General features: G+C 29.3%; 14 protein-coding genes, 2 long non-coding RNA genes and 2 pseudogenes across 23 annotated transcripts in view; 8 read left to right on the top strand and 10 right to left on the bottom strand.

Annotated features, from left to right (window-relative positions):
- The window catches only part of LOC145193651 (4-hydroxyphenylpyruvate dioxygenase-like), a 15,200-nt gene extending 3,865 nt beyond the window's left edge, over positions 1-11,335 (top strand). Inside the window, exons 6-12 of the mRNA XM_090068449.1 lie at positions 1,187-1,269; positions 1,407-1,496; positions 1,633-1,736; positions 1,845-2,085; positions 6,410-6,481; positions 10,018-10,257; positions 11,084-11,335. Of these exons, the coding sequence (XP_089924575.1) occupies positions 1,187-1,269; positions 1,407-1,496; positions 1,633-1,736; positions 1,845-2,085; positions 6,410-6,481; positions 10,018-10,257; positions 11,084-11,164 (911 nt within the window). The 3' untranslated portion in view covers positions 11,165-11,335. The remainder of the gene's footprint in view (positions 1-1,186; positions 1,270-1,406; positions 1,497-1,632; positions 1,737-1,844; positions 2,086-6,409; positions 6,482-10,017; positions 10,258-11,083) is intronic.
- A 9,950-nt stretch (positions 11,336-21,285) lies between these two features.
- LOC145193647 (mediator of RNA polymerase II transcription subunit 25-like) lies at positions 21,286-30,259 on the bottom strand. Its single transcript, XM_090068957.1, has 19 exons — positions 30,081-30,259; positions 29,235-29,286; positions 28,975-29,096; positions 28,594-28,657; positions 28,440-28,471; positions 28,238-28,358; positions 28,097-28,162; positions 27,228-27,321; positions 26,973-27,035; positions 26,620-26,780; positions 26,282-26,347; positions 26,125-26,198; positions 25,942-25,999; positions 25,079-25,222; positions 24,764-24,874; positions 23,263-23,286; positions 22,973-23,023; positions 21,977-22,069; positions 21,286-21,837 (listed from the first exon to the last, which is right to left on the bottom strand). Exons 1-19 carry the CDS (start codon positions 30,179-30,181, stop codon positions 21,415-21,417), a joined length of 1,920 nt encoding a protein of 639 aa, XP_089925083.1. The 5' UTR covers positions 30,182-30,259; the 3' UTR covers positions 21,286-21,414.
- Positions 30,260-30,447: 188 nt separating this feature from the next.
- LOC145194003 (uncharacterized) lies at positions 30,448-32,248 on the bottom strand. 2 transcript variants are annotated; one of them, XM_090068991.1, is made up of 2 exons: positions 32,077-32,224; positions 30,448-31,292 (listed from the first exon to the last, which is right to left on the bottom strand). In XM_090068991.1, the coding sequence occupies exon 2, from the start codon at positions 31,131-31,133 to the stop codon at positions 30,603-30,605; it is 531 nt and encodes a 176-aa protein (XP_089925117.1). In that variant the 5' UTR covers positions 31,134-31,292; positions 32,077-32,224; the 3' UTR covers positions 30,448-30,602. The 2 variants fall into 2 exon arrangements, with proteins under 2 accessions (XP_089925117.1, XP_079927702.2); XM_080071576.2 differs by having other exon boundaries at positions 30,466-31,292; positions 32,110-32,248.
- A 1,869-nt stretch (positions 32,249-34,117) lies between these two features.
- Positions 34,118-51,534, bottom strand: LOC145193759 (DNA replication licensing factor mcm7-B-like). Of its 3 annotated transcripts, none has more exons than XR_016445398.1 (18): positions 51,265-51,534; positions 50,758-50,834; positions 50,507-50,566; positions 48,353-48,457; positions 44,644-44,777; positions 42,740-42,982; positions 42,357-42,615; positions 42,081-42,162; positions 40,427-40,558; positions 40,006-40,089; positions 39,799-39,885; positions 36,850-39,274; positions 36,549-36,730; positions 35,344-35,427; positions 35,075-35,243; positions 34,900-35,006; positions 34,599-34,667; positions 34,118-34,478 (listed from the first exon to the last, which is right to left on the bottom strand). XR_016445398.1 is itself a non-coding variant. In XM_090068058.1 (18 exons), the coding sequence occupies exons 1-18, from the start codon at positions 51,290-51,292 to the stop codon at positions 34,346-34,348; spliced, it is 2,160 nt and encodes a 719-aa protein (XP_089924184.1). In that variant the 5' UTR covers positions 51,293-51,534; the 3' UTR covers positions 34,118-34,345. The 3 variants fall into 3 exon arrangements, 1 of the variants encoding a protein (XP_089924184.1); XM_090068058.1 differs by having other exon boundaries at positions 36,850-36,974; XR_016445399.1 differs by lacking the exons at positions 34,118-34,478; positions 34,599-34,667; positions 34,900-35,006; ... (1 more) ...; positions 35,344-35,427; positions 36,549-36,730 and having other exon boundaries at positions 37,212-37,338; positions 39,109-39,274.
- LOC149881225 (uncharacterized) lies at positions 49,032-50,020 on the top strand (annotated as a pseudogene).
- Positions 51,535-53,166: 1,632 nt separating the features above from the next.
- Positions 53,167-54,183, bottom strand: LOC149881224 (uncharacterized). Its single transcript, XM_090067953.1, has 2 exons — positions 53,915-54,183; positions 53,167-53,842 (listed from the first exon to the last, which is right to left on the bottom strand). Exons 1-2 carry the CDS (start codon positions 54,181-54,183, stop codon positions 53,167-53,169), a joined length of 945 nt encoding a protein of 314 aa, XP_089924079.1.
- Positions 54,184-62,455: 8,272 nt separating this feature from the next.
- On the bottom strand, positions 62,456-64,544 carry LOC149881223 (uncharacterized). Of its 2 annotated transcripts, XR_016445769.1 has the most exons (3): positions 63,753-64,544; positions 63,599-63,656; positions 62,627-63,280 (listed from the first exon to the last, which is right to left on the bottom strand). It is a non-coding gene; the product is annotated as an uncharacterized LOC149881223 (long non-coding RNA). The 2 variants fall into 2 exon arrangements; XR_016445768.1 differs by having other exon boundaries at positions 62,456-63,280; positions 63,599-64,544.
- A 1,903-nt stretch (positions 64,545-66,447) lies between these two features.
- LOC145194088 (uncharacterized) lies at positions 66,448-67,581 on the top strand. Its single transcript, XM_080071680.2, has one exon. The coding sequence runs from the start codon at positions 66,722-66,724 to the stop codon at positions 67,478-67,480; it is 759 nt and encodes a 252-aa protein (XP_079927806.2). The 5' UTR covers positions 66,448-66,721; the 3' UTR covers positions 67,481-67,581.
- Positions 67,582-68,032: 451 nt separating this feature from the next.
- LOC145193801 (putative ATP-dependent RNA helicase DHX37) lies at positions 68,033-83,496 on the top strand. Of its 2 annotated transcripts, none has more exons than XM_090068024.1 (31): positions 68,033-68,390; positions 71,424-71,527; positions 71,629-72,056; positions 72,245-72,315; positions 72,539-72,693; positions 72,780-72,875; positions 73,318-73,358; positions 73,502-73,557; positions 73,685-73,798; positions 73,931-74,113; positions 74,268-74,464; positions 74,790-74,892; positions 75,356-75,442; positions 75,553-75,660; positions 75,733-75,779; positions 75,875-75,952; positions 76,333-76,429; positions 76,579-76,644; positions 77,276-77,333; positions 78,154-78,302; positions 78,737-78,784; positions 78,954-79,016; positions 79,206-79,362; positions 79,519-79,586; positions 79,849-79,901; positions 79,981-80,032; positions 81,369-81,483; positions 81,964-82,101; positions 82,916-83,084; positions 83,161-83,258; positions 83,331-83,496. In XM_090068024.1, exons 1-31 carry the CDS (start codon positions 68,106-68,108, stop codon positions 83,408-83,410), a joined length of 3,564 nt encoding a protein of 1,187 aa, XP_089924150.1. In that variant the 5' UTR covers positions 68,033-68,105; the 3' UTR covers positions 83,411-83,496. The 2 variants fall into 2 exon arrangements, with proteins under 2 accessions (XP_089924150.1, XP_089924149.1); XM_090068023.1 differs by having other exon boundaries at positions 71,629-72,119.
- Positions 83,497-83,870: 374 nt separating this feature from the next.
- Positions 83,871-94,054, top strand: LOC145193649 (potassium voltage-gated channel subfamily A member 10-like). Of its 3 annotated transcripts, XM_090068026.1 has the most exons (5): positions 83,871-84,056; positions 87,248-87,362; positions 91,570-92,824; positions 92,953-93,124; positions 93,906-94,054. In XM_090068026.1, exons 1-5 carry the CDS (start codon positions 84,005-84,007, stop codon positions 93,959-93,961), a joined length of 1,650 nt encoding a protein of 549 aa, XP_089924152.1. In that variant the 5' UTR covers positions 83,871-84,004; the 3' UTR covers positions 93,962-94,054. The 3 variants fall into 3 exon arrangements, with proteins under 3 accessions (XP_089924152.1, XP_089924153.1, XP_089924154.1); XM_090068027.1 differs by lacking the exon at positions 87,248-87,362 and having other exon boundaries at positions 83,900-84,056; XM_090068028.1 differs by lacking the exons at positions 83,871-84,056; positions 87,248-87,362 and adding an exon at positions 86,073-86,185.
- A 2,762-nt stretch (positions 94,055-96,816) lies between these two features.
- On the bottom strand, positions 96,817-98,784 carry LOC145193993 (neutrophil collagenase-like). The gene is made up of 6 exons (XM_090069146.1): positions 98,603-98,784; positions 98,018-98,255; positions 97,826-97,943; positions 97,479-97,609; positions 97,134-97,352; positions 96,817-96,954 (listed from the first exon to the last, which is right to left on the bottom strand). Exons 1-6 carry the CDS (start codon positions 98,669-98,671, stop codon positions 96,842-96,844), a joined length of 888 nt encoding a protein of 295 aa, XP_089925272.1. The 5' UTR covers positions 98,672-98,784; the 3' UTR covers positions 96,817-96,841.
- Positions 98,785-100,046: 1,262 nt separating this feature from the next.
- On the bottom strand, positions 100,047-102,000 carry LOC145182687 (uncharacterized; annotated as a pseudogene).
- A 2,417-nt stretch (positions 102,001-104,417) lies between these two features.
- Positions 104,418-115,197, top strand: LOC145193648 (replication protein A 70 kDa DNA-binding subunit-like). The gene is made up of 23 exons (XM_090068025.1): positions 104,418-104,579; positions 104,824-104,883; positions 105,324-105,370; positions 105,526-105,560; positions 106,259-106,367; positions 107,900-108,033; positions 108,494-108,574; positions 108,689-108,752; positions 109,359-109,424; positions 109,591-109,693; positions 109,773-109,841; positions 109,991-110,095; positions 110,194-110,281; positions 110,486-110,553; positions 111,270-111,341; positions 111,416-111,570; positions 112,930-112,988; positions 113,082-113,149; positions 113,281-113,343; positions 113,576-113,686; positions 114,233-114,340; positions 114,440-114,526; positions 114,614-115,197. Exons 1-23 carry the CDS (start codon positions 104,553-104,555, stop codon positions 114,716-114,718), a joined length of 1,884 nt encoding a protein of 627 aa, XP_089924151.1. The 5' UTR covers positions 104,418-104,552; the 3' UTR covers positions 114,719-115,197.
- Positions 115,198-116,865: 1,668 nt separating this feature from the next.
- On the top strand, positions 116,866-126,069 carry LOC149881222 (uncharacterized). Its single transcript, XM_090067780.1, has 27 exons — positions 116,866-117,025; positions 118,795-118,844; positions 119,816-119,920; positions 120,129-120,237; positions 120,355-120,428; positions 120,577-120,681; positions 120,890-120,998; positions 121,116-121,189; positions 121,338-121,442; positions 121,651-121,759; positions 121,877-121,950; positions 122,099-122,203; positions 122,412-122,520; positions 122,638-122,711; positions 122,860-122,964; positions 123,173-123,281; positions 123,399-123,472; positions 123,621-123,725; positions 123,934-124,042; positions 124,160-124,233; positions 124,382-124,486; positions 124,695-124,803; positions 124,921-124,994; positions 125,143-125,247; positions 125,456-125,564; positions 125,682-125,790; positions 125,945-126,069. Exons 1-26 carry the CDS (start codon positions 116,968-116,970, stop codon positions 125,747-125,749), a joined length of 2,406 nt encoding a protein of 801 aa, XP_089923906.1. The 5' UTR covers positions 116,866-116,967; the 3' UTR covers positions 125,750-125,790; positions 125,945-126,069.
- Positions 126,070-127,793: 1,724 nt separating this feature from the next.
- LOC145194410 (protein NipSnap homolog 1-like) lies at positions 127,794-134,071 on the bottom strand. Its single transcript, XM_090068634.1, has 9 exons — positions 133,761-134,071; positions 130,992-131,037; positions 130,230-130,324; positions 130,027-130,097; positions 129,689-129,829; positions 129,517-129,548; positions 129,294-129,382; positions 129,113-129,196; positions 127,794-129,034 (listed from the first exon to the last, which is right to left on the bottom strand). The coding sequence occupies exons 1-9, from the start codon at positions 133,975-133,977 to the stop codon at positions 128,970-128,972; spliced, it is 840 nt and encodes a 279-aa protein (XP_089924760.1). The 5' UTR covers positions 133,978-134,071; the 3' UTR covers positions 127,794-128,969.
- Positions 134,072-135,059: 988 nt separating this feature from the next.
- On the bottom strand, positions 135,060-136,624 carry LOC149881221 (uncharacterized). The gene has a single exon (XM_090069543.1). The coding sequence runs from the start codon at positions 136,622-136,624 to the stop codon at positions 135,818-135,820; it is 807 nt and encodes a 268-aa protein (XP_089925669.1). The 3' UTR covers positions 135,060-135,817.
- Positions 136,504-137,936, bottom strand: LOC149881220 (uncharacterized). Its single transcript, XM_090069542.1, has one exon. It carries the CDS (start codon positions 137,447-137,449, stop codon positions 136,634-136,636), a length of 816 nt encoding a protein of 271 aa, XP_089925668.1. The 5' UTR covers positions 137,450-137,936; the 3' UTR covers positions 136,504-136,633.
- Positions 137,937-138,368: 432 nt separating this feature from the next.
- On the top strand, positions 138,369-140,371 carry LOC149881219 (uncharacterized). Its single transcript, XR_016445859.1, has 5 exons — positions 138,369-138,550; positions 138,740-138,791; positions 139,349-139,510; positions 139,763-139,901; positions 140,233-140,371. It is a non-coding gene; the product is annotated as an uncharacterized LOC149881219 (long non-coding RNA).
- The last annotated feature ends 2,086 nt before the right edge of the window (positions 140,372-142,457 follow it).

Raw genomic sequence — 142,457 nt, 5'->3', positions numbered from 1 at the left:
ATACATTGGTGCATAAAACTTATAAATACTGTATTTGTTTGCATTATTTGATTACAGGTTTTTTCATGTTACATGTTCTCATCTCTATACCATTCTGGAAATTTTCATAGTCTGTTGAGTACCTAATGATAACCTGCAGCTCTTTAAGGACTTGTTGTAAAATAACATTTACTTTACAGATCACGGAGCAGTCTTGTTATCTGGGATACCAACTTTGACTATATTAAGTGTCGCTGTTGTTGATTTTTTTATTAATTTTAAAATTTTTTTTTTGTATTTTTTAATTTTTTACATTACACACTTTTAGAGTGTTGAGAAGATATTTTTATTTCAAGTTTGAAAAGGTTTCTGGTCTTTTATTTGATGAAAAAGAATGTTTATTTAAAAGCCTGTAAAATACTTTCTATTTAAAGTTAAAATTTTTTTTTCATTGCAAGCTATCACTTGGTCCCAAAAATTCTTCATCTTTGAATACAATCTTAAACCATTTACCAATATCCTTACTTTTAAAGTTGTTGAATTGAAATTGATTGAAATTATTTCTTAGAAATGTCTTTTTTAATTGAGCAAAATAACTGATAAGAAGGACTAATATTTTTGATTACACTTAACAGAATGTCTGGTGTACAGAGCAATTAAGATATCCCATCAAAGTGCTTCTAATATTTCCCTCACCATTTTTACAATATATACCCAAGCATTGCTTTATGGAAAGTTTCCTTGTTTTTTACTGTATTCTGTTCATTTTTTACTGTATTCTGTTTATTGTTTACTGCATTCTGTTCATTTTTGAAGGCACAGTTATCAGGTTTTAGAATAGAAGTTAGATTGGTTCCCTTGTTTTGCATAGATTTTTTGCACTAAGGGTTATAATATTGCATCCATTCTTTATCACTAGTCACAATTTGATGCAAAAACTCCCTCCTTTGCAGCTCTATGGTGTCACTGATTGTTTCTCAAGACTCTGGATTATGAAAGCAATCCTTGTTCAATGGGCATTTTCTACTTTAAAATGATCAAACGTATTAATAGACAATAAAATTTCTAAATAAAATTCATAAATGCTCTTTTTTCATGCCTCATGTTTTAAGGCCATTTTCAAATTAGGAAAATGCCCTTAAAACATGAAAATTTTTTGTTTTAAAGACACAAAACTTTAATGATCATGTTTAATTTTCCAACTAAGAATATGGTAATCATCAAACAAAACATGGAGATGGTGTCAAAGACATTGCCTTTGAAGTAGAGGATTGTGTAAAACTCTACCATGTGAGTTATTCAACACATAAAGTTTTGTTCAAAAAGTTTTTTATCATTTTACTTTTGTTTAATAAAATATTTTGTTTTCACTTTTTCGAAAGTGATTTTATGGATGTTTTTTTTAAATTATTGATGTTTCTTTTTAGAAAACTATTGAAAAAGGTGGAACATCAATCAAAGAACCTTGGGAGGAAAGTGATGAGAATGGCACTGTAGTTTTTGCTTGCATAAAAACGGTGATAATTAAATTCCTTTAAAAAAGAGTTACCTTAGTTACTGCCCTTAAATTTTAACATTGTTTTTAAAATATTTTTTGTTTCACGTTTTTGCATGGATTTTTAATTATTGATTGTTAGATGTTTCAAATTTTAGTATGGGGACACAGTTCATACCTTTATCGAAAGAAAAAACTACAAAGGGCCATTTCTACCAGGATACAAACTGTTGGATACAAAAGATGCTTTGCTTGAAAAATTGTGAGCCATATTGAGTTTCTCTATTATTATTGATTGAGAGCAGTTTGATTATCTGTAAAGTGAAAGCCATTAAACTGTTAAAACTATTTAATAGATTCCTTGTTGTAGACCTAATGTTGGACTCAATTTTATTGATCATGTTGTTGGCAATCAACCTGATTTGGAAATGACACCTGTGGTAGAAAACTATGAGAAAAACTTGTCATTTCATCGATTTTGGTCTGTGGATGATGAAGCTATTCATACTGAATACAGTTCTCTGCGCTCTATTGTTGTAACAAATTATGAGGAGACCATTAAGATGCCCATTAATGAACCTGCAAAAGGAAAGAGAAAGAGTCAAATCCAAGTATTACAATCTTCAAATTTTTTTATAAAAATATTTTTGCTAAGGAAAAACAGTTTTGTAAAAAAAATTATATAAGTTTAATTTAGAATGATATTAATTCTCAGAAAGATCAATAAAAATGTTTCACTTTCTTAACCTATATAGAATTGAAGACCTTGGAATGAAAACCTTAAATGTCACAAACGATCTTTTTTTCAGGAGAGCATTTAAACTGAATTTCATGGTTCCACTAATATATATGACTATCTTTTAAATGTCAAATCATAGAACCACATTTTGCGCACTGAATAAGTATAACTAATATTTTTATTTAAGTATGCATAATTAAATATTGATTAAAAAGTTAATGTGACATTTGAGGTTTTTCCAAAAGATTTGGACTTTTGCTGTTTTTGGTTCAAAATACGAAGAAATTTCACTATAAAAGGAGAAATAAAAACAACAAAGTTGATCTTTTTTTTTTTCTTTTAGTTTATAAAGTGGAAGAAAAAGATCTTATGAATATTTTTTACTTTTTTAAGTAACATAAAAAAATAAAAATAAAAATAACAAAAAGATAAAAGCATGAAATACAAAACATTATAACTAAACTGAAATATTACATCAAAAATACTGTCTCATTTAAATATGAATTTTAATCTATATCAGTTAATCCCTCGCTATCTTCCTCATCAGCATCTACCATATCGTTGTCACAAGGCAAATTATCATAAAAGTTGGCATTTTGAGGATTTTGTAAATATTTACATAGTTTTATAACATCCTTTTTTTGGCTCCCTTTAATGGAATCAAACCATTATAGGATAGTTTGTAGGAAATTGTTGTAGGTATACTGTTTTTTTTTAGTATTTTAAATCTTTCCCAAGATCCAAAGAAACTATTTTGTTTAGCTATAACTTCGCCAACTTTATCTCTGTCTATTTTATACATTCTGACTTGTCTTAGTTTGAAGTTTTTTCCATAATTTGCTCTAAAGTAAGACTTAATCATGTCTTTTATATTAAAAAAGTCTTCCTGTTTTGGTTTTTCAAGAATGAAAGGTTTTGGTGTTTTCCTTACTTCAAGAACAACCTTATCCCAATCCTCAGGGATATCTGCTAAGATTGTTTTTCTAGTATTGCTAAACAGATGGAAATCTGCATCATTTGGCAAAAAGGAGTGACCTCTTATAGGAAAAGTATGAATTACACAATCAGTTTTTTTAAGTACATGTACTACCATATACCAAAACCAAATCATGAGAAAATTTTTACTTTGTCCAGAACCTCATCACTCAAAATATATAAGGTTTTTGTACCCTCTGGTAAATGTTTATTTAACCAGTGGAGCAACATTGATGTTACATCATTTTGCCCACGTTTTGCCACTCCTTCATAATAAGAATACATGAATACATCATTTCGAGCTAAATCATGTATCCCAAATGCATAATACCATAACTGCCTAGAATAGAATACAGCATTTGTAACCATATTTGGCAAAGGCGAATTTTGCATGAAGTCAATTGATATGATAGTAATATCAGTAAAAGAGCTCGCTAGTAGTTTTAAACATTGCTTTTTATACTCTTTCCAAATGAAGCTTGTGTTCTATCTCCAGTTTCTGTTTGTCTTCTTCAGGACAATCAAAAACTTGAAGTTTTGTTTTAACTGAATCACAGTATGAACATGTATTGCTGCGAGGAGATCCAAAGGATAGATTGTATTTGGTTGTAAAAATTCTGTAGTATGTATCATATTTTAGTTGGATTTTGTAAAATTGTAAGAAGAGTTTGTGCATTTTTTTACTGCTTAATGTCTCTGGAAGGTATCTTACATTTTTATTTTTGGTAAAAGAATAATGGCTTTGACGGCCTTTGAAGGATTGAATATGAGAATAAATGAGTTGTATTATTTGATCAGGTACAGCATGTGGGCGATTTTTATGTTTTCCTCTTTTATCTTTCGGGGCTAATCCTGTACTTGTGATATGATTTTGAATACGTCTCAGTCAAGGATGAGAAATACCATGAATTGATAAAAATGCTTTCATACAAATCTCATAGCTAAGACCATCATCAGAAGATTTTATCTGAAACAAATAAGACTAATTTTTATTAAGAATGATGAGGATTTGTTTGAATTTTATAAGACGCATTAGGAATAATAATACTGAGCTTATACTTGTAAGATGCTGAATGCATGTAAATATCATTGTTAATAGGAATTACATCTTTCAAGTTCCTTTTTATCCTTGAACGTCTTCTTTTTATATTTATCACTTCAATACAACCAGATAAATAAACATCTTGTATACACAATTAAAAAGAAGTTTAGTTTTTTATTTTGAATAAATTTGTTCAACAAAAGTTATTAATCAACAAACTAACGGATGAAAAACATGGGATGCTTATAAATAATTGTTGATGGTGGTGGTGGTGGTGGTGGTGGTGGTGGTGGTGGTGGTGGTGATGATGATGATGATGATGATGGTGGTGGTGGTGGTGGTGGTGGTGGTGGTGGTGGTGGTGGTGGTGGTGGTGGTGGTGGTGGTGGTGGTGGTGGTGGTGGTGGTGATGATGATGATGATGATGATGATGATGATGATGATGATGATGATGATGATGATGATGATGATGATGATGATGATGATGATGATGATGATGAAATACCATATATATATATATATATATATATATATATATATATATATATATATATATATATATATATATATATATATATATATATAGTATATATATAGTATATTAGTTAATAATATTATAATTCAATACTTTGTTTTATTTCTCCAATCTTTGCCAACAGTTTTAGCAGGAAGATACTTTCCTACATGATTAACATGACGAGCTTCCTTTACTTTTGCAATTTTAATTAAGTTCTGCTTGCTGTGTTTAATTTTCCTTTTCCTGGGTTTTTCAGACAATTTTATATTCGAACTTTCCATTATAAACCTTGCAAAAACTTATAAATAAACAGAAAACGATACAAGAAGCACTATTCATTAATGTCAAAATACAAGTGATTTACACTGCAATACATTGGTAAAAAATGCGGACATTTGCTGTTTTTAAACAAACCAGTTGTGACTATTGATGTTTTTAAAAAAATAGCTTTTTTTTTGACAGTCAATTTGAAGGACATATAATTTTAAAATAAATATTTAACAAGAGTCATTACATGGACTCATATATAGGCAACCTAAAAATAACATAAACCCAATTTGCATAAAAGTGGACATTTGAGGTTTTCATTCCAAGGTCTTCAATTTAAAAGAATAGCTTTTTATTCAATGCATTTTTTTTTTTTTTTTTTTTTTTTTTTAGGGGGGGGGGTATTTTTAATGATTACTTTTATATCTTTTTAAATATGAAAACATCTTCAAATTTAAAGAAAATTGTATAAATACAAAAAGTGTTAAAAAGATACAAAAAGGTTATGATAATAATTCTATAGAGTTTATAATAATAAATTCATCACTGAAAAACAAAATTTGCAATTTCCTCAAATAAGGAAAAATGTTTTGGTCCAAAATTTCTGGTCAAATAAAAAAATGTGGTGGTTTCTAAAATAACCTGAACCATCCTTTTAAATCTTGTGACTCTAAATTTTAGGATTTTAAAAGGAAAACGTTTTAAATAAATAAAATAGTTAATGAGAAAGCTACTGATTACTTTTTATGAACAGAATCTTCCTTTGCCGCACCATATATTACCACAAAGACAAGGACAACAGAAAAATGGTTTCCTTAAAATTTCCTGACAAATATGATTTTAATGTTTATTTCTTTCGTTAACTTTGTTGAGAGTTATTTTAATAGTTAATTAAATTACAATTTTAGTTCCTTTTTCAATATTGAAAATTTTTTCTGTTTAAATTTTAAACTTGTTAAATTTTAATTTTGTTAATTACTTCCACCAAAACTGAAAGTATTCTCTTTGTTTTCTCATTGTCTTATTGTACCAATTTTTTTTTTTTTTTTTTTTTTCTAAAATATTTTAAAGTTTTAAGGATTTCATTTGTGGTAGTAGCAAATAAAAGCAAATAAAAGCTGAACTTTCACATTTTAACTTTGATTGTTTGCTAAAACATTAAAAACATTTTTAGACTTACAGGGATAAAGTAGGATTTTATTGATAAAACTTTAACTTTCAAGGTTACAATAAACTTCATTAAAATAGTCTCCCTTTTAAAGTTTTTTAAGTTAAAAAACTCAACCAACTAAGATTACAAGAAGTGAGTTCAAAGTATTTTTTTTATTCTTGTGTAGTTTATTTAATCACTATAAGATTTTTTTTCTTCAATAATTTTTTTTCTCAATTTTTTAGGAGTATGTGGACTATTATGGTAGTGGAGGAGTCCAGCATATTGCCCTAAACACTGACAATATTATTGAAGCGGTATGTTCTCTTTTTTTTATGCTTTGGTTATTTTATTACTCGTTGTTATTTGTTGAAGAAGACAAAGAAATAAAAAATGGTTTCAAAAAAATTTTTGCCATGTTGTTTACTACTTACACCATAAGTTGTATAGTTTGGTCTGCACAAGTTGCATAGTTTGGTCTGTGCAAATCTTACAAAGACAACCGATTTTGCATTTTGCTACTATATGCAACACATAATTAACTCCACAAATGATATAGAAGTTCATAACAAAGGAAGCTGTCAGAATGATTTGTATATAAAGAGTTGTTGCAAATAGCTCCATTTTCAAAGTCATTCTGATCTTGTTGACCATCAGTATGAATGCCAAAAAAATCAGACACAAAATCAGTTATGATAATACATGCTATTTTCATTTATAATTCTGATTTTTTGGCTTATTCATAATTCTGATAAAATTATTTGCAGTTCAGTCAAAAAGTACCAATTTGGAATTTTGCAATACTACATTAAGGTTTCAACATTTGAAGACCACAAGGGAAAAATGGCAGTCACATTTTTATGGTTTTGAAATAAAAAAAAATTTAAAGTTGTGTGAAATTCTTTTTTGATTGTTTATGGTTTTTTTCTTTCAGAATTTTCTTTACTGTGAGGGAAATTTAAATTGTTATTTTCTTTTTCTTAGTGATATTAAGCTGATGTCTTTTGTGTTTGTAAAGCTCCATTTACATTAAAATTTATTTGGTAGCTAGGGAAAAAGATTTTTTTGCAGTAATGCGTTTTTTGTGGTAATGTGTTTTTTGTGGTAATGTGTTTTTTGCACTATTCTCTTTTTTATGAAAAAAAATGCTTTAGAGTACTTTACATGTTCAGACTTGCTTACAAAATGTGCAAAAATGTGCATAAAACCATTCAGAACAAAAGTGAATATTTTTCATCAAATTAGAATTAAATTTTATTGATTGAAGTTTTTCTCCAATAAAACAAAGCTTACAATGATTCCAGGTTATAATTTTTTTTACACTTTGTTACCATTTTTTCTAAAATGAGGATTAACATTTGAGAATACAAAAGTTTAATATTTTTAATTCTTCAATGAGAATTTGTTAGTTTAATTAATAAATATCTTTAATTCTAAACAATGAATCTGTTTTTTTAAGTAAAAAGATTTGTTTTTTGCATTTTAACAGAAAAGTTTAAATTTTGTATAATATGTTTTTTGAAGATCTTTTTTGATTTATCAAAAATAATTTAAGTGATTTATAATCATGGAAAATCAAGACAGTTTTGAAGAAGATGAAACTATAATTGCCCCTGAATCTTAAAAGTATAAGAAATATGAAGCTCTTTCTCTAAAGATAGCATTTTAAAAAATTTTCTGAAAGAACCTAATCAGATATCATATATGATATGCTGTCTTCATAAATTATAACATACCTGAGTGAAAGATTAGTTAGCATTTAAAGAAGCATCAAAATATAGGTCTGAAGAAAACTGGTCCTGAAAAGGTGTTAACTGAATTTGAAGAAGAACGTTTGGTTGAAAGGCTTAGTGTGTCACCTGATTTGAGCGATTCTATGATGAAGAATGATTTGCTGCTTCAGAAGTAAAAAAATGTTGTAAATTTTCAGATACTCCACAGTTTAAAAATGGACTTCCAACTGAAATATTGGGTAAAATTATTCCTTAAAACAAATTCTAGAATATTATCTTTGTACCCCCTGACTCTATTAGCAGAGCAGCAGAATTAAGAGATTTTTTTGACAATTTTCACAATTTTTTAGAAATGTTCTTTGAAATAACTTTGTTAAAAACCGAGGTAGAAATGTTCTTTGAAATAACTTTGTTAAAAACCGAGGTTGTTTTGAATGAAAAGTTAACTTAGATGGAAGATTTTGATTATGCTTCTGGAACTGTTAATGGTGATTTTCTATTCACTCAAACTGAATCGAAATGGATTGCAAAACCACTTTTGCAAAACCACTTTTGCAAAAACACTTTTTCAAAGATTGTATTCAGAGAATTGATGAACAATTGAAAGATGTTGCATGTTGTTTTTCATATTCTTAGATAATCATCCAAGTCACATTAATTTATTTAAATGGTGCAAGGATTGGGGAATTCTCATGATTTCTTTTCTTCCTAATTGCACACACATTCTGCCAATGTGCAATGCATCAATCTATTGGACCAACCGAAATAGGATGGAAGAAGGAAGTTGAAAATTGGAACAGTAAAAATGGTTGCAAAGAGGTTGATGAGATTGATTTGACTAATGAATGATAGAATTATTACAAGAGGTTGATGAGATTGATTTGACTAATGAATGATAGAATTATTACAGAGTCAAGAATAATTAATGTTTTCCATGATACAGGCATTTTTCCATTGTTTTTTTCATTTCAATTTTCCATTGAAATGTTGAAAATGTTCATCTTAAGTGGTGTATGAGCGCAGATGATGATGATTGATGATTAGATGATGATTCTGAATCTGATTCTAATTAGGCTGCACAAGTCACTTCTGAAAGCTCTGTAAGCTCTAAAAGCTGCTACTTTTTCCAACAACAACAACAACAACAACATTCTTCGTTTTGTTTTTAATTTACAGGAATTTATAGAGCCTTTCCACAATCTTTTGTGCTCCGCTCCTGATGGATTTGTGATCTGTATACTTTAGTTATGAAACAGCAGTTCAATATACTTTCATCAGTACTTTAATTTGAACAGGAAATTCCATTTTCTTCAAGTTTTATACCATCAATTGAAATCCACCATGTGTTCAAACTTCTAGAACCAATTTAAGTGCAATTCAAAAAGGCAATACAAAAAATTAATGATGGAATAATAAACGTTATGAAATTTTCAAAATGCATAAAAAAGAGGACGAAGAAAAGAAAAAGATTTGTGAAGAACAAAAAATAAAGAGTAGATCGAATTAGTAAAGATGGAAATAGCGAAAGCAAAATCAAAGTCATCTAAACCTATTGCTAAAAAGAAGCGTGGAAAACCTAAAAGTAATATTATGTATTTTATGTTTTTAATGAAATATTAAATATTTTGAGAAACTAAATTAGATTTTCTTTCATTCTTAGAAGCAAAAAAAATGCAATGAAATACATTTAATCTTGATTTTCTTAACTTTATTTTTTCTCATAGGAAATTTATTGCATTTTTTCTCATAGGAAATTTATTGCATTTTTTCTCACAAGAAATTTATTGCATTTTTTCTCAAAAGAAATTTATAATGGCAAAAAAAATAGATGAGTTAACTTCGTTTTTTAGAAAGTGCAATTAAAATGGGATGGTAGTTTCTAAAAAAAAAATGTTTTCTTTAGTGCACATTTAAGAGCGTGTTCCATTTGAAAAAAGCAAATAGCTCAAAAGTTATAAGTGCTCAATGTTTCGAAGATCGGAAACACCGCAAAAAACAAATCTATTTATGTACCTATTTAAGTAATAAAAACTTGAATTTAACTTTAGCAATAACTATTTAAATTCAATTATTTTTCCTTATATATTTATTTTATGAAGTTCTTATGAATATCATCGTAGATAACTGCAATGAAGGAGCGTGGTTTACAATTTCTCTCGATACCAGACACATATTACGATGCTCTACGTGAACGCCTTAAGCATTCCAAAGTAAAAGTGAATGAGTCGATTGATAAACTGCAAGAGTTAAAAATCTTAGTGGATTATGATGACGAAGGGTATCTTTTGCAAATTTTCAGCAAACCTTGTCAAGATCGTCCAACACTATTTTTGGAAACCATTCAACGCCACAATCACGCGGTAATTTATTTTTCTAACAAGTGATGTAACGATTTTATTTTCTTAACAAATCTTTCTTTCCCTGTAAAATGATTTTAAAAATAACAGTTCAACGTCGCCGTAACGTCAATAACAGTTAATCATGTTAAATTAAAAATAAAAACAAAATCAAACTTTATTTTATTAGTTGTTTATTTTATTAGTTGTTTATTTTATTAGTTGTTTTTTAGCAACTTTTTTTGCGGCGGTTAAGAATAATGAACTTTGTAAATATTTTTTAAAAGAAAATAAATTTATAAAATTTAAAGTACATGCCAAAGGAAAAAGTTCAATAGAAAAAATTTTTTAGAATGGGTTTCATTTTCGAAAGTTTGCGTTAAAACTTAAGTCTAAGATACTAAGTCGTACTAAGTTATACTAAGTTATACTAACATACTAACATACTAAGTCGTGTATTTTACCGAAATATTGAGAAATTTTCTTGGGAAAGCAAAAAAGTCTAATTAAAAGACTAGACTTGATCCGTTTTTTGTTTAGTGACATAAGAATAGGAGTGCATTAAGTTTCTGCAAGTGATTAAAAGTTAACAAATGATTAAAAAGACTTTCCAAAAAATATGCTAAGAGCAAAAAAAAACTTCTAAGAGCAAAAAAATGACCTTGAAGCCGTTCTTCGACAAAACAAAAATTTCTTTATGTATATTTTTTTATAAAAAATGAGCTGAATTCTTTCAAATGGGGGTGTGAAATAGATGACGACGATATTTAGACTAATGAAAATTCTAAGTTATATAGACTTAAAAATAAAAAACCTATCCCAACATTTTATATTTCTTCGTTTTTCTTAGGGATTCGGCGTTGGCAACTTTAAAGCTTTATTTGAATCTATCGAACTCGACCAATCAGATAGAGGAAACCTTACTAATTAAAGCTCACTTTTTTTTTTTGTCATAATTTTCTGCTTTAACTTTTCGCTGGTAAAACTTTTTTTATTCTGTTTTTTACTTTTATTTTTTTACTTTAATTTGCTGAGAACTTTTTATTGAATATTTTGATTGTATTTTTTACGATTTTTAGCAGAACTTTTTTTCTTGGTTAAAGATGTTTGTTTTTCTTAAGATATTAAAGAAGTTTGCGTCGAGAACCCAACTATGGGAAAGGTGGCGTTTCAGTTATTAATATGATTATTGTTATTAAAAAATATACAGATAGTTTCTTTAGGTAATTTCTCTTTAAATACTTTCTTTGCAATTCGATATTTGGCTAAAAAAGACTTTTTCCAAAAACCACAAGTTTATTATCATCAAGTCATCCTGGAGAAACTGTAGTAGTAGTGGTGGTGGTAGTGGTAGTAGTAGTAGTGGTAGTAGTGTTGTCTTATCGCATCAAGATTTACTAACAGTTAGACCTCTAATACTTCTAGGTAAGAATGGATTATTTTGACGTTTGTTTAAAGACTTGTTTCATGAATATTGCTTAATGTTCATTTTATATGTAGAGAAAAATTATAAAGTTGACATAAAATGAAAATAAAAGTTGGTGAAATTATATTAGTTAACAAACTTCTATTTAATATTAATCTTATAAAAGCCGCTAAAGATCTAAAAAAAAAAAAAAAAAAAAACTTTAGAGATGTATATCTATGATATCACCTAAAAATCTTAGAAAAGTGTTTTATTTTTAACTTAGACTCTAGTGAAAATAGTGGATCACATAGGGTAGTTTGGTACAAAAGCTATGGTTTACCACCTCCTAAGGAGCTAAAAAATACTTAAACTATACAATATACTACAACACAATCAAATTCAACGTAGCAATCAAGTCTTTTTTTGTGGACACTAACGTTTACATATTTTAAAGAAAGATGGGTGAAGGAATGGGTATATTAGATATAATTGGCAGAATGATTTAGTGCTATAAAAAATTTCTCGCCAAAAAAACGACGTATAGTGACTCAAAACAACAAAAAAATGATAATAAACCCCTCACAACTTTTCTATAAATTAAGTGCCCTTTTTTAAATAATATTAAATTGCAATAAATTTTAATTTCAAAAGTATAAATAATTGTTTCATAAAACTTTTATTTTGTATTTTATAGTTAAAAGAAGTAAAAAAATTTGATATTATTTTCAAAGAAATCTGAAAAATGTGAGATTTTTATTTAACTAAAAAAGAGTATTTTTAGTTTAAATAAAAATGTATATTTATTTTGAAAATAATCTTTTGGCTCTATTTCATGTTTACTAAAAAGAAAAAAAAAAGTCTGATTTTTTTGTTTAAATTTAAAAACTTTTCTAAAAAAAAAGGTAGCAATCAAGGCCGGATTAAGGGTCTTGGGGGCCGGGAGCTGAAAAATATTTGGGGCCCCATTCCTAAAAAAGTGTATTTTAAAATGAATGCAAAAAACATAAGATTACTTTTTTATTTAAATAGAAACTTTTCTTGCTTTTACATTTGCAAAATCAATTACAACATCTTGAAAATTTATATTTTTTAATAATTTTTGGGGGCCGGGCGCCTAGGCTCCCAGGAACCCGGGTTAATCCGGCATTGGTAGCAATCAATTGTATTTTTTGGTTTATATATTAGCTAAAAAAATGTTCCACCGAGTTCCAAAAATATATACATTTTTTCTAGTTAAATAACATTTCTTCTTTTAAATTATGAAGGTTTTACTGCGGTCTCCTGCAGTATTGGAAGTTATTAAAGAAATAACAGTTAAAAACCTTGTTTTCCGCCATTTTTGAAAGGATTTATTATTTGATAAGTACAACATATTTGAAAAACCTTAACTGAACAACTTTAGCATTTCCTGTAATATAAAGTTAACTTAACAATATAGTGTTATTACAGGATGCAACAATGTGACAATTGTTAAAACCATTACAAAATAAAATTTTAAACAGTGTAAAGTAAAAAAATATATAATGTTTTAAAAATAAAAAAATTTAAAATGTTTCTGATATATTAGTTTTTTTATATTGATGGTTCTTAAAAACAATAACAATGAAAAGATTAAATCTTATCTCAAATATACGTGAATTAGGAGTGGATAAATTAAGATTATGGAAGGATTTACTTAATGAAATAAAAAATACTGAAGAAATTCGCAAAGAAAACTTAAAGTAAAGATTACTTTAGTTATATTTATTTCAAAGATGAAGAAAAAACTAAAACAATGTGGACGAAATTATGATACATCTATACAAAAAGAAAATCGTTGGCTTCAAAGAAATTTTATGAGCAAAAAAATTAGTCATTTTGGTTCTGGAAAGCCCCATAAGCAATCGAGTGTTGTTGGAGAGCAAAGCAAAAGAAAAAAAAAGATAAAAGAACTCGCCACTGAACATCACAAAGCTCTATTTTTAGCTTCTGCAAAAAGTGCAAATACTGCTGGAGAAAAAAAAATGCTTCTATTTTAAAAAACATGTCTAATCTTTTAGAGATAAAAAAAGTTGATAAAACTTTGGATAAAACCTTTCCCATTAATATGAGTGTAGAGGAAGCTCTTGCATTAAAAATGAACACTGATCTTAGCGATAAACAGTATCAAATGATCAGAAACTCAGCTCTTGTACACAATGTACATATTTATCCTATCTTGCACGATATTTTCGTGAAAATACATTTTTCTGAAATTTCTGCAAAGTGTACTCTTCAAAGCATGTTAGATCACACTGTGAGTAGAATAACTGAAATGATTTATGTGCCTAATTGTGGTCAAGGTAACAAAATATTAGGAGTTTTGTATGGAAAGATTGGTTTTGATGAAGCATCAAACCAAAGTATTTATAAACAAAAATACGAGACAAGCAGCACAAGTATAGAACTTAAGAGTAAAGAAAATCTTTTCAGTACAGCTTTTGTGCCTTTATTGCTCAAAGTAGAAGATGGCGAAATTTGGAAATATTGAAATCCTTCCAGTTGTCACTTTAGTAGACCTCTTCATCTACAATATAAAAAAGAGAGTCCAATTTTATCCAGAGAAGAAGAATCAGATCTAAAAAATCAAATAAATACCTTAAAGAAGTTTTAGATATTTTAGGAAGAAAAGTTACCTTTAATATCAGCTATAGAGTTGATCTTACAATGTTTGATATTAAAGTAGTTAACGCACATACAGAGACAAAATCCATTCAATCCTGCAATGTTTGCAGGATTGAATGGATTTTGTCTCTGTAAGTGCGTTAACCCAGTGAAATGGACAATATTGATTTACTAAAAGCAAAAACTGAGAGTGAGTCAGCCTTGGGGCTCGGAATTTCAGCTTTGCATTTCTGGATAAAATGCTTGGAACTTATTCTTCATTTGAGTTATAAAATTGAAATTAAAAAGTATAAGCCAAAAACAATTGAGGGAAAATTATCTGTAGACTTAAAAAAAAAGAGATTCAGGTACTCTTCAGAGAACGATTAAGCTTATATGTTGACTTGCCTAAAACTGGGTCTGGAAATACAAATGACGGCAATACTGCCAGAAGAGCATTTAAAAATAATAAAGTTTTTTCTTAAATTACTAAAGTTGATTGTGATATAATTGAAAGATTGCATAATATTCTCATAACCATATCTTGTGGATATCCTATTAATATCAATGAATTAGATTTATACTGCACTGAAACAGCTAAACGTTTAGTGAATTTTTACGACTGGTATGTTATGCCTCCTACTGTATATAAACTGCTGTTGCATAGTTCTTCTATATCATATAAATTACCTCTGCCAATCGGGGTATATTCGGAATAGATAAGAAATTCTAGACTTAAGTACACAGCAAAAATATCAAGGTTAAATACCATGATGAATCAGATCCAAAAGTATCAAGCATATCTTTTAGAAAACATAAGAGCTATCGAGGAAAATCGTTACCAGACGAAGTTATTAAGTTAATTGTAATGTAAATAATAAAAAAATGTAATAAAATACAGTTTTTTTTCTCTATGTATCAACATCCTTTAAAAACCATTTTTATAAAAATGTTAAGTAGAGTAATATATCAAGATAATGTGTTTGTCTTGAAGATTTTAAAACTTAAAAAAAAAAATTTTTGTACGGTTATAGTCACCTTAAACGCCCGTATACGCGCGTAAGCGCGCATTATACGCGTCGTAGCTGCATGTAAAAAAAAAAATTTATTAACAAATTTGAAATCTTTGACCCAAAAACTATTATTTTGATATATAACATTATTTAATTACGATTTATGTCAAATTTTATTTAATTTTTTACCGTTTTTTGATCGTCCTGAGTCACTGTGCATCGGTTGAGTCGAGTGCTTTGATTATTTCACTTAAAAGGTGTGCTGAATTAAAAATAAAATAGTCATCGTTAGCGCACCAGAAAGTTTAGCTAATAAAACAAAAATCATAAAAAATACACAAAATATATGTTAGTATTGTTGATGAATTAGAATTTTTAGAATTTTAAATGAATGTAGAAGAATTTAAATGAATGTAGAAGAATTTATTGAGAAATCACATGAGTTAAGGGTTTTTATGTTGAGTTTATTAGATTTTCACATAACTTTGATTATTTACCTTGCTCAATATGATTTCCAAGAAATGGTTGTTGAATAGTTGAATATATTCGTTGAAATGTAACTGAAAGTATTTGATTTATGTTAAGCAATATATTTTTAAAGTATTAGACGATAATTATAGAAAAGCTGTCTGGAAGATTATTCGCCAGTAATTGAATTTATAGAATGAAAGTTGCGTAGAAAAGAATAAGCTGAATAAATTGAATGAAGATAAGTATGCTGAAACTACTGTAAAAGTAAAAGGTCTTGACAAAGGTGGAGTTGTATCTACTAAAATTGATAGCCACAGTATTTTTATTATTAAAATCGCAAAAGGAAAGTACTTTACCATATAAACGGTGAAAAAGAAAAAAATTCTCTGTATTGGTTATTTACATTACAGAGAATAGGAAACAATCACATTACAGAGAATATGAAAAATCACATTACAGAGAATATGAAACAATCACATTACAGAGAATATGAAACAACTGATGCTATGATAGAAGGAAAAAAATTGTTTAATGGAGATTATAAAAGAATTAAAAACATCATATAACATTATGCTATTTAAAAATGGTATCGAAATATTGTGATAGATCAAAAAACTAAATTTGTATAAAGACTTAGTTGAAATGGAAACAGTTTTTATTTGCAGAGCGTCAATGGCGTGATATTGTAATCGCACAAAGTTAATGTTGAAACGTTTACTTTATTGATGAATGATACTGATGAATGGATTACAGATGAGCAATGAGCAGAATTTGAAGAGCTAGAAAAAGGATGTGATGGAAGTAGAAAATGTGGAAGCATGACTTATATTATGTTGCAATTGTAACATAATACAGGGTGAGGCAAAAACATAATACAGGGTGAGGCAAAATTAACTCCCCTGTTTGAAAGAGCTGTTATTTATTATTTTGATATTAACTGTCATTATTTTTTTTTACAGTTGTAAAAGAGAATAGCACAAAATTAATTATGAATCGATTCAATTCACAACAACGTACAGAAATCGTGACTATTTTTATTTAAAAAGATAAGTCAGTTGTGTTAACTCAACGAGAATATCGAAAAAGACATCGAAATCAATCAGCACCTGATAAGAAAAATATTTATGCTTTATCAAATCGATTTGAACAGTATGGAACAACTTTACACTCTCACCATTCGGGAAGACCACATTTTCATCTCAGTTGTTTTTTTGAAGATGAAAAAGGACAAACAACAGCTGTTACTGGTGATAATTATTGACAAATGATCCGAGACTTTTTAATGCCACAAATGGAAGAACAAAATCTGGACAATATGTGGTTTCAACAGGACGGTGCCACACCACATACAGCCAAAGAAACAACACGGATTTTGAAAGATCTTTTTCCAGGTCGATAATTTTTCGTTTTGGTGATTTGCATTGGCCTGGAAAAACACCTGATTTAACAGCTCCAGAAAAAAAAGGTGTACGTGAATAAACCACAAACTCTTAATCAACTGAAAAATAATATTCGACAAGAAATAGAAAATATACCGGTTGAAATACTCAAAAAAGTAATGAAAAATTCAATAAAAAGAGCTGATTTGTGTAGAACCGCTAAAGACGGACATTTAGTTGATATCATTTTTGAAAATTGGCAAACAAAAAAATTTAAATGGTAAATAAACATATTATTTGAAAAAAAAAAAAATCTTTCATTTATTTCAATATTGTAAGCAAACCAAATAAGGGAGTTAATTTTGCCTCGCCCTGTATAAGCTAAGAAGATTTTTTAGCAAAATTTTGCATGATTAAATATTTTATATATTTTTATATATAAAGTTTTTTGCGCCGGAAATCGATTTAAAGATTTAAATTTATATAGAAAAGAGTAAGAAATCGAATTTGTTATAAATTTATTTGAAGTATATATTTCTTAATTGAAAAAGAAAGAGATATATTCGTTGATAAAACTAGACTTTAGTGACCCATATGTTGATGATGATGATTTAAATGACATTTCGCGAGGTTAGAATTATTTTGTTCTATCTCCAATTTTAAAAGTTGGGAGAAAATAAGTTATTAATTTTAGTTAGTAATTATAACTTTTAAAATACGGATTTATATATATATATTTTTCTAAATAATTTGCTTAAACATAAATTATTTTAAGCATAAGTTATTATTTCTTTAAAAATTAAAGCTAAAACTTTAAACAATTTTTACTTTTAGAAAAAATCAAAAACTTTCTCCCAACATTTAAACTTGGAGATAGAACAAAATAATTCTAACCTCGCGATTTATCTTTGAAATGATTTTTGTGCTGCTATAGATGATATTTGAAAAATATATTAAAACATCACTTACTCATTTGAATAATTCTTTTTCATGTCTAAAAAAAAAGTCAGCTATAGCTTCTGATAATGCAAATCTCGTAACCGTGCAATTATCAAAAGAAAGAAACTAAAATCGTTAAACATTTTGTTGAAAAGATCCGCATCTCATTGTTTAAAGACCTGCATCTCTTTGTGGACACAATTCACGAACTACATAATAAATATAATAAAGATTAACATGATTCTAATCTTGATCTTTATCATGATTTTCCAAAAATCATCCACTGCAAGATTGTAATATTGAAATATTAATGGATAATTATACATAAGACATGTACCAGAAAAAATCTGCGCGGACATTATAAGGGATATTTATCTAACTATTGTATTTCGATATTGAATGTTATGCATATTTTGAAAGTACATATATTAATATTTTTAAATTTCACTTCAGAAAGTTTGTGAAGTTTTGTACGTGAGAACGCACGCACTTTGCGTTTTACATTAGACACCAGCTTTTGCACAGTCTTCGGCTGGACTTTCTTGGTAGCTCTCATCCATTTATTTTTGAAGTCTTTAATGTTTTTAGCTTCTTTTACATTGAACCTTAGTTTTCTTTTGACAAGAGCCCAATATCTTTCGATAGGAGGTAGTTCGGGACAATTTGGTGGATTGCAGTGTTTTTCAACGAAATCTAGTTTATGTTCTTGAAGCCAGTTTAAAGTTGTCCCAGAGTAGTGACATGATGCTAAATTGGGCCAAAATAACGGGTTACCCGTGTGTGTTCTTAAAAACGGCAAAAGACGTTTCTTGAGGCATTCTTTTATGTATATTTTGGTGTTAATTGTCTCGTAGTCACAAAACAAGAGCTTCTTTCACCACATTCACAAATTGCTTGCCAAACTAAGAATTTTTTAGCGAATTTTTGCATTCCAATGCATTTATATTTGGAATTCAGTTTCTTGCGATTAATTGCTGAATAACATTGGTGTCCTGGAAGAGATCGGAAATATGCAGCGCAATAAGTTTCATCGTCAATAATCAAACCGGATTTTTTAGCACATAATTTTTTATAGAGCAGCTTTGAACATCGAATTGCGACATTTTCTTGCTTTTCTTCACGACGAGGAACTTTTTTCTTTTTATAAGATTTATAACCACAATTTCTCTTTACTCTTTGTATAGTGGAAGCACTTGTCTTAAATTTATTCGCTAATGTTTGAACAGAAATCTCCGGTTTTCTGTCTAAGGCATCTTTTACCTTTTTACCAAGATCTCGTCTAACAAAACATTTTTTTCTTCCACTTCCTGATTTTCTTTTGATTGTACCAGTGTCCTTAAATCGTTTCACAACGGTCTGCACTGTTCTCACAGCAATCTCCAGCTCTTTAGAAAATGTTTCGTTTGATACACCAGGATTTTCAACGAGAAAATGCAAAATTTTTTCTCGCTTCTTATCTTGATTTGATGACATTTCAATTAAAGCTAATTGTTTTAATAACAGAGTTGTTTAAATTTTGAACAACATTAATACAATCACATTTTAAAACGATTAGCTATTTTAAATGATGTACGGTTTCCGTAAACACCACATCAGAACACGCGCAGATTTTTTCTGGTACATGTCTTAGTAGTGAAAATCATATAGAATTTTTAGAAAGTCGAGATCTAGATTTTTTATATTCAACTTTAAAATACTTTGATTAGTTTATGAAAGATAACTTTAAAATACTTGGATTAGTTGTGAAAGATAAGAAAAAATCTCACGATCTAAACGAGAATCTAACGTCTAAATAAAGATTTGGAGCTATAAATATTTTACATATTTTTACTTATAAAATATGTTTGCGCCAGAAATTTGAATTCTGTAATAATGAAATATGAAAAATAATAGGAAATAAATTAATGTGGAGGTTAAAGAGTTTTAATAAGATAAGAGAGATATCTCGTAATATAAATCCTTGTTTATAATTCTGACATGAAAAAGAAATTCGACAAGCAAGCAAAGATTTTTGCCAGTTTAAACACTGAAAAAGAAAAAAATTGCCTGTTTAAATGAGTTAATTACTTTTGCAGATTGTTCGAGAAAGCTCAATGAAAATATAAGAATAAGGGCCTGTTTATATGGAAAGCGGGCTGACTTCGAGATCTCGGCAAACGGGGTGGCTCGTTTGCCGAGCCAGCCCGCTTTCCATATAAACAGGCTCTAAAGATTACAATGTTGAAGAGATAATAACGAAGGAATACAAAAGACAAAACAGGATATTTTTAGAATTGAAAAAATCTTGAGGGAAACAAAAAACAAAGAATCTAGTAAAATGGCTTAGCTATCCAACTTTCATTCGACTCATGAACAACAAAGATTTGTTTGGCATTCTACGCTTAAAATCAGTGAAATGCTGTTGAGTAAAAAACAATATCAGAAATATATTTTGTTAATATTTCATACACCACTTACATTTATTCTTCTCCGTATTTTCCATTTAAATTTTACTTTAAGTAATACATGTCTTCAACTCATTTACATTTACATACATTGATTACATTGACTACATTTAATAAATTGATTCATTTCTTTATTCTTCATACATCTTGCACAATTTTTTTTTGCCATTTATACAACTGAAACTTTTTTAAATAAACTTTTTTCAATTCCACAATGATTAATGGTTACTTAATGGTTGTGATAAAAATAGTGTTTATAAGTTATGACACAATAGCTAAAAATAGTTGAAATTTCCCCATGTGTTGAAGGTTGAGTATATGTTGAAAATGGCTGCTGCATATTGAGACTTTTTCAGGTAATTTTAAACACAGTTTAATGGTTAACTATATGGTCAAAATGGGCTGAAACATGCAAAGACTATTCAAAAATTTTAACCACTAACTTGATTATGTGTTAATGGTTAAAGACATGGTTAAAATGAACTGAGTCAGCTCCCGCATTTTACAACAACTAAACTGCACAAACTTTCACTATTATCACTGTTTAATGCTAACTTTTCACTATTATTATCACCATTCAATGCTAAACGTACCAACTAAAAAACAATTGTTCCAATGACGTTGTAATAAACTTTTATAAAACTATTGAGTTTATTTTAAAAAAAGCAAAAAAACATTTGACACTATTTAAATACTGAACGGCAAATTACGTGAGACAGTAAGAAAAATTTATCTAAGAGAGAAATTGGATATTATCAGATAAAATTGCGAACAAGTAAGCGAGGTAGTATTAATTTAAACAACAATAACAAATAAAATTATTATCATTTACATAATTACAAAAAGTAACATATCAATTCATATTTAAAAAAGAAAACTGTTTTGCCAGCATAACAATAATTTGATTAACAACCGTTTCCTAAAAACTCGTTATATATTTGTACGTCTGGTATAAGACCAGTTTGTTGCTGTTCCTGTTGTTGGGCCAAAGCGATCGCAGCGACAATTTGTTGTTGCTGTTGCTGTTGTTGTTGTTGTGTCTGTTGCTGCTGTTGAAGTAAAATTTGCTGCTGCAATTGCTGATTTGGCCATTTTTGATTTATTCGTGAGTTCTGAGCTTGCAGCTGCATTTGTTGAGATTGCTGCAAGTGTTGGTTCATTTGAGTCATCTGTGGCTGAGCCAATTGCGTTTGCTGTTGAATCTGTTGGGTCAACTGTGTCTGTTGTTGTAACTGAGCTTGTTGCTGCAACTGTTGGTTTGGTTGTTGTAATTGTATCTGCTGCTGATGTTGTTGCAAAAGATACTTCAGTTGAGAATTTTGCTGATACTTAAAAGAAATATTTATCAGTATTACATATTTAATATTACACGTATATAAAGAGTAAAATATGTAAATAATCTAAAATGTTACACATATTTTTAAAAAAGAAACGTGGACAGAACATTATAACCAAATATTGACTCACTTGTTGAATTATATGAGAATATTGTTGCTGGGCAAACTGATTGCTTGAAGACACAGGTAAATTTCTTAGAGCTAGGGATTGGGCAAGAGCGTTCTAAAAAAGTTGAATAAAAGTCATTTAAAAAGCATTTAAAAGCATTACAGTGTTCTTACAGTGATACTGCAGGGGGAGTAGATTTTTTTTGTTGATAATTTAACTTTTTAGGTACATAATTCATTCAACGGTTTAGAGACAACGGAACAGTTCATGATCATCGACGTACTGGACACCTGAGACAATTAAATGACCGACTAATAATTTCAAAACGATAAATTTATGAGCTAGTCTAACAAAAGTCCTGACACTTCATCGAGAACATTTTTTATGGTTAGACAAACAATAAAAAACGCCCCATTAAATTAGGAAGAGCAACAAATGTTCTCTACCAAATATTTAAAATAGGCTCATGAAGTTGAACAAAAGCGATTAAAAAACAAAGATGACATTACAAAAAATTGTTTGACGAGCTTTTTGTTTGCATTCTTTTTGTTTTTTTTTCGTTGTTTTATTTTTTGTTTTTAACATGGTTGCAATTTTATTTCGCTTTATGTTTTCGCTTTCGCTAAAATAGTCAACAAATTTTTAAAATGCACTTTTTTATTTTACGTTTATGAGTTATTTTTTACTACCCCTTGATTTTTTGAAAATACAACAAATTATATATCTAATTATTACGTATTTAAAAAATCCTTTTTTTTACACGCGTTCCTATTGGTAATGTCATTAGTGAGTATAAGGTTCCCCGCTTTCTATGAGCCATTTGAACTTCTTTAAAAATATCACAACTTTTCTGAATCACATTTCGCATGATCGGAGAAAAATACATATAAATACAGAAATATATAAACCATAACGAAAAACGGAATTTTTATAATAATTATATAAATGTAAATTATATAAAAATAGGTAATAAAAATTTTATGCTCATGAATAGCAATTTTAAAAAAAAGAACTTACAGGGAAAATCTGCTGTTTTACAGTTCGACTTTTATCTTCAGATATAATGGCCTAAAAAAAATGTAATTATTCAGTGAAATATTATTTTTCAGCTTTTTGAACTAAAAGTTTAAAGAGTTGTTGTTTGCTCTGGAATTTTAGTTCAGTATCTAAAAGGAGCAGAATCAAAGAAGAAACAAAAGAAAAGCAGAATCAAAGTAGATCGCCTGACCCTCAAAGTAGATCGCCTTGCTCTCAAAAGCACTGCAGTGTAATTTATTTCTATTAAAGATAAAAAAAATCTAACATACCCTTAACTCTCCAACAAACTGTTGCTAAAATGAAAAAATGTTGAATAAAGAAAAATTTCTTAAAGAATGCATTAAAAATGTTCATAATTTGTATGATTATAATTCAAAATTCAAATTGTAAAATTATCATAATCAATACACAGGAACTACATACATGGCAAAAGACAGAAGGAGGAAATGCCTCCACTTCTCCTCCTCCCCTTTTCCCTAAGGAGTTTTAACAACTTTAAAATTGAGTTTAGACAACGCTTTTTAGCATTCAATTTGCAGATCCTTGATTGAACTTTTATTTTAAGAGCAAATGTAACTTTTGATTGAATAATTTATAAATTAGGAACTCTTTTTTGGTGTTCCTCCAAACAATAGTATTGATTTTTACTAACTATAAAAATTAGAATATAAAGTTATAAGGATAATACAGGTCAACATTACAATTATAATACAGGTCAACTTTTTTCTGCTTTTTTATGTTTGAGGAATGATTTAAGGTAATTTGGGGTCACATCAGTTTTTACCTACTAAGTATTATTCTAAAAATAAGTCCACTCTCATTTGAATTTTATAATTTCAGAATAAACTAATATATGGAAATATATGCAAATATATAACCTAATATATGCAAATGGGATGATCTTGTTTCACTAATAGACTAATGACATTTTTTAGATGAAATATTTCCTTCATTAAGAAGAGGAAATTACAAAAAAACAATTTGAGGACAGTCCTGAAAAAAGTGCATTGACAACAACAACTAAAAGCCTTGATCATACAGAATTCAGTGTTTTAAGCTTATTCATAAAATATTTAATAATCCAGACTTAGTAGTTTGTGTATTGAACTGTTATTTACACCTAAACTTTAAACACTGTCATGACTTCATGAAATCCATTAAATGAAACAATAACTGAGTTTAAAGGTGGTTCTAAAGACTTTTTACCCACATATACATCCTTAGGACTTGTTTTCCAAATAACACCATTCAAGCATTCATCACTGTTTTGTGTTTCACTGAAAAGGCAAATTTTTAGTAAATCTTTATAAGATAGATCTCAGAATACTGCTATAAGAATTTTGTGAATGGCTAATAGTAGGCTATTAACACTTTCCTTTTTTTCTCTATAATGAATTAATATACATTGACTCTATAAGTGCCAATTTTTGAAATATTCTTAAATAAATGGTTGGTATGGGCATAGCTAGATAAACAAACTCAGCCTTTATTATTTATAAGCTTAACTTGATCATTTTATACCCAAAATTTGAACAATAAAAACTATTCCCATCATATTCTAAAATGTTTAAAAGAAATTAACTTTTTTTTTATCAAAAAAAAAAAAAAAAAAAAAAAAAAAGTTCATTTTGAATTGGATTTGACCACCTTGAGATAATCATGTTATTAGTTGTGTCATCAAATGTATCATAATTAGTCACAGCATATATAGTACAAGATTTTTTTCTAGTCAGGGATGATTAGAAAAAAAAAACAAAATTAAACTAGTACCTGCTCTTCTGGGATGACTCCAATGAAAGCTTTTTTCTTGGGACTGAATATTAGTAACAAAACTTTGACATGAGTCTGATCAGATGGATTATTCAAAAAAACACAACCAGCCTATTTGGATTTTTATTTGGATTTAAAATAAATTTGAAGTTAAAAAAAAATTCAATGTGCTAAAAAATAATTAAAGCTTGGTTTAATAAATTAGGATTAATTAAAAAATTATTGAAATTTTTGTTGTTTTAATAGAAAAGGAAAAATTAATCATTAAAGCAATTAAAGACACATTATTTACAAATAATTCATTAAAAAACTTACAAACTTCTGGCCAGTGGTTCCTGGAATTCCTGATGCTGGACTTCCATTCATGATCCTGTACATAGATTGCAAAATTTCATTGTCACTTGTCGAAAAAGTAAACATTACTTGTTTAGCTTGCTTTACAAAACGAGCAAGAGATTGCTGAAAGAAAACAATTAAGTTTTCGTAAAACTTTAGAATGATAACCAATTTACATCCAGCACAAAATCAACGACACCTTTAACAAAAATAAATAAAGAAAGAAAAAAGACTGATTTTGACAGATTTTAGGGCAATTAAAACAAAAAAAAACATAAAAAGCATTTAAATTTTTTACTAAAGTCAGGCTATACAATAACACTTATTATTGCAAAACAATAATTATTATTGCGTAAACTGATCAATTCAAAAACAGAAATATACTGGTTTCTAACCAACAAGTCACTGAAGCAAAAATATACACCTTTTCTATGAGATCTTACTGTCTGAGCTTTGTGGAACAAAAAATGAGATACTATAAAAGTTTTTGATCATTGGTATTTATTGATTTACATTATTTAAGCAAATTTTTACATTTTTAATGTTTTTAGTTAAGTACATTTTTGTATTTAATACAAATTTTTTTCTAAGAAAAGGGGGCTTTTTTTGTGATTTCCCTAATAGGATCTTTTCCAAAAAAACTGAGGGTGTTAGCAAAAAGCTAAAAACACCTATGTGATCAGCACATTAAAATACACTAAGATCAGTCATCGAATCCAAAAGAGGAAAACATGACTTTTAATTTGCAGGTCTATGTACTTATTTTAAATATTTCCTAATTCAGAGGAATTTTATTTTGAAATAGAAACTAATACAAAAAACTCCAACAACAAAAATGCTACCAGATACTGCTGTGGTATGAGTTGCATATGTAAATCAGTAGGCCAATCATTTGCTTGTCTAAAATTTAAAAAATTTTTAAAAGCGCTAAGAATAAAAAAAAATTACAAGGTTAGAAATTTAAAAATTTTTAAATGTTACAGTTTAAAGATTTAGAAACTTTGAAAAATTGGAAAAATTCTTACAAAGTATCATCAAAATGAACAGTTGCTTTGCATGGTAATATGCGTGATATCTTCCCACCATCTCCATTTAAATTCTAAAAATTTCAATTAAAAACTTATTTAATGATAGTGCTTTTAGAGATTTCCAAGATTTTATCAACTTCTCATAATATCTTACTGTTTCATTCCACTGCAACTGACCACTCCAAACAACTTTTCTTGGAAACACTTGAATCTGTTGTGTCTGAATGGTAACAACATTTGGTGCACAATAGAACAATTATTTTAAATAATCAAGGAAATAGATATCTTAAATCATATAAACCTTTAAACATCTGAAACATTGAAGTGACTTTATTCAAATAACAAAATTAATTCCGATTTTGAAATTGTACTTTGGAGACACCATTCAATAGTTATCTAATTACCATTCTATAATTTTATGAATGTTTAATGAAAAAACTTTTCCTAACATCAATAATGGGCGTTAAACCATGTATAGAAAATGAACTTTACCCCAGAATTTACCACAGAATTCTGATTATTTGATTGGTTATGTTGAGATGAAACTTGTGGATGAGAAATTAATCGTGCTGGTATTGGCTGTGAATAAGCTTGTGTAACATTAATTGTCGAGGAATCCTCTATCTTTATTTTCTTGTTTGGAATGTTGATACCTTTAATAAATTTATTTCTAGTTATCTTCTTTGCTGTCAAACATCAATACTAAAAACTAAATTCAAATGAAAATTGAACTCAATCTTTGGTATTACTATAGAGATTAGTTGTTACTATAGAGATTAGGCTAAATACCATATTTATAGAAAGTTAGGTTTTTGGTATTAATAATTGTCCCGTTGAAAAAATACCTGCATCCAGTTTACTTTCATTTTTATTCAAAGAAAACACATCAACATCAACCACATCTTGAACTGAAAAAAAAAAGTACAACCTGTCTATATGTCAAAAGTGGTTGTAGACTGTGTACCTACAGCCTACAACCTTGACAAATAACTTATGACAAATAAAAATGCAATCAGTTAAAGTTACATTTAAAAATAATTTTAAAATTTAAAATTTCTTCGAAATAGGAATATAAAATATAAAAAGTTAAAAATTTAAACCTGGCAGCTGAATTCCTTTAACAAGTATCATATGATTTGCATGACTAGCATATTGAACAGATTTTGAAAAAATGTTTGCAAAATCAGAGTACAACTAAAAGAACAGAACATACATCCACCATTTTTTATTTAAACTTTTCCCTAATTTATCTTTATTTAAATTTATGTTTTTAGGATATAGAGTAAACAATTCTTCTTTTTAATGTGTCAAGTAACCATGTGCAATATGTCAAAAAAACGTCCACAAATAACCAAAAATGACCTCAAGCTCTTTGAAAACAAAGTTTATATGTATTTCAACTTTAAAAATTCATTCTGAAACTAAAGCAAAACTAAAAAAAGATGGAGCAAAACTAAAAAGTTGGAGCAAAATTTTCTAACTTATTATTGGTTGTATTCAAAACTCTAACAAAAAAAATAATACCAATAGTAAAAATAATAATAATAATAATAATAATAATAATAATAATAATAATAATAATAATAATAATAATAATAATAATAATAATAATAATAATAATAATAATAATAATAATAATAATAATAATAATAATAATAATAATAATAATAATAATAGTAATAATAATAATAACAATAATAATAATAATAATAATAATAATAATAATAATAATAATAATAATAATAATAATAATAATAACAACAATAATAATAATAATAATAATAACAACAACAACAACAATAATAATAATAATAATAATAATAATAATAATAATAATAATAATAATAATAATAATAATAATAATAATAATAATAATAATAATAATAATAATAACCATGACAACTTTAGTAATAGTAGCAAAAAATTTTCAAAAGAGTAACGACAACAATAATTCTATATACATATTCACCTTTCTGAAAATTTCTTTGTATGCAAGAATATGTCTTCCACAAAGCACAGATATGCAAATTGATTCCTATATGAAGAAACTGTATTAAAACAGACATTCACAGAGAATATAACTAGTTGCAATCAATAGATTATTACTTACTTTGTTAAAAACATCAAGCAACTTATCAAAAGAAAGTCCATTTTGAGGACAATTTCTTATCACAGGGGTCATGAAAGGAGCAGTGTTAGTAATTATCACGACATGCTTTACAGCTTGTATACTAAAAAAGCAAATAGATATCCACATTGCAACAGTTGCATTTATAAATTATTTAGTAGAATAAAGTTAATATAAAAAATACCTTTTTCTTAATTCTGACATGCTTTTAAATACCTAAGATGTTGAAAATTAGAACATAATACTTTTAATCAAAACATGATAATTAAGACAAGAAATTTTCTGATTGCAGTTGGCACACAAGCTTTTGCGAAAAAAAAAAAAAAAAAAAAACTAACCTGTAAAGCTGTTGCCAAAGCCTCACTTAAAAAACAACCACTAGCAATTCCACCATTAGCAAATCTTAACAAATAAAAAAGGAACTGAAACTTTCTTACAGAATTTTTTTGTTTCAAATTTATTTTGTTTGGTAAAAGTTTATTCACAATTTAGAATATTTTAAAATGACTCAACATCAAAAGTCAAAAGAGTATGCACTTAGTATATATGTGTATACACACACACACACACACACACACACACACACACACACACACACACACACACACACACACACACACACACACAAATACAAATCTAATAATTATCCCCCCTCCCCCTATTTATATATATATAAACAAAAGCTTTTTCTTTAATAATTTAAAAGCTTCAAGTAAAACCTTAAATTTTTTATTTTCATCAGGAAATCTGATGCATTTTGAGTAATCTTTCCAGGATTCATTCCGACATCCTGTCTGAACTGATTTTGCAATGTAAGCAAGCTATATTGTGATGGTTGTCTCTAAAGTTAAAAGATGCTAAAAAATACTTAAACAAGCAATTCCATAATTTTTTTTGTGACTTTGATAATGAACCATATTTACACTTAATTCTAGAAAAATAGAACTTAATCTTAAAAAGTATATGAAACAAAAAATACCTGAGAACCAAAAATAGCAATATCTGCAGGGTTAATACCATTGTTGAAAAACCTAAAAGAAAGTCACAGATGACTTAATATTACAAAATATAATTTAATGATTTTGAGTGACATTTATTACACATAAAATATAGAGATTTCTATAGGTTATATATCTAGAATTGAAAAATAAGAAGCGTTAAAATTTTGAAATTACAAGCACACAAACAGATTAACTCAAAAGACCATTAATATACTCATAATCATCCCGTACTTTTCAACTCTCTTTTTAACAAGGTCGACCCTAAGGATTTTTTTTTCCTTTAGGTACACAGATTAAGGATGGGCACATAAAAATTTATCAAAATAAAAATAACATTTGCAAAATTGGACCTCATATTGTGCAAATATTTTGAAATGAGGAGGAAGTACCAAAATTTTATATGTGTAAGAGTATCCCATGTAGATAGTATAAAAAAAGACTTCATAATATCAGCTTTTTTTTTTAAACAGATTCAACATTTATAAACCTTCAAGCAAAAAAATACTTGGGGCCAAATGTTTATGGTAAAAAATAATGATTTTTAAAAAGCATGGGATGCCCTAATGGTAAAGCTTCATTCTTTGTTTTAGGAATCAATAAAATTAGCATGGGAAGATTAAAAAAAAAAAACTGTTAGAAAGAAAACTACATTAAACTCTTTGATGAGTTTAAAGGACATATTTGCAAATAACATATGGAATTACTTTTTTATGTCATACTCTGATGAGACTCTTTTAGTGGAAAATTTGATGAATAGGGAAACTCTTAAGATATGACCAGGCAGCTTATACAGTATCACGTATAAACACAGACAAAAAAATTACCTTACAGATGGTAGAATATATGAGTTATAGAGAGTACTAAAATCTTCTTTGCAAGATACAGTATCTTCAATTATAAAAACAACATCATATTGCTCCATCATATGATCAACATTGCTTTGGATTAATTATAATCTAAAACTACTACGTAAGGAAAAAAACTAAGTAATGAAAACTAATGAAAAATAATGAAAACTATAAAATAAACAAGAAAAACTTCTACTTGATTAATGAACTTTTGAGTTTTTTTAAGTTTTATGAAGATTTTTATTTAAATAAAAAAAATTCAAAAAAGTTTTACAAAGCTCAAGCTTTGTTAGATTTCTAGCAAGTATGTTCAAAAACACAAGGTAAAAAAAAAAAAAAAAAAATCAAGTATAAAATTTAAATTTAAAGATTAAAATGAACTCATAGCAAAGTGAACACAAAACAAAAAACTACCTAATGTAAAATAATTTAAAAAAATTATTATTACATTTTAATTACTTTAAAAATAACTTCTCTCAGATAACAATTTTAAAAAATTCATAAACTTTCTTTAACACCATATAGACTTTTTTTCCTGCGCAGAAACTCATCAATTGCTGCAATGCATAATTCCCATTCTGTTTCTCCAATTGGTGAATCCATAATATCAGGATAAAATCTCCACACTAATGATTTAATAATTTCAACAATATCTTTGGGCAATGGAGCTTTACCACGCTTCCCGCGAGTATTTTTACCTACTAACTCCTGTTTTCGATCTTTATAAATTTCCTGAAGTAAGTTCTTTGCAAAGTTCTTATGAGAAACACTGCGGCTACGGACTGATTCTGCAAGTTCTAAATACTCATCACTCACCTGGACTTCATGGGAGTAATCATATTTGCACAATGGCAATTTTTTTTGTCTTATCAACATGCTCATTGTAGGTTTGGAATCATCATCACTACTAATTTCAGCACAATCAGTATGAGAACAAAAACTCTGATCAGCTGTAGATAAGTCAATAAATCTTTTGACATGCTTGTTAAGATTGGTCAAACGCTTCTTATGCTCCTTCTCCACTTCCATAGTTGCAATTCTTTTTTTAAGTTGAGCATTCTCATTGGATAGCTCTTTAACAGCTTGATGTAAATGTTTTACAAGCTGAATGACATCTTGTTCATACAACTCTCCGCTATTTTCATTACTGCTATTGGTGTGTTGGTCCTCATCCTTTACTTCTGATTCCTGTAAACAATCATGATATGGATTGATACACAAGATTTCAATATGCTTAAATGCAAATTTTAATTTTATACAAATATAAATATTTATCTACTAAACTATATATCTCATCTGAACTATTTGAGTTTTGTTATTTTATTAAAATTGCAAACTTTTTGTTCATTAAATTAAACTTTCTTTTTTATATCTAAACACTGAGGTTTGAGAAAATTTTCATTTACACAAAAATTTTGCTTTATAACAAAGCATTGGAATATTAAATTTATAATACAAAAAACAACAAAAACAGAATAACTGAAATTACAACTTAAAAAATTTTTGGATTTATGGCTATTTATTTGTTTCTCCCTAGAATTGTTAACTTATTGCTAACTTATTAAACAAAAACAGAGCTAATGAAGTAGATGAAGGCAATTTTTTTGAAATACACAATAGAAACAGAGATCACAACAATTTACCTAATTAGCTTTTTCCTGATAAAAGTTTTATAAATTTAAAGGTGGTATTTTAATGGTAACAAACTGAGTTTAAATACTGTACTATGGAACTTGTTTTTTTTGTTATAGTAGTGAATATAAATAAAAACTTTTTAGTTTTTATTTGGTTTTAAAAGTCAGTAATATATAGTATTAACTCTAATACATTAAAAGTGCTAACACAAAAATCATGACAACACAAAAAATACCAATTAAACTAATTTACCTAAAAAATATGCAGGATTTTTGTTGCAGAACTAAATACATGTCACATTTGAATAAATCTTACAATAATTTATAGGATTGCTTACAGATATGTATTTTTAGAATAACAAAAAACCCACTGCTCTTGTAAGAAGATCTAGACTTCCATTATGCCCATTAATGCTGCTTTCATCTGTTTCATTCATTCTAGCTCGCTTTGAAGATTTTATATCTATTTTTTCCATTATATCAGCTAGAAAATAAAAGCAGCAGAAGAGCTATAAAAATGATTAGACTAATTCTATCTTTTAATTATCAAGAGTAGGAGACTTTTAACAGAATGAAAAAATGGATTGACATTAGATTCCAGATAACTAATTTATTATTGATAGATGCAAAGAAAAGAAAGAAGTGGTTTTTAAATCTCTTAACAACTAAAATTCATTTAAGTTAAAGAACAATTTGACTTCTAGTATTTTCTAATAAAATTTATTTAAAAATGCTTAAACAACTATTTTTAAAGTATAAAAACAAGAGGTTACGGTTTGCAACAAAGCAACTAATAAAAACCAATTATTACAGCGCTTAAAACAGTTAATATATACTTGTGTTTAAGATAATTAGTTAATGCTTTAGATATTCACAGGTCTTTTATATATACCCATTTTTCCTTAAAAACATTATTTTCTTTAAAACTCTTGCTTTTGTTTGGCTACTATGTAAGCATGTCAAAAGATATATTCTATATATAAAACAATAACAAGTTTGGAAGATGCATATTTTAGGCCTTCTGTCAGACAAACGAACAAAAATACAGAACAGATTTTTCATCAAATTTATACAAATGAATGATACAAAACATTTTCCGGAAAATAGATTAAACATAAACAGAACAACAAATCGATGCGGTCGCTTAGACTAGATCTAGTCCATTTTTGTCTGTAAACGGTAAATCTTTGATAAAGGTCGCTATGCTAACTTAAACTAGGTATACTTTGTATTGCTATATTAAGTTAGAAGATTTAAATCATATAAAAATAACTAAACCAGAGGCACAACTTAACCTAAAGTGCAATAAGTCAGTGTTTAATAGAAAAATTGTTACCGACGTTGTACAAATAGATCGAACAGTTAGAGATTTTGTGTGCTGGAACAACTTAGATACTTTAAAAAAGTAAAAAACAAAGTTCTTTTCAAGTTCAAAAACGTGCCTAAAAAAAGAGACAAATCAAACAAGAGATGAAACTCTTCTGCAAATCGATTCAAGTTTGGTTTTTCCATTCTGGTGCTCTGGAAGCAACAGTAGGTTATGTTCTGATTATGTTTAACGAAAGGGTTGAAAAGAGAGAAGAACAGATACAGTATTATAATAAATTTCTATCCAGGTTGAGTGTACAAGTGCCACAAACTATCAATTTTAAGTTAAACAGCGTCGACACTTTTATTTGATTACAAAATTAGAACTATCAGTTCAGTAAAAGTCTTTGTTAAAGAATTTCTTCATTAAACGAAAGTAATGCAAGGCAGCTTATTTTTTTTCTATAAATAAAAATAATCGCGGTTAGCCGAAGATTACAAGCATTTCAAACGCTGTGTAAAAATTGGTTGATTTTTTATGTATGAAGATCAAGTATATCTTGTGGGCTTCAAATTCTATTAATTCATAAAAAGTTGAACAGTTTTGTCGGAATTAAAGGGAGCTTCTATTAAAGAAATGTTTCACCTAATTCAAAATTTGAGTTCCAGACCTTTACATCTAGTTTAAACTGAAGGTGTGTAAGTGGAAGGAAGTTGTAATGATTCATTTTCACTGTTAAGTGTCGAAATTAAAAACAAGAACCATATACTAGTTTTGAACGTAAAAATTGAACCTTTACATTTAATGATAGCATTTTAATCTGTAAAGGTTTTAACCTCATTTCATCTACTGTTCTAGGCAATCAATAAATTGCTGTCCAATATTCACACAATTCTGTATAAATCTTACTAGTGGATGTTTAAAGATATGGGTCCAGATTCGACACCTAATTTCCGTCCTAATTTGCTAGAATTCTTTCAATAAATCGAAAAACCCAACAAATTAATCCCGCCCCAGTGCCGGGATTTTTCCATCATAAAATCAGGCCATAGTAATTAAAGGTAACTTAATTTGAGATTTGCTTAAACTTAGTTGTCATATATGATACAAATACTATAGTATATACATTCATAAATTAAAATTACATAGCATTAATATAATCGTAAACTGATAGATCGTTTGGAAGAAAGACAAGTTTTAAAGCCGATATAGATGTTCTTGCTTCGCTAAAATTTACTCCCCTTCTTCAAGCATAAAGTAGTCGGTCTCTATTTCTAGCTAAGACGTCACCAGAGAGTTTAGACAAAAGTAATACGAGTTCTGGCTTTGTTGAGTAACCAAATATTTAAGTTTTCGTAGTCTTGGAGACAAGCATCAAATTGGTCAGGAGTAAAGCCTTTTGTTAAACACCGTTGTCTTGCATGGTCAACTCTTCAAATAAAAAATGATAAGTTTGAAAAACTTTTAACTAAAAAGCTCAAAACAAAAAAAAAAGAGAAAAAAAAAAAAAAAAAAAAAAAAAACGCAAAATATTTTAAATGAAAGTCTTACTTTACAAAGTTTTCAGATCCGGCAATCTCTCGAATAAGTCCATAAATAGCATCAACAGCACGTGGTTTCCTAAAAATTAATTTAAAAATAATGACGCTTTTATTTACCTGAATGTTTTAAAGCTTTTTAAACTTGATGCCTATTTTTTAAAGATTCAGTGATTAAAATTTCAAAACGTATCTTTTAAATGGATGTTAATACCAACTACAAAAAAGGTTTTAAGTAAACAGCGAAGGTCTACTTTGTTACAACAAGAAAACTAAATATTAAAAAAGAAAAGAAATAAAAAAAGAGAAATTACCTTTGAGGTGCGTCATCATCAGATAGAGAAGCTTTAGACATTTCCATAAGCCGCATAGCTTCATCTATATCTTCTTTTTCAACTGTATCAGCTAGACGAAGGCGTGCCTGAAAATTATCAATTGCTTAACATCTTAACTATGAACAATAATTACATTCTAAATTACTAAACTTACCAATGCTGTTCCAATGCGAAGAACCGCAAGCAATGTCCTAGCCGATGTGAAAGTCATGTCTCTATTGTGTCTTGCTTCTTTCCGCATTTCAACATAAGCACTCACAATGTAATCCGTGAGTTCTTGCGGAATCGAAGGTTGCTTCTCTTTACATAGGGCTATGTAGCGCCTGTAAAACAAGTACAATTTTTATAGAAAGCATTTAAACAATTTTAATGCATAAAACTAACTTCTTGTTACATTTTATAGGAAAGAAAGATTTCAAGTACCTCATTAAATTCATATCCAAAGGGGTATACTGAGCTGGAGGATGGACAGAATTTTGATGGACGTAAGTTACATGTTGGGCCAACCTGTTCAAAATAACATATAATGCACATTTAAATAACAAATGCACATTATTAAAGTTTTTATTAAGACTTTTGCACATTAATCAAAGTTTTTAACAAGACTATTACAAATTAGTCAAGACTTTTATCAAGACTGCTGCACAAACAATCAAAATTTTTAACAAGGCTAAATCAAATTAAGATTTTTTATGGGTAATTCTCCATATATTGCCAATCCTCTGCGCAGGTCATTTTACTTCATACCAACGTTAAGAATTGTTTATAACTGTTCAAAATTTATTTACAAGAATAGCATGAAAAGAATACTTCCTTGTTTGCTTTCTGAATATATTTTGCTCGTGTTTTTATATTCTCTATCACTTTTCTTATTTCCTTTGATATTTAAATCTCTTTTAAGATATTTAAAAGTATAAGCCTCATGAGTTCCCTTCAAAACACTATTATAGAACAACCATAACCTTATTCACTATACTAGCAATTGGAGCAACGCACCAATGTTTTTCTTTCTCTTTCGTTTATTTTCCTAGATTAGCATACATACATACATACATACATACATACATACATACATACATACATACATACATACATACATACATGCACACATACATACATGCACACATACATACATGCACAGTCCAACTTTTTAGGAATATTATTTGGTCAAAAGCGTATTTTGAAATTTACAAGTTCTAAAAAAATATTTAAATTACAAAACATTACTAGCATTGCTCAGCATAGAAGAAGCTGTTAAATAAACTTTAGAAGTGCAATAGCAACAACATCTTTTTCATCTATGTAGGTTTGCTTTTTCTAATTACATTTTTTTTGTATATTCCTAATCTTAAAGCATCTTCTACTACTTACCTAAGGACATTCACCCCAATCTTGATCAAGTAAATAAAAAATGCATTTGAAAATAAAAAATCAGTTTAAAGCTATGCAATGTGGAGATGTTTTTTTTTTCTTTTATAACCTAACCTTCCTTGTTAAGAATTTGCATCATCATATACCAATGCAAAGAAAAGTTAAAATATACTTTCTGCAAAACCAATCAAATAATAAAGATTTATTCAAGATTAAATTTAACAAGAAATAAAATATTCTGCCAACTATTGACTCACAACAAATCATTTGTTCTATTTGGTTTGTCTTGAATCAGCCACAACAAATCAAAGCGAGACAATAAAGCTGCAGGCAATTGGATATTTTGCTCTGCAGATTTCTTTGGGTTATATCGACCATATGCTGGGTTTGCAGCAGCCAGAATAGATACACGTGCATTTAGTGTAGTAATAATACCAGCCTATAAAAATAATTTATATAATAAATCATAGTAATATTTTATAATTCATATGGTAATAAAAGAATAGTAAAGAAAATAAAATGTTAATTTACAATTTGTACTAAAAATATTTAACAAACTTTTGCAATGGATACAGTCTGCTGCTCCATTACTTCATGAATGGCAGATCGATCACCATCTTCCATTTTATCAAACTCATCAATGCAGCAAACACCTTGATCTGCCAACACTAAAGCTCCACCCTCTTAAAAAAATGCTTAACTTTTGTTTTATAAGGTTGAATTTGTAAGATACAGAACTAAAATTACTTAAAGATATTATTACTAAGTATTGATAAATCATACAGGATGTGACTGTAAAATCTGCACCAACACCAGTGTTAAGAGAAAAGTGAAAGTTCAAAATCATATACTTTAAAAATAAATTTTTTATTCTCACATAAATTACTCAATAACACTATTAATCAAAGCTTTTGTCCTACTGTTAAACCTGTCGCAGGTCTTCTTGACATAACTGTTGGGATTGGTGTTCAACGTTTTGATGATGAAGATCATCAGGGAAATGCTGTAGTTATGAGAAGATGCTCAAGGTCTTGTCCTAACATATGCCTAGATTATATAATTGAGCAAACTTAATTCTACTGAACTAGGAAGCCAAAGAATTTATTCTTCAAAATCTGATAGATTTTCCTTAAGTAACACCTGTCTCTTAGGCTATTTGAGGAGCTCAATCCTGTTAGAACATAATACTGGCATCATCTGGCCTGAAATGCTTTTCCAAGATATTTATTTATCCATTTTTTAGCAGCATGAATCCAACTCAAAGCATTAACAAAGAGGCTTGATGCTTTGTTCTGAACTTGAACCTGATATAGTGATCGGTCCAACTGTTAGACACAAAATCCAAAGTAAAAAGCTTATCTATGAACTAAATAATTGGCAGGCTTTTCTTCATTACCCCTTAATATTCTCTTATCATTTCTTTTATTACCCCTTAATATTCTCTTTATTATAATAAGACATGTACCAGAAAAAATCTGCGCGTGTTCTGATGTGGTGTTTACGGAAACCGTACATCATTTAAAATAGCTAATCGTTTTAAAATGTGATTGTATTAATGTTGTTCAAAATTTAAACAACTCTGTTATTAAAACAATTAGCTTTAATTGAAATGTCATCAAATCAAGATAAGAAGCGAGAAAAAATTTTGCATTTTCTCGTTGAAAATCCTGGTGTATCAAACGAAACATTTTCTAAAGAGCTGGAGATTGCTGTGAGAACAGTGCAGACCGTTGTGAAACGATTTAAGGACACTGGTACAATCAAAAGAAAATCAGGAAGTGGAAGAAAAAAATGTTTTGTTAGACGAGATCTTGGTAAAAAGGTAAAAGATGCCTTAGACAGAAAACCGGAGATTTCTGTTCAAACATTAGCGAATAAATTTAAGACAAGTGCTTCCACTATACAAAGAGTAAAGAGAAATTGTGGTTATAAATCTTATAAAAAGAAAAAAGTTCCTCGTCGTGAAGAAAAGCAAGAAAATGTCGCAATTCGATGTTCAAAGCTGCTCTATAAAAAATTATGTGCTAAAAAATCCGGTTTGATTATTGACGATGAAACTTATTGCGCTGCATATTTCCGATCTCTTCCAGGACACCAATGTTATTCAGCAATTAATCGCAAGAAACTGAATTCCAAATATAAATGCATTGGAATGCAAAAATTCGCTAAAAAATTCTTAGTTTGGCAAGCAATTTGTGAATGTGGTGAAAGAAGCTCTTGTTTTGTGACTACGAGACAATTAACACCAAAATATACATAAAAGAATGCCTCAAGAAACGTCTTTTGCCGTTTTTAAGAACACACACGGGTAACCCGTTATTTTGGCCCAATTTAGCATCATGTCACTACTCTGGGACAACTTTAAACTGGCTTCAAGAACATAAACTAGATTTCGTTGAAAAACACTGCAATCCACCAAATTGTCCCGAACTACCTCCTATCGAAAGATATTGGGCTCTTGTCAAAAGAAAACTAAGGTTCAATGTAAAAGAAGCTAAAAACATTAAAGACTTCAAAAATAAATGGATGAGAGCTACCAAGAAAGTCCAGCCGAAGACTGTGCAAAAGCTGGTGTCTAATGTAAAACGCAAAGTGCGTGCGTTCTCACGTACAAAACTTCACAAACTTTCTGAAGTGAAATTTAAAAATATTAATATATGTACTTTCAAAATATGCATAACATTCAATATCGAAATACAATAGTTAGATAAATATCCCTTATAATGTCCGCGCAGATTTTTTCTGGTACATTTCTTAGTGTTAGTGATGATATGTCTTAGATTTTACCACATTAAAAATAGTATAGTCACAATTTACAGACAAAACTTTAGCCAACTCCCTCACAGAACAGACTGGATTGCACTGGATTTTGCTGACAGTTTTAAAAACCTAGGCATCCTCATGTTATTTCACTCCCTGACTTTCTTTCAACAAAACCAATTGATTTATAGTGTTGTCAACAGCTCTTTAACCCATCTTTATTCTGAATCAGAAATAATGCCTTAAAAGTAAAGGTCAATTACAACCTTTTTGAGAATTTCAAAAAAGAAAACATCAATTTTATAGATCTATTTAATGAAAATTTAGATAAAAAAAAAAAAGAAGAGAGAATTTAGGGGGAAAAAAAATCAAGTTTAAAGAGCTATTTAAAATAATGAAAATTATAGTCCCAAAGTTAGTGCTGATTTTACAGTTGCATGCTGTACATAAACATTTTTTTGGGCTAAAAGTCTTTAATGCAGGTGTCAATTAATTTAAATGATTCTTAATATATCCAGAAAAATGATAAGAAAATTTGAAAGTAATAGAGACTTATGGACATTTAAGGTTTATTAGAAAAATATAAAACAATAATAAATTAATGACGACTTTTAAAATAACTGTAACAAACAACTGGAAAATTCCTACTTTTTGAGAACTTTCAGGATATTTTTACAGTTTCATGAAAGATTTTAATTATTTCTAAACAAAAAAAAAAAACAAAAAAAAAAGCACCCTAAAAATTACCCAATGTCATTTCTCCAGTCAAAGAATCTTTTGTAACTGCAGCAGTGAGTCCAACACCTGAAGAACCTCGCCCAGTTGTATACTGACCTAAAAAAAGATACTGACTATTGGAATGATTAAAGCTACATAATGAGTACAAAACTCAAAGGTGATTAAAACATTAAATATTAATTAGATTATTTTTTCTTTTAACAAACTAATACTTACTTCTTGGTGCAAGCCTATCAATATATCCAAGAAGTTGTGATTTTGCAACACCTGGGTCTCCCATAAGAAGCATGTTGATACTGCCTTTAAAATAATTTGAGTAACAAAACTTTATGTAATTTCAGCTGGAAATTAAGTAATATTTCTCAAAATTTGTAAGAACTTCTTATAAGATCTTGTTTTTCTAACAGATTTTTTAATGTTCTGATTACTTTTGCACTAACTTTGAAAATATATTAGTATTTCATATAAATCCTGAGATGCCAGTCAGGTTGAAAACTTCAGGATCATTAGCCTTTATAACATTATGTTAACGGCTTCTAAAATTTTAAGTTCATCATTGGCATATTTAAAGTAATTGGATATAAGAATTAAAAAAACAAATAAAATTATATTATTACAAACCTATATCTATATATACCTCTTATTTTCATTCCATTTGGATTTTTGTCAACTCCTCCTACAAGTAAAAGCAACAATGCTTTTTTGATATCATCATGCCCATAGATCTCTGGAGCAATAGAAGATGCAAGCTTTTCATAAAAGTCAGCCTCTAATTAGCAAGAAAAACAAGTAATCAAAAAACAATAAGTCATTCTATAACAAAATCTCAATATACAATTTTAATACTGGAAACTAAAGTCTAGTTATTACAGGCTGATTGATAAATTTTAATAAATAGATAAAATACTTTAAAGCAAATTGTAAACTAGAGTTTGAACATAAATAAAAATTAATCTACTGTTAATAACTTAACAACTAGTTATTAATTAGAGTGTGTGTGTCACACACACACACACACACACACACACACACACACACACACACACACACACACACACACACACACACACACACACACACACACACACACACACACACACACACACACACACACACACACACACACACACACACACACACACACACACACACACACACACACACACACACACACACACACACACACACACACACACACACACACACACACACACACACACACACACACACACACACACACACACACACACACACACACACACACACACACACACACACACACACACACACACACACACACACACACACACACACACACACACACACACACACACACACACACACACACACACACACACACACACACACACACACACACACACACACACACACACACACACACACACACACACACACACACACACACACACACACACACACACACACACACACACACACACACACACACACACACACACACACACACACACACACACACACACACACACACACACACACACACACACACACACACACACACACACACACACACACACACACACACACACACACACACACACACACACACACACACACACACACACACACACACACACACACACACACACACACACACACACACACACACACACACACACACACACACACACACACACACACACACACACACACACACACACACACACACACACACACACACACACACACACACACACACACACACACACACACACACACACACACACACACACACACACACACACACACACACACACACACACACACACACACACACACACACACACACACACACACACACACACACACACACACACATCCAACTTTTCCATTAACAGAAGTTTCAAATAAAACTTTTAAGTTTTGTAGGGGAGGGTAAAGAGAACTATCATACTCCATGTACTTAATTAACTAATTTTTCAGCAAATCAGAAATTGTAGAACATTTTCTGCAGCCATTGAGTTTTATTTCAATGTGTATTTGGTTGGTACCAATTTGGAATGGCAGAAAAAATCAGTAGTTCATAAAGTGCCTCAGTACTTCCTTCCCTCCCCAATCATTCTTTGGAAACAACAGATTTTGATATTTCCAAAATTGATAAAATATTGTTTATGCTATATTTTTTCTAAAAAACTTGTTATTTTGTTTTATTATCTTAATCACTTGATAACCATAACAATAAAGATTAATTAGATGTCAATAAAGGAAACATCTACATCAAATTGGTCAAGTGATAACAAAAAATTTTTAACCTTCTGAAAGAGATAAAACTTCTTCTTCTGAGAGTTCTTGTTCATTCATTTCTTCCTCAGATTTATTCATCTTAACAATTTTCTATAATCAAATTTTTATAAAGAGAAGCATGTAAAAAATCCTGCTATAAGGAACTCATATTTAGTGCAAACATTGTTATCAATAGAAATGATTTGTAATATAAAATATTATTTATATTAAAAAACTTTAAAAAACAAGATTGTCAGAGAATAAAGGTTTTCAAATAATAATTGCCCTATTAAAAATCAACTAACATGAGCCTCGAATATAGTTTCTGTGTTTAATCCATGTATGGCTGCTGCAAAACCTTGTTTAATCATAGGTAGCAACACACCAGTAACTTGCACATGATCACCAGGCACAACCAATCGAGTGTTGACACCATGTGCAACAACAGTCATTGTTCTTGGTATATTACCTACAGGAACCTGGTCACTATGTTCTTGAATCTTTAACTCTTGATACTTAATAAATTTTGATCCACGTGTTTGTAGGTAGAGTTGACCACCTGACCTAATATTATTAAATGAAAAATCTCATTAAAAAAAATATCAGATACTCAAATCATACAGAAAAATATTCAGAAATATAATACTCTTTAGAAAAATATTAGTTGAACTTTTTGAAATGTTTGTACCTGTTTGTCTTGCAAGCTTGACTTTCGCAATTAATTAATGGCATGAATGTAGGGGAATTGATACACTGGTATGCCTCAGCCCCACAACGATCACATGTGTATGTAGCTACTGACATCACAGGTTTTACTTCAGTGCACCTTGTTACAATCCCACGCACCACAGACAATTTTCCAATCCGCTCAGCTTTAATATTCCTTACTGATTCCGGTTTTTGTTGACTGCTGTGCTTAAACTGAATTTCACTAAAGAGAAATTTAGAGTTATTACTACTCTTTTACAATAATTTTAAAGTGCCATAAATTATTTTTTTAAAATAAAACAGCATATCATATTGATGATTACTGATTAAGTAACAGTTTTTATTCACAAGACTCACTCCAAAAAAAATAATTACATTTGAAAATATAAGAAAAACATTAAAATTACTTCAAGTAACATACACAGGCGACTCTTATTGACACGAAATTTGGTGCAAAAAATTGATTCATAGGTTACTAGTATTGCAAAAGTAACTGGTGTCTTTAAAAAATATCTTTTCATCAAGATAATTTTTTCCTTTTGGCTTAGAATTGAAAAAGTAATCACTATCTTCATTTTTTAGCCACTGACACAAATAAAGCTCTTAAAACTCAGAAAATAAAATTTTAAGAGGAAAGTGTTGTTTTGTAAAAAAGTGCATTTCATAATTACTCCATAATAAAATTTCACTTTTGGCGTAATTAGTAACAATATTTCTTATCAAGTTCTAATAATAGCAGGATTTTTTAAGATGCTAGCTTTACTATTGATACTTTAGAGACTATTTAACTAGGATACTAAAATAGGATAGATTAGAAAAGTGTTTTCTCTTCAAGATACAATGACATTATGACAATCGCTAAAGAAACACAGTACACTAAGGTTGGCATAGATAGAGACCTAGTAAAGAGAAAATTTTGCAGAAACCTTGCAGAAATATTGTAAAAATGCCATTATTATGAAATCTATGATTGTTGCTGGTAAAATACTACAAAAATCTTTCACAAACAGCATGATCAAATAGCTTAAAACCACATTTTTATAAAAACAGTAATCTATGAATCAATTACTTCTCAAACCCAAAAGTGAATTCTATTGAAGTTGTTAAAATTGATAAGCCATTTGAAACTGTCTTGGAGGAAGGAAAGAAAAAGGAAAATAAAGAACCGGGTAGAAAAAAATTAAAATGTGCTTAAATACATCATCAACTTAATGTTGGCTTTCTATAACTTAGTCAAACAAAGTAATACAAACCCAGCATTAAGTAAAGTGGTAAGCATTTTTAAAAGAGTGTGCTGAACTTGGGCTAGCTTTTATTTAGACTGCCATTATGACATTCTTTATGGAATTTGCATGATATCCCCTGTTTTTATCTATCCTATTTTAATCCTGAGGGTGCCTCATGCTTACTCCTAACTCAGGAAAAAATATGGGCAATCTTTTTGACTAATTTATGAAACTATTAGCAGTAAACTAAAATCAATTTAGAAATTTTTAAGCTCTAAGTTGCAGAAGAAATATAATTTGAAGAGCTAGCACTTAAGTGTGAAAAAATAATTGCAGGATTTTATGTTTTAATAGCCTTGTTTGAGAATTCTTTATACTTTAAGAAAAAGAAATGTTGCAATCATAAAGTCTGTTAAAGATTTGTTTGTTATTTTTATATTTCTTTCTGAATATATTCATAAAAATAAAGTAATTAGGTTTTTAGGTTATTTAAAAAATACTTCAATGAAATTCAACTTAAAGCAATAATTAGAATTAAATTCATTGGACAATATTTTTTTACTAGATTCTTTTATATTGTAATTATATTAACATAATATCAGATGTTTTTTTGCTCAAAATATAAGGCTTTTAAATAGCAAATGATTTAGCTACTCACTATCTCCTTAAAAGTTCAGGAGGATACATTTTCCTAGCATCTGCCTGTGATTCACCAGGTTGAGGTGGATGAAGCTGTCGCTCCATCATTAGCCTATGCTCAATAAAAACATCAAGGACATCTTTATGCTCAACCTAGGAAGATTAGATTTAACTATATACTTTGGATGATAAAACATAACTATATACTTTAATAATGCTGTTTTTTTTTTTTTTTCATAAAAAAAAAAAAAAAAAATTAATCAAAACAATTGATGCCAAATATGTATTAATGCACTGAATTTAACCCCCTGTAAAGGTATAAAAACAAAGTTTATTTTTCATTTAATTTTTGCAGAAATAACATGCTTTTTAATACTGTTTTTTGACTAAATAAAAATTAATCTCACTATTAAAAAAGTGCTATATTTTTTCTAAAAAATTTCTTGTTATTTTGTCTTATTACCTTAATCACTTGATAACCATAACAATAAAGATTAATTAGATGGCAATAAAGGAAACATCTACATCAAATTAGTCAAATGATAACAAAGAAATTTTAACCTTCTGAAAGATTTAACTCAAAAATTTGAAATTGTTTCACATACTAGAATTGTTTTTTTAGTATTGCTAATGTTTTTTATTTTCACAAAAGGAGATGAAAATTCAGAGATGCTAATTCAAGTGCACATAAAAAACAACATACAAAATAAGAGATAAATATGACTTTCATGAGCCAAAAACTAAAATTATTTTTGGCTCTAAAATATATCCAACTATGAGAGGAAAAAAAAAACAAAAAACAAACAAAAAAAAATACAAATTGAATGCTTCAGACCAAGAAAATATTACAGCTGCTAGCAGCTTAATAAGCCAACTAGAGTTCATATTCGCCTTTTGATCATCATGAGCAATTATGGGATCAGATAAAAACCTAGTTAAACAACAGCCTTTATAACAGGTTACTTGTTAACAGCTTTTTAATAATTGTTTTCATGTCATCATATCCCTAATTTAAAAAACAAATCCAGGTAAATTTTGTCAATTTAAAATGTATTTCTAGTTTAATGTAGGCTTACTATTATGTCAACAAAACTTTTTTAAAGTGCACAAACTTTTTGTTAACTATAAAACCACTTTTTAATTTATAGTAAATAAAACTTGTTTGTAGCATTTAAATCATAGGGTACATAATTTACATTTTCACAATAATAAATTTCTTTAAAAACAGACAATAGTTTGGTACCATAGAAAGCATTTTCTCCATCCATAAATAAAAAATATAGGGCTTCTTTTATCCTTTTTTTTTTTTTTTTCAGCTTTTTTTCAGACTTTGCTGAAACCATGTTTATTTATTTATCATTATTAGAACCTATATATAAAATCTAAGATAACGTCTGAAAAGGTATGTTTGTCATATTTATTTTAGAAGTTTAAAAAAAGAACATAAGATGTTAACTATAATAGTTGAGATATATAATGTTGATTTTAATATCTAAAAAAAAAAAAAAAAACTTTTTTTCTTAACCAATTAGCTTGAAATATTAAACTTCACTAAACTATAAACATCCAACTGTAATGATCAATATGAAATGATCAATATGACATGCATAACAAATTAAATGTTCAAATAAATGCAAAGACTATATGTTGTTTGGTTTGAGATAATGTATATTAGGGCATTTTCTTTTTAGAAAAACCTTAATTTTCAAATTATAGTTTCTTAAAATAACTATTTCAAAAATTCAATTATGATTTGATTAGATGATTCTATATAATATATTTTTATAAGGTGCATCAACTACCAGTGAAAATTTATTGTTACAGTGTAAACTTTGGTATAATTATCTTCCTATATTCTATAAAATAACATGGGTAATAAGAATTTTGATTAAGTATTTCTGAAATAGCTAACAATTGATAACTTACCTTTACTTAAATTTATCATAAAAACATTTTGAATGCATATATATCAACAACTATAATAAAACAGAATTTAATCAACAATTAAATCTCTTCCACCCCCCCCATGCTTTCTAATGGATAGGGAATAAAAGGGAAATCAAAACAAACAAAAAATTTCTTCATTCTAGTTAGACTTTTGCTTTCAGATTTGTTTAACATGATTTTTTTAAATGATGTAACGGTGCAAATATGTAAACTGAGAATTATCTTTCATATTTTAAGATTTAAAGATAAACTGACTTAACTCTTTTTGGGGTCAATGTATATACTAAAGACAATGCTCTAAATCAGTGTTTTAGATCTAATTCTTTGGCCAGCAGGACAAATATTAGGTATATTTTACATACATTCCATAATTAATAAAAAATTAGTTAAACCTAAACTTGTTTCTGTTAAACATATTTTCAAGTAGCGCATTTTTAAAAGACAGAAAGGAATAATTAACTGTGGCCATCTCAAAGCTGATTGTTTTAGAAAAAGTAGCAGTAGAAATTAAATTAATTTTAATAAGAGTTAATATATATTAGCTACTATATAAAAGTTGATATAAAAGTAACAAGTACATATAACATGATAAGACAAATGAATGATTTAATACATGTAACATAATTATTTGTATAAGAGCTAAGAAACACAAAAGAGAATAGCTTGCTGAAGTAATCAAAATTAATTTAGAAGAAGTCCAACCTATTAATGTTACTAGGAATCTACATAGATAATACAGCAAATATGAAAAATACTTAGACTAGATCTATTGCTACCTAGCTCAAACCTGGTATTCACAAACATCACTAAATTTACATCCTTTCTCAACGTAAAACAAGTTAATAGCTGGTAAGAATTAAGTATCAACAAAATCACTTCATAAAATTACAAAAGAAGGATCAAAATAAAAAACTAAAGTTTACTTGATAACTCAATATCATCATATTCTATTAAATTTAATTTATAGATGAAGCTCAATCACTCACTCTATACTATCCCTTAAAGGCAAAAACTTGCATTTAGCCAAGAAAGGTGGTTTAGACCCAAAATGTAAAAATTTTTTAGAACAAAGTAAAAAGCTACCTCAAACTTCTTAAACTAGTGGCCAGATATTACATTAGTTGAAGGATATGTAAAATATCCATGTGTCATTACGAAAGTAATTCATCATTTACTAAAACCATTTGAAGAGCAGTTTTTATACTCACCAGCCCTGAAAACTAAAAAACTTGCTTTGGGATTTTAGACTCATCACCAAGAGCCTCAATTGAGAAATCTTTTAGATGCTATCCTTAAATATACTTAGCTGAATATAACAGAGTGACAAGAGAAAGAGCTGCAAAAACAAGTAATTATAGCCCTTAAAAGCTGGAAATATGCCAACTAATCAATGAGCATCTCTAGAGAAATCTGCTGCACCAATCCTGTTATAACTATCACAAGACGCTTGTTCTTAGTTTGATACATCACATTTAGATCTGGCTGATAAGCACAGTAATAATTGCATCATATAGAACTTATATTTTGAAAATACATTTAATGTAAAAAAAAACATACGATAAGAAAAGTGTTACATGGTAGCAATTTAAGAATTAAAGGGTTTTTATTTGATCAATTTAGAATCAGTAAACTTTTCCTTAAAGTAACTGATAGCAACATATACAATAACAAATACAATGTAATATGTAAATTAGTCCATTAAGATAAAAAATTAAAAATTTAATTAAAAATTAATCTATTTAATTAATAATTGAAAAATCAAAACATATAAAAAAGCTAACTTCTCTTTCTTTATAATCAGGAAGCATTTCAAACACAACATCTGAAAACAGTTGTGTGTAGCGCCGAGTATTGCTGACTATATTCTCTGCCAACTCAGGGTTTGCCTAAAAAAAGTCATTAAATTAGGTGTCCAATGCCAGAACCAAATTTGTGAAAATGTCCTAGAACTGAATTGTGTAAAAACTGCTTAGAATCGAAAAAGATTTAACTAATTTCTAGAATCAAATTTATTGAACATAGAATGAGATGATCGAATATCATTAAAAGTTTAATCAAACTAAAAAAACTTTAAAAAAATCCAATTACTTTTCACAACCAAATAATCTAGCATCGATTTTTTTACAGTCGAATTTGTACAATCAATTTTTTAACAATCAAATTTGTAATTTTAAAACTTAATTACTTTTCACAGCCGATTAATTTAGCATCGAGTTTTTTTACAGTCAAATTTTTTACAACTGTAATTTTAATGCATTTGTGATGCAATTCAAAGACAGCATAACTTTTTCAAACTGGTTTTAATGTTAAAGGTTAAAGTGTACATGATCCTTCAAAAAAAGGTTTTTATTATTTTCCCAAATAATATATATTTTTTGTTGTAAAATTTTATGCAAACATCGTAAGATCCCACGAATGCATGTGAAAATATATCAAGCTTTGTTTAAATTTAATAGCAAAATGGAATACAGAAAAATTGAAGGTGACAAACGGAAAACATTTGTGTATGTTGCAGGGGACATTGGGTACAAAAAAAATAAGGAAAACAATCGTTTTGTGTATCTCAAGTGTAAGCACCATCATCTTTGTGACAGAAGTGCAAAAATAGTTTTGTTAACTAATTTACTTGAGACAATACATGGTCACACTTGTGAAACTAGGCCCAAAATTTTGATCATCTTCCAGCTCTTCAGAAATTACATGGCTTCAACTACACAGCTACTTTTACGTAAAATCTACAACAAGGTCATCCAGTCCTCAAATGAAGGTGTTAAGTCTGCACTTACTTTCAGAAAGTGTGAACAAATTTTACAGAGTGCATGAAGAAGTCGCTACAACACAAACCCTAAATCTCCAAATGAAGCAGTTCTAAACATGTTGCAGCCCAATCCATTTTCTATCATCTACAAAGGCCTTGTAGAGTTTGAGGATCAAATAGCTTTGTTCTTTTGTTCTTCAACACTGCTGACATATTTGTCAGGTAAATCATTTTTAAACTATAATTCATTTCAATATCAAAATGGGGGAACCTAACCTTAAGTAATTTAAATGTTAATAATTTCTCTTTTTCAGAAACCACTATCCTGTTTGTTGATGCTACATTTCGTGTGGTTCCTACCATCTTTCATGGTGGTCAGCTGTTCAATATTTCACTGGAGTTAGGAACAATGATCGTGCCTGTTCTGCATGTCTTAATGACTGGATGAAAAGAAGGTCTCTACCTATGTGTTTTTAAAAAGCTTCACAAACTTTCTCCAACTTTAGTGCCACAGACTGTGATGGCTGACTATGAAACTGCCATTGGAAACTCTGCCAAAGCTATTTTTCCAAACATAAGAGTAACCGGTTGCAGATTTCATTATGCCTATGCCAGCAATGTGCTGAAGCTATTCAAAGTAGTTCTATTAATCACTGTCCATTATGCAGAGGACCAACAGCAGATTTTATAAATGTGTTTATTTAATATACTATTTAATATACCATTGCATACATTAAATTTTTTATTTGTTTAACTGATTCGATTCTAGAAGATTTGGTTCTAGATGGTAGTTCTATATTATTTGACTGAAACAAGTTTTAATAACTTAATTAAAAAAATTCGATCCTAAAAAATTCGACTGTAAATGATTCGATCCTAACAAAGAAAGTTCAAATTCGATTCTAAATAGCTTTGATCAATAAAGAATTTGATCGTCTCATTCTATTCTATTTAAATTCGGTTCTGACATTGGACATGTTAAAATACGTATGGTCCTAAACATAAACTAGTACAATAATGATTGGTTAAATCAAAATTGTGCAACCGTAAGTAAGTTACTTTCCATCCTCTCAAAACAATATCTCTTTAAAAATTATAACAGAACTCTTAGTTTTTCTTAAGTTTTAGTTCTAAGTGCTCACTAAATAATGATTGAATAGAAATATAAAAGGTTTACATCTTGAACATCATCTAGTTCAATGCAAAGACTAGTCTCTTCTCTATGAGCAATTTTTACCTGAAAAGATTAAAACAGTAATAAAAAAGACTAACTAATAATAAATACACACATATAGTAATAAACCATTAATAGATTCTGCTTTTTTTAAGCTAGCAACCCAATATCTTATAGCAGTAACAAAACTGCTTCAGTATTTATTTACTATGAAGTCCTTAAACTTGATAGTAATTAAAAAACTGTAAGCATACCAAAGCATTTCCATATTTGAAATCTTTACCATTCACACCATCAACATAGTATTCAGATAGAAACCTTCGCACATGATCTAAGAAAAATAAATTATTTACAAGAAAGCAGCTCACAATATTTCTGCATTTGAGAATTTTAAAAATGCTTAAATGAAAGTGATGTATTTTTTTCCTCAAGATTTATTAACTGCTTTTTTTTTTTTTTTTAGTTTTTTTTTTTTTTTAATTTTTAAGATGTTAATATTTAATGGTCAAACATTTAGCCTATGAAAAATTATTATCCCTTTTTCTGATCATTAAATTGAAAAATAAACTTTCCAACCATGAGTTGTTAGATTTCTTGTTGTAATTTAAATTCACAATGAAGAGAGATTCTGCTTTACTAAGTTTGTATTATAATATATATTTTTTATATTTGCTTTATATATATATATATATATATATATATATATATATATATATATATATATATATATATATAATAAAAATCTGATCTTTAAATCATACCTTTTTCTTCACTGTAATCTTTAGGCATTTTATTAGTTAGCTGACTTATACAAATCAAAAATAAAATCTACCTTAATTTTGAAATTAAATTGACACAAAATAAAATAATAGAATATGATAATCGTAGAGCTTAATTCAGTTACTTATGTATTGTATTTATTTAAAGCTAGATATCTATCTAATCAAAATGATAACAATAACAAAAAAAAATCTTCGTAGTTTATTGACCAGCAGAAGTCATCTACAGCCATAGAATCGCAGTTTCAATATGATTGTTGTAAATTGGCGGGAAACTTTAGCCGGCGCTTGGGCTCTAGATTGTCTCAGAAAAGAAACCTCCATTAATATTTACTAGGGATGGCTGGTTACTAGGGTACAGTGAGATTTATATGTTTTAGAAAAAAATAAAATTCAAGCTTAAAAAAAGGTGTACTCCTATGTAAAATTAAACTTCAAGGTAGGTTTGTTATGGACCACTTTTTGATCAGAAAACGTCTTGATACCCAAATTTTCATATTTACATATTATTAAAATGAAAAAAACAAATTGTTATAAAGTAAACAAAAATATTTTTTTTGTAATAAACTCTCCTAATAAGCGCAGCGCCGAATTAATTTTAAAAGATATCTTCACTTGGCTCTCCGCTGTATAAAAGCTTTATACAAGATCGAAGTCTGTTACTATTTTATTCGTTATTAGTTATTTAATCGAGATATTTATAAATGTCGAAAGTTAAGACTAGATCATCCACCAGTGCAATTTCAGATTTTATTGGACCTGGAAAAGATTTTATTCCTAGTGAGCTGCCTACAAACAGAGCAGTTATTCAAAAAGGGATTTTACTAAAAGAACTGTAATATCAAGACAACTAAATTCTATGTTTGCTGTATATTTTCTCATAATGTTCATACGCTTGTACAATTTAAATATCATTTCTAAATTCATTGTGCACAATGAATTATGCACAACGAGCCATATATAGTCATTGAACTACATATTCATTGTGCACAATGAATTACACAATGACGCAACTACAACACCCCTTGATCTCTAGATCACAAAGTCTGCATATCTATTCGGGAACTTCCGCATTCACATCGATTTTCGGTGATTCAGGTTGTCCGCAATGGGTTCTTCCGATCCTCTAGTAGGCAAATCGGCTGCGATGGGAACAGGACGGACGTCCGATATGTGTCTCGGCAATCCATTGATCTCTACCGAAACTCCTCGTCCTTCATTTGTAACTTTTCCTCTGTTCCATTCGTTCGTACATTTCGAGTCAGGTGGTTTTACAAATACTTCTTGTCCTTGAAAATAATTGTGGAGAACTTCTTCGTTGGTTTTCGCAGAAATTGTGTGTGGTTTCAACTCATAAGAAAATATAGCTTTGTAGGGGAGCGATGTTTCCTCGCCATTTTTCCTGGGAGCCCGGTTATACCAATATACCATTTTTAGCGGATCTTTGCCACTTCTGGCTGCCATTCGCTTGATAGTGCGGTGATGACGTTCAACAATTCCGTTCCCTGATGGCCTGTAAGCGCAACGAAACAGGATGGACACTCCCCATTCTGCGCATAATTCACTAACGAGTTTGAGCGAAAGGTCTTGCTGTTGTCAAATAGAACTTGCCATGGTGGTCCTCTTTCTCGAAATATTTCTTCCAAATGGAAACACACTGTTGTTTCTTTCTCGTTCTGTAGCTTTCTCCAAATTGCAAACTTGCTTCTTTTTCCACAGTCAATAATAGACAAATAATTCTCTGATTTATAGTGGGTTACATCGATAGCTAAACGGTGCCAACTCTTTCCAACTTCAAGATTTCCTTCTTCCCACTTTATTGGCGCAGGATCCACCGATAAACATCTTTCGCAACTTTTCACGACTGATTCAACGTCTTTTCTACTAACCTTCTCCTTCGGATGTCTGTTTCATCAGATAAAGGGTTCGATTGACTCCAAAGTGATGAAGATTATGAAATGACTTCACATCAGGCGGTACAACATTTGCTGTCATTGCAGAATGGTTTAAATGCAGCCAGTTCTGCGGTACTCTCGTAAGAGCATCGGCTTTATTTTCTGCCGACTTTACCAGAAAAAGTTTTAATTTTATACCGCACTCCTTCACAAGGTCTTCAATTAACGACAACCGGCGACGGACAAGTGGTTCTCCAAGACCGTGTACTCGAACGGGTTTGTCACCGATAATTAAGGAGTTCAACCAGCCGGCAACAGTAACCGAATCACACTTTATGGTAATACATTCGAATCCCCATTTTGTTGCTAGATTTATTCCTTTTATCACGGCTTCTAACTCTGCGAGGTTAATGTGAGCCGTATCATCTTGTTTCCTCAACCACGAACAGTCTTCTACTATTTCCCCAGCCACTTCCAACACTATGCCAACGGCTAAGCTGCTTGCATCACACCACACTGTTGCTTCGGAAGTGTTTTTGACGTTCCATGACCCATGAACGGGATCTTCTTTTGTAAGTCTTTCATTTAAACTGTTTACTAATTTGACAATACGTTCGTCCACAAAAGAGTCCCATCCACAACTACTCGAAACCCTTTTTAGATAGCTGCACGAAGGGCGCAACCAATTTGCTATTGGAAAATGTCCGGTCAGCTGTCCGCATCAAGAAAAGATTTGCCGACGTGTCATTTTTCCTTCAGGAACTTTAGGTATGTTGTCACGTTTCCAACGGACTTGGTTGCATTGTTTGTACACTCGCAATCCAAGCACACGACCGCCGACAAGTTTTTCTGGCAACTTAGAATCCAAGCCATATTTTTCCAAGAGTTCTCGAACTCTGCAACTTGACACTATGTTATTATTGACAATGATATCATCAATAAATGAGTCCGTCCCAGCCTCGACAACTTTGTCTACGGATAATACCTTTTTTAAAATTTTAGTCATTATTCTGGGCTACACATTCAAACCAAAACCCAATCTTGTTAGACAGTAACGCTGCCCTTCATATTCCACGACTTGATATTTCCACAGTGCTTCGTCGACACGAATCTGTAGATACGCTTTCTTTAAATCGATTATTTCAAGATTTTCTCCCAACTTTCTCCAGTTGCGAAGTTTGGTACTGCAAACGTCGCCATCTGCAGTATGACTGGACACAAATTGATTCAGCTCCCGGTAGTCCATCACCGGACGTACTTTTAATTTGTTTCGTTGAATTACTGCCATCAACGGAATGATGCCATTACATCTTCCTTCAAATGGTTTCAGCCATCCCTGTGCTATCCATTCACTTATTTCCTTTGCATAATCACTTTTAACGTCATCAGAGATATGATAGTTTGGAATTTTGTTTGTCAAAGTTGGTGGTTCTATCAGCCACTTCCAAGACACGCTCCAGCTACCATTTTTGAATTCTGCTACGAAGTCTTTATCAATCAGCTTTTGAATAGTAGGCGAGGATACTTCATTCGTTTTTTCTTGAGAGACTGCAGTAGCACTGATAGATAGTTTTTCCACATTGAAGTTTATGGTTTCGCCGTCTCTCCCAACTTGGACACCTCCAAGCCGTCGTATTGCGTCCATACCAAGTAGCATTTGATATTCGGGGACAATGTTGGCAACCAGGCATTCCAAATCGATGGTAGTGTTATTTATAGAAAGATTAACAACAATCTGGTGTTTTACTTCAATTGACTTTCCATTCATCATCACGACCTTTTGTCTTGCGTGTTTGACATTTTTTGCGTTTACGATATCCTGACTTAAAATTGATTTCGAGCATCCAGTATCCAACAATGCTTTTATTTTTCTTCCATTGACATAAACACAGAGAGTTGGTGGTTTTATATTTCGTGGGAAGCCGCTCGCGCATAGACGGGTGGCTTCCCTTCCATGTTTTTTGAGTTCGTACACTTTTTGTAACAGTTCAGGGCCAGGTGGTTGTCCATTCCACACACAAAACACTTCTTCTTCTCAATTCCTTCGCTGCAATTTCGACTGATATGTCCCTCCTCACCGCATCGGTAGCAAGTCATGGTCTTTTTTCCGTTTCCTTGAGGAACCTTTCTTAAACCAATAGCACCAAGATTCACGCGACTAACAAAACACGATTCTTTACAACGCAAGATTACCAAACTTCTTGCTTTTTCAGCGATCTGGTGCAGCGACATTGTTGATATCGAGAGTGCTGTTTGGAGTTGTTTTCTTGCTTCGTCAAGTAATCCGAGAATAAATGCGCACCTTATCCACTCTTCGCTTACGTGAGACGATATTAGCTTGCTCAGCCTTGTTAATTCTGCGAGATATACGTCAACGGACTCGTTTTCCTTAAGACGACGATTCACGAACTCTTCGTATGCTGTTAGCGGAGAAGCAGAGAAGGCAGTAGTCAGTGAATTTTTCACTTCATTGTAGTCTTCTTTTATCTCATCACTGAGTCCTTGATAAACGGCAAACGCTCCGCCAGAAAGAAATAAGGGGAGCACCACATTCAGCTCGTCAACTTTTTGAAGTTTTGCTACCAGTTCCAACTTCTGTATCCATTCTGAAAATTCACCCGAACCATCGTACTGCGACACCAAATCCGCGAACTTTATAACAATACTCATTGCCGAAATAGCTTGTAATATCAAGACAACTAGATTCTATGTTTGCTGTATATTTTCTCATAATGTTCATCCGCTTGTACAATTTAAATATCATTTCTAAATTCATTGTGCACAATGAATTATGCACAACGAGCCATATATAGTCATTGAACTACATATTCATTGTGCACAATGAATTACACAATGACGCAACTACAAGAACAAAAAAGCATAACATGCAATCTACACCATAATAAATATTCTAACAAAGATCTTGCTAGCGATCTGATTCCATTTGTTCTTGCTCAATGGAGAAAAACAAATGTTAAGTTTCAACAGCCAGTTATTATTGGTGAGAAATCGTTTTATTATAGAATTAAAACCCTTTGGGAGAAAGTAGAAAACGTTGCATGGGGAAGAACTAAGGCAAAAGTAAAAGAAGAACTTATATTGAAGTTAGAAAGCTAATGGACCTCATAACATGTCCTCATAAGATACTTCTGTGTGAACATGATCTGTCTGGGTGTTCTTTCCCCCAAAATTGTAAAAGTAAAGTACATATAAATTGCACCTGTATTTTTTCTAAAAAAATTTCAACTATGGAGCTTAGGTGGTTATACAGTCAAAGAAAAAAGGCAGTTGAAAAGTCTGATATGCAATTGGGACATGCTGATAAGATTGAGACAACGAAACTTAGAAAAAACTATAAGAGAAAAATCAGTGATGAAAAAACTTATGAGAAAAGAATGAAAAAACTACAAGATGATCAAGCATCCTTTTAGGTAAATATAATTTCATATTTACCTAAAAGGATGCTTATATATATATATATATATATATATATATATATATATATATATATATATATATATATATATATATATATATATATATAAATGACGACATCTTGTATGAGAGTTGAATAAATTTAATATATGAACATCAATAAATACGAATTCTCTCAATACTAATTTTTTATTTTATCTCAGAAATTTTCGCTAGATTATTGATACTAGCATCTTCAGCTTTAATTACAATACATTAATTAAACTAAATTATAAACAAACAGTAACGTCACTTTTTAATGGCTTCTTTAAAGTTCGCTTTAATTGGGCTTCTTTAATATTACATTGGTATAAAAAATATGGCGTCCAGAATTGCGTTTTTACATATTGACGTCATCTAAATTCATACCTCCATTTTTAGGTCCGCATTTATTGAACTGAATTTCGATTGCCTCTCGAACTTTTCTTTCAAATTTTTTGGGTTCTACTTTTAACGTCTTTACTTGATCCCATTTTATATTACATGAACATTTAATTTTTTGATGCCCAATTGCAGATTGTTCTAATTTTTCTTCAAAAACATTTTTTTGGTGTTGTTTTGTTCTTGTTGCTATTTTCATTTCTGTTTCGCCGATGTATTTTTGTTTACACTCGCATTCTATTAGGTATACTCCGGGATGGCAATTTGGTGGTAGTTTTTTTTTGTTGCGTGAAGTTAGCAAAGATTTAAGATTTGCACTAGATTTAAAGACTGCCCTGTAACCTGCTTTCCTAAAGATTTTTCGAAGTTTTGGTGATAATATTGGGATCCACGGTAGTGATATAAGCTATTTCATTATTTGAGTGTCGTTTTTTTATAACAATATTTGCAAGGTCTTGTAATTTCTTCTTTTCGTATCCATTTTCAGCAAACACATTTATTAGGAAATCGATTTCTTTATTTAAAAACTTTTAGTTTAAACATTAGTTGGGTGCCTTTATAAAGATGCATTAAATGATGAAAAATGTAGAATAAAACAATATGTTGGTTGTTCTGAATATGTAAGTGTAGTGATTGTTTGATTTTCAAACATTAATCCAAATCATCTCATTGATTTTTCAATTCATGTTGAAAATAGGACCATGAACCAATTGCTTACAAAATTGAGCCTACTGGTCAAGAGCAACAAACTTGTATTAATATTGCAAAAAGCATAGAAAATGTAATTCTTGAGGTTGGCGTTAACTAAGTTACAAGCATTGTAACTGATAATGCATCAACCATGAGAGCTGCATGGGATATTGTAGAAAGAAAATATCCAAAAAAATTTTGTAATAGTTGTGCTCCCATACAATTAATCTTTTAGTAAAAGATATTTGTCTTCTTCCTGAATTTGTGGATATTTTAGAAAAGTTTGAAAAACTGACATCATTTGATAAACAAAGAACATCTTTTATTGATCAATTTTGGATAATTCAAAATTGTGTTAAACAAGAAAATAATTTGAAGGAAATTCAAGCATTATCACATGCAGTTTTAACATGGTGGTATAGCTATCATACATCAGTTGTCCATACTCTTGAAAACAAATTAGTTCATTTGAATTTAATCAACTCTCCATTCACAAAAAAATCAGAACACATAAAACACTGTACAAGATGAATTTTTTTGGGAAGACAGTCAACGTTTTGCAAAAAATATGCAAATCCCATAGATTGCATATTTTCTTGATCCACAAAAGCATGGTGGTAGAAATATGTATAATGAGCCTCCTCCATCTAGTAAAAGTAATCTTACTATGGTCCTTGAGTTACTTCCAAAGTTCATAGTTGAAACAAGAGGACTTTGCAATTATCAAACTTCAAAAAAAGAAATAAAATCTTTTCAGAGACTTTGTGCAAATCCGACATCAGACTTTTTAGCTCAAATTGAATTAATGGGCCCTAATATCTGGTGAGGAGTTGAGGGTGCAAAATAGTCTTTGCTATTCCAATTTCTCAAGCTGCAAGTGAACAAATATGGAGTTTGTACGATTTTATAGATTCAAAGTGTAGAAACCACTTACAAAAGAAAAAGCAAATGGCTTTGTTCTCATGTATGCAAATGCCACACTCCATGAAAAAGAAGCAAATATTTTTTATATAATGCTTGGTACTAGTAATCATGATAATGATGAAGACGATGTTACTGTTGATTTCACTCTAGAGACTTGAGTTATCTAGCCTATCAAAAATTAAAGCAAATTTTTGGGGTAGTAGAACAGTCTTGACCAGAGTATTGATATTATATATATTAATTTTTAGTATTGCTTATTCCTTATATTAGTAAACACAAAAAGTTTGTCAAAAATTTTCTCAATTATTTTTTAATTTGTTTTTACTTTTAAAGTAGTTAAATGTGAAATGAAACAACAACAAAAAAACATTTTAACCCTGCGCTAATTTGACTATTTTAGCTGGGCGCTGGGTTCGGAAATAAAGCAAATTTTGTCTGGTTCCATCGTCGGCTACTATAATCCAAAGATAAAAGTCTTTTATGAATTTAGAGTGATGTGGACATCTCTTATCTTGCAATATTTTTTTTGTAAAAAGTGTTGGTTTACACAGTGATTTGGTCCAAATTTAAACATTGAACAGGTTTCTGAAACCGCTGTTAAGTTGATTTTGGACTAAAAAAAACTTTTAAAGAAATTGTGAGAAGATGGACTTAAAGGAGACACACATTACCCTCGGAATATTAATCCAAATTATCAAAAATGTATTAAACTTTCAGAAACTATGAATAAATAAAATTACTTTAAACAAATTGTAATGTCTTTATGAAAATACTATTTAAAGTTGTGCAATAACAGTTAAAAATTATCCTTGCGTAGCTATGCAGAGGTTTGTAATATTGTCCGTTTTTGCCAATTTTCCCTGCCAAAAAATGATTTTAAATTTATGTTAAAAGCAAAAAAAATCAATACCACATGGGAGAAATGAATCAGGGTCACCGGCCAATCGATGCTTATGATTTCTCGATCAACATAACTGCACCAATGGATTATAAAAAAACATTTGTTAAATAATATAACAATAAAAAACAAAAACAAAAACATTGAATAAAAAAACAAACAAATATGTTTTAAACGTTGTAACAATTCAAATTCTTAAAACCTCTTTACAAATTTGTATTACGGTTTCGCCAAAAAATCAATTAAAATGAAAATCCAAAAGAGAATGCCATGATTGTGTGAGGCATTTTTTAAAAAGAAATGAAGTTTCTTTTTAAAAGTTGCCTCACACAATCACGGCATTCTTAATACAAATTTTCCCAGTTTTTATCAGATTCTTCGAGGTTTCTTGTAGAAGATCTCGAGGTTTATTTTCGGATGTTAGACAACGACTACCAATATTACTGTCCAAGTCTCACCATAGCAATTTAATAGGGTTCAAATCCTATTAAGTTTAGGGGGCTTTATCATAACTTAAAACAAGCCCTTGCGTTCTTTCTTTTCTATATATTCTCAACATATTTTGTATATGTTTTGACTCATTATCTTGTCATAGAACAAAGCTTTTTCCAATTAAATGTAGCCCTGATGGATTTGCATTATTCTTCAGAATATCTCCATCACCCTTTTTTTTATCAATATGCCGCAGATCCTTGTAAGGTCACCTGTCCTTATGAGAAACATCCCCAGACCATAACTGGCACACAACCGTGTTTTATTGTTATAGCAATGCAGGTTGTCATCATCTTAATTTTTGATTATCTTATTTCTCTTCGAAATACGTTTTATGATTTGAATGATAATGAAGGCCTTCCTGATGTAGGTAGATCACTTAAAGTACCATGAATTGATCAGAATGCTGTCAAATTGTTTCTTGTACGCTAAAAAAAATATCTGTTGTTGGTGATTGTAAAAAAATAAAACTTGCATCAGGAGGAAAAGCTCTTCCTGTTAAAGTATACAGAGACCAATCACCTATAAGGCGTGATATAGATCACCTATAAGGCGTGATATAGATCACCTATAAGGCGTGATATAGATCACCTATAAGGCGTGATATAGATCACCTATAAAGCGCGATATAGATCACCTATAAGGCGAACATAAGAAACAATCATGAACTTGAAGATAAATCATGACCTTCCAAATAATGCAGTGTTAGGAATAATGAAGGAGATAAAAAAAGGTGTTGAACGATCTGGAATACAGGAAAACACCTGCTGCTGAAGTTACGAACAGGTCACGCTACTTGAATATGCTGGAGTTACGAACAGGTCACGCTACTTGAATATGCTGGAGTTACGAACAGGTCACGCTACTTGAATATGCTGGAGTTACGAACAGGTCACGCTACTTGAATATGCTGGAGTTACGAACAGGTCACGCTACTTGAATATGCTGGAGTTACGAACAGGTCACGCTACTTGAATAGGTTTTACGATGTGATTAAATGTCAGCTCAAGATCGGTAAAAACTTTTTTGAAAAAGATATTGTTTATTGTACTGACCTATCTATGCTCGTAACTGAAGTTTGTTCCTTTAGAAAAATGGATATTTTTAATTCTGTTGTACGCGTTGGTATTGATGGAGGGCAGGGATCTCTAAAGATTGTCATGAACGTGTTTGACCCATCAGAATTAGATTTTCAACCAAGAAACCAGAAGTACATCGGGGTCAATAAAGTGATTATCTTAGGCATACTTCGAAACATAAAAGAGAACCATCAAAATCTGAAAATACTATTCAAATTCCTTCAATTCAATCAACTGAAGTTTACCTTGGCTTCTGACCTCAAATTGATCAACATCATCATTGGATTATCAGTAAGTATCTTATTACATTTATATTTTATATTTTAAGTAAGCAATACCTATAAGTTATGTTCTATAATCAAGGGTCACGGTGGAGAATACTCGTTTGCTATTGTGATGGGTCGATGGATGAAAAAGGAGTTCAAAGGACTTTCGGATCACTAGCAGATGAATTTAAAAAATACCAACTTGATAACAAACCTCGTATACAGATGCAATATTATAAAAATGTTACTTATCCATGTCTGTTGGATGAGAAATAGACTGAAGAAATTATCAACATATTTCCACCATCTGAATATCATATTTATGAACACCATATTAGTAAAATTATTGATTTAATAGCTGAATGCTGTTTTGGAATGAAACTCGATATTTCTTACAAAGAAATAGACAAGTTTGTGGAGTCCATGCTTTACTTAAAAGTATATGTCCATGATGTATTCGCAATGAAGATTTCACTTGGATGGAAATTTCACATAAGCAGGTTCCATCTCAAGGAGTATCTCGATAGGCAGAAAATCCCGCTCGGTATTACATCAGAACAAACATCTGAAGTAGCGCATAAAAACTTAAACAAGACGCTGAAAAGGTTCGTTGTGTCTGAGAAAAACGTCCATCACGGTAAAAAGCTAAGAGCTATGGTTGTTGAATGTAACATATTATAATTTTTAAAATACTGTTTGTGGAATTTCATTTGTCTGATTTTGTTATCAGAGATTTATTCATGCTTTGTGTGTGTCAGTAGAGATGGAAAATTCGCATTCCTAATAAACTTTTGACAAAAAGATAATTGCAACTATTATTTTGCTTATTTTCATTAAAATGATAAATTTTTTGCTAAAAATCACGGCAGTCGGATCACAGGATTGAGAGAAATTATTTTTTGAAAAAAAAAATTATTTATCTTGAATTCAAACATAAATTGTAATTAGGTTTCAAATTTTATCAAAACATATTTTGAGGCTCAAAAGATACAGCCACATAAAGTTTAGGACCCCCTCGTTTTTTAAAGGTTTTAAATATTTTGAAAAGTGGTCAAAAAAAGAAAAAAGATGCGGTTTTTAGTTCGTTTTCAACGGTTTCTATTTCATGTCAACCTGCTCGAAAGAGTGGTTAAAAAAAATCTGAAGTAAAAATAACTTCAACTTAAAATCTCTAAAAATGAGCATTGTACGCAAAAAAGTTTTCTGCAAACTTTTGCAAAGAACAAAATAAATCACTGCAAGCTGTTGTTATGCGAATAAAAATTGTTTTAAATCCGCCAAAAATATTTTACGTTAAATAAAGTAATAAAAAAAAGTTTTTTTCTATTGTTAAATAGGGAGTGGGCTAATCTCGAGCTTCTTCAAGTCGCTTTAAAAGTTTGCAATGTATGGTTTGTATCAAAAAGTTCAACAGTGTCTTGTGTAATAGTTGTTACTAGAATTTTCTCTCTTTTATTATTTAATCACCAGGCCATTTTTGGGGACCTGTAGATATTCTCAATAATCTTTGTTGTTACCTAATTTTTTTTTCTGTGAGTTATTTAATTGTCTTTGTGAAGTGTTTGTTTGTTACGACTTGATGAACTTATGAGAATAACAGAAGAATCTGCATTTTGCAGCGTGCATTTTCTTTGAACTTTTTATTCCTAGCAAGTGCTTTTAGTATTGAAAACAATTTCAGGTGGCAAATGCTACAAAAGATGTAAGTAAAGTGATTTGTTGGAGCAGATGATTCACCTTAATCGAGAATAGTTGATTCCGAGGCTGTGCCAAAAGTAGATGACTTTTTTGCCAAGCCGGGAGTAAATTGTTCTGTTTCCGTACTTGAACCCGATGGTTCCATTATTGCTTCCAGAGAAATAATAGTTAGTTTAATGATAGCGAGTATTGATTGTGGGGCTGAAATGAAAATGTTGTATTAAAATACAATTGTACTTCCATGATAATAATAATGCATGCAGAATTTATACAGAATTAATTGATGGAAATTTATTAAAAACACTTTAGTTTTTAATAAATTATCTTTAATTAGTTCTGTCTTCACAACTTACGGTAGATTCGCTTAAAATGAAAGTAGTAGATTCCCTTGAAATAGGTAGATAAAGAAATTAAGCTCGTGTTGGTTAAAGTATTGCCAAAAAACCTATATACTATTAGTTGTAAAAGTTTTATGAAAATATTAAAAATATGAATATACAATAAAAAGATTAATCTTACCACTTGTATCAAGTGATACTTGTATCAAATAAAAGTTAAAGAGTCTTCAGTGCAGATGCTGACGTCATTACAAATAAAAGAACAAAAAGTCCTCTTAATGCCAGTCAATAGGAAGAGAACTTCAACAAAAAAAAAATTCAAAGATCATACTTACATTTTCTGTCACAGTCTTAAGAGACTTGCATGATACAAATACCTTTACTTAAGCAATTGATGTTGCATGATACAACACTCAGGCAGTTTATGCTGCCAAATACACACGTCTATATTCAAGCAATTGATGTTGATTAAATTTACAAAAGCATACTTTTTTATTTAGTTTTTACAAAATTTCAACTACAACCACAATGTTTTGTCCACAGTTTTTTTGATTTGGACTTTTAAATCTTCATTCAATACCTAACTTTTTTTGTCACCAGACTTGCTTTAGTTCAACGTCCAAAACCGATGATGCCTTGAAGTAACTTGGAGTGACTTCATCTTAGCTTTAAGATAAAAGACCTGTAAAAGTATTCGCCCCTGTGTATTACTACAACAAGTTACTTGTTCAGCAATCATACTATGATAATAATCTTAGTAAATACTCGCAACAGAACACCACGGAGGCAGCTAAAAACCCTCCAGAAATGAGAATTGAAAGGAGGTCACCTTGTTTTTCAAGTATAATACTGAAAAAGCATTTACGGTTGTGTGAAGTCATGAAAATTATCAAATTATTATTGAATCATTTTTTATAATTAAAGTTTTTTTTTAATTCTTTTTTTCCATTTGAAATTAATAGATTTAAATCTCATTTAAAGTGCACACAACTCCATTTACGTCTGCCTTTCAATAGAAAACAATGTTATTAAGAGGAATCCAGCATTAGTCAAAAAACCATTCTAATCCAGTAAAACAAACCTTTTTTTTGATACTTTTAAATGTGATTCATCGTGATATACTTGAACTCTCTCTTGTTCGCTTAAAGCTGATTCATTAGATGTTAAAGCTGATTCATTAGATGTTAAAGCTGATTCATTAGATGTTAAAGCTGATTCATTAGATGTTAAAGCTGATTCATTAGATGTTAAAGCTGATAGTATCATAAGATGTTAGGCCAAACTGATGAAAACTTTACGTATCTTGGATTGTCTTACTTTTAAGAAAGCAAACCTTAAGAAATTCACGAACGTTACTCAACTTTACTTTTTCAATCTTGTTAAAGATAATTCCATTAATATTACTAATACAAAAGTCAAAGATTGTGATTTAATTTTACAAACTTTGTTGCTTATCTTTTCACAACCCTTCCTATTCCGTAGCATACTGACTTCCATGATTTGTCGCAAAAAATGTCCACTCTACATCAATATTGAAATCAATTTTATAATAACAAAGATAAACTTTTTGTAACTTTTACTAGTTACAATAAGATGATAGTCTTTTAGGTAATTATCAATCTAAATTTGAACTTCACACGAAAAAAAAGTGTCATGGTTGTTCTCTAAAAAAAACAGAAAGATTTTGTTACAGTTGACACATTTTAAACAATAAAAAGCTACTGGATGCAAGATGAGTCGCGTTTATCCAAATGGTAACTTTGCATTTCATCTTGAACAACCATCACATAGTTTTCTGCTAAACCAAGTAAAGCAAGATTATACAAGATTCTTTTTTTCTTTTTCTTTTTTTTTTTTTTTTCTTCTAAATATTTTGTTTAAGACTTGGTTATGTATGAGTGTGACGTAAGCTTGACAATAGCTTTGCGGTTTGCCTTGTAAACTCATCATCGTGATAAAAATCGACTACTTTTTGAACATTATTTTAGATAACGTTTTTCGTTTTTGGTGATAAAATGCCCTTCTTTATTTTCAAGTCTCGAGCAATACGAACCTTTTATTTCGTTAAGTAATATACAATTTAATATCTTAGTTTTTTCAAAGAATTTTTGTCTGCTTATCAAGTCAACATTTGACTTTTGCAGCATCAACGAAGCGCTGGGTAAAATTTAACTTTAAATATTTAAAACTAAATGTTATGTTTTTCATTTTTCCCTTACAACATTGCTCTCATCTCTTGTGCTTTTATATTCTTTAGAATCATTGAATTCTACTATTTTAGCAAGCTCAGATGAACTTCTTTGCAAATCTTCAATGGATTGTGAAGATTTGAATTTTGGTAAGACTCCTCTACCTCAATTCACTTAAAAAAACTAGCTTTCAACTAATCAGAGAAATTATTTGCGAAGTTATTGATGAAAGTACAAAATTATTTTTAAAGGCAGGAGAGGGTCATGACCGCAATGTGATAAAATTTGATAAACAATATCTTTATTTTCTTGTAACAAGTTCTTGGCGGCATTTTATATCTTTTTTTTTGGCTGAGTTTTGTTTTTTTCTTATACAGATACCGTGGTGTAAATAAAAACATTTAGAGAAAAAAGTATAGTTATTTTATCTAACTAGATATCTAGTTAAAACAGCAAAGTTATTTTCCGCAAATTTTTCTTTTATATATATGAAATTTGCCATTTCTTAAATTAGGGCTTTCTTAAAGCATAGGACTTTGTTAGGTCACACCACGGTACTCGGGTTTGTTTTAAAACATTTTTTCAATGAAACTAAAAAAATCCTCTTTGTTTTTTTTGTTCCCTGATTACACGATATACATAAACAAACGTGCAGCAATTTAAAACGCGTGAGTGCAGTAATTTATAACGGGTGAACCATGTGCTTAAGTCTTATTAACTAAAGTTTTTTAGAATTTGTTTTCAATAAGTATCATAAAAGTGAATTTATGCACTATTTTGAAACTTTAGGCGTATGCTGTTAGATAACTGCTTTATACTCAATATGTTTTTAACTTAGTAATCTTAAAAAAAAATACATTTTAAAATTGTATATAATTTAGCCATATAAATTATATACAATTTTATTGCCACACGAACCTAAAGATTATACAGTGTTTGATAAAATGATTGTTACCTGAAAGTTTAAAGATATAAACTTTTTGAAAAAAACAAATAATGATAACACTCCACATTGATGAACATAAAGAATGGAATGTTAACAACCACAAAAGAATTGTCATTAAAAATAAAATTTTAATTTGTTGAAATTAAATTTTTAGGCTAGTTGTGCTGTTATGGTTTGTACAGAAGTTATGAATATAATCAGATCTTGTAAAGAAGAAGGTGGATCAATTTTGAACCTAAGCTACAGAAGTTTAGTAATATTACCACCAGAGGTTGGTGATTTAGGAAACTTAAAAGTGTTGCTATTAAATAACACATCTCTCATCATGCCACCACAGGAAATTGAAAAACTTATTAATCTGGAAGAATTGCATTTAGAGAATAATGAACTTTCTATGCTTCCTACTGGTTTCAAAAATTTGACTAAGCTTAAATGTTTGTGTTTATCATACAATCCTATTTCTTTTATTGTGAATGATCCTTCTGCCAATTTTCAGTTCTTAAAATATCTATTTATTGACAATACAGACATATCTGTTTTACCCTCCAACATATGTTTCTTCAAAAATTTAGAGTATTTAAGTGCAAGAAGTAACAATTTAAAAAACCTGCCTGAAGAATTTGGCTATTTGACAACTCTGAAATGGCTTAGATTATCAGAGAATCACTTAGAAAATCTCCCAAATTCATTTGATAAACTTCAAAAGCTGAGTTATATAGATTTGAGTTCAAACATGATATCCTGTTTTCCACTCATTCTTTCAAAGCTAAAAAAACTTTCTACTTTAGTTTTAAAAAATAATAAATTGACACACTTGAATGACTTATTGTCTGGTTTCCTTTGTGGATTGGTTAAACTTGACTTACGTTTTAACATGATAATTGACCTACCTATTGAAGTTATGTCTGCCAGTTGTTTATTATTGTAATTTTACACAGATGTATATTTATGTCAATGGAAATAAAGTTTAGATTTTTCAAAATTGTCAAAACAAATATTAAATATTTAAATTAGGGTGATTTTCATATACAGAAATGTTTAAAAACTTGAAAATTTGTATTATATATATATATATATATATATATATATATATATATATATATATATATATATATATATATATATATATATATATATATATATATATATATATATATATATACACCTTTGTGTTAGTAACATCCTTTACAACTCAAAAAATTTGATTTTTTTTTTGTTACTTTATATATTATATGCATTTATAAATGTTAAAAGTAAAAAAAGTGTTGTTAATTGCGGTTTATTGCACATTTAACATTATTATTTTGACTACATCTTTGTTACTGTTAGCAAATACTATTAATGTTCTTGGATGTTCTAAAAAATGTAAAAGTTGAAATATATTATTTAATTATATAAAAAAAAATTGTTTTTTTTCTTAAACTTTGAAGTTACTTTTTCCTCTTTCCTTTCTTTGCTCTCAAATCTTATTTTAAAATTTTGTACTTAGTTTCAAGACTTTTTATTAGAGAAAATAATTCTTAAGAAAATTATCCTTACTAAAAACAAAAAAGATGGGGAAACTTAGCAAGAGTTTTAATAAAAAAGCTCGTCAGAAGTCAACACAATCCATTGAAGATTTGCAAAGAAGTTCATCTGAACTTGCTAAAATAGTAGAATTCAATGATTCTAAAGAATATAAAAGCACAAGAGATGAGAGTAATGTGTTGATTTTGAGTTCAAAAAGATTACCTGCCATAAAAGTTGTTTCTTTAAAAGAAAAGAAGACAAAAAAACTAACAAAAAAGCAAAAGAAAAAATTGTTGCAAATTGTTGATCAAAAGAAAAAGAAAGAGCAGGTAACAGCTTTTGAGTTTCTTTTTTTTCTCCTTATTAAACTCTATTCTTTCAACAACATTTAAACATCTAAAGAGCAATCTTTGATTTCTATAAAAGAAATACATTTTTAAAAATGCATGCTTTACTTACATTTATTTGTGTGAAGACTCGAAACTAGTGTTGTTATGACTTTCTAATTATTAGACTGTTGACTGATTCAATGTATTTTTCAAAGTCGACCAAAGTTGACTAATACATTTTTAAAATCCACTAAATCAACTAAAAGTCAATTTAGTCGATATATTTGAATAAAAATTTTATTATAACCAAATTTTTTAATGTTGCTTGATAATTTATTTTTTAGATGCTATGAAACAAATAGAACTTTAAGAGAGTAAACAAAAAAACTAGGTGGTATGTAATACTGTTATAATGACACATGCTGTTGTTATATCAAGAGCATTTTCTTTGTTCAGTTTTAGTTTATCTAATCAATTAGATGAATTAAAATCAAATAAAGAAACAAAATAAAACGGAAATTACAATCACAAAGTAAAGAAAAAAAACATAAATGGGCATTTTATATCATTTTTCATAACAATTAAAGCAAAAAATAACAAAAAATTTAATTGATAAAAAACAGTGGCATAGATAATTGGAAGCGGATGGGGTGGCTAAATTTTTTTGGGGTGGCAGATATACAAAACTCTCTCGCCTCCTTAACTGAGTACCATATCACTTTACTTATCATTTTGTTTTAAAAAGCATCAACTGGTCACTATAATGAGAAAAAGGCTTGTTAATGAGAAATATTAATGAAGTGGTGCTACATACAGAAGCTAAGAGTTAAGTTTATGTAATACAGCAAATTAGGTTCAACGTTCAGATATTTTGGTTGAATTAAAAAAACTACTATGAATGATATTCTTATGCATGGCTCAATCTTTATAAATAATTTATCTTTACAAGATAAACTACTTATAAAGTTATCTCTTTACTAATTGGTCAGCATCAAACAATATTAAAGGTTGAAAAGATTAAATCAAGTGAAAAAGTAAAAATAAGGATGTCAGGATGATTACCCAACTAAATCAACTTTTAGTTGATTAGTAAGAAACCCATAGTCGATTAAATCGACTATTTGATTTTTCAAAGTCAACTTATTTAAAACTTTTGACTAGTCGACTATTAGTCAATTTAGTTGAAGTCGATAACAACACTACTCCAAATGGCTCATACAATCTGTAAAATAATTAGCTATTTCATAACAGGTAAATAAATCAAAAAAGTTCAAAGTCAACTTTTAAGTATCTGGTTTTGAGTGCTGGTTTTCGCTGTTTAATTCTTGACTACAAATGTCAAATATCTGACACTAGTATTTTACTTGTAATTTAAGTGTTTTGCTTGTAGTTCCAAATTTTTAAATTATGATTATGTTAGCATAGAATTTCTGTATGATTGCTACAGTCAATTAAAATCCAAATATTACTTATAGGTTTTGAAAATAATATCTTTTCTAATTTGAATATTTCAGTTACAAACAAAACTGGAAACATAATTTCAGCAACTTTTTTTAAAGTTTTTTTTTTTTTTAAAATAAAACTAAGTTGAATTAAAACATTCTGGGGCGTTTCTCTGGTGTTTTTGTATTTTTCAAATTTATTTTGTTTTTATTACGTTTAAACTAGATATCAATTGTAATATTCACATTGATCAGTTGTATGGCAGTTACATGACAAGTTATATGATATTTATATCATCTGGTAATATAAATATAGTATAGCACACTTTAAAAATGTGATAATCACATGTGGAGGTTAAAATTTTATTACTATCCTATTATTATGAATTGTTAACTTTAAATTTCAACCAACCGAAAAATCAACAAAAAGATGTTTATGACTGTACAGTTTGAAGGGCGTAAATGAAGATAAGCTTTAATACCTAAAAAAACAACTTTCATCAAAAAAAAAAAAAAAAATCAAGCATAATAATTACTGGTAGACTATCTTTTACAATAAACAAGTAGAGCTGATTTTGCATTGAAAGATGGAAATAAAAACCTTTATAATGTTAAGTGATAAAATTAGTGATAAAATTAGATTTTTTTAAGTGAAATTAATTAGTGACATTGATAAGTGATAAAATTAGTATTAGATCTTATGCAAAGACTTTAAAGATACCTAAGTACTAAAATATGATCCTTTTTTTCAATGTAAATAATTGTTTGCTACTTTTTAGCTTTAATTCTATTTAAGTGAAAAGTTGTAATATATTCAAAGTTTTTTGTTTTTAGAAGAATTTGCAGATATCTAATTATTCTATTATTGTACAAATTCTTACCACTGATGATATTTCCTTCTGACATAAATCAACAATTAAAAAGGTTGCTGATTTGTCATATGTATTGTTTTTTTATGTCTGAAAATGTTTGGAATGTTCCTTTTGTAAAAGACATGTAGGAATAAAGTGTATGTAAGAACATCGGTTAAATGTACATCGGTTTCATAAAATATTTCAGCTCGATTAAAATATCAGTTTTTAAAAGATGTCATTCTGGCATTGAGTGTGATTGTAACACAGTAATTGTTAAAAAAAAAGAAGCTGACTATTAAAGTCCTAGTGCTGATAGGAAGTTTTAAAAGACCATAGTAAAAAGCTATGGGCTAAGTTTGAATTTACTAAAATAGTTCTTCAAGCAACAATTGCAATAGAATCTTGAGGCGACTGCTGCTACAAAAAATTTTCTTAATAAGTAAATTTCTACTCCAAATACTTTATATAATCTATAATGCAGGAGATTTGCCAATAAACATTGCAAATAATGGTTTACATATCCTAATGTGGTTTTCAAAATCAGAAAATTGCAGCTTTTATGATATTTGTTACTTGCAAATTCTTAATATGTTCTGTAATCAATAATTATCATTTTTTGTTTTTGTTTTGTTGATTTAAAATTAATGTTTACAGAACATATCAAAGCAATCTTTGTAGATTATTTGTGTTTTATTATTTATAAGTTTACATATTAATTATATATTACTTGTATTTAGCGTGCAGATGTTTTGGCATCATTAGCTAATGTGCAAGTATCCAAAGAAGAGCTCTCTCTTTATAAATCAACTTCTAAAATAGGCCAATCAGAGTCATTAAAAAGGTTTGTTACTTGCAGTGTTTTAACTGAAATTATAAGATAAAGCTTTTTGAAATTATATTATTTTCTAAAGAAATTCATAATATTCTTATAATTATAATTAGAAAAGTTACTGTTGAAGCTAATTCTACTGCTGAAATCAATGCTACATCCAAAAGGCGACGAAACAGGAAGCAAAAATCAAACAAACAATCTTCCAGTGCACTAATAATTTACAGTAATGCAAAAGAAAATGAGGAATCAAGTTGTGATGAAGAAGAGTTAAAAAAAGAAGACAAGGAGTCAAGTTGTGATGAAGAATATTTAAAAAAAGAAAATGAGGAGTCAAATTATGATGAAGAACAGTTAAAAAAAGAAAACTGCAAATCAAAATGTGATGAAGAACACTTAGAAAAAGAAATTACTGAAAAAGTTGAAGATGCAAGTATTAGCAAACAGATCTTATGCAAAGACTTTAAAGATACCTTAGAAAACCAATGTAACTGTTTGGATTCAACAAAATCAAAAAACTTTGAGCAGAAAATTGAAACTGGTAAAGAAATAAGCAAAATAAATTTTATCAGTACTACAAAAAGCAATTCAGTTGATACAGCAGGTTGTAGTGTGCACATAATTATATTTATGAGTCATCTATTGCAATGTTTGTATAGAATGAAAATAATCAAAGTCATAAAGATTAAAAAATATCAGACTTTAATGATTCTCTAAACATTTGTTTAGTTAAGGATAACACTATTGCAACTGTTGATAAACCAATTTTTGTTGAAGTAAACAGAAGTACCGATATTCAAGTAAGTCAAAGTAATATTTTCAATTTATTTTGCACTAAAAATATCCCAACTAAATTCCTTTTCTCCTTAAATGCAATGAAGTGCTTTAAATAAAACATGCAGTTTTATTTGTTTTGTTTTGTTTTATGATTGCACATTGTATAAGATAACATTAATCTTCTCTTTTCATCAAGTTGTGAAGATGAAGAATGATCGAAGTTGAGATTCTTTTTTTTTTTAATAGGCTGCTCGCCTTTTACTTCCTATTTTGGCTGAAGAACAAGTTGTAATGGAAACAATTAAAGAAAATGATGTTGTTATAATCTGTGGGTCAACTGGGAGTGGGAAAACTACTCAAGTACCTCAATTCCTTTATGAAGCTGGCTATGGAACTCATAGGTTTGTTTTCTTTGTATATATCAGAATTTAAAGCATTTATTTTGAAAAATTTTTTAAATTAAAGATTTTTATAACTAATTTTTTAGCCCTCATTCCGGTCTGATAGGTGTTACTGAACCTCGTAGAGTTGCAGCAGTCTCTATGTCAAAACGCATTGCTCAGGAAATGAGTCTACCAGAAAGGCATGTTATTTGTTTGATTGGAACTTATTATTGTTAAATGAAAAAATTTTAAAAATTTAATTTTTATTGCTCTATAAGTAAAATTTTTCTTATAAGCTGAGGCAGCCTAATAATGTTAGAGTAGTCTTATAACTTTTTAGTAATAAAGTTAAAAAGGTTGATTCAAACTCTGCATATGAAACCTGTCACAAAAAATCTTCCTAAAGTATTTATATTTATTTAAAGTATTTATAAATATAAATAGTTTAGGAAGATTTTTTGTGACAAGTTTTATATGCAGAGTTTATCATAAATATTTACTCTATGATTAAATTTTTTTTGCATACAATAAGAATTAACTTATATTAATGATCTATTAACTTATAGAAATTAATGTTTTTTTGTCCTAATACTACTTAAATACAATACTTTTTCTTATATTTTATGTATTTTTTCTTTGTAGTAAAGTTTCATATCAGATTCGATATGAAGGCAACACAACAGGTTTTTGCATTCATTTATAGTTTGTTTTTTATGTATTTATGCTTTCCTAGGTCGTAACTTTTAATGTCTGTTAAATATATAATAATTCAATGTTAACCATAAGTTTAGTAAACATAAAAGATTTTTGAAAAATTTTTTGTTAGATGAGACTGTAATCAAGTTTATGACAGATGGTGTTCTTCTCAAAGAAATGGAGACTGTATAAAGTTTTATTCCTGTATTTTCTGTTGTTTTTTTTCTTTCTAATTATTATGGGGATCACTTTTGCACTTTTAAATGTTGCTTGTTTAATCTTGTCAACTAAGTAAAAATATTGATTAATTTAGGACTTTTTGTTAAATAAATACTCTGCATTAATTATTGATGAAGCTCATGAGCGAAGTGTCTACACTGATATTTTGATTGGGTTGTTGTCTCGAATTGTCCCCATGAGAAATAAGGTACTATGTAAATAATAGGATGAAAATTTAAGCTTAGTAATATTTTAACAAGATAATATTGTTTATGTATTTGCATATGTATATACATACTTGATATGCTGCTAACTTTGCATGTTTTATTTTTATTTTTAGCAAGGAAAACTACTTAAACTAATTATCATGTCAGCAACTCTCCGTATTGAAGATTTTACTGATAACAAACGCTTATTTTTGATTCCTCCTCCTACACTAAAAATAGATTCTCGCCAATACCCTGTGACTATACATTTTAACAAAAGAACAGTAGAAGATTATGTATCAGAAGCTTACAAAAAAGTAATTTTTTATAATTTGAAATTTATAGTTTTACAATTAAAAAAATTACTTTTTAAAATTTGAAGTTTACAACAATTTTGTTCAAAATATAATTTTTTAAAACTGTCTATGAAAAGTGTTAAATTACTAAAATTTAAAGTTTGTGTTTATTTAGGTATGCAAAATTCATCGCACATTAAAAATTGATGGTGGTATACTTGTTTTTTTAACTGGTCAAGGTGAAGTACAAAGTTTGTGTCGAAAATTGAGGAATTCTTTTTCATCAAAAGCTGTTAAAACTGTCACTTTGCTAAATACAATAATGGAAAAAAACAAGAAAAAGCAGAGTCTTCCAGAAATAGATTTGGACAGGTTTATAATTTTGATTAAAGTTTTCAAAATCGTTTTTATTAAAAAAGTTTGCAAAAGATTACTTTACATTTCCTCTTTCTCGCTTTCATTTTCTTCTAGAAATACAACTTTTTTCTACACATAGAAAATTATTAACTTAAAATATCTTTTTAAAGGAAATCGTTTTAAATACTTTCAAAGTTTACAAAAAATAAATGTAAAAGAGCTATTCTTCTTACAAGTTTTTAGAAAAAAAAAAAAAAATTGTGTTAGTGAGTAGTTTCTAGCAAGTTTCTTCTAAAATTAAATGATCTTAAATTATTGGTTCAACTGCTGTTTTTTTTAGGTATGATTCAAAGCCAAAATTGCATCCAGATGAGTATTTAGAGATGGAGACAGATGATGAAGATCTCTTTGATGAAGATATGGAGTTTTTGGATAATAATAATGTAATTTAATTGTTTAAATAATTTTTGGATAATAATAATGTAATTTAATTGTTTAAATAATTTTTGGATAATAATAATGTAATTTAATTGTTTAAATAATTTTTAGAATTTTTCAGAAAACCTTAAACAGAGTTCACATGAGAGTTTTTGCAACAAAAAAAAAACAACTGAAAAAAAATTAAAATGGAGTGTATAGAAATGGTTAAAGTTTAAAAAAAGAACAAAAAACATTCTGGTTGGTTGATTGGTTGCTAATCTTCTGACAGTTTTTAATTTCATTTCATTATTTTATTCACAAAGTTACATAAAAATTGAAAAAAATTTTAAAAAAGTTATATAAAGTTATATAAAGCCTAAATATTATATATATATTAAGTTGTAACTATCCAAATATGTCTGATTTTTTACTTGATAATCAATTAATCAGATTAATAAGAATTGTGTATACTTTTTCCACTTATAGGAGGAGTTTGTTTCTCCTGCTGATTGTTCATCTCCACTTTATGTTCTACCATTATACTCTATGTTGCCTAGCGATAAACAAGCTCAGGTTTGTATTTCTTTTTCTTTTTTTTTTTTTTTTTTTTTTTTTTAGTTTACTTACACATGTCAATGCTTTTTTTTTACTTCTTTTTAATAAAAAGAATAAGTTTTTTACAGGTATTTTCATCAACACCACCTGGTTGTCGTTTATGTGTTGTAGCAACAAATGTTGCAGAGACTTCATTAACAATACCTGGAATTAAATATATTGTTGATTGTGGCAAGGTACAGTTTTTTCATTTAACACTTCAACCTTATTGGGTTTATAGAAACCTTGACCTTTCCTCTCTTCTCTAGGTAAAGAAAAGGTTTTATGATAAAATAACTGGGATGTCTACTTTTAGGTAGTACTATTTTTCTATGAGTTCAAGTAGTTTTAATAATATTGAAATTTTATTTGATCCAAGAATTAAAAAGCTTTTATTATTTTTTTATAAAGGATTACTTGGACTTCAAAGGCATCAGCTGACCAAAGAACAGGTAGAGCTGGTCGTGTTGGTCCTGGTCACTGTTACAGGTTGTTTTTTTATTATTGCTATTATTTATTGAATGTAAAACCACATAAAATTGAGATATGTCCCCCTAATAATAAAAAGTTCTCAATAAAATTGAGAAATTTATATCTTAGTTTGGGTAAAAGAGTAAAATAAATAAATTAAAAAGTCAAAGTTTAGTTTAAGGTGTAAACATATTTAAAATTTAGGAAAAAAAAAAAAAAATTCTTAAGTAAGAAATGGAATCCAATTAAAAAAGTTTTAAAACTGAAGCTTTAATATGATTGTCAAGTCAAAAGTTTGTCAAGTCAAGTTTGCTATAAAAAATGTAGAAACTCCTGCTTTTTTATTCTATACCTAATATTGCATAACATAAGAAAACAGTTGTTGAGTTTTTTTCTAGACTTTTTTCTTCAGCAGTGTTTCAAAATGAATTTGACAAGTTTTCTGAAGCAGAGATACATCGTAGGCCAGTTGATGATCTTCTTCTACAAATGAAGGTTGTAAAATTATTTTTAGCTAATGCATTACCATTTTTACTGTTTTTATTAAAGTTAAAGTTATTTTTATTAAGTTAATTTAGTTTCATAAGAAAACTTATGTTTAGTTATTTCCTTAATTATTTATTACTTTTATTCATTACTTTTAGGCCATGTGTATAGACAAAGTTGTGAATTTTCCATTTCCTTCACCACCTGATATTAAAGCTCTACAAGTATTTTTTTAATCATAGTTTTATTTTTATTTTGCAGCAAAAAATCTTGACAAATCCTTTAGATATTTAAACCATTGTGAATTTTCCCAAAAACTTTGATTGACATTTTAAACAAATGGTTTATCATAAAAGAAATTTGAATTTAAGTCAGGAGATTGTGAATTGCTTTACTGTATTTTACTTGTGTTAAATCATGTTTTTATGAGTTTTGATGTGTATTTGGGATGATTTTTCTGTTGGACATCGGCTTTACATCCAATTTAAAGGCATAATTTTATCTGCAAAAGCTATCATTAACAAATCAACTTATAACTGGTTTCAACATCTTTTTACAAAGTAACTTTGTGTTGTCCCAGCAATACAGTTATTAATGATTTGATTGAAATATTGCATTTATTACATGCCATCCTGTTGTCTTTTAACTATAATTTTATTATAGTTACCTCTTTTTTTTTCATTTTACATAAAATTGAATTATTAATCTGACTGAAAAAGTTATGATAAATTTGCACTGCTGCTATAAATTTTAACAAGATTTAGATAAAAGTTCCATTTGTTTTGAAATATTACTATTTTTATTTGTATTTAATTTAGTTATAAATTTTTTAATTTTATTTTTTATTATCTTGAGGCTGCAGAAAAAATCTTATTAGATCTTGGAGCTCTGAAGAAACAGGTTTCAAAAAAAGGTAATAAAAGTATAAAATGATAATAAAAGGTAATAAAAGTATAAAATAATAATAAAAGGTATTTTATACCCAATTGTAAAAATTGTAAAAAGTATCTTCAAAATTTTTAACTTACTTTTAAGTTGATGTTGTAATCTTGTAAAGAGAAATAATATTTTGGGATTTTAACATATGTAAAAAAAAAAAAAGAAAAAAAGATAATTTACAAAAAAATCAGTTTTTAAAAAGTAAAACTGTAAATATAAAAAAAATTATTTAATGAAATTTTTCTTCTCTATTTAAATGTTTTTATAGCTATTTCTTAATAATGTTGCAAAATCTTTAAATAAGTTTTTAAATTAATTGCTAATTGTATTAATTTAACGACAAATTGACAAAGGTAATGTTCTCAAAGAAATCCTCTCTCATATGGCTGGTTCCAAAGTATTATCCAATTTTTATTTTTTCAACTTCTAGAACTTTCTTCTATCAACCAAATTTAGATCCATTAGAAAGTAAATATTTCTAACTTTATAGTAAATTCTAATATGGTTACATATCTGTAATGAAAAACTTGAATGGGTAAGGTTTAAGTTTGGTTACTACAAAATTGCTTTGGTTTTAAATCAAAAATAAATAGTAACAATAATACCTAGTAATAATATACACAAAATAGATCAATGTTAAGTCAACAGCAAATTTACATTTAGCATGGCTATTACATTTAGAATGGTTATTACATTTAGCATGGTTGTTACATTTAACATGGTTGTTACATTTAGCATGGTTGTTACATTTAGCAGGGTTGTTACATTTAGCAGGGTTATTACTTTTTACTTAGGAAATGACCTTGCTGTCATCACTGCTTTGGGAAAACAAATGTCTAAGATACCAGTATCCCCACGATTTTCAAAGATGATTTTGCTAGCAATGAAGGAACAAGGCTGTTTACAATTCATAATTGCCATTGTTGCAGCTTTAACTGTCAAGGTACTTTTATCTTATTCAAATGTGAAAAATCAGGTTTACAAGTTTTAAATAGTACTTTTGATAAAAAATCATAAGTTTTTGTCATAACTATGATTAATGTCAGCGCAGTTTCACTTTGTTCAGAATTTTGTTACAGCAAAAATCTTAATATAACATCTTTTTAAACTTAAACAATATTATTACTTAACAGCTTGCTTTTCGATAGTTTCTCACTTATCTTTGTTTTGTTTATATATATATATATATATATATATATATATATATATATATATATATATATATATATATATATATATATACATCATTTTTTAAATATCCTAATTTTTTCTTCCACATAAACATTTTAAGTTTAATTTGAAACCCCTTTTTTATAAATAGAATATTGTATTAAATTAAATTGTTATTTTAAAATAAATTTTTTGTTGTGTTTCTAGGAGATATTTACTGATGATATTGACTTTTCTAATCAGCCAGAGTTAGAGGTTTGTTATGTTATTATGTTATTGAATGAAAACTGTAGGAAATGTATTAAATTTAACAATAAATGTTCAAGGAATTAAAAAAACTTCTTTTTCTCATTTTTTTGATGTGTGTAATAGTTACAAATTTTTATAAACCTCTAAATGTCATCTGCTTCTAAAATTTTTCCAGCTGGATGATCTTAAGAAAAGGAAACAAATGGTTACAATAGCAAGAAGAAGTTGGGCTGGTACCGTAAGTTTAAATTATTGAATGTCCTGGTTATTTTACAGTTATCCAAAGTTTTACAGTTATTTAATTTTCCCAAACAATTAACTTAAAACTTTTAAACTGAATTTTAAGCTCCAGATGATGAAAAGATGAACAAAATTGTAAATATTGTTTGCATACTGCAACAATTATTTTTAAAATTCATCTTAAAAGGGAGAGGCAGCTTTACTTGGTGACTTGATGGTCATTTTAAGAGCTGTAGGTGCATGTGAGTATGCTGGCTGCACAGAGCAGTTTTGCAAAGAAAATGGACTTCGATATAAAGCTTTGTTAGAGATTAGAAAATTGCGTTCTCAACTAACTAATGCAGGTTAGTTGATTTTCACTATTGTTTGACATTAAATAGTTTATTGAATTTTATCCTGAAACCTTTTATTCAAATTGCTCAGGTCATATTTTTGTTGTCTTGTTCTATATATATTTAGGATATTTTAAGGCTTTAAAATGTTATTTATTTTTTTTGTAGTGCACTCTGTGGAAGGATCAGCAGGCACATTTATTGATCCCAAAATGAATCCTCCTACAGAAGATCAGGCAAGTTATTTTTTCTTTTGGTAGTATACATCAATATTCTCTAAGTTTAAAAATATTCATAAAAATTACATATAATCATCCTCCTCATCATGATGTATGTATGTGCAAATTAAAAATCTTAAAAACTCTTTTAGCTAAAAAATGTTTACTTTGTAAAAAAAACTTATTACTTAAATTTATGGTTTTCAACTATCAAATTTTTTGTTGAATTTTCAAATCGTTTTATTTTTCTTGCAAAGATAATATTGATTTTTTTTTCTAGGCAACAACAATACGAAAAATTGTTCTCTCTTGTTTTGGTGACCGTGTTGCTCGGTTTGTGTTAAACTTTGTATTTGAAACTTAAAATATTTGAATGTGGTAAAATGCAATGAGCAATTTTTTTATTATATAGTAAAATTCCTCTGGAAGAAGCCAAATCGCTTAAAGTAAAGAATGCTTACAAGGTAAATTGGTTTCAAATTATGTGACAACTAAAAATCCAGACAAACTTTGAAAATGATCTCTTGAACGGAGTTCAATTTTATTAATTTAAAAAGCATAGTAAAAAGAAACTTGTATTTTACAAAATAAAAAATATATATATATTTGATTATAAGTCCATTTCGGCAAACACAGTAAGCTCCTGTGAAAGTACTTGCCCCAAGCATTTAGGTCGATTTTTTTACACAATACTCGATTCGATTTCTTAGTCAGCAGAGATTTTCATTTTATTGATCTTCTGCATACCTCAATCTTTTAATTTCAGTCCGAAAATCCTCGATTGGACACAATTTGTTGTTTTTGTGAACTTTGTTGATGAACCTCTAATTTAACCAGACATTTGGAAATGTACACATCCTTGTCGACTGCTTGACCCAAATCAACTTTTGTGCTTGGCCTATTAGGCATTGCATCGGGATCAGAAGTATAATATCCTGCATTGCGAGAAAGGTCGGTGTTGTTTAAAGGAAAATATGATTCGTCGTCAATGATCACAAATTTTTTTCAAAAAATTGCAACCAATTTTTGACACTTAAGATGCACAGCCGCTCTCTGAGCTGACGTTCTTTTTGGCGCTTAAATTTTTCTAAGATAACGATTGCTCGTCTTTTCGTTGATAATTTTGGATAAATACTTCTGTAAAACATTGAATCTCTTGGCTAAGCTACGCTGTGAAACACCACCCTTCTTGTTAATCGATTTTTCTATGCATTTCATCTGTTACTTAGGCATTTTTTTTTGCAGTCCGACCACTTCCAACTTTTCGTTCTGGTCCTATATTGTTCTTCTTTGGTTGCAGTATATCATAGATGGTGGATTTTGGGACATTTTTCTTACAAAAATGATTAACAATAAATTTTTTGTCCTCTTTTGGATGCAAATCCAAAAAAGCCTACATTCTTTTCGGAGTGCCTCTTAATTATTTCAGGCTTTTAGACATGTTTATTTAAGTTCTAAAAAATAAAGACTGGTACATCGTAGAGAATTAAATTTGCAACAGGTAGGATTATAAAATTATAAAAACATTGTTAGACATTGAAGCTACAAAGTTTGTCCGGATTTTTAGTTGTCACAAGTTGTGAGAAAAACATTAAAAGTGATCTTTTGGTTAAAGGTTAAAATTGAGTTTGTTTTACACAATTATTGGTAAAAATCTATCCTATAATACTGCTTTCTTTTCTGTTTTTTCTTTACTGTTTGACGTTTAGTTTTGTTTCGGATTATTTTTCAATGATCATTTGTTTAGTTTTAGTTTATTTGATATTTTGTATCAGCAAATTTTTGTTGTTGCTTGTTTAGTGCTGCTCTTCAGATGAACCTGTTTACATTCATCCAACCTCATCATTATTTACAAAACTGCCTGAGTTTATTGTTTATCAAGAAATTATTGAGACCAGCAAGTTATACATGAAATGTTGGTGTTTTTTTTTTTGCTCATTTTTTGTAGAATGATATTTAAAAAAGGTTTAAAGATTTTAATATCTCTGAATATATAGTTTAATAGTTTTATTATTAAACTTGGAGTAACTTATAAAACTTAACTTATAAAACTAAAAAGTAGAATAATTTCAAAGACTTTAAGCACACTCCAGGCCTGTTAAGGAAGAACACATTTTCTGCAAAATATCAATCTTGTACAGTTTGCTATGTAGTTGTCGTTCATACGCAAACTCTAAGAAGTTTTTAATTGTTCCATAAATAGAATAATAGTATTACTTTTCTAAATTAGATTTAAATAAATAAAACATTTTACATTTCGATAAATTTAGCCTCAGAATGGTTTTTTTTTTTAGCTTTTAAGATTAACAAAAACAACAGACACGTGTTTTTTTTTAATAATTACTGTAAATGGTGGTGAAAAGTTTAAAAAAGTTTAAATATTTGTCTCTTACAGCCGTAATATCTACCGAAGAAGAATGGTTGCCCATCTATGCCCCATATATGTGTCATTTTTCAAAACCACTGGAAGATATCCCCCCAGTTTACGATGAAGATGAAGGAGTGGTTAAATGCTACATGACTTGCACTTACGGTACATTTGCTCGCTGTTATTTTAAACATGGTTTAATTTAACGTTCAAATAAAAGGTTTTATGGCTTTGTTTTTGAATTTGGCTGAAATATTCAAAAAATTTAATTTATTGAGTTTAAATGAAATCTTTTTTAAAGAAATCGAAGAAGAGCAGCTGCAAATATTACGCAGTTTTCAGTTTAATATCCTTAAAGAACGGTAAAGAAAAAGTGTTTTGTTAAGAATCGAAATAAAGAAAATACATAATTGATAGTTATCGCCATAAATAGCTATTTTATCTCCTTTATGGTTTTAACTAAGTCGCTTTAGAAATTAAAGTATGAAACCAGTTTTTTGCTTAGAGCACACTGGAGATCTAGAAACGAAAGCCAAATAACGAGTTTTACATAAAATACAGTAAATTGGTTTACTAGTAAACTAGTACGTTTCCATTAATGGAAATTCAGAGTTCACATTATAGAAATACTACCTTGTAATGATTAAGTGTTTAGAATTAATTGATATCACACATCGGTCCGATTTGTTCCGTGAGCGCTTTTTATCTACATAAGTCTTTATACCTCTTTTTCTAAACCTCGAACCGTACATTTCAAAATAATATGATTATCTAAAAAAATTTTAAATATATAATTTTAAATAGATTTACATTTATATTTATATAAATTTCTATTACTACTGTATTGAGTCCCAAATCTTTTTAAATGTGCAAAAAAAGTTTAAAGTTATTGTTAAAAGTTGTCTAATTTTTAAAAATATTTAAATCATATTTATGTATAAGTCTGCTTGTATTATATGAATTGTCGTAAAAATAATAGGCTTTCATGTGTGGAAGATTTCTTCGCAACTTCTCGTTTATCCAAACTGTCTAGAAAAATATCGTTGGTTCGCTCGTTTTTTATTAGAAGGCCGGGTCATCGGTAGCTTAACAAAATTTACTGATCATTTGGTGACACCAGCCTCGATTATGATAAAAAGCTGGGCACAGTAAGACCATATTTCTACACATCTTTGTTCTACGTGTTCCTCGTAATATATGTGTCATTTTAGTTTTATTTTTTAGTTTGCAGCCGAAAACTGAAAAGTTGTTGAATTGCTTGTTGCAAGAAAATGTTGATAGTAAAGATAAATTGATCAAAGTTTGGAAGAAAAATAAATTATGTAAATAGCTACGATATTTCTATTCTCAAAATACTACACTTACGCTTGTTTTAACTTTATCGTTATTTTTAGATTTATTGAACGAATATTTGCTGTGGGTTAGTGAAACCAAGCATGATGAAGTCAAAGCTGTTTGGTCTTATTTTAAATGAGATTGCTATCTTGTATCCATCCTAATTATCTCCCTAATATTTATTAGCACTTTTTATGCAGAAATAAAATTCGTATTTAGTTCAAATAAGATATCTCATTTCGTATTGCGTGATATTTATGATTTATTTTTTCATCCCTACAAAGGCTCATTTTAAATCTCACCACGCGCTATTCTATCGCCGCCATTATTTAAATAAAGAATGTTGTTCGAACGTCGATGTCTTCTCTTATAAAATGAAAATGCAACAGTTGAGTGGCAACCGCGGAGCAACTGGCCACATTTCTTGAACAAAAGTTTGTCAATATTCAAGGGTAATAATTTACAGCAAAAAAAAAAAAAAACAAAGAAATTTTTATATCCAACTGTGAATATTCACAAAGAAATTCTTTACAGCCTTCTCAATTATTTTACTAGTTTAATAAAGTTTTCATTAAACTTTAAACTTAACGAATAAAATAAATTTTTTTTTACTTTTTATTGGCGGGCTGTTTTTAAAAGTAAATCTCATAATGCATCATATCAAATAAATTTGAGAAGGAAATTACTTCACCTCGTTTCATCAATTAAGTTTCATGAAGGGCAATCAACGTTCATGAAACGCGGCAGTGCGCAATACAAATGGACGAAAGTTTTCTTGAGGAACAGTAAGTACTCAAATCTGAAAATTTTGTTCATTTATTTTTGTCAATTATAATGTTTCTTAACTTTATTCAATTTAGGATTTTGAATGTTATGTTTTTTTTTTTTTATGTTTTGTTTGTTTTGTTTATTTTTGTTTGTTTTGTTTTTTCTTGTTTGTTTTGTTTTTTCTTGTATATTTTACTTTCTATTTTCTACTAAAACCTTTAAAATTTTTTTTTAAAAATAACAATTTAATGTAATTTTTCTAAATGAAAGATTAATAACTACAATAAGGAGTAGTGATCGTTGAAGTTGATTCTTGTGATTATAATGATGTAGCGGTGTTAAGAAAGATTATATTAGTATAATGGAGTCATTTATCGGAGCAGTAGTAGTATGCAGTGGTGGCAGCAATGTAGAAGTAGTATTAGAGGTCCCAAAAGATGAAAATAGTTGCGGTTACGTAGCAGCATTAGCTGTAACAACAACAGGTGAATAATAGCAAGATAACAATAAAATGTTATATGTACCAAGTTTTAACTACAAGATAACAAAAATAATTATAAATAATTAACAAGAAAATTTTTGAAAGGCGTTTGAGAAGTTCGAAAAGTTTTTTAATTTCCCGTCATCCTGCTGTTTTTTGTTTTGTTTTTCTCTTTTGTAAAATAAAAATATTAATGTTAAAGACAACCTCCAGCAATGCTATGAAAACTAATTTCTGCTCTATTGTTAAAGTTTAAATGCTTGTCGAGTAAAAAATTGCTTTGTAAGAATGCATTTAAAAAAAAAAAAAAAAAAAAGATCAGTAAAAGGCGTTAAATTTTTGATCGAGAGGGAAAGTTATTGTCATCAGAATAAATCCAACGGTTACCTTGACGCTGGATAATTTTTATGATTTGATAGAAAACAGTAATTTGTCTCGTGATTCGAATAAAAAAAACAAAAACTTTTTGAATATTTTGAAAAAAATAATTGATAAAATTAATTGCAGACTAGAAAGTTGTCTTTGTAAATAAAGTTGTCTGCATCATGATTTATTTAACGAAAGCAAAAGAGTAGATTTCAATAAAATATATATCTTATGTAAAATGATGGTTTTTAAATACAATGAATCTTTTTGTTTCTCAGAAGTGTAACAAACAAGTATGATACTCTCAACATCGTCGATTTTCTTAACTTAAAAATTTCTCATTGTGAAAAACTTTAAATAACTCTCACTCTGCAAAAACTGTCGAACTTCTCAAACTTACTTCTTATTTTTTTCACCACGCAAAACAACTTTTTTCATCTACTAAAACAAAAAGTTCTTTCTTGCATTTTGACAGTAAGTAGCAATGTTGTTTTACGTCATTTCGACGTATTTTTGTGTCAAATTTAAGAAATAGGTATTCGGTTCGTTGGGGTTTTGACGAATAAAATTCATTTGTTCTGTTATTTCATAAGAAACTTCCTAATATGGTATCTTGAACTATAATATGATTAGTAGTACACCAAGATGTTATAATGAAGTACGTTAAAATGTCGTAATTTAGTAATTAAAGTTGCCAAAAACGTTACTCTTGTTGTTGAAAGGAGCATGGGTCGAGAACCAGTTAAATATTTGTAACAATGTGGATATTTTTTCTGCTAGCGCGTACTGCTAACTCGGATGGTGAAGTAGAAGCGTTTTTGATGACGGAACCCTTAGTTATTCATCTGTTTCATTTTATTATTCATAAAATTAAATGGCAAAAGCGAATTTACAATTCACTAAATTGTATTTCCGATTGTATTTAATTGTAGATGATGACACAAGCTTTCCTCAAATGATTGTTCTTTAATTTGCTAACTTCCAATCACAATTAGACGTGACCAAATAATGGTCGAAAAAAATACAAGTTCAAATATGACGTTAAATTTGGGGATGTCACTGTGAAAAATTATGACGTTAAATTTGGGGACGTCACTTTGAAAAAATTATAGGGTTTTTTTCTAATTAGCTAAAAAAAAACGCGTGTTTACAGCCTACGCAAAATAAGCTTCTTAAAATACAAAAAGTGAAATCGAATTCAACAAAAAATTTAATATTTTCTTGAACTTCTCAAAATCGACAGCATAAAAGAATTTAAAGAAAAAGTAAACGATCAAAAATTTTGATGAATATTTAAAAGTAAAATATTTTTGTATTTACTTTTTTAATTTCACAATTTTTTACAAATCTTTTTATTTATTCATGTTTTTTTACTATTTTATTGAATTTCATTTGTATGAATATTTTATTTAGTAGTTTTATAGATATGTATATAAAGCGGGTATGTTGAAAGCGGTTTTTAAAAACTAAAGCATTTTATATTCTTAAAAGAATGTATACCAATAACATCAACAACGGATTGAATAATTCTTATATATAAAATGATAACTCCGTAAATGTAAATCTTAAAGATGTCATTTTTAAATATCTTTATGTTAGAGGCTCTATTAAGGCTTTCTGAAAACTTAAACTTAGGTTCGAAAGTCTAGCAGTTCAGTGTTTTTTACCTTTTGTTGTAATGTGTTCTAAGGTCTTGTTGAGGGTTTTTTTTGTTAAACTGGTTGTTGAACGTCACTAACTGTTTATGATTTATTTTAATACCATGCTATAATCAGTAACACTGCCATACAAAAAGTTTGTAAGTTTGCAATAAAGCTACCACCGAGGAACCTGATACATGCTTATCCCACTAAATGTTTCCTCATACAAATATATCCATCACAGCTTATAGTATCTATAACAGCTTATGATATCCACCAGAATCCATAGCATCCACCACTATTAATGATGAGTTGATATTCGTTCAATGATGACTTGATAGTTTCTCGTTCAGTTTTAAAAGTTTAAAGGGATTTGCATTTGGTCCCTTTAAAAAATTTTATTAACTACAACTTTTACATTTTGGATTGATTTCTTTTATCAGATCTTTTGGCAACTTGCCATATAAAAGGTTTGTTACTGGTTGTTTGTGTTTCAGTCAAGTTTCCTATTTTTGCGGTATCCGCCTTTTATTTTTCAAGTAAATTTGATCAATAGATTTAGTAGCTTGTTAACTGAGAGTAAAAATCTGAAGTAAAGTGTTTGCAACAAAACTTAATTAGTTTTTACCAAAAACTAATTAAGTTTTGTTGCAAACACTCTATTTAAAAAAATATCATCAGAAATTGCTAATAATGTAGGGTCTTTGTTAATTCATGTTAGAGAGAGGAATCAAAAGTTGCGGAGTTTGCTACTGTGATAAACCAGCGTCGCAAAACACTGAAGCCGTTTCAATTTCGCTTCGCTCTTGTTTAAATCAAAGCAAAATCTCAATAAAGTTTGGAAATTTATTTTTTATTTTTTTGTGTCGCTATCATAATTTGTTATTAAATCACTCTTAACGAATTTGGGGCGCTTGTTCTAAAAATACCATTTGGTTTTTTATCATCGATCATTACAAAGTTACATTTATAATTTTGATTTCAGGTATCTGCATAGTTACTAATACAGTTTTGAATAGGTTTTTTACCTGCAGTTTTTTAAATCATATTTTTAAGTCTAAAATCACATTTTCCTGTTTCAGATTGATTTCCAGTATTGCATATTAAAAGTTTTGGTAAATAGACAATACGAATGTTTGTCAGATACTTTCTGTTGTTTGTAGATATTATGTTGGAACAAAGTAGATATTATGTTGGAACAAAGTAAAAGTACATAAAAATGTTACAGTTCAAAATTTGGGATGCTACCATAATGGAAGACTTTATATGATCATTGGTTTATAACAGATGAAATTGATTTCAAAACAAAAGTGCAATCTTCAAAACACTTTAATTTTTAATGTTCTCTGATTAATTATATTAGTAACTCTATTTATTTGGATTATTTTTCTTTAAAACTAAGAAAAAAATTTAACTCAGCATCTTGACCTAATCATTAAAACTAAAAATACAATAATAAGACTATTGAAAAAATCGATAGTTTAAATTAAGATTGTTAAACTCAGCACTAAAGAAAATAAAAAATGAATAAATAAAAATACAGAGGATAAGTTATACTGTGCAGTTTTTAACAACTTTTATGTCGTTCAAATCTTTTAAAAGATTTTGTTAACATGAAACTTTTTTTTTGAAACACGAACAACCGAGTTATTAGAAAAACACGAACAACCGAGTTATTAAAAAAACACGAACAACCGAGTTATTAAAAAACACGAACAACCGAGTTATTAAAAAAACACGAACAACCGAGTTATTAAAAAATCAAAAAATGAAATTTGTTTTGAATGAACGGCTCTCGTAAATTGCGCGATTTTAAGGAACTTGAAGTTTAAGAATTTTGAATGAGATTTTCGAATTTTGCGTCCTAAAAGCATTCTAAATGTATAGTTTCATTGTTTTACAACCGGTATTGTTTTCTTTTCATTTTAATCCAATATATCGTAACACTCAAATTTCCTTTCTTCTGATCCAACAACCTCATTTAAAAATGGTTAACAACTCTTTGCTTGTTCCTCCTTAACTTCACTAAACAAATAGAGTAAAAGGTTCCTTGTTTGCTGCAATATTTACTTTGCTTGTCAGATTTATATTTAAAAGATTTATCTAAACTGAGGTACGATTTGCTTGCTAAGTTAGAAAACTGTCATGTTTAACTAAAAATTTTCAATTTTTATTTAACTAACTTACATTTTTTTTCAATTTTTTATTTAACTAATCTTTATTACGTGATTGGTATAACTGTTCTTTCGTTTAACCAATCCAGCCTCTGAAATAATATCCTCATACGGTAAGTATCATCCGGGGTCTGAAATAATATTCTCTATAGTGTAAGTCGTTGTGTATTTACTTTTCGTACAGTTTATTTTGTTTCGTACAGTTTATTTTGTTCGAATCTTTTACATATAACCAAAGTAAATTTTAGATTCCCTAAAAGCATACATTTCAAAGAATAAATGTAATCAAAAAAATATGTATTAAGGTGGAAAACCCCTGAAAATTTTTTTTTGAGTAAATATCAATATTTTATAAATTTAACTTCATATACATAAAGTAAATAACAAAATTAACTGAAAAAAACAAAAAAAAATTTTTTTGGATAAAATGGTAGCTGTAGCAGGTGCTAAAAACACCAAAATATTGAAAGACCCCGGCCAATGTATCTAAAGATATACACAATTTTAACAAAATCTTTTTTGCATACTTATTCTAACAAGGTAGTTCTGTGATATGAACGAAGCAGATTTTTCATAATAATTTTTAATAGGCTAATATATTGGACCAAAGTACATGTAAAAAATTTGACCGAATTTTATGACTTTGTTGACCGATTTAAGGACTGGATTCAATTTTTAAAAAAATCTGTCACGTTTAAATCACAGAAGACAATCAAACAAATTCATACTTAAAATTTTAGCTTAACACCACTTTTAGTTATTTAGATATACTGGCCGGCGTCTTAAAAACTCTACATCTGAGAAAAACAGCTTTTAAAAATGCTGACATAAAAAATTTCAAAATAGTGTAAATAAATATCCAAATCTCTATATAATAAAAAAAGTTAAATCTTAAAATGCACCAGTTTGATATGGGTTTTGCTCTTTTTCAATAAATTTGTCATATCGACTCTTCTTTTTTACACGAACTACTTGTCTGTGTTTCTTTGCTCGTTCTGTGTTTTTATATATGGCTAAGTATAACCGCTTTTGATTAATTTTCCAACATCCTTCTAACAAATACTTTCCAGGTCTTAAATTAAATACTTTCCAGTTCTAAAACAAAACACTAGCTTGTCTACCAATGTTAAAATGGGCAACTGCATCAAAGTGCAACATCAATAACATTGGGCACATGGTCTGGAATAGAATTTAAAATAAGATCACTCTTCAAGTCTTTTAGTTCTTGAACAGCATCCATCATAGTGTCTTCAGCTGCAGATTTTACTGCATTAGTTAGTTTTATAACAATTTTATTATAATTATTAGCAGTCATTGGTTTAGGCATGTCCATTAATGAGACAAATCTTGAGAATCCAGAATAGCCTTGACCACATGATCTCATAGCATAAACAGCCCTGGTATTAATATCAAAAAATTTTTTGTATATTCAATGTTGAGGTATAAAATTCTCTTGAATAATCACATACACAGCAGTTAACATAAAGACAAGACGCTAGACCAATTCTCTTGTTTTCATTTTCAGAAAGAAACAACTTAGATGACATACATTCTGGACATCTAAGGGTAGAAACTACAGAGTTTAGAGTTTCTAAATCTAAAAACAGGATCCAGAAATTATATTACTAGATAACTTTGGTCTTGATGACGAAATTTTTTTAACTTTTCTAGCAGAAGCACATATTTCATCAGAATTAACAAAGTTAAAATCAACTGGTTTCCCCATATTTACATTTACATCTTCAACACTTGTAGTAACATTTATGTTCATATCTACAATATTCGATTCCATATTTACATCCATATCAAAATTATTTATAACTAAGTTCTTTTTTACATTAATTATTTTTTTCCTTTTATTATTTGTAGCTTTTTGTTTAACTCTGCAAGCCTTAGCCATTATAGAAGATTTATGATATATTTATGAGCTTTCCAGTAACTGTTTTTATACTCAAGTTGTTTTGAACAATGGAAAATACAATTTACTTGATAAGATATATTTTTCATATAAAAAAATAGGACTATTGTTTAGTAAAATTGGACTATTTTTTAGTTAAGGCAAAAAAAATTGCCGTTGTTATGGCGGTTGTTAAGGAAGCTTAAAATACTGGGGTTCAATAAAATCTTTTTTAATGAAGATCTATAGCGAATTTTCAAAAATTGTTTTCAGATGGTGATTCTCTGATAAATTTTGCACAAAACAAGAAAATAATATTTTTTTTCAAAAATTTCATATTTCTGAGGGGTTTTCCACCTTAATATAATATATCAAACTTTAAAGGACACGTATATCCGTGTATGGATCTCTGTTAATTAAACATACTTTGCTTATTTTGCTATCGATGTAAAAAAAAATGATAACAATCCATGTCAATTTATCTTTTTTTTTTTTTTTTTTACTGAAATGTAATTCAAGGATCTGCTAATGAGACAGAATTACTACTACTCTACCTTTTATTTCTTATTGTGAGAAACCGCTTTATTTTTTAGTCATACAAATGTATTTCTTGTGGTCCGCAAAACTGAAGTTATAAATGATAAATGTCTTTAGTGTTAAAAACTAAAATCTCTCTCTTTAAAAAATCATTTAAATAATCTGTTTATAAAATATGTGTGAATGCCTTTGTGTACAACTGCTCAGAAGCCAAATTATAAAATAATAACGATTCATTTATTTAAACAAGAACTTGACCGTCTCCGGTTCAGAATCATTAAACTTGAAACTAGAAAAACTAAAAAAAATTTTTAACATCGTCAAACGTTTGAGTTGTAAAAACTCTTTAAAAAAGCATATTTACAAGTGTATTTCAAAAAATCTTTTTCAGTTTGCTAAAGAATAATTGTGATCAAAATTTTTCTGTGTATTTAGGTGCATTTACCATAGATATTTTCAAAGTGATGTTAAATTGCGTTCAATTACACCTATGAATCAAAGTTTACCGCTATTTAGCCAAAAGTTAAAATCCCCCGGGCTAAGTAACTGCTCTGCATGCAATTCTCCTATAAGGAACTGTGAAGCGACACCGAAATGTGGTTTAAGCTCAGGGGAGAATGTAATTGTTTTAAATATTTCTGGAAAACGATACGAAACGTATATAACAACGATCGAGCGATTCCCAAATACTTTACTTGGTGATCCTGAAAAAAGAAAACATTTTTATAATCCAGTAACACGTGAGTATTTCTTCGATCGTCATAGGAAGGCCTTTAATGGTATCTTAAACTATTACCAATCAAGTGGAATGCTCGAGAAACCAGACTCAGTCTCAGAAAAAATATTTACTCAAGAAGTAATGTTTTTTGAGCTTGGAGAGAACGCATTGCATTTTGAGAGTGGTGATAACCCGGAGCACTGCCAATCAGAGTTGCAGTTTCCAACAAATCCTTGGTTTAGAATAATTTGGATTATGTTTGAGTTCCCAAAGTCTTCAAGATTAGCTCAAGCTGTAACAATTTTATCCATCTTAATCATATTGCTATCGATAGTTGTGTTTTGCATTGAAACAATTCCTTCTTTAAATCCTGATTATAAAGAAGGAGAGCATATGAAAACCACGTGGCTTGTTCTTAATTCAATTTGTAACATTTGGTTTACACTTGAATATCTTGTGCGCTTGCTTGTAGCACCAGACCGTCTTTTGTTTGCTCGCACTATTTTGAACATTATTGATTTAGTGTCCATTTTGCCATTTTATCTAGGATTTGCTTTTGATGCTAAAAGTTCTGCAAACTACATTATATTTCTTCAAGTCATTCGAGTCTTGCGCGTTGTCAGAATATTTAAACTTTCTCGGCACGCACGTGGTCTACATGTACTAGCTAACACAATCAAGGCAAGTTTTGAGGAACTTGTTATGCTATTTATGTTTCTTGCCATTGGTGCAATTTTATTTGCAAGCGCAGTGTATTTTGCAGAATCAGGGAAAGCGAATTCCCACTTTCAAAGCATTCCTCACTCCCTCTGGTGGGCTGTGGTCACCATGACTACAGTTGGTTATGGCGATGTTGTGCCAACAACTCTTATTGGGAAAATGATTGGAACGTTTTGCGCCATTTCAGGGGTGTTAGTGATTGCTCTCCCCGTTCCAGTCATTGTCAGTAATTTTGAGCACTTCTACAAAGTGGTATGTTGAAAAATTGTTCGTTAAAATTATCCATTATCATTTAATTGTTCTTAAATGAAACTTTTAGTTTGAGTCCAGTTTACTTGTATTAATTGAATTTTTTTTACAAACTTTATTATTCATTACAGGAGCATGACAGGCGTGCAAGAGAAGAGGAAATATCAAAAAGAGAAAACTTCAATAGAAAACTGGCGCCAATGAAAGATACGCTACAAATGCTGACTAACACGTCATTAATTCTAACGGGAAGCGGATCAAGTTTAAATGGAAAGAATAAAGAGCATGCACTCGATCGTAAAGGTTTAATAACTAAAGTTCTTTTATGATTCTTTTGTGTTCTAATGATTGATTCTTGATCCATTCAAGAAAAAAAAAGAACCAATGGCAATCAAATCAGTAACAATATCAATTTGAAAAGTTGTGTAAAAATTGCAAGTTTAATCTGAGGCCACTTTTATTTAGTAAATAATTAACTTAATTTTTAAAAGTATAAGTATGTGACTTTTTGTTCATACATTGTAAATAGCGATCAGTTTTTCTTCAAACCGACTAAAATCAAATAGTATTTAATTTTACTGAAGTCAGTGTCGTTTATTGAAATTATTAGCAACTTGAAGGCTCTGTTCTTATAATCGAGAACAGAACTAAAACAGCATCTCTTTAATATTAATTTTTTCTAACAGTGAGTATCCTTTACAATTACTTGTTTCTAATCCCAAACTAAGTCAATTACTTGTTTCTAATCCCAAACTAAGTCCATTTACCATATTGTGTTGGAAAAGGTTTTTTGGTTGCAATTTTGATATTTAAATAGCAACACAATTGTCCGATTTTTCCACTTTTTTGTGCCACAAATTGTGTTGATCAAAACTTATATCGTTGCCTTAGTGCAACAGAGTAACATCTTAAAAATAGTCATTTTGTGTGTTGAAAAATAGTCATGATGTTTATTCTGAACTGCTCTTTTGGTTTCCTCTTTCAGCTTCCACATTAGCAAGTTTTTTTTCCTTTCTTGTTTTTGTTTTTGTTTTTTTTGTTTTTTCAAAAAAGTTTTTTTCAAAATCTGTCAATCTTGTTTTAGATCACCTACATGGAGTTCTTATTGCTCTGGAAATTTGTATTCTAGAGCTTTGCTAGTTGCTGTAGAAATAGAGAGTAAGGTCTGGGGACTATTTGGTTAGGACTGGGCAAGGTTTAATTGTTAAAGGGTTAAGGTTGTATTTACCGTCCTCTGTAAATTCTAGTATACAATATATTTCAATAAACGTTCTGTTTGTGTGCAATGGTTAGCACTCTTTTATTCATTACGTTAATAAAATTATAAATAATTTATATTTTTTTAATTTATAATTACTTTTCTTACAGTGTTTAATACTGTCTTTAACGATTACTCCTCTTTTATTCTTCTTCTTTTTTTCTTTACTAGAAACGGCCAAAACTTCCATTTACTTATCTTTTAAGAATATTTCTTCGACTTCTGTTAAATTCTTTACTTCTTGTGTTTATCACAATTTTCTTCCTTTTCTCTTTTGTTCATTTATAAAACTTCTTGTTTATCCAAAAATTCTTTAACCACAAAAATTCTCGCTTTCTCTCTCTGAAAAATTCTTCTTAAAAATTTCTTACAAACTCTCTTTTTATTTCTCTGTAAAACTCGGTAAAACTTTCCTTCCCTATAAAACTCCGTATCCCTCTCCATAAAACTCTATTTTTCGAACTTTTATAGTTTTTTTTAATTAGTTTTTGGGTACGATACTTACTCATTCTTCATTTAAATGGCAGTTTGAATAAGGTTCCATATGTATGTCTTTTCTCAGTCGTTGTTTTTAACTTTTCTTCTTTCCGCTTTATCGTTTATTTACAAAACAATTTGATGAGTCTTCATGTCTTTTCCGATCCTTGTCTTAAACTAAATTCTCCCCCCTCACGGTATATGTGTTTAAAGTTTATCTTCAAAAGAAAGAGAATGAACGAACTGTTGGTTAAAGACTGTAATAGCGATATGATTGCTACGGTTTTTGATTTTTGTTGGATAAATGAGTCTATATTCGTTAACAATCTGCAACACTTTATTTTATTTGTAAAACCTGCTAAAGATGACCCATGGCCTAGTATATTCACGGCCGTATATCTTCCATTTTTGAGGGGGAAATTAAGAGGCCGATTTCTGTTCAAAAAAATAGCTGCACTAAGTATCTAAATTTTAAAAAGCAGCTCAAACCTTAATTATTTACTTACATTTCTTCAATATAAAAGTGGCAATTGCTGTTTATTATTACATATTTATTAGTTATCAAAGGTTTAAAAACATTTGTGTGATATTTGTTGGAGATTTGTAGTCATTGCTAAAATACCAAAGTTAACTGATTGTCACAAAAATTATTCAAATCAAAGTACATTTATATCTATGTATATTTTATTTATCTATAATATATATCTATATTCATGTATATTCTTAAGCTATAAGAAAAAGTTCAAAGAACTCAAATGGAAGGTAAATTTTAATCAAGTATATAAGCAAATGCTATAAACTTGCATAACATACAATTTATATTTCCGATTTTGACTATTATTTTCTTTGTCTCTTTTTAAATGTTTATAAGTTATCATTGGAAAGGAAATCCTTTGATATTGTAGCCGAAATTGTAGTTTTATCTATAAGTGCTAATGCAAGTGGCCTATTTTGTTTATCATTTCCAGGATGCAATATTTCAAATGTAAGTTTAGGAGCTTTTTTAAGTTTGCCTTTTAATCCATTATTGTTTTGTAAATCTCGCATAAATCATCCCAGCTAATATATCCTGATGGACAATCAATGTAGATATTTGCATTATGATTTAAAATCTGGAAAAACAATTTTTTTTCCATTTAGTAAGTTATTTCTAAAATTTTTGACTAAATGCACACTACAAATAAGTCTTCTTTCCATAATTATTTTAATATATTCAATATTAAAAAAAAAAAAAAAAAATTATCGTGTTATTATTTAAATTTTTACTTTTGGAAGATTTGTCGAGAACTTTTTTTGAACATTTATGGAGATTTATCGTGATTTATTCATACGAAAAAGTAAAACTAGCAAAAGAATTTGTTCGTAGCTTTTCAATCGTTGAGATTATGGCCAATAGAAACATATTTACATGACCTTACAAGTATTGAAGGTGATCGAATTTTTCTAAAAATTGCAACAAATTTGATTGAGCAAATAAATAATATTGGTTGTGAAGATGTACAAGTAAATCGCTAGTACAGTAGGCATTTCAGATGAGTAAGCTATATTTCAGATGAGTAAGCTATATTTCAGATAAGTAAGTTATATTTTGTATGAATAATTATATACTAATTACCTTCTCCTTATTACTCTCAACGCTCTCGTGCCAAAGTACTTAATGGGCATTTTCGGTATATTGGAAAACTCTTTGGAAGACATGATAACATCCAAAATTATGCGCTATGTAATAAAATATCCATTACGTAATGAAATATCCACTACGTAATGAAATAAACCGTTGGGAAACATGACGGTATATAATTTACTTTATGTCGTCAATCAATATCAACAGACAACTTAGAAATAATGCAACTGTTAGTTTGACATAACAATTACTTTATTAACAGCTGTTGATCTTTTTTTTTTTAAAAAAAAAGCAATCCAAATTAAAATTGTATAGCATTGAAAATCTTATTCTCTAAGCTCGGTATCTACTCTAAAATCTATTATTTTTTAAGCTCGGCATCTACTCTAAAATCTATGAACTTAATTTCCTTAAATTCACTTTCTGAGGGATAGAAATTTTAGTATTTGAGGGATATCTTTAAAATCCGTTTTAAAATGTAAGTTTAAAATCGGTTTTAAAAACTTCAGGCAGTTCAGCAGTGAATATTTTAAGACAGCTTATTTTCAAGTTTATTGCAGCTCGGTAACTCAATAAGTTCATCCTCCAATGAGTGATAAATGACTTTTAAAATGTTTGAGATGTTTTTAAAAAATGTCAGTTTTAAAACTATAAATCAAGTTTAACAAAAATTACAGGCTTTTTGACAATACTTTTTCATGTAATCCATCCATGCTCCTGGAGTTCTGCAATATGCCAAGTTTTTTTGGCAATCGATCACAAGATTAGTGCAACCTGCAAATAAATAAAAAAAAATAAAAAAAATAAAGTTTCTTTGTAATATTTTTTGACAGAAGTTGTCTTAAAATCATAGTAAGCATTGTAAAAAACTAAACAAAAATGTTTCGTAACATTTTTGTAAGAAGTCATTTTTAAAATGTTGTAAGGACCGTAAAAAAGCAAAAGTTACTTACTTCCTGTTCCTGTTCCAGTTCCTGTTCCTGTTCCGGTCCCAGTCCCGGTTCCTTTTTTACCATACAATTGCTGAATACGATCTCGATCATTTTGATGCAACTGCAAATTAGCTCTGTATCCCCGATATGATGGGTACATAATAGTTCCTAAGATATTTGAGTGCTCTAACCCAAGGATATGCCCGATCTCATGGACAGCAATTTCGAAAAGATCAGTTCCTTTAATATAAAAATAAGAAATAGTGAATAAAGCTTAAGCTTTAAAAAAATTTTCATCATGAAAAAACTTCATGTAAAAAATTTCATTTAAAAAAAAAAATGTCATGTAAAACATTTTGAAAAAACCTGGGCTTTTTATGACCCATCTTTCCCCCTCATCAAAGCACAAACGGCCACTTGGTGGAAAGTACGCATGGGCTAAGACTCTACCAGGACCGTCAAAAGGTGAATTATCTCCATGCGAATTATGATGAAATCTAAAAGATTTTCAAAACTGTTTACAACCGTGGTGAATACAAAATTGTGTAAAGTTAAATACAATACAGCTTATAATTGGAATCGAAATTTTCAGATGAAGCGAGGCTTTATTTTGATTTATATGCTTTCCCTCGTTCAAATACTTGATATACTTCATATACATATAAAACACCAAAACAACAAAAAATCTGGTGAAAGATGAAAACGTTGCTTACCCTATGCTAATGTCACTGCCTCCACTAACCTCATTAAATGCCAAATGAGTAACATCTGACCACATCTTAAAGGCTTCTCTTATTGTTTGTCTCACTGAAGCATCGTTTAAATCTTCACCTAAAAACAATTTTACATCTTAATATATTTTCTTGTTTCAATCAGTTCATGAAAATAGTTTTTATTCCCCTTACATCTGTTTCTGAATGAATAAGTCAACTGAGTCTTCGACCACTTTGAATAACCGTTATAAGCGTTTCCATTCCGATCTGGATTACCACAACGAGGTTTTTTCATCTCTGCTTCTGTATTTTTATCTACAACACCGGTGACTTTGAGGTTGTTAAACCTCTGGTATTCCTTTATTGCATCAGTCACTGACACGCCGTTGAAAGCATTTCGGTTTAAGTAACCAAAAGACTCCAAGAAGCCCTTAACAGAAAGGTTTGCTGATACAAATACGCAAATGGTGCAAAAAAGGTATTTTAATTTTTTTTTATTTTTAATTCAAGAGTAATGAAGAGATTATGAACACATTATGAAATCTGATGATTTGATTGACAAAACAATTTAAATTCAAAGTTTTTCTCTTTGCAAAATTCTCCTATATTAAAGTGTTTCTAAATATGGTATAAATCTACAGCATTCAACGAGTTTGACAATTTGACTCAGTTTCACAATTTTTCATAGATATGAAACGAAAACATCAGAATCACAAAAAAAAAATTGTTTTCGTCAGTTCATAATCAGAACTTTGATAAGTATTGAAAGTATCAAACCTCAGCATCGATGTCGCAGGTTGCAAATGCAACAAAAAGGCTACCAAAGATAACCGCTATCAACCCCATTTCCTATGCTAAACAGAGAACTTTCAAAACTATTTTGAATTTATATACTGGTAAAGCAATAATTGTTTTTGTTTGTTTTTGTAACTAAGTACTTTATGTTATCAAATAGTTACCTATAATAAGTTTTAAAAAAAAGTATCTAGAAATACTAGATATATAGAAGCAGCTGTGGTAAATGCTTTTTTGGAGCGTCAACGTCGGTGGATTTCTAAGGCGTATTGAAACAGTTGGCTAAACTACTGGTTAATCTTAACAATTAAAGTTGCACAGTTGATCAACTATAAAAAAACCTAAAGCATAAAGCATAAAGATGCAAAAAACGCTCAAATTTTTTATTTTTCAAGAGCTCTGTTTTGTCCAAAATTTTTAAATTTTTGTTTCATGAGATTTAGGTTTTTTTTTTTTTTAATATAAATTAATTGTATAATATATAAACTAGATAATGGGCGTCAGACGATAGGGGACAGTGACTCCACCATTTTTTTTCCCCTAATTATCAAAAGCTGCAAGATAAAGAGCTTAAAGAAAATCAATGAAGTTTTATCTTAAAAATAATTTGTGTAATAAATTTTAATTCTTTTAAAGAAAAAAAAAATTTGATTCAAAAAATGATTTACGCGGTTTTTTTTTATCTGTATTGAATACAGGAGAAAAAATTATCGAAGAGTTATCATTTGCAATTTATAAACAGTTGCTATATAGTGCTGTTCACAGAGAAAGTAACCTTTTAACAAAAATTTTGTAGGTGCCATAACAGGAATGTTATTTGATGGCCAAACACAGTCGTCTTTAAAATATGATTAAACTTATAAGTTTTAAGAAAAAGGTTTGACTTTTAATTGGCGTGCTTCCAGTTGTAATTTTTGTAATTATTTTTTTCCTTATGCTTCTAATAGGGTCGTTTCCACACCTACCGTGAGTTTAACAAAAGTTATCATAATATATTACATTACTCAAAAAGTAGAAATGCTTTAGAAATGAATTTTTGCAGCCGTTAATATAATACTATAACGGTTAGTTTAAAGTTATTCTTACTCTAAAATTTAAATCAATAATGTACTTATTTTGATCAAACTTTTAAAGCGCAGTTTTCCATACTTATCGTAAGTGTTTCACACTTATCGTATATTTTAAAATCTGCTTTAGTGTCTGGTTTAAAATGCGCTCGCGGTTCCAAATGAAAATTTAATGCATTAGTAACATTTTATTAAACGTTTTTGGGTGTATAAATAAAAAAAAGACTATTAAATAAACATTAAATATATAGTAATAAAAATATTACTATGAACTAAAACTAAAGATTTTAAAGCATTTCTGTTACTTTAGTACATATCCTTTAAGTTCTTAAACTGGAAAGGATAGAGTTTCATCATAGCTATCGGGTTTTTATTTTACAATTATTATCAACATTTTAATGGAACTCGTTTTCTGACTCAGTTTCAAGGCTTTCTTTTTTTTTTGTAACTTTTTTTTTTTTCAAAGTTTTCATTTTTCTCTTTCTTTTTAAGTTTTTTCATTTAATAACTTTTTCTACATGGCCAATTGTTTTTTTTTTTTTTAATCTTTCTTCCACTAATTTTGACTTTTTATTTGCAGCTAATTGTTTCTTTCTTAATTTTTCATCCTTTATTTGTGACTTTTCTTGTACTTTTGTCTTCTGTATTTGCTGCCACGTTTCAGATGTTACAACCGACGTTAAACTTTCTCCTTTGCGCTTGGACATTTGGACCGGTTTTTTTGGCCGTATTAAAACACTTTCGATTGGATTTATGATTTCTGCTGCTATTTTTAAACTGAAACAAGCTGGTTTTGGTTCTATTACAACTGCATTATTGTAATCAGACATATCCATATCGATTATACCTTGCAAATTTTCTAAATTACAAGTTGTTGATTGATTTTTATTACCATGTTGTTTTTCATCAGGTAAAACTATGGTCTTATATGTTTCAGATAAGGCTCTTTTCCAAAAATGATACAACTGGAGGTATTCAAGATCACCTTTCCAACCTAAATGTTCATCAGTCATTTTAAACTACTCTAAAATACTTAAATCGATGCATTTTTCAATAAAGGTTATGGAAGAGGAAGCTGATGAAGTCACACTTGAATGGTTCTCTTCTAAATAAGGAGCCGTAGCAAAAGTTGACTCAGATAAATTTTGAACAATTTTTTTGTAGTCAACATTATTAGCATCAAATGGAAAAATTCCGGTATTTTTAAAACCACTTTTAATATTACTTGCCATAGAAGGATCGATTATAAAAGAATTTAATGCTTCTGGTACATTTTCATTTTTTAATTCTTGTCCTTCATGGTCAATGCGCCATTGTCGGCAAAACGATTTCCACTTTGCTCTCATTGGCCTAAAAACTGCCACATCGAGTGGCTGCAAATTATGTGTTGCATTTGGGAAATAAGCAGCAAAAATTATTCCATTTTTAGAGCAAAACTCACTAAGTTCGATAGAAAAATGGGACGCATGACCATCTAAAAAGATAATAACTGGTAAAGGAATTTCTTCTTTTATCAAAAATGGATGAAAAACGTTTGTAATATACTCAAAAAAACATTCTGCGGTCATCCAACCATTTTTACTTTTTCCAATACCCCATCCTGACGGAGCAGCATTTATAATTCTATTTGGAAGACGAGGATATTTAAAAATTGTTAATGATGGAGCAAAAGTTCCTCTGGCATTTACTGCAAATAAAGTGGTGATGTTTTTTTTATTGCTTTGAGCACTTTCTTCATATGTATTTTTTCCTCGTTCACCAATCAATAAATTAGTTTTTGGTGACAACTGAAAACCACTCTCATCCATATTGAAAACGCGCATTGAATCATTTAAATATTGAGCGTTTTCTCTTAAAAGCTTTGGAATTTCAGCAAACCTATCTCTTATGGCTTTTTCAGTTACTCCTCCTCTAGCTCGGTTTAAGTATTCACCTCGTTTTTGAGATAGCTGTTTGTGACGGCGAAGAAATGTATAAAACCAACCTTTTGCAGGACGATTGTTAGTAAATTGTGTTTTTATATTGTTGAAATTCAAATATTTTTGCACAGTATCTAATAGCTGTACTACAGACATGGCAAATCCCATTCTGGTGCATGTTAGTAACCACTCGACTAACTTGTTTTCAATTTGTTCACCTAGAACCGATTCATACCCGCAGTGTTGTATCTTCAAAGCAGTTCTTCCAAATATTTTATCACGAAGCGTCTGATAAGGAATTCCAAACGTCTTGCTCGCTTTGTACACAACCATACCTTTTTTAACAGCATTAATAGCATCACGTAATTGACTATCTGTATATTGAAGTCTTCGTTTTGAGCTTCGTTTTTAGTTCATACTTATCGTACATTCAAAAATTCTACATTGATACTATAATGCTGAGTTGCTTTAATAATATTAATAATGATTTACGTTTTATTTACCTGATTAAGTCAATTTAGAAATAAAATTTTGTGCTATCTTTTTAAATTTCCTTGTTTTATTTGAAACGCTTCTAATAGAAGGTATTTAAAAAAAAGTATTTTAATTGGCGGACGTAATAAACCCATCGAGTTCATATAAGTAACTATGTAATAAACCCATCGACTTCATATAAGTAACTATGTAATAAACCCATCGAGTTCATATAAGTAACTATGTAATAAACCCATCGAGTTCATATAAGTAACTATGTATTGCGGTTTCTATCTATTGTAATAGAAGTGCATGCCGATGTCGTTGATACACAAAATATAAAAATAAAAAAAATAATTACAACTTTTTGCAATATTTATGTTAGTATTTAAAACCTACGATAAGTGTCGACTCAAGGTAGGTGTGGAAACGACCCTAGTTAAATATGATACCGCTTTTGTAGAGTGTTGTGAAAAAGTCAAAACGGAATATTCCACCCATATACATATTCAACAAATTTTAAATGACCTAATAAATAAAAAGATATAAGAACAGTGAACATAAAAAAAGATTAAAATTTTATCAAACGAATAGAGATTTTCTACAGCTAAGTTTGCAAATTGTATAAAACATAGTAAAGTATATAAATTTTGTAAAAAAATTTTTCCTACTTAAATTTTTTAAGGAAAAAAACATCAAAAAGAAACAATAATAAAAAGACAATTAAAACAGATTTGATCGCAAACAATATTGTCTGCAATATTGTCTGCAACTCAAGTTTTGTAATTTTTTAGTAAAGTAAAAATGAATTACAAAAAAATGCCTGCTATACTTAAAAAAAATTCATAAAAATTTTGTAATAAAAAAAACCATCAAACAGATTTCAGTCCAATGATCAGGGTTTGATATTGTAAAACATATTATGTACTTATTAACGCCAACTTTCTCGAACTTAAGGAAAAGTTTAAAGCTTTCGCTAAAGTTGTTTAGCAATTTCTTTTACAAAATTTGTAATATTTTGAAGGCATTTTATAAAGATTTTTTTTACAAAATTTTTTTACAAAATTTTAATACTTTAAAGGCGTTTTATAAAAATTTTTGCTTCCAAGAAAATTTAGTTGAAAAATTGCCCTGAAGCCCAGTTACAATACACAAGGTTGCCAAAAGTTACTTTTAAAAATAAAAGTTACTTGGTCAAATAATATGGATATTATCATTTATATATATATGGTAGTGATAATAATAGTAATAATGATAATAATAATAATAATAATAATAATAATAATAATAATAATAATAATAATAATAATAATAATAATAATAATAATAATAATAATAATAATAATAATAATAATAATAATAATAATAATAATAATAATAATAATAATAATAATAATAATAATAATAATAATAATAATAATAATAATAATAATAATAATAATAATAATAATAATAATAATAATAATAATAAAAAACTTTTACTATGACGGTTATTTATCATTTAAATTTTGTTTGATTAAGTAATTATTTGAAAAAATTAGATTTTTTTAGTGATTTATGGGATTAATCAAAGTTAATTAAATGATCTGTATGCAACATATTTGAAGAAAAAGTAAAAGATATGAAAAAATTTTAATTAAAAATTGATTTACAATCATTGATTAAAACATCAATATAATTAGGAAACCATCATGATCCCATACTAAATTAAAAAAAGTTATCTAAACTTAAAAAAATCTCCTAATAAAAGCTTTGGTTCATTACGGTAGTGGTTTGAACCGAAATTTCGTTCGAAACCGAATTAGTAAAAGGCCGTTGAAACAGAATTTTTAGTGTCGGTTTCGCCCGAAATTTCGGCCGAAACTGATACCGGAAATTATGATAAAATTTCAGTAAATTTCACCATTTAAATACATGCTTCTACTTGTTTTACGATTCTAATCGCTTTAAATTTAAGTCAATTTTTTTATTTCAACTTGAAAGCACATTCCTAATTCTAAAAATGATTTGTTTCTCTCACGTTTTGTAATCTGTGAACATGATTTTCAATAGAAATTTTTTTTTTCTGGCAATACTTTAGAAATGTTTACTACTGTTATCTACAACACAGTTTGAAGTTGTTTACTATAGTTTGGGTGAAATGGATTTTGTTTATATCTTTCTCAATAATGTTGGAATGCGTGTGGTTTTTGAGTGACCAAAATGCTGAAAGAAAGGAAAGGGTTCTTGAAATCATTAATTTTGTTGCTGTATGATTCTTTAAGGGTATTTCTAAAATAACTTAATACAACATGTTTGATGAAATTCAAGTTTAATTTGATGAAGTTCAATTTTAATGTCGACAATAAAATTAAACTTGCAAATTGTCGGTTCTCCTCAGATTGAGTCGGTCGGTAATTTACATCCATTTCCCGCTCAAATTTTTATGTTCAATTTGTAAAGAAAGTATTTGTTTGCGAACAGAACTACAGAATGTCACTCTCAACTGGCGTTATTCAGGTATTCTTATTTATTTTTCATTTCAACTTCATAAAAAATGCAAAGTTTGTTTGAATTTACGTTTGGTAACTCACACATCAAATAAATCCTCATAATAGTTAACCAAATAACTTAAAAACTACCTGTTGACAGTTTACTAAAGGGAGTTATATTTACCTGCAATTAACTTCACTTCAATTATAGAAAAAAGTGAATGTAGTAAATATAATGAAAGCTATAAGGATTTACAATTTTAATTATTTAGGCTATTGTCACTTGCCCAGAGCCGGAAAATTTACCAATTGAACCTGTTGTACAAATACTGGTAAGATATAATGGTTTTAAACACATATTACTTTTGTGAACTGCACAAGTGACACATAAATAGATCAAGTGTAAAGAGAATATACAAGAAAATAGTTTTAACAATTTTTCTTTGATGAAGTAAAAGCTTATGCTTTCATTTAGTATGTAGAACAGCGCTAATGCCAATATTAACACAATATAGTTTTTTTTTACTAAGTTTTAAAAAGGTTTATGAACTTTAAAATAAAACTTATACAAGTTTTAGTTTAATAATAATAGTAATAATAATAATAATAATAATAATAATAATAATAATAATAATAATAATAATAATAATAATAATAATAATAATAATAATAATAATAACAATAATAATAATAATAATGATAACAACAGCAACAACAATGACAATAATAATAATGATAATAATAGAATTGTACATATACTTTATTTGATTAGGGAATAAAAAAACTGCAAGGAGGTCCTGGTGGAAATGAAAGATATCGGTAACTGAATTCATTGATTAGAATACAAAATATAATTTTAATGCGAGTTATAATTATATTATTCTTTACTTTAACATGATTAAACTTTACGTAATATTTTGCTGTAATATTTGTTGTTTTTGCTCTATTTTATTATTTAAGAATTTAAATTTTAGCTTGGTTTTATCAGATGGAGTCCATTATTACACATGTATGTTGTCCTTATGAATTTAATAGTGAAAAAGTTTTTATACATATGCAATATGTCTTAATGAATCCATGTATATATGTATGTATAATCCATACATATAATGAATCCATGTATATATATGCATATAATAGATTATGGTAATATTAGGAACAAGACAAGAAAGAATAACATGTCATACATTAAATTTCTATTCTATCAAAGCTTATATTAACTATTATACATCTGAATGACCTCTGGTATATAACAAAAAAGCTTCAGCAGATTGTTATGATAAATGGCTGGAACAATGATAATTAACTATGCTGTAGTCATAAACACTGTGGATGTAGGATTAGAAAAATAGAAAAGACAGCAGTTAAGGTGAAAGTGGTTTCTTGTATAGATATGGAAATATGAAATGCAACAAACAAATTAAGCTGTGACATTTAATTTGCTTATAATTTCCATAATAGAGAATGTTCCTGGTTGAAAAAGTAAAAGAGATTGCCAAATCAAAGCAATAACTTTTCAAAGTAGTAGCAATAAAAGTAGTTGCATTTGTCCTTTGAAACTTGTAAGGCATATAACTGAACACATGCAATAATTTGATTGGGTTTATGTGTTTGATAACGTTATCTATACTTAGACTGATGCTAAAAAAATGTTAGTTTATATGTTAAATCTTGTTTTTTTTTTTAAAACAATTTTCTGCTTTGAAGCTGCCATGTTGGGTACACAATTAAATGATATGGTACAAGATGATATGGTAGAGGTGAAGTCTGTTATACAAATGGATAGATACACTTGCAATGTTATTCAGAGTACAAGGTAGTTTTATTAAATTTAGCAAATTATTAGCTATTTTATATAAGTCAATATGAATTTATAAGCTAACATAATTTAGATTATGTAGTGCCAGTGAAATTTCATCATTTTTTTTTACAGATTTTATTAATGATTTCTTACTGTTTTCTTTTATATTAGTAAACAGAAACTTGTTTTGATTACCCAAGCAAATACTTGCTTTGGTCATATTTTGTGTAATTAGTAATATTTTATAATGTTGGCATGAAAGCTGGGAACAAGCAGATTTTATATTTGATAATCCTCTCTACCTTATTAGTTGTACTCTGTTATAAACTAAAAATTTGTATTTTTTAGCAGATATTTCATTGTCATTTTTTAACCAGCTTTTTTGAGGTTCTTTGTTTTGTCTTATTGCAGTTAAATGCAAGCTATATACTGAGTGGTACACAGCTTTTAAGACTGCACGAGGAAAATAAATTTCTTTAAATTTATATCATAAAGCAATGTGTTTTGGTTTAGTTTGATCTATATTTTTAAGGGTCAAACCTTCTTTCCTATTTGAAGTGATAAATATATGACATAATAATGTTAATTACTAAATTTTTATTTAAATTTTTGTCTCCTGAAGGTATGGTTCTATGTCTGATTGAAAGGTGTTGAGAAGGTGTAGTAGAGTATAAAAAAGTGCAATGAGTGAAAAGAAACTCTTAGTTTTAATTTTTAGTATATTAAGATATGTGAAAAAAAGAATTTGAACAATTTTTCAATTTTTTTTTTAATTCAATTTTGTTTCATTCATTTTTTAAAAAACTGCTAAAAAAAGAAAGAAAAAAAAAATGAAATTTACTTGTAAAATATGGCCAGTAGCACTGTTTCTTTAAGGTTTAAAGAAAATTGTTATTTAAACCATAAATCTGTTGTTTTAAAATTAGTTAATATACACTTAAAAAATGCTTTTCATTCTAAGTATTGCTCAAGCTGTTACTTTTCACCATTTCTCTGATAATGGACCACATCAAAAGGAACAAAGTCTGTGCAGGGGTTAAAGACAGTCCATAGGAGTGCTTTCAATATTTACATTTTACATATTTAGTTTTGCAATATGTTGCAGAGCATTATCATGTTAAAAACTTATTTAAATGTCCTTGTTGTGTCTTAAGCTGTATTCTGCTTGTTTTTGTTTCAGTGCTAGACTCAATAATGCTCACCACAAGTTTCTTTTAACTGATGACAGGATCAGTTGTGTTTAAATTAAAGTAAAAAAGGAACACTTCCCACCATTTTGCTAATAAAAGATTGCACATTTTTCAATGGATTAGATAACTGTTATTACCAGTATAAGTGACACTAGATGTATTAAAAGCCATTATGGAGTATGCTGAAAAAACACTATTTAAAATATTTAATAAAAAGATCGTATAATTTATGATTGGTTGTTTTCTACCTCCTTCACACTCCTCAGCTGGATTTTAAAAAAGACTTGTTGTTTTAGTAGGTATCTGAATAAAATTTAATGAAATAGAGTTAAAACTACAAAAAAAATATTGTTTCAGGAAAATCATTATCATTCTTGAACTGAAAGTAATACAAAAAGCATCTGAAGTTAGTGGGAAAATTGGAGAACCTGAACAGTTATCAGATTTGTTAAAGGAACAAGAAAATCTAAAGCCCCAACCTGTTAAAAAAGGTGATCATCAGTTGTGGTTTTTTTTTTTTTTTTTTTTTTTGCAGCCATTTGTTTAAAATTTTTATTTTCATTTATTTGAACCTGAGTTCAACCAATATGAACGTTTTTGTTTTTCTGAATGTACAATTCACAGTCCTGATAATGGTAAGGATTGTGAATTGTACATTCAGAAAAACAGCTGAATGTACAATTCTAAGTTCTGATAATGGTCAGCTGTAAATGTACAATTCATAGTCCTGATAATGGTCAGGATTGTGAATTGTACATTCAGAAAAACAGCTGAATGTACAATTCTAAGTTCTGATAATGGTCAGCTGTAAATGTACAATTCACAGTCCTGATAATGGTCAGCTGTAAATGTACAGTTGTCAGTCATGATAGTGGTCAGCTGAAAGTATAACAATTGTCAGTCATGATAATGGTCATCTGCAAAACTCCACATGAAATGTTATTTTTATAGAAAATAACAACTACAACAATAACATCTCAAAGCCTCAGAACATTTCTGTTGGGTTAAAGCCAAATAGTGCAGTTGTTAACAGTAAGTCTAAAGTTTATGTTTGATTCCTGATTGTTTATAACAATTGCTGTAAAATAGTTAAGTTTACTTTAAAGTTTCAAAGTTGTAAATTACTAAAACATGTTTATTGTTTAGAAAATGCTCCTCTTTCAAACAAGACAACCAATCAAAAATCATCTGTGTATTCAGCAGGAGGAGGGTATAAGTTGAATAATATTGAAACCTGTTCATGTTTGATTTTGTAAATACATAAATATCTTGTTGTGTCATGAACATTTCACCATAATTGGGTTTCAAATGTAAAGTTTTTTAAACAATTCTCTTTTTCTTCTTTTTTTTTTTTCTTTTTTTTTTTATTCATGTGTTGTTAAAAAACAATACACGAATAAAAAAAAAAATAAAATAAGATTTAGATTGCTCCCACTAGCCTGACTCTCTAATATCTATTCATTTTTCTTTTCTATCAAACTCCTTTTTCAACCCCACTTTTATTAATTCCATAAACTACTAATACACTTTTCAATATTCTAACTATTCATTATCAATTTTATATATATATATATATATATATATATATATATATATATATATATATATATATATATATATATATATATATATATATAAAAAGAAGTTTATCAAGCTGTTGTAGACAACAGTTTTTTTTAATTTAGGGAAAGCCTGAGGAAAAGTAACTTGACACACTGTATAAATTTAAAAAACCATTGAGTATAATTTTGTTTGCAAAAATGAAATTTCTTTTTTTTTTTAGCAATTTGCTAATTTTTTTCTTTTATATATATAGGAATGCTGTTGATTTAAATTCAAAAGCAATTTTTCCGATCTCATCATTGACACCTTATCAAAACAGGTTCAGGAGATTTTTCTTGTTCTGTTTTTTTTTTGTTTTGTTTTGTTTTGTTCATATTACTATGACTTTAAATAATTTCATGTATGTTATTTTTAGATAATTTCATGTATGCTATGTTTAAATAATTTCATTTATATTATGTTTGATATTTAAATAATTTCCATAGATGGACCATTCGTGCACGTATAACGAATAAGTCTAGTATACGCACATGGAGTAACTCCAGAGGTGATGGGAAACTTTTTAATGTGGATCTTGTTGATGAGTCAGTGAGTATATCTCATGTTATTCTTTCATAAATTACAAAATGAAAAGTTTATTCGAGAAATGATATATAATTTTTTTCAGGGAGAAATACGTGCTACTGGATTCAATGATGTTGTTGATAAATACTACGATTTGTTGGAAGTTGGAAAGGTGAAATTTATGTTATTAGCAATCAGTATTTATCTATATTATCATTCATTTATCCGCAAGCTATTTTGAAACTTTTTTGGTTTGCTGTGTTTTGGTGCATTAATAATAAAGTATTAAAATAAGTTTACTTAAATATTTTTGCTTTGTAGGTATACTACATCACTAAAGGATCATTGAAAACTGCTAATAAGCAATACTCTTCTCTAAAAAATGATTATGAGATGACTCTGAATAATGATTCATTGGTCGAACTTGTATGGAAATTTTTCCTTCTATTTATTTCATACTTAAATTGATGATAAAACTTATAAGTTCATTGATTTTTCTTAAGTTTAATTTTAACTTTTTTTAGTGCAGCGACTCATGTGATTTACCAACTTTGCAATTTAATTTTAAACAAATCAAATCAATTGAAGATGTAAACAAAGATGCGCTTATAGGTGAATTGTTTACTGAGTAATGCATTTTTTGAGACGGCCATACTTAAAGCATATTAGTCTTAAATCTTTTGATTCATTTAAAAAAACAAAATTTCATTCAGTTTTCAAGCAAATTTCATAAAACCTTGTTTATTGCTTGTATTATTATTTTTTTCTTCTTTGTTGTAATAAATGAATTAATTTTTGTAAGTTTTTGAAAATTAGATGTTGTTGGAATAGTCAAGAGTTCTTCAGAAATGCAGCAAATAACTACAAAAGCAACTAATAAACAAGTATGTTTTAAGATATTGAATTTTAAATTTTCTTCATGGTGAAAGTCAAACTAATATGTAAACTCAAAATACATTAACTCAAAAAAACTGTGTGTTTCTTCTACAACATTTTTATGTTGTTATCAGGGCTGTGGAGTCGGTAAGCTGCTGTTCCGACTCCGACTCCTTGCATTTATCATGGACCGACTCCCGACTCTGACTCCTTTATAAGTAACCAATTTGTAACAACAAATTTGCTGTAGTAAAATGTTAACATTGGCTATTTATCACCATGATAAAAATAATTCCAACCACTTAGTGCTTTAAAAAATATTTATTAGAAAACAATTTCTGGACAAACAACTTTTCTGAACTCTTGTTATGCAATAAACTCTTATGTAGTCGCTAATAACATTATGACTTTGTCAAAATCATGTTTGAAATATTGTCAGTTGGACAGAAAGAACTTGTACTTCTTTAAGATCATATTCTTTAAGAATCTTTTCTACTAAGATCTACTAAGAGAAATTTGCTGGTGTGATTAGCTTTGGTGTCTTTTACTGCCAATGTTTTGGTTCAACTACTTCATTTTTAAAAAAAAAAAAAATCAGACATTGAATGCAAAATAGTTCACTCTGTTAAGAAACTGGTCCTTTGAGAGATTTTTTTTGAGAAGTTTATGTGAATTGGTTTAAGTATAGTTTAGAGTTTTTGTTTGTTAAAAGCTTCCTTTTTAGGTTTGGAAGCGAGATATTACTATTGTTGACCAGTCAGGTTCTGCTGTGCAAGCTACAATTTGGGGAAATGAGGTAATAAAATAATTTAAAAGCATTTTTAGTTTGCTTTTTTGATGTAACTTATTTGAATTTTGTTTTGTCTGTAGGCTGAAAAGTTTGAAGAATATGTAGATAAGAATCCAGTTGTTGCAATCAAAGGTGCCAAAGTTTCTGACTTTGGAGGTCGTTCACTCTCAATCTTGAATTCAAGTATATTCCATGTTAATCCTGATATACCTGAAGCTTATGAGTTAAGAGGATGGTTAGTTTATTTATTTTTTATTTTTGCTGGAATAAAATTGTGTTTTGATACTAGTTATGTTTTTAATAAACTAAAAGTAAATATTATGGCTTCGCAATTTTGAAAAAAATTGTTTCACCAACTTTCAAGGTACCATTCTATGAGGGGGATGCCATTCTATGAAGGGGATGCCATTCTATGAAGGGGATGCCATTCTATGAAGGGGATGCCATTCTATGAAGGGGATACCATTCTATGAAGGGGATGCCATTCTATGAAGGGGATACCATTCTATGAAGGGGATGCCATTCTATGAAGGGGATGCCATTCTATGAAGGGGATGCCATTCTAAGCATGGGAATTTCGGCCTTCGAAATCGACGAAATTAAACGAAATTCGTGTTTCAATTTCTGATCGAAATTGAGAACGAAATTTCGATTTTTTGGATTGTTTAATTTCGCGAAAAAATTTCGTATAATTTCGGGTCATTGAAAGTAACGAAATTAAACAAGTTTTAATTTCGAAATTCGTGAATTTGTAATGTTTAAAAATTTCGTCTTTCGAAATTCAATATAAATTTCGATACGAAATTGAAACACGAATTTCGTTTAATTTCGTCGATTTCGAAGGCCGAAATTTCCATGCTTATGCCATTCTATTAAGGGGATACCATTCTATGAAGGGGATACCATGCAAGGTCAGTCTTTGCATAGACTAAGCATCTGTGTTAAATACTTCAATCAGTTATCTGAATATTTTACTATGTTTTATCCAAAATTTTTTAAAAAAAAGGTTTGTTTAAAGCTGTTTTATTGAATTATTTTTGGGTCAACTCAAAAAATTCTGTTTCAGAATTAAACAAGTTTATAATTGATTGTGATTAAACAAATTAAATGAATTTATGCAAAAGTTCAGATTTCTATTTCTATCTATTTCAGATGGAATTAAATTTAAACAAAATCTGTTAGTTTTCACAAATGTATATGAAATTGTAAGTAATTGTTCATAATTATCCAAAATAATGAATCCTTAAGAGAAAGAATTAGAAATACAAAAATATAATGCCTTTTTTAATTGCATTGTTTTCAAAAAAAATGTCATGCTTTGTTTAAAATGTTGCAAAGTAAATGTTATTCATTTTTATTGTAATTAATCCCAAAATAATTAGTTTTTTAATAAGATATATTGAAAAATTGAATTGACTTCAAGCTGGTAAGACTGTTTATGGAGACCTTAAAGTTAAGCATACTGTACTGTACAATATTTTCATAAAATTTTAATATATTATAATTTTAGTGTTTTTTTTTTTGTATAAAAGAGTAAAAGTAAAAAAAAAAAAAATTATTTTTCGTCTGGTATTTTATGGCTAAATTATTTTAGGTTTGATAATGGTGGATTGAATGAACAAACAACTTCAATATCTGGACAAAGAATTGATGGTGGCTTAAACATTTTATTTTTAAATATATTTTGAAAATAGCTAACTTAATTTCTTTTTTCTTTTTGAATTTCACATCCGTTTATACTGATAGGAGTTGGTGGTGGAAAGTTTAAAACTCTTGGTCAAATTAAAGATGAGGGGCTAGGTATGGGAGACAAGGTAAGATTTTGTTTAGGCATTTGCTGCTGAGTTTTATTCTGTATCTTTATAAATACTTTATTTTATTAGTTTCTTTAGTTTGCTTTTGATCTCATTATCTGGTATGTAAAATGTTTTTCTTATGATTTTAGCCTGACTATTTCAATGTTCGTGCATTTGTTGTCTTTTACCGTAAAGAAAACTGCATGTATCAAGTAAGTGAATCTTTCTAATTGCCTATTTGTTTGCTGTAAATGTTGTCGTATTTGTTTGCTGTAAATGTGGTCGTATTTGTTTGCTGTAAATGTGGTCGTATTTGTTTGCTGTAAATGTGGTCGTATTTGTTTGCTGTAAATGTCGTATTTGTTTGCTGTAAATGGTGGTCGTATTCAAAAGTGATCATAATTAATAAATGACCTCTTTTCATATTTTGAAATTTTTTTGAAGGCATGTCCTGGTGCTGAATGTAATAAAAAGGTCATAGAGGATAATGGTCAGTTCAGATGCGAAAAATGTGATCGAACGTATCCAGATTTCAAATACCGAATGGTACTATCAGTGAGTAAAATATGTAATATTTACTGTTGGTTAATAGGATGTTACTTTTTATCTGACAAAGAGTAGCAAATGAAGGAATGGTGCCAAAGTTTCTGGTCAAGTAATTTTTTTTACAAGTACATTTAGCTATAATCCCCAGGTAATATATAAATCATTTGTATACAAATGATTTGTATATTATACCTGAGGATTATAACTACATGTACCTGTATAAAAAGTTACTACGCCTGTATGGGTGGAGAAATGGCTATAAGATTTCGTTATTCGATTTCGCTATTCGATTTTTTTTTAATGTAAAACGTTTCGCAAAGTATAAATAAAAATTTGTGTGAATTACGAATTTGGTGTATTGGTTTAAAATTACGGGACTGATACTTACTTAAGTCACGTAATAGATCAAAAGTGTGAACTAATAAAAATCAATATATAAAGACCGCGATACATCCATGACTCCTGTCTATCTTAAAAAATAGCGTTTTTGAATATTTTATAGACTAAAAGGTTACCTGTTGCATAAAGCTGTAGTTTAATCTTTCACTGTTTTAGTCAAATATTGCAGATTTCTCAGGAAACCAATGGATCACGGCTTTTCAGGAAAGTGCAGAGGCAATGTTGGGTACTTCTGCTGACCAGATTGGTCGTTTAAAAGATACGGTAATTTATCTTTACAAATCATGCATAAACTGTTGCATAATAAATTTTAAATAAATTTTTACCTGGTCAATTCTAATATTAAAGCTTTTTTTTTTTAAGGATGTATCTCAATTTGATATGATATTTAACGAAGCATGTTTCAAACCGTTTGTATTTAAAGTACGTGCAAAAATGGAGACTTATCAGGTATCTTAAAGTCCTTAAGAAAGGTGGTTTATGTTTGATACAATTGCTTTACTCTGTAACTGGTTCGTTTGTTTTTTATTATGTTAGGATGAGCGGAAACTAAAATGCTCTGCTGTGACAGCAGCTCCTGTCAATTTCAAACAAGAATGCAAAAGGCTCATAGACGAAATAAAAATGCTCGAAGCCTTATAACGGATCATGAACTTCGTGTGAGACTAAAGACCTATGAACTTTGTGCGGAAGGGAGGAAAAAAAAAAGGGGGGGGGGTTGCAAAATAATTTTTTAAAAGAAAAAACATGTAAAGAAACATGTTTAAAGCCTAAAATAGCTTCTTGAAACATACCACTTGTTTTATTACTCGTTTAACTGGCAGTTTTATGACATTTAATTTTTGTATGTTTCATTTTTTAATCTTTAATTAATTTTTTTTTTTTTTGTGATGTTCATGAACGAGCAAAGTCACTGACCCATCACAATTCCGAGAAAAAGAGGCGAAGAAGCCCTAAAACATGCGTTATCTTAAAGAGAAAACGTTGGTCTCATAAAGCAACTCATAATGTTCAAGAAAAAAACTTGATATGGGACTGACGTCGTCTTACAAACTCTGGAACTTTTTTTTTTTATTTCTGGTAATATCAATCATAAAAGAATAATAAAGACTTTTGCTTAATATAGTTTTAATATATATATATATAATCCCGGTGTAGCAGCCTATAATGTTTTCCTGGAAGTAATTATTACCTGAGTAAATTATTTATCGAGATAAAAGATACTCCCCTAGTTCTTTTTATAACTATGTACTCCTTCATGTGAAAAACATTTGAGAATGTCAGAATTTTTACCTTGGATGATAACTGCCATTAGGCATGAAACGTGATAATTAGTTACTTATTGTCATCTTTCTTTTCTTCTTTTTCTTATTTCTGATAATATTAATCATAATCTACCACAGTAATTGTGCGCCTCCAGTCTAAACAAGGCTTTCTAAAGGTTTGCTGAACATTGATTTCCAGTTTTTACTAAATTAGTTAGAACTAAATAGTCTCTCCATTAATTTACCAACTAACAAAGCATTTCTTAGTAAAAATATCTTCCTTTATCTAGAAAAACAGCATTTTCCTATTTCAAACTTTTATTTTTTTCAAAAAAATTTATAAGCATGCAGATTTTTCCACAAATTGTCATCGCATTTTTTAATAGAAAATAATGTTAAACAAAATAATACGATAGTTTTGCAACTTAAATCTTGAAGACGATCTTTTAGTAAAATTTTAAGAGAAGTCATTATAATTATAAAAAGAAGCAAATGTTTAACATTAAAGACTACTGCAGTCTTTAAACACAAAATTCCATTTTTCTCAAAAGTAGAAAAAGTGGACAACTCATAGTTGTCCACTTTTTTCATTTTTAGAAAAAATCCCATTTTTCAAAATGGGGTTTTGTGTCTGAAGATTGTAGGAGTCTTTAACGTTAAACATTTTTACACACCTCAATATTGCTTGACAATGGCGGTTTTCTGCTCGTATATTCGCAGAAGTAATACGCAGACATCAGTACACGATGAAAAGGAAAGCAAATTTTGCAAAATTAGAGGTCTTTAGTTTTTCCTGTGTAGCCTTCATATGTTTTGCTTTGATAGCAATGTTTTGTTTATACCATATCTTTGTTTAGCAAACAAGTTTGAAAAAAAGTGGAATTTTTCTAGATTCATAGGAGCTATAGATGGGAACCATATAGTTATACAAGCACCTTCAAGATCGGAAAATTTTTATAGCTGTATGCAATGCAAATTATAAACTAATCCAGAAGCTGAAAACCATGCAAGCAATAGATTTCTTTGACGCTTAAAAAATACTATTTTGATTCCTGTTTTTTAAAATACTCAAAGTGTGACAGAACAACAAAAAAAAACACAAGATAGTTTAAAAATGAAAGAACCCAAACAAGCATCATGGAAGTCATGGAAGTGTTCTTACTTCTTAATGTTTAACCAAAGTATTTTTTATTTTTTTATTTATCCTTTTATCTCAATAAAACAGAAAAAGCAAAAAAAAAGTAAGCACACTTATAATTCAATTAAGGATTAAGTTTTATTGTTGATTTTTTGATGCACTCGAACTTAAAACATATAAAAGCAATAAAATAATTGAAAGAAATTTCGATAGTGAAAGATAAAATTTGACATCATTTTTTATTTCTTCAGTATTTAGTTAATAAATAAATAATAGTTTTGATATAATTTTCTTGCACACCATTTCACTCAATTTCAAAACGATGAGCAAATATATTGACACATCTGATATAAAATATTTTTTACATTTATATATCAAAGATTTTTATTGTATTTATATTTGTTCAGTAATAAAGCTGTGTTACGAAAAATAATATAAAAAAAGAATTAATAATATACCAAGTTCAAGTTTTTTGCACCTTTTTCGCGATGAAGGTTATTATCTTTTTTGCGTGTCTTGTACTAACTTATTGTAAGGAAGTTCAAGGTGAGTTATGTATTTATACTTTATGTTTTAAAAGTAAATACACACACACACAAATGCACACACACAAATATATATATATATATATATATATATATATATATATATATATATATATATATATATATATATATATATATATATATACACATACACACACAAATATATATAAGTCCCCTTTTCTTCTAAAATCCTAACCACCAGTTTTTCAATCTAAATTACCCGTGATAATGTATTAGATTATGGTCCAATAAATGCTGGGCAATTCTTTACATTTATGTTATTTTTAATGAAGTATTCTTTAGTTCCTGAAGCTGTGTATTTATGATCGTTGTCTTGTTGGAATATAAAAAGTCGCTATTTTCAATCAAACGATTTCAAATTGTCCATCAAAATACCGATGCAAACATTAGTTTTTGATGTAGAACCGATAATGGTTAGTTATCCTACTCTCGCCAAATCATTACACCCATATTACATAACCACCGCTAGAATTTACGTTTTTTTTTTTACAATTTATTAAGCTTTCTCCAGATCTTTTTTTGGGGTTCATCAGAAGACTTTAAATAGTATCTTATTCATGACTCCACAAAAATCTTTCTTTTTACATGTTTTTTGTCAAATACAATTTACTTACTTAACTTCTCTACTATGAAATACTTCATTTCTAATTCTGTTTTGGATTGTTTGGGTAGTGACTTTCTTGACTTTCCTGCTAACTTCAGGTAGCTTCCACCCTGTTTCTATGGACCCAGATAATAATGTTTCTCCCGATAGCTTCAGGTGACTTTCTTTTTCAGCCCCTTCAAAAATTATCAGCCGCTGTCCAATTTTGTTTTTTGATTACTTTACCTAACGTGTTGTAAGGACTTTTCTTTTTAACTTGTCTTCACTAAACCCATAGCTAAAATTTGTCAAGCGTTAGTCCAGTGCTTCTTTAATCCACTCAATTGTTATAAAATAATCTATACACATAAAAAACTGAAAAGTATATTTTTGATTAAGGTTCTGAGAGCTTTTATTCATCTGGTAGAAATTAATCAAATTTTGTGAAAAATTTAATTCCAAAATTCTTTGCGTTTTTTCTTTCTTTTTTTTTTCTCTGTTTATAAAATAATTTATCGTCGAAAAATTTTCAGAATTAAATAAATTAGGGGTGCCGCGTGCTAAATTCCATAAACAACTGTTGTGTAAAAACAATCGTTTTAAAAACTGCTGCACTAAAATATCATTTTCTTCTGAAATGCTATTTTTTTCTGAAATGCTAACTCTGATGCTTTGGAAAACATTCGATCATTGTCTGTTGTAAGTCAATCGTGTAGGAGTGATAACAACTTGTTATTCATTTATATTGGAGCTTGATCTTTCTAATCAAGTAAGATGTATGAAATGGAAAAGATTCAACTCATTAATTTTTTATAAACTTGTGATTGAAAATCAATGTTTATAAATACTTACATAGCCTAAATCTGGTTTGTGTAATTTATTAGTAGTAAATTTTGTTTGCAAACAATCGTCTACATTTTTAACTTTCATAAAATTAAAATCTAAGTTTAACAATAAATATGAATTTTCTTTATTGCTCATTCAGACTGGCAGTGTCAAATTTCAAATCGGGTTTTAAGAATTTTTTAAAAAACGTTTTATTTGCAGTATATATTTTTTTGTATATATTTTGGTCTCAAAGCGTTTTCTTTTTTAAAGTTTCTACATTTTTTGATACCCCTGAAATAATAACTCGAATTTATAGTAAATAACTTTTCCCGTTTTAGATTTCAATAAAAATCTTGATGAAAATGAACAAAATAGCCCAGTAAAAGAGGTAAGCAATTAAATAACTATTATTCATCAAGAAACAAGTTCCTTTTTTATATTTTAAGCTTTTAAAAGTGTTCCTTAAATATTTCAAAGATGTTACGTTAAATGATGAGTCAACATAAAAGGACGAGTCAAATAGTCAGCTTAAGATAATAATAGCATATATACTTTAAAAGTAACTAAATCGAAAATGGAGTATCCTAAAAAGGTACTAAAAATATTAGTGAGGTATCTGCTTAAACAACATAATTAGCAGACTTTTCTTTAAAAAATAAAATGTAACGAAAACCTTGTTTCCATAGTGACTTTATCATCAACCTTATTTAGGTTTTGTTGCTGATAGCTGCATCAAAATAAAAAAAATGTAACAATAAAATGTAACAATAAAAAGTAACAATAAAATGTAACAATAGTATGCATAGAGCGACGGAATGTAACATTTTAGCAAACAACTTTTAAGTTTTTTTTAAAAAGAATGTGAAAAAAAATGTTATTACAAACACAAACGTTTTTTGGAATCTTTTACTACCAAAACTTTTACTAACATCTTTAATATAAAAAACACTTACTATAACTTTTTACTAAAAAACTTTTACTATAAATGTGCGTATAAATGTGCGTATAAAAGGTTGCAAACCTTTTATTAATTATATCTAAGCAAATATGAGATGCCTAAAAAAACACAAGTGATTTAGTAGAAAAATTAAAATTTTCAATCAATTAATAATAGTTTTTATACAATACATTTTTGTAGGAACAGAGTTAAAAAAGAGACATTTTATTAAAGCATAATAATTGAGATAATTACATCTTACAAAGTTAAACATTTTTCTGTAACAGTCCAAAAAATATGAAACAAATGACACCCTAAAACCAACACTTCCAGTTATGTAAACTACAAGTATAAGCAACATATTCCCAATATTTTACAAATTCTTAATGGTGTTCATGCGAAATTACTCTTTTTGCTTTTAGTGCTTGAACGAATTCAGAAACTGCAGTTCTGCGAAAAGTCACAAAGAAAGAGCTCAATGTTTGACGGCTTTTAGAAAGTGCGTTGGTGGACCATGCACAAGTCAAGTAAGTAATCTAGGCCGGGCTAAGTTTAAAAAGAACTAGGTGCTTAAGATTTCCAGTGTGACTAACTGGTCAGAAAAGGGACGTAACTATTGGTAAACAATCGTGGTCACACTTTGTTTGTCACCACTATTTGATCTGTTTCAATGAGTTAGTTTTTCAGTGAGTTTTTTTTTTAATGTTTTTTATTGTGTGCGTTTGCTCGATTTAGTGCCGAGCTGATTACAAACAGTGTGCAGAATCTGCAGGAAAATCTGTCCACAAGAGGCTTCAGTGTGGAAGGTCCTTCTTGGGTTGCGTTCGCAACTGCTCTAAATCAGGTAAATTCTTTCGGTGAAATGTTGAACTGTTTCCTTATGGCTTAAAATGAACGCTCTGTTCTCGCCATACGAGTTTGTTGTAGAAAAAGTTTTCATGAGAAACTGTTGCAATTTCAGATGATGATTCGGATGAGCAGCAGTCGGACAATGTCCCAGAAGACGACGAAGATTCAGCATACAGTGTCAAGCAGGTGATTTATTCATGCCGTAGCATTGTTATGAGAAAGTAAAGATCACTGATGCATTTAAGTTGAACGCTCCCGTTCAGCTGCTGAGTGTGTTGTGATGTTTTAGAAGGTGTTAATGGTGTCATCGTAAAGTTGTTCCTTTTGCTTTTAGTGCTTGAACGAATTCAGAAACTGCAGTTCTGCGAAAAGTCACAAAGAAAGAGCTCAATGTTTGACGGCTTTTAGAAAGTGCGTTGGTGGACCATGCACAAGTCAAGTAAGTAATCTAGGCCGGGCTAAGTTTAAAAAGAACTAGGTGCTTAAGATTTCCAGTGTGACTAACTGGTCAGAAAAGGGACGTAACTATTGGTAAACAATCGTGGTCACACTTTGTTTGTCACCACTATTTGATCTGTTTCAATGAGTTAGTTTTTCAGTGAGTTTTTTTTTTAATGTTTTTTATTGTGTGCGTTTGCTCGATTTAGTGCCGAGCTGATTACAAACAGTGTGCAGAATCTGCAGGAAAATCTGTCCACAAGAGGCTTCAGTGTGGAAGGTCCTTCTTGGGTTGCGTTCGCAACTGCTCTAAATCAGGTAAATTCTTTCGGTGAAATGTTGAACTGTTTCCTTATGGCTTAAAATGAACGCTCTGTTCTCGCCATACGAGTTTGTTGTAGAAAAAGTTTTCATGAGAAACTGTTGCAATTTCAGATGATGATTCGGATGAGCAGCAGTCGGACAATGTCCCAGAAGACGACGAAGATTCAGCATACAGTGTCAAGCAGGTGATTTATTCATGCCGTAGCATTGTTATGAGAAAGTAAAGATCACTGATGCATTTAAGTTGAACGCTCCCGTTCAGCTGCTGAGTGTGTTGTGATGTTTTAGAAGGTGTTAATGGTGTCATCGTAAAGTTGTTCCTTTTGCTTTTAGTGCTTGAACGAATTCAGAAACTGCAGTTCTGCGAAAAGTCACAAAGAAAGAGCTCAATGTTTGACGGCTTTTAGAAAGTGCGTTGGTGGACCATGCACAAGTCAAGTAAGTAATCTAGGCCGGGCTAAGTTTAAAAAGAACTAGGTGCTTAAGATTTCCAGTGTGACTAACTGGTCAGAAAAGGGACGTAACTATTGGTAAACAATCGTGGTCACACTTTGTTTGTCACCACTATTTGATCTGTTTCAATGAGTTAGTTTTTCAGTGAGTTTTTTTTTTAATGTTTTTTATTGTGTGCGTTTGCTCGATTTAGTGCCGAGCTGATTACAAACAGTGTGCAGAATCTGCAGGAAAATCTGTCCACAAGAGGCTTCAGTGTGGAAGGTCCTTCTTGGGTTGCGTTCGCAACTGCTCTAAATCAGGTAAATTCTTTCGGTGAAATGTTGAACTGTTTCCTTATGGCTTAAAATGAACGCTCTGTTCTCGCCATACGAGTTTGTTGTAGAAAAAGTTTTCATGAGAAACTGTTGCAATTTCAGATGATGATTCGGATGAGCAGCAGTCGGACAATGTCCCAGAAGACGACGAAGATTCAGCATACAGTGTCAAGCAGGTGATTTATTCATGCCGTAGCATTGTTATGAGAAAGTAAAGATCACTGATGCATTTAAGTTGAACGCTCCCGTTCAGCTGCTGAGTGTGTTGTGATGTTTTAGAAGGTGTTAATGGTGTCATCGTAAAGTTGTTCCTTTTGCTTTTAGTGCTTGAACGAATTCAGAAACTGCAGTTCTGCGAAAAGTCACAAAGAAAGAGCTCAATGTTTGACGGCTTTTAGAAAGTGCGTTGGTGGACCATGCACAAGTCAAGTAAGTAATCTAGGCCGGGCTAAGTTTAAAAAGAACTAGGTGCTTAAGATTTCCAGTGTGACTAACTGGTCAGAAAAGGGACGTAACTATTGGTAAACAATCGTGGTCACACTTTGTTTGTCACCACTATTTGATCTGTTTCAATGAGTTAGTTTTTCAGTGAGTTTTTTTTTTAATGTTTTTTATTGTGTGCGTTTGCTCGATTTAGTGCCGAGCTGATTACAAACAGTGTGCAGAATCTGCAGGAAAATCTGTCCACAAGAGGCTTCAGTGTGGAAGGTCCTTCTTGGGTTGCGTTCGCAACTGCTCTAAATCAGGTAAATTCTTTCGGTGAAATGTTGAACTGTTTCCTTATGGCTTAAAATGAACGCTCTGTTCTCGCCATACGAGTTTGTTGTAGAAAAAGTTTTCATGAGAAACTGTTGCAATTTCAGATGATGATTCGGATGAGCAGCAGTCGGACAATGTCCCAGAAGACGACGAAGATTCAGCATACAGTGTCAAGCAGGTGATTTATTCATGCCGTAGCATTGTTATGAGAAAGTAAAGATCACTGATGCATTTAAGTTGAACGCTCCCGTTCAGCTGCTGAGTGTGTTGTGATGTTTTAGAAGGTGTTAATGGTGTCATCGTAAAGTTGTTCCTTTTGCTTTTAGTGCTTGAACGAATTCAGAAACTGCAGTTCTGCGAAAAGTCACAAAGAAAGAGCTCAATGTTTGACGGCTTTTAGAAAGTGCGTTGGTGGACCATGCACAAGTCAAGTAAGTAATCTAGGCCGGGCTAAGTTTAAAAAGAACTAGGTGCTTAAGATTTCCAGTGTGACTAACTGGTCAGAAAAGGGACGTAACTATTGGTAAACAATCGTGGTCACACTTTGTTTGTCACCACTATTTGATCTGTTTCAATGAGTTAGTTTTTCAGTGAGTTTTTTTTTTAATGTTTTTTATTGTGTGCGTTTGCTCGATTTAGTGCCGAGCTGATTACAAACAGTGTGCAGAATCTGCAGGAAAATCTGTCCACAAGAGGCTTCAGTGTGGAAGGTCCTTCTTGGGTTGCGTTCGCAACTGCTCTAAATCAGGTAAATTCTTTCGGTGAAATGTTGAACTGTTTCCTTATGGCTTAAAATGAACGCTCTGTTCTCGCCATACGAGTTTGTTGTAGAAAAAGTTTTCATGAGAAACTGTTGCAATTTCAGATGATGATTCGGATGAGCAGCAGTCGGACAATGTCCCAGAAGACGACGAAGATTCAGCATACAGTGTCAAGCAGGTGATTTATTCATGCCGTAGCATTGTTATGAGAAAGTAAAGATCACTGATGCATTTAAGTTGAACGCTCCCGTTCAGCTGCTGAGTGTGTTGTGATGTTTTAGAAGGTGTTAATGGTGTCATCGTAAAGTTGTTCCTTTTGCTTTTAGTGCTTGAACGAATTCAGAAACTGCAGTTCTGCGAAAAGTCACAAAGAAAGAGCTCAATGTTTGACGGCTTTTAGAAAGTGCGTTGGTGGACCATGCACAAGTCAAGTAAGTAATCTAGGCCGGGCTAAGTTTAAAAAGAACTAGGTGCTTAAGATTTCCAGTGTGACTAACTGGTCAGAAAAGGGACGTAACTATTGGTAAACAATCGTGGTCACACTTTGTTTGTCACCACTATTTGATCTGTTTCAATGAGTTAGTTTTTCAGTGAGTTTTTTTTTTAATGTTTTTTATTGTGTGCGTTTGCTCGATTTAGTGCCGAGCTGATTACAAACAGTGTGCAGAATCTGCAGGAAAATCTGTCCACAAGAGGCTTCAGTGTGGAAGGTCCTTCTTGGGTTGCGTTCGCAACTGCTCTAAATCAGGTAAATTCTTTCGGTGAAATGTTGAACTGTTTCCTTATGGCTTAAAATGAACGCTCTGTTCTCGCCATACGAGTTTGTTGTAGAAAAAGTTTTCATGAGAAACTGTTGCAATTTCAGATGATGATTCGGATGAGCAGCAGTCGGACAATGTCCCAGAAGACGACGAAGATTCAGCATACAGTGTCAAGCAGGTGATTTATTCATGCCGTAGCATTGTTATGAGAAAGTAAAGATCACTGATGCATTTAAGTTGAACGCTCCCGTTCAGCTGCTGAGTGTGTTGTGATGTTTTAGAAGGTGTTAATGGTGTCATCGTAAAGTTGTTCCTTTTGCTTTTAGTGCTTGAACGAATTCAGAAACTGCAGTTCTGCGAAAAGTCACAAAGAAAGAGCTCAATGTTTGACGGCTTTTAGAAAGTGCGTTGGTGGACCATGCACAAGTCAAGTAAGTAATCTAGGCCGGGCTAAGTTTAAAAAGAACTAGGTGCTTAAGATTTCCAGTGTGACTAACTGGTCAGAAAAGGGACGTAACTATTGGTAAACAATCGTGGTCACACTTTGTTTGTCACCACTATTTGATCTGTTTCAATGAGTTAGTTTTTCAGTGAGTTTTTTTTTTAATGTTTTTTATTGTGTGCGTTTGCTCGATTTAGTGCCGAGCTGATTACAAACAGTGTGCAGAATCTGCAGGAAAATCTGTCCACAAGAGGCTTCAGTGTGGAAGGTCCTTCTTGGGTTGCGTTCGCAACTGCTCTAAATCAGGTAAATTCTTTCGGTGAAATGTTGAACTGTTTCCTTATGGCTTAAAATGAACGCTCTGTTCTCGCCATACGAGTTTGTTGTAGAAAAAGTTTTCATGAGAAACTGTTGCAATTTCAGATGATGATTCGGATGAGCAGCAGTCGGACAATGTCCCAGAAGACGACGAAGATTCAGCATACAGTGTCAAGCAGGTGATTTATTCATGCCGTAGCATTGTTATGAGAAAGTAAAGATCACTGATGCATTTAAGTTGAACGCTCCCGTTCAGCTGCTGAGTGTGTTGTGATGTTTTAGAAGGTGTTAATGGTGTCATCGTAAAGTTGTTCCTTTTGCTTTTAGTGCTTGAACGAATTCAGAAACTGCAGTTCTGCGAAAAGTCACAAAGAAAGAGCTCAATGTTTGACGGCTTTTAGAAAGTGCGTTGGTGGACCATGCACAAGTCAAGTAAGTAATCTAGGCCGGGCTAAGTTTAAAAAGAACTAGGTGCTTAAGATTTCCAGTGTGACTAACTGGTCAGAAAAGGGACGTAACTATTGGTAAACAATCGTGGTCACACTTTGTTTGTCACCACTATTTGATCTGTTTCAATGAGTTAGTTTTTCAGTGAGTTTTTTTTTTAATGTTTTTTATTGTGTGCGTTTGCTCGATTTAGTGCCGAGCTGATTACAAACAGTGTGCAGAATCTGCAGGAAAATCTGTCCACAAGAGGCTTCAGTGTGGAAGGTCCTTCTTGGGTTGCGTTCGCAACTGCTCTAAATCAGGTAAATTCTTTCGGTGAAATGTTGAACTGTTTCCTTATGGCTTAAAATGAACGCTCTGTTCTCGCCATACGAGTTTGTTGTAGAAAAAGTTTTCATGAGAAACTGTTGCAATTTCAGATGATGATTCGGATGAGCAGCAGTCGGACATTGTCCCAGAAGAGTTTTTGCGACAAGTTATGGTATAAAGAGGGTTATTTACTTGATAAAGTACAAAATGTGGGTTGAGGTATTTCCTTTTATTAAATGTTGAATTATTTTATTTTAGTTGTTGTTTGTTTGATCTTATATCATGATCTTATATAATTTTTGGAGAAATTGTTGCCTTTTTTTCATGGTTTTTATTTTGTTCAATAATTCGTTTTACCATTTTTATAATTTAGTTTTGACTGGAATTGCTACGAGTACTTGAATATTGACATTTCAGCGGTATTTTTGATTCTTAAAAGATTCTTTTTTTTTCGACATGTTACTCGAAATGATTAAAAAAATTAACGAATGGATTAAATTAATGTGTTTTTTCTCTCTTTTATAATTCTCTTATATTTTAATTTTCCTCGAACATGAGAGATTTAATTATTACTCACTACAGCTAGGGATTGCAATCCCGATAGCGATAGTAATATTCCGAAATCCCGCGGGATCCCGCATTAATTTAGCGCATGCGAGATCCCGCAAAAACTACTGCGGGATCCGCGGGATTTGCGGGATTTTGAAACTGGCTTTTAAACAAAAAAAGTCAATTCTTTTCAACTAAAAAGACAAAAAAGATATTTTCACAGAGTGGTTTTTTGATCGATGGTAGTTAAATTCTCAGATTGATCTGAGAATTTAATTACCTACCATCGATCAAATTAATCTGAGAATTTAACTACCATCGATCTTATAGTATTAGGTGAAGTAGGGATGGGATTTTTTAGTGATGTGAATTTTTGCATTATATCGGCTTTTACAGAATTCTGTAAAAGCCGATATAATGCAAAAATTCACATCACTAAAAAAGCAAAATCAAAAGTTTTCAAACGTTTGACTTTGAATTGGTTAGCAATTACAAAGATTTCATGAAAAAAGTGAGAAATGTTGTTAAACTCTCCTGTCAAAAATGATACATTTTTACAGAAGTATATCCTACAAGAACACGGGAAAAAGCTTCAGTTGATTCTTGATTGTAAAACTAGGTGGGACAGTATGTTCAATATGTTAGAAAGATTTCATAGACTAAAAGTGTGTATTGAAAAAGCCTTAATTGATGTTGGGTTAGAAATTCGTTCCACCCAAGAAGAGTGGTCCCAAATCAATGACTTAATTATTTGCCAGGCACCACTAAAACTTGTTTCGAACTTTTATGCAGGAGAGAATCGAACCTTGTCACTCCGGAAAAAGGGCAGAAAATGTAAAGGTGATACCAAATTTAAATTCTTAAGACTTTGGTAAATTATTGAAGCAGGAAATGTCTGCCTATGAAAGTAACGGAGTAAGAGGCAAGTTTCTAGATATAGCGCATAGTTACTTGATGACCATACCACCAACAAGCGTAGAGGCCGAGCGAGCTTTTTTCAGGTGCTAGTTATATATGCAGTTCTTTGAGGAGTAGATTAAGTGATGATACTGAGTAGATTAAGTGATGATACTAGGGTCTGTTTTATAAGAGCGCATTTCTTACAATGATTTTCTCATTTTGATATTTTTAAAAATAAATAAAGGTAATAGACGTTCTACGTAAAGCTAAAAGATGTTCTATGTACTTTGGGTTATCTTTTTGTTCATTAAATTTTAAGAATTATATTGATTTACAAATGAATTGTATTTTTTGGCTTTATTTACTTTATGTTATCAATTTAATAAGTTGAGTATATTTGTTCTGAAATACTTGAAAGAAAAATACAATTGTCATTTTGCCTTTTGTAATGTGCATACGACAGAAATTAAAAAATTTCGCGCGAATCCCGCGGGATTGAAAAGTGTACGGGATTGCAATCCCTAACTACAGCAGAAGAATCAAACTTTTTCCTCTCACATTGTCTTATTTCAACCTCTCTGCAGAAATTAAATATTCTATATGATTAAAAAATCTTTAACATGGCAATAAGAGGCTAACTATCAAACACCGGTGTTTTATTTTCAGTCTAGTGAATTCATTCGAATTTAAGTTACAAGATTCCATAAAAGAAACTGCGATACCTTGCCTAACTTATGCTGTTTTGCCTTAACCTGTCAAGAGATAACGCAGAATTTCTATTTGATTAAAACCATTAAACATATCTTTACAAGTTTTAAAATAACAAACTTTTGGATGAATATAAACTTCTCACATCATAAAAACTGCTATTTTAAACACATAAAGAGTTCTTTTGTAACCACCTTCATCAAATTAGATTTATCTCAAAAGACTGATATTGAAGTTGGTACTTAAGGTCCTTTTTATTTGTTAAAAGCTGAAAAACCGAACATCGATACTTAGAAAATACGCTAAAAAATAAGTCAACTGAGTTGGTAAAAATAATCAAGACGTTAAAAGGAATTGCTTATTAATAAATATAACCTGAAAGCAAGAAAATAAAGTGATAAAATTTTTTGAATTAATTCAGGAAATTTTATTTTTTAAACTTAAAAGAAAAAATGTTATGAAGATCTTCAAAGAAAACCTTTATTTGCTTGATATTTACTAGAAGTCATTGGAATAATTTTACAACTTTGATCATTTCTTTATGAAACGAGAATAAAAAATTAATAGAATGATAGAATTGATAGAAATGTAAAATGAAAATTTTTGTTATGAAAGTAAAAGGTTAATCATGATGTTTTATTGGATGAAATGAAAACGAATACTTATTAAAAAAAAACATCCTGCTTGATGACAGAAATCGAAATTAAAGCTGTCAACACGAAAATTACTGAGTACCAAGAGAAAGTCAACTAAAAGTTCAACTAATCGTTGAAAGTTTTCTATTTCGTTGTTATTGGGAAGCAGAACGCTTTTAGGTACGATAGTATTTGACTTTCTTAATCATGGTTGCGAATACGAGCGGATTTGTTAGGACGATCGACAGTTGCTTTTCATCTCAAGCTAAGAGTTAATATCAAATCACGACAGGTTATAAGAAAACGCGTAATTTGTCATTAAACCAACAATTGTATACTTCTCACTTGTATTTTTAAAAGTTCAATTCGCATTTGTTTTGCTATTAAAACTTAGAAATAATCCAAATAATATTACTTATATTTTACAACAACAACAACAAAAAAGCATTTAAACATGCTTAAAAAAAAAAGTAAGAAATGATTATGACTTAAACACTTTTTTTTTCTTTCTTTGATGCTCTAGAACAAGCTTTCAACATCATCACGGTTCGCTTAATACTCTCAAAGGATATCAATTCTTAAATGATTCTAAAAAACTAGATATGCTCACTGCATTGGGGAGTTAGGTATAGGCTGCAACACACGAGCTTCCATCGATCTTATTAATGGAACTAAAATAAAAAAAATTCATCAAAATAAAATTAAAATTCAAACAAGATATGGAATGCCTAATTTGAAGGTGGACTTACTTGTTCCTGCAACAAGATCGTCCCATCCAGGTGCCTCCCACATATTTTCTCTCTGTTTTTTTCGTTGCTCTAAGTCATGATATGCTAAAGTAAAAAATAAAAATAAAAATTTAAATATTTGTCTTCATCAAAAAATTACTTTTTAAAAGGAATACCTAAAAAACAACTACTTAAATCTAACCCCACATGTGATGAACTTCATAAAGCTCTCCAACTTGAGAAAAGAAGCCTCCAACAGCATCTTTTCTTCGAATTTGAATTGCTGACCCCCTATAATTTAAAATTTAAAAAAATTGGCTAATTCCAGCTTACAAAACAATATTATTTAGCATTCAAAGAATCTACCTGAAGAACAAAATGTTTTCAAAAATTTGAAAACAAAACTTCAGAAAACAAAACTTTACCACTTGTTTCCCCATTCAATCAAAGTGCCAGGCTAAAGTATTAAAAAGTATACTAAAAAATGCATTAAAAAAAATCAATAAAAAAAAGTATTAGTTTAAAAATGGATAAAATAAAAAAAAAGGCTATACTAATGAATAAAGTTTCACACAAACCATATTTGAAAATCTACACCTTAAGCCTGTAACTTCTTAGTTCATAAATGTGAGAGGGTCCGCGAGGCTGAGGACTTCCCCAGAAACTAAACTCTTGAAGTAGCTGGTTTTTTCTATTTTTTAACCAATGACCTCTCACTCTTTCATATTCTTGATATTCCTTTAAAAGACAATCTACTCAACTCATAACTTTTTAATTGGAAAACATGAAAGGTGAGAAAAAAACTTTTTTTCAAAAAAGAAATACTGAGCTTCTGATCTTCTTCACAACAAAGGCACTAACCCATCTTTAAGACAAAAATTATTGTTAAAAACATTTTTAAAAAATTAAAATTATAAGCAACAAGCATGTTTTACCTTATTATTATTAATATATCTAATGCTTTTCATGGCCCCATCATAACCATCTTGATAAGACCAAATATGGACTAAAAACAATTTTAAAAAGAAATATCTCAAACTTGATTATAAACACCATTAATAATAATTTTACTAACTTTCACTCTAAATATTAGATAAGTTTCACTCTAAATATTAGAAAACTTGTCAAAAGATATTACCTGCTTGATCCAAGTCCCCATATAATGTCATCCAACTTCCTACCAATGTTCCAGGAAACGAATCATCATTTGATAATTTTGAGCTCATCAAAGCCCTGAAAGAAAAAAAACATGCCGCATAAATCAAAACATAAAATCTTTTAGAATGAATCAAAAACGCTCCATAAGAACACAGTGAAAGTAAAAATCTGTGGGAAATTCACCTTGACTTATACATCAGTTATAAAACATTAATTTCAGTTAAAAAAATTAATTTCAGTTTAAAAAATTAATTTCAGTTAAAAAGAGAAATTGAACTTAAATTTGACTTATACACTGGTATACATGGTAATAATTCATGTTCAAAAATTAGATTTATATGAAAACTCAACTATTTTGCTATCTTATTGGCATGGATTGTGGTCAAGTTATCTTAACCATAGTGTTTGAATTTTCATAACTTTTATTTCTCGCATGCAACACTATGATTTTAAGAAAAACTTAAAGTACTCTGGAAATTTTTTGTTTATTATCTTTAGAAATTAAACCAATCAGTTTCAATGTTAGACTGAAAGATCTTATAAGTTGGGTAGGAAAAACTTGCATGTTGTATGAGATTGTATTTAAGACAGCAATACCATTTTCCAGTGTTTTTTTTATTCTTTGAAAATTGAAATTTGGTATTAAAATGGCAGACAGCATGACTAATAATCATATTTTTTTAATTAAATAACATTCTGTGTAAATTAGTTATAAAAAGAAGTTGTAAAAAAAATTATTTACGTTTCTTGTAAATACTCCCTTTTAAACTCTGGCTTCACGCTTTCAACTAAAAAAAGTAGAATTATAAAAAGAATATCAATTGTATTCTTTTTAAACATAAATAATATCTAAGTAATAAGTATATTTAAAAAAATCTGTATCTATCTATATATTAAAAAGTTATAAGATGCTTACTTAAAATATTCTTTTTGCCAAAAACATCAATAACTAGGGGTTGCTCATATTATCTGAAGTTATTGTCAACTTTCAATACAAGGAAGAGGTACAAAGAGGTATTGTTAACTTTTTTAAAGTGAATTTTCTCTAGTTGGCCTATTATTGTATGTTTTCACAATTTTCACAAGAAATATTCAAATTGTTGTTTATTGAGAGATTTAGAGTTTTGTTTGTCTTATCTGGCAGCAATTTCCAGTAATTTGATACAACCTACAGTATTATTTCTGTTGCTCATCATTAGCAAGTATTTTTTTGTACTTTTCTGTTATTTTAACACTTATCTCAGCTATCTAGTTAACAGCTATTTTACTAGTTATATTATTTGCAATCCAGAAACTTTCTTCCATTGGCCAAACTTTAACATGTTTATTCAGAAATGATGAAATTCTTAGTATGTTGAAAATTATGTTTGATGTTACAAAATCTGCAACCTTTTTTTCTAAAATAGAATTATTTCAATATGTTTTTTTTTAATGGTTCTGAATCTAATGGTATTGTTTCTAAACCTATTGTTAGGAATTTATCATCTTTCTTTACACTTCATGACAAATCTCATTATTAAAGATATAGTAAGTAGTACTTCTGATAGCTACCAATAAAAGTTTTAAATTTCAGTAAAGCTAAATTTTTAACTTAGTGGCTTTGTATTTCTCAAGGTTCTATGTAAGATAAAGATGATTCTTAGGTATACATACTGCAATAGGAACTGAAGAGGAATATTTGTTGCAAATTGTTATAAAAAACTAACAACTTTTTTTCAAAGTTTTTTGTTTTATTGCAGATATTGTAAATTGTTTCTTAAACATAAAAACTTTAATTAAATATATTTTTCCCATCATGCTCTATGATAAGCTCCTGGCTTATTGAACTTTACTCCAGCTGTAGAAGTACATCTTAAAACAATGTTGCAAACTGTAATAGCTCTCTGTAATTATCACAAGGTTGGCATTCATTTATCTGTTTAGAAGCAATTATTGCATCCTTTTCTTGTAGCAGGTATTCATTATATTGGTCAAATCATTATTGATATATGTTTTACCAAATGAACTGAAATTGTTTAAGTAATCAAATATCAGGACCTGAAGATGCTTGTAGTGTTGATAAAACAACTACTTCTAATATAATTTCAGCTATACAAAGTCTGCAGGAAAATCATAATCAATCTTTTTCTAACTTTTGTTAAATTAAAACACAGGCTCCATTTTTATGACCAGTATTTGATAGAGTTGTATCAAAGCACATTACCTTTACCTTATCTATTAATTGCCATCAATAACAGTTTTCTCTCCCCACCTCCAGATATTACTACTGGTAGATAACCAAAAACTTTATCACCTGTGATATCTTCTAAAAGTTTTCCATCCTAATGAAAAACCAAAGAAGTGTCAGCATTAAATTTTTTAGTTTTCTGTTTATGTTTCTTCTTACTTTTTGTCATACTCTATAAATCAAAGAATAGCTTACACTGTAGTTCTGTGGATTTTCACCTACATTTGCAATCATAGGTATTAAAGGCTGATTGGTTTCTTACATTTGCTACACTTAGTTAAAAGTTAAATTCATATTCATGTGTTTCTTCTTTTTTTTTGGAAATCCTTCTTTTGATATTCATGGTTGTTGAAAGTCTTCATCTGAACTTTGTGTATTACAAGGAGAACTGCTGTTAATGGCTGTGATAGCTACTGCTTTATTTAAGTTTGCAAATTGATGGATTTGTTTTTCTCTAAAATGTCACCTTTTTTCTCTACATCTCTTTGTAAATTTTGTCTATTTAAAACATTTTATGTTTTTCTTTTTAACTTTTTCTTTATAGCTTTAGAAATGTCTTCTTTTCTTTAATATATATCTTTTTGTTAGAACTTTTATGTGAAATATCAAAAAGTTCTTGTAATTTTTCTTCATATCTTTTTTTATCCAATTGATGTTCTGACTTGCATTTTCAGTATTTTTAAACATTTGCATTACATCATGCAGCTTTTTCACAAAATTGCACTTTTGAGTAGTAGGAATCCCTGCTTTCTACCACAACACCATTCACAGTTGAAGTCGATGCTTCTAATACTTTTCTTACCATTTCTGTATTTCATAAACAATCAAAGTGCTTCATTATTAGAAGGAATCTTACTATAATTTAGTTTATCAGTTGGCTGGCCTGTCAACCAGATATTAGTTTTTCTTTTTGTTGCAATAATTGTTGGTGAATGATCTTGAAAGTAATAGCCATGACTCACATGACTTACTTCTGTTGTAGCTCCAAGAACACAGACACTTAGCATTCTTGTAGTTACATTCAAAGCTCTATCACTCCTACACTAGGTTAGAAAGATAAACAACTGACAAAATTATGTGTCAATTAACACTTATATAAACTAGTACTCAATATTTTTATTGTAAAATTGTTAGTAACAGCTTAAACTATGACTTTTACAGCTTAAATTTTAACCCCTGTAAGTGACCCCTAAATTTTAATTCTTACCTATAACTTTATGTAGCATCTTTTACTGTCAAAAAATTTTTTAGAACTTTAGAAAAATAAAGTAAATAAATACATACATTGTATTTCATAAATAACTTTGTTTTGAGTCAAAAGTTTTGAGTGAGCACTTTTGTGAGGAGATATAGGAGTGATGTCCATCAACTTTTGAAAAAAACCTTTGTTTGAAGTTTCCTCAGAATAGTTCTTCAGACTAATATTGGAAATACGTAGTAAGTTAATTTGTTTTAAAAAAATTTTTCCATTTAATAACGAACGTTTAAGCGTTGAAGACATTTTTGTTGACTTATTAGGTTTTCTGAAGCTGCTTTTTATAACTTCAATACTGTTTTCTTACACGCCTCCAAGCGGTATAATCAAGCCACGTGCTGCCTTCATTGTTTTTTTAAAATAGAAATTCAATTACACGTGACCTTAAATTTTATATCTTGATTGCATTCAATAAATCGGCGCTACTCGACTTTCTCCCCCCCCCCCCCCTAATTTTATGATTGATTCTGATAGAGAATTTTATGCTGATTAAGAATCGTATAAAAACATGGGTCTCAAAATCAATGGAAAGTGCTCTAATTCGAAGTCAAAGTTGTAAAAAATCCCACTAAAAACCCTAATATTCGCCATTTTTTTTCAAAACGCTTTCATTTTTAACGAAAATTAATTACCGTTACATTGCGCAATAAACAGACCTGGTTTCCATAAGCCTTAGCATTATTATTTTAAAGTATTGTAACGAAAGTGTTATAACGAAATGAAATTAATGGAAGATTTCAAATAAAGGTTGAACGTAGAATTTGAGAATGTAGAAAAATTGATGAATAATTATTATTGTATCCTACGCTGGTTTTTTTTTATTAAAAAAACGGTTTGAAGGTTACATTTTCTAAATTTTACATGTGATAGAACAACTATGTACTAAGTTTCATAAGTTCTTCTTTTAGGAAACAAAACTGTTGAATTTTTTTTTTAAATTTATTACAAAAGTACATTACTTGCAATATAGTTTATTCTCTAATAAATCAAAAAACGGCTATTTTCATTGCCACAAAAAATTGCGCAAGATAAACATACTTTAACGAATTTTTTAACGTAAAAACCATGCTATTAATGTTTTGCTTTTGTCAGCTAAAAGATCATTAACTTAGTATTTTCAAAATGGCGAATATTAGGGTTTTTAGTGGGATTTTTTACAACTTTGACTTCGAATTAGAGCACTTTCCATTGATTTTGAGACCCATGTTTTTATACGATTCTTAATCAGCATAAAATTCTCTATCAGAATCAATCATAAAATTAGGGGGGGGGGGGGGGGGAGAAAGTCGAGTAGCGCCGATGCTAATGGCTGTAAGCACTTTAAAAAATTTTTTCTACATAAACTATTTTAATTCAAAAGTTTTTAAATAACAAAGTATTGAACATTGAAAACCATGAAAAAATAACTATAATTTCAATATCATTTTAGTTTTTCATTTTGTTTTGAATGGAAAAATGACTATTTAGTCCTGTTTAACAACAGTGGATTTCTTGGCATCTGGAAACTGTTTTCGATGCTCAGACACAACATGGAGAAGTGCTTGCTTTTGTCCTTCATCTTTTGTTAGAATTTGGTTAAAGTCTTGGATAAGAGCAACTCCTCTCTCTGCTCTGTCATTCACAACGCTCAAACCGGCTACAAAATGCTTAGCTGCAATAAAAACTTGGTCCTCGTTCCACAAAGATGAATCCAATTCGAGCCAAGAAGTTTAGATGCCCAGTATAACAAAAAACCTCATGGTGTTCGAGTTAATGAAATCAGCAAGCTCTGATGATGAAATGTTGTTTTCACGTAGTTGAACACGTTTTGCAGGAATTCCATTTCCAGTTTTTGTTTTCATTGCATTTACCATCTCGTATTTTGTAGCTGCATCAACACGATTATCAAAAAAACTAAAGGCAATCAGTTCCTCACTGAGGTACCACATATGACGAGACAATGCCTTTATCGCTACATTTGCAACATTTAAATTTATTGTCCTGAATTGTGTGAGTCGTTTAAGGCACATGAGATCATTAAGTGGAGCTTGAATGGACAGCGAAGCAGTAAACCATGAGTTGAGATAGACAAAGCAGACAAAAATATTCAAGAATAGTGATAAATTTCACGCTTTGTCATGCGAAACTGGGATCTGAAGAGAAAAATTTTGATTGAATAAATAGCCATGGCCATCCATCTGGCCCGATGCATAGCCCCAGGAGCCATAAAATGAACCCCGCGAGGAGGAATATGACCCAGGTAGATCAAAGACAGTTCTAAAAGTTCCCTATAATCATCACGAGGCTGGTTCTCTGTCAGCAAGCAGTTTTGAATGAAATCAATAGCTTCTTTCATCATTTTTCTGTTGCTGTTAAAAACTAAAGCTGTTTCAGGATCTGATATACCGTCTTCATATCTGTCACGAACGATTGATAGCCATGCTGTTTGAAACCTTTTAAATATCAAAATGTCTGGTCCAGTAGATGGTCCAGCTAATGAGTTAAACACATCTCCAAAAACAACTTCAAAAATATGGTGCCGACATGCAAGATGGAGCAGCTCTTTATTCATCTTTTGTTCAATAAGAACTGCTGCACCAGAGCGAATCCCAGAATTACTGGCTGTAGTGTCAAAAGACATGGCTTTTATATTCTCTGCAAGATTCCAGTCGTCGGTTGCTGTTACAACTGCATTTGCCATTGCCTCTCCAGTGCCATTTGGGAGCTTAGGCACATTCAATAGACGTTCTACACCTTGACCTGAAACAAGAATAGGCAAGCGATCTATTTTTTCATGTTTTCCTGATATATCAGGGAGTAACTTGCCGTCCCAATGCACTACGAGTGGAACATCCCTAATATTTTCACCAAAACTTTCCTTCAATTTCAAAATTGTTTCGTATCTATGTTTCATTCTATTGCGTCAAATTGACCAGCGATTCAGAGCTAGTTCACTTGGGTTTTGACCAACAGCAACTGAGAATGAAGCCAAAGCATAAACCGCATTTCGGTCGCTGATCTTCGTTCGATCTAAAGCTGCTGCAACTTGTGGACTGACAATATTTTTTGGACGAGGTCGTTTTGTCTGCGGTGTCACTGCTGAGTCATGGTCAGAATCTACGTTCTCATTGCAACTTTTTTCTGAATCTGATTCAAATGTTTCAACTACAGCTTCACCGTTGCTGACAGCATGTCTCAATTCTTCTCGTTCTGTTCTGGCTTTTATAGCCTCTTGTCTCTCATGTTTACGTTTCAACTTGACTGCCAATTTTCTGTCTATTTGTGCCATTGAACTTGAGTGTCTTCCATTTCCAAGCTGAGCTTTAAGAAAAAGTTTGTCTTCTGGATTTTGTATAAGCCTCTCGGCATCAACATGAGAAATGTCGAACGTATCTTCAAATGATGCAACAAAGGCTGTTTCTTTCGCTATCTGAGTTGCTCCTCCTCTTTTTGAAGCCTTTTGTAGCTTTCTCCACTCATTGTATATTTTCTCTAGCCTCGCAATTGCATGTTGCAATGTTGTCATTGGCATGTAAGCTTTGTTCCAAAAATCAGCAACTGTTTTAATAGTAATGTCCGAACTTTCTCGCACGGTTTTTTTGTTTATTTTCAACTGATGGAAGAAAAACTGTAATGCTTGCTTTCGTGACGGTAATCTAGTACCATTAATGGAGGCATTTGTGAAACCGAGAAGGTAAATTTTGGTTGCAGATCTAGTTGCAGGTTTTGATTGTGACATTTTCTGATATTTATTAATCTAGAAAAATACAAATAAAGTTATGCAATAAGCATGATGTGAATTGCAAAAGTTATAAAATTTTATTCATTTAGTATATATTCAGTGATATCCATTATTCAGTATCTTTTTTGAGTTTAGATATATGAATTTATATAAAATAAAATTCAAAGTAGTTTACATAATTTATATTACAAAATAACAACTTAAATGTATACTGACTTTTCACAATTGAGATATTCCACTGCAAAAATGTTAAAAATGAAAAATTTTAGTTAAAATAATTAATTTGGTAGTCTGATAGTGATAAACATACAAAATGGCGATTGGGTGGCAAATTACAAGGAATTCTGGGATAGAAAAAATAAGTAAGTGGGCTGCAGCTAAGTAATTAATATTTAAGCACTATAAAAATTTAACTATTTGAATGTAACAAATTTCTAAAAATGCTATGAAGTAAAATTTCTGTTTTTTTTAATATGTATTTGGAAATTTATAAGTATTTTTCATATACAGAACATTAATTAGTTGATAAATTTAACAACTGGTCAGATTCTCAAAAAAAACATAAAGAGTACACCTCATTGAAAAGACATCTGGTTGTGTTCAAAATGGATTTACAGATAAAAAAATTTATTTAAAGATTTCAATAATATTCAACAACACATTAATTTACACGGCTATCTTTTCTATCGCGTACATGTGGTTTTATCAGTTGGCATGTGGCACCCTTTAATGAAAGAATATTTTTATGAAATTTTGCACATGAGTTCATGAGATCAATAGGAACAGGACTAGAGGTTGTCCCAGACAAAATCTGAACATTTAATTTTAGACTACCACCCTAATATATATATATATATATATATATATATATATATATATATATATATATATATATATATATATATATATATATATATATATATATACATATATACATATACATATACATATATATATATAGAAGATACAGCGAAGGATGACAACTTTGTTGGTACTTAAAGTTTTATACTGGCGTATATATATACAGTTTGCTAAATTCGAAGGATTTCAGGCTGGCAAAAGTTGTATTTGAATTTTTTGCTTCCTGTTATGAAAGGGGTAAGATTAATTGATTCTAAAAGCATAACTTATTTATATATAATAAATATACATATTATGTATATATATTTACATATATATATATATACATATATATTTATATATATATATATATATATGCACAGCTTTTTATTTATATGTTTAATAGATATAGCTTTTATTAAAGTTTAAAAAAATTATTTGATCCAGATATGGATCACAGACGATCATTGAAATGACAACATGTTTCTCCTACAAAAAGGTTAGTTTGATAAACTTATCAGTTATCATCAATAAATAAGTTATCACTTATTCCACTAAAGATAAAAAAGATAAGTTAAAATGACTTTTTTCTAAATTATAATGGCAATCATTAAAGATTCTCTATGTAAAATATCCTCTAAGTGCAAGAAATAAATATACATGTTACAAGTATATTTATTTTGGCATTTAGACAAAACAAGTAGATTAAACAGTTGAGAATTGTTTGCATAATTTCATAGTATTTATTTATTTAGCAAGCGAATAACCCAGCAATCTTTTAAATAGAAGAAAGAAAAAATATTAATAATCTGGTCTTGCATTTTATGGTTTACTTTTGTCCAACACTTTATGGAAAAAATATATTGTGTTGTGCAAAAAACATTTAAGAGATCCATATATATATATATATATATATATATATATATATATATATATATATATATATATATATATATATATATATATATATATCACAATATTTAATACCATAATGGTATTTAAACTTTGTTTAATATTTAACCATGTTTTTATTTTTTTTTTAAATTAATTTTTAAGGTTACTCAAATGAGAGCAGTTGGAGCAGCGACTCCACGGAAAACGATTAAAAATGTTTTGAATGCAATCATGACCACCAAGGTATTCAGGCGTTGTTTAGCAAGGACAGTAGAAAAGGAAAGAGAAAATTTACAGGCACTGCTCATTATAAAGGCATAAAAGGTGAGCATTGAATGCGAAGTTAAAGCTATTGCATCTTACTTAAGACTGAATATTTTTGCTAACAGTAAGCAGAGGAACACGAAGCAGTAGTTCATTGCTTATTTTCTGCAATTCATTGTTTGCAAATATATTTGCGGTCGTTTTTTGTTTTAATTTAGTTTTTTATGTATGACCTTCCAAAACTGATAACATAGTAATATAAATTTTTATTGTTGTTTTTATTTAATATAAATTTTTATTGGGGAATGTGAGGCTCCATAGCCGTGGTGAAAACAACTCATCTAGGAGATAGAAAATTCTAATATCAAATCCCCACTTTAATGTGGTATGGACAGGAGGAGCTCATAAACATTGGCTGGTTATGTTTTGTACAATACGTTTACTTGGAAGGGTATGTAGTTGTAAAATTTGTTTCAAATTATACAACTAGAAACCGTCTAAGCCATATATGTGGAACCATATGGTTCCACGTATATATGGCTTAGACGGTTTTCCATATTATCAATTATAGAATTTATAGAATTCCATAGAATCATATTATAGAATTTAAAGTACATATGTACTTTAAATTCTGTAATAATAATAGTTATTATTATAAATAATTTGTTGATTTTTTGGTTTAGATTTTACTTTGCTTTTGATTTTAATTGAAATTTGTTTTGATTTTCTAAAGCATGCCCTATAATTTAAAGACAATTTTGACATAAATATTATATCTTTAGAAGCCGTTGTTGGTGACAAAATTGGTTACGATTCAAGCAGCATCAAGGGTGCCATTGGCGACATATTGAAACGAGCCAAAAAATAATGTCTTTGCAAGATTGTATTTATTATATATGTTTAAAAATATTATTATTTTTATTTTTTGTAATGATTTGTGTCTTGAATCCCTAAACACGTGTGTATTCAATATAGTTGTTAGAAATGGAGTCGGTATGAGAATTAGCTGAATAAAATTCAACGTTGAATTTTATTCAGCTTAATCATTCATTATTAAACGGACAAAATAACCTTTGGACGTCCGTAGGACGTCCAAATAACGTCTAATATGGACTTTTGAAGGGACCGTTTTGGACGTCCTCGAACGTACTTTAAACGCCCGAAATAGACGGACGAAAGTCGTTTCATTTGGTACGTCCAAAGGACGTCCGTGGACGTCCGAACGGACCGTTTTGGACGTCCTTGGACGTACCATGGACGTCTGTGTGCCCACTGGGACTTGGACTATTTTGGACGTCCCTAGACGTACCAATTTGGACTTGGACAAACAGACCTAAACGATACGTCCTATGGACGTCCATAGACGTCCTGTGCCCACTGGGATGTTTCAGCAAGATGTTCAAACAACTTGCTAATCTTAAACAAGATAATTTTTTATACTTAAGTGAGTAAACTACTTTCTGAATTGGTATGAATTTAATTGATTTATTATACCTTAGATGTTTTGTTTCCCTCACTTAAATCTTCCCAGTCCTTGTTCTTTCTACCTGGACCTACAGCAATGTCTTTTCTGTTAACTGTTATTTCTTTATCCAATCAGATTTGCTAATGTTCCAGAAGCTTTGAGAAGGTTCTTGAATGCTTTAGCAACTTTGATTTGAACCTACAATTGAATTCAATATTGATAGAGTTTTCTTGAGATTTATTGTTTCAGATTCATCAATTCTTCCATGGTCACACCCTCCAATCTATGAAACTCAAGAAGAAGAGCCTCAAGTAAATTATCATGATTAATTCCTAAATCTTAAATGATAGGAACTAAATGTATTTTTATGATGAATGTAAGCAATAAATTATTATTCGTTATTTTGTATGAAAGTTTTATCTTTAAACATTTAATTCAGGCAGTAGGCCGTCAAAGCATGTAATTTTTGGTTTTTGAGGTTTGAAATTTACCATGATTTGTTAGAGCATGAGTTTTTGAAGGTGGTTTTTGAGTTATGACAAATTACTTCTGTAGTGCTAATGTAGTGTGAAAAATGTATGAAAAATGGTTAATATGAAACTTTAAATTTGAATTTTTTTAATAGGTTGTATATTGAAGTTCGGGCAACTGATTTTTTTTTCTGCTTTCATATACAGTTGCGTGCAAAAGTTTATAAACAGCTAAATTTTTCAAGTCTTTTTAATCGTGCAAAAGTTTATAAACGAATGAAGAAAATTCAAATAAAAGGTATAATTTCTAATTCCTCCACAATAATTCATCACAGCACATTAGTATTTTGTTGGATAGCCTCTAGACTTTAACATTGCTTAAAAACAACAAGGTATAGAGTCAACTAAGTTGATCAGAACATCTATGGGGATATTTCCCCAACAATCCGAAAGCACCTGGAATAAATCATTTTTATTGGTCGGGTTTTCGCCTTTCAATTGACGATCGAAATATTCCCAGAGATGTTCTGGATTTAAATCTGGGCTTTGAGAAGATCAGTCCGAAATAAGAATTTTTTTTAAATTGAAAAAATTTTTTTATAGAATTTGCACAGTGCTTTAGATTGTAGTCTTGCTGGAAAACCCTAGCACGAGGCATTTTGTCTTTTCCATGTGGCAGCATAACATTCTTGATTATATCTAAATATACATGATGCATCGATTTGCATAAGTTTTAATATTATCGATACATCGATTTAGTTTCAGTTTTGATTCTATTGATCCACTTCATGGCATCGATTATATCTAAATGTAATCGATGCGATGAAGTGGACCATTAGAATCACGACTGAAAGATCCCTAACCATTATTTTCCCATCAGGTTTAACTGTTGGTATTTGATATTTAGGAGCAAGTCTTTCATTTTTCAGACGTCTTATGTACTTGAAACCATTGCTACCAAACATACAAAACTTTGATTCGTCACTGAATAAGACTTTTGACCATTCTTTTGAAGTCCAATTCATATGGTCTTTTGCAAATTTCATTTGGGCTGAGCCATTATTTAATAATA

The sequence above is a fragment of the Hydra viridissima genome, unplaced genomic scaffold (assembly GCF_058129835.1).
Source record: "Hydra viridissima isolate aposymbiotic clone 2 unplaced genomic scaffold, HvirCarnegie_v1 scaffold_12, whole genome shotgun sequence".
NCBI lineage: Eukaryota > Metazoa > Cnidaria > Hydrozoa > Anthoathecata > Hydridae > Hydra > Hydra viridissima.
The sequence above is the reverse complement of the archived record's forward strand: the minus strand, read 5'-3'. Positions and strand labels throughout refer to the sequence as shown.

Coding starts and splice junctions, on each gene's coding strand:
- LOC149881224 (XM_090067953.1), bottom strand. CDS start 54,183: ATGACTAAAATTTTAAAAAAGGTATTATCCGTAGACAAAGTTGTCGAG. Junction 53,843..53,914: donor GAAGGAAAAATGACACGTCG/GCAAATCTTTTC, acceptor CCCTTCGTGCAG/CTATCTAAAAAGGGTTTCGA.
- LOC145193648 (XM_090068025.1), top strand. CDS start 104,553: ATGTCACTCTCAACTGGCGTTATTCAG. Junction 108,575..108,688: donor AAATAGTGCAGTTGTTAACA/GTAAGTCTAAAG, acceptor TTTATTGTTTAG/AAAATGCTCCTCTTTCAAAC. Junction 113,344..113,575: donor AAGAAAACTGCATGTATCAA/GTAAGTGAATCT, acceptor ATTTTTTTGAAG/GCATGTCCTGGTGCTGAATG.
- LOC145193647 (XM_090068957.1), bottom strand. CDS start 30,181: ATGATGGAGCAATATGATGTTGTTTTTATAATTGAAGATACTGTATCT. Junction 28,658..28,974: donor ATGAAAATAAAAAATTTAAG/GTTTTACTTGAA, acceptor TTATTTGTTAAG/ATTTGCTAATGGTGGAATTG. Junction 26,199..26,281: donor AGTTGCAGTGGAATGAAACA/GTAAGATATTAT, acceptor TGAAATTTTTAG/AATTTAAATGGAGATGGTGG.
- LOC145194088 (XM_080071680.2), top strand. CDS start 66,722: ATGGTTTGTACAGAAGTTATGAATATAATCAGATCTTGTAAAGAAGAA.
- LOC149881220 (XM_090069542.1), bottom strand. CDS start 137,449: ATGTCACAATCAAAACCTGCAACTAGATCTGCAACCAAAATTTACCTT.
- LOC145193759 (XM_090068058.1), bottom strand. CDS start 51,292: ATGCCTAAAGATTACAGTGAAGAAAAAG. Junction 42,616..42,739: donor CAAGCTTGCAAGACAAACAG/GTACAAACATTT, acceptor TAATAATATTAG/GTCAGGTGGTCAACTCTACC. Junction 40,559..42,080: donor AGTTTTATCTCTTTCAGAAG/GTTAAAAATTTT, acceptor CTTGCTAATTAG/AGGCTGACTTTTATGAAAAG.
- LOC149881221 (XM_090069543.1), bottom strand. CDS start 136,624: ATGAAACATAGATACGAAACAATTTTGAAATTGAAGGAAAGTTTTGGT.
- LOC145193993 (XM_090069146.1), bottom strand. CDS start 98,671: ATGGGGTTGATAGCGGTTATCTTTGGTAGCCTTTTTGTTGCATTTGCA. Junction 97,944..98,017: donor TTATTCATTCAGAAACAGAT/GTAAGGGGAATA, acceptor AATTGTTTTTAG/GTGAAGATTTAAACGATGCT. Junction 96,955..97,133: donor AACTGGAACAGGAACAGGAA/GTAAGTAACTTT, acceptor ATTTATTTGCAG/GTTGCACTAATCTTGTGATC.
- LOC145193649 (XM_090068026.1), top strand. CDS start 84,005: ATGAAACGCGGCAGTGCGCAATACAAATGGACGAAAGTTTTCTTGAGG. Junction 84,057..87,247: donor GAAAGTTTTCTTGAGGAACA/GTAAGTACTCAA, acceptor AATTCATGTTAG/AGAGAGGAATCAAAAGTTGC. Junction 93,125..93,905: donor GCATGCACTCGATCGTAAAG/GTTTAATAACTA, acceptor ATCTTGTTTTAG/ATCACCTACATGGAGTTCTT.
- LOC145193801 (XM_090068023.1), top strand. CDS start 68,106: ATGGGGAAACTTAGCAAGAGTTTTAATAAAAAAGCTCGTCAGAAGTCA. Junction 75,953..76,332: donor GGTCCTGGTCACTGTTACAG/GTTGTTTTTTTA, acceptor GTTTTTTTCTAG/ACTTTTTTCTTCAGCAGTGT. Junction 79,363..79,518: donor TTCTCAACTAACTAATGCAG/GTTAGTTGATTT, acceptor TTTTTTTTGTAG/TGCACTCTGTGGAAGGATCA.
- LOC145194410 (XM_090068634.1), bottom strand. CDS start 133,977: ATGTCTTCAACGCTTAAACGTTCGTTATTAAATGGAAAAATTTTTTTA. Junction 131,038..133,760: donor AGTTATTTATGAAATACAAT/GTATGTATTTAT, acceptor TACTTTTTTTAG/TTGAAAGCGTGAAGCCAGAG. Junction 129,830..130,026: donor GATATATTAATAATAATAAG/GTAAAACATGCT, acceptor TGTCTTTTAAAG/GAATATCAAGAATATGAAAG.
- LOC145194003 (XM_080071576.2), bottom strand. CDS start 32,214: ATGGAAAAAATAGATATAAAATCTTCAAAGCGAGCTAGAATGAATGAA. Junction 31,293..32,109: donor TAGATCTTCTTACAAGAGCA/GTGGGTTTTTTG, acceptor GATTGTTTACAG/GAATCAGAAGTAAAGGATGA.
- LOC149881222 (XM_090067780.1), top strand. CDS start 116,968: ATGAAGGTTATTATCTTTTTTGCGTGTCTTGTACTAACTTATTGTAAG. Junction 123,726..123,933: donor GTGGACCATGCACAAGTCAA/GTAAGTAATCTA, acceptor TGCTCGATTTAG/TGCCGAGCTGATTACAAACA. Junction 124,804..124,920: donor TCGCAACTGCTCTAAATCAG/GTAAATTCTTTC, acceptor TTGCAATTTCAG/ATGATGATTCGGATGAGCAG.